The 119797-nt window shown below is 50.8% G+C and overlaps 1 protein-coding gene across 1 annotated transcript; it reads right to left on the bottom strand.

Moving 5' to 3' along the window:
* Window positions 1–17296: 17296 nt before the first annotated feature.
* On the bottom strand, window positions 17297–101331 carry Myh9 (myosin heavy chain 9). Its single transcript, XM_003470459.3, has 41 exons — window positions 101142–101331; window positions 72826–73177; window positions 67595–67751; window positions 55129–55156; window positions 54050–54143; window positions 50109–50201; window positions 49515–49578; window positions 48876–48974; window positions 48394–48537; window positions 47461–47556; window positions 46578–46696; window positions 44903–45055; window positions 43871–44044; window positions 42317–42490; window positions 40248–40362; window positions 37895–38088; window positions 37442–37563; window positions 36679–36748; window positions 35108–35268; window positions 34402–34510; window positions 33189–33320; window positions 32638–32844; window positions 32080–32217; window positions 31672–31795; window positions 29924–30095; window positions 28611–28823; window positions 28140–28284; window positions 26817–27023; window positions 26502–26606; window positions 26086–26238; window positions 25645–25893; window positions 24481–24693; window positions 24155–24367; window positions 23760–23921; window positions 22641–22769; window positions 21663–21751; window positions 21459–21582; window positions 21012–21220; window positions 20354–20462; window positions 20084–20256; window positions 17297–18749 (listed from the first exon to the last, which is right to left on the bottom strand). The coding sequence occupies exons 2-41, from the start codon at window positions 73156–73158 to the stop codon at window positions 18632–18634; spliced, it is 5883 nt and encodes a 1960-aa protein (XP_003470507.1). The 5' UTR covers window positions 73159–73177; window positions 101142–101331; the 3' UTR covers window positions 17297–18631.
* Between the last annotated feature and the right edge of the window lie 18466 nt (window positions 101332–119797).

Raw genomic sequence — 119797 nt, forward strand, 5'->3', positions numbered from 1 at the left:
TAGCTGGTTCTTGAGTTTTGAGTCTGTTGGATGATCTTACCTCTTCACTTTGTTGGAAATGAGAAGCCGTTGCTTGTTTGACCTAGTTCCAGTTTTTTGCACTGTGCCATCATATTTTCTGTAAAATATGATGAAAACCAGGACCAACAGTTGTTTAGAACAATTATGCCAATTTTGCCTATAATAGTACCAACAGCATTAAGCACAGCCTAGAAAACAATAAACTGAGCCAACCCTTAGTTTGCAACATCTAATCACATGAACTACATTTGTGATTATATAACAAAATGTAAAATGAGCCAGATAATTATATGCAATATAGAAGTCAGTAATGGATCAATTTTAAAACTTAAAATGGATTAAGGAGAAAATAAAGAAATGAAAGAAGAGAAAGAGATTAGAAGTAAGGTCAGAGGACAAAGAGGGATTACACTAATTTGGGAAAACTGGTGCAGAAGACTGAAGGAAAAGAGAGATAGGAGACATAAAAGGAAGGACAGAACAGAACCACACCCATGAAGAAGTTAGGAACCACTTTTACACTCATGTAAAAATAATGAAAGAGAAAAAATGAAAAAAAAAAAAAAAACGGTCTTCTTCCAGCATTCTCTCTGGTTTCACTAGCAGACAACCTGTGGAAACAGAGTCCCACATGGCGCCAAACTATTGCAGCAGGCCAGCAGTTACTTTATAGTGGATGTGGGGAATCTCAGCAGGCCTTCCCTGAGATCAGACTCATTGGGCTTGCTGCTGTCCAAGCAATTTCCAAGGCTCTGTGTCCAGCTGTGAGCTGCTAGAGGAAACCAGCACCACTTCCGGGATCTGAGCAAAATGGCTCCTGGCTAACTGCTGTCTCCCAGAGGAGGACTAAGTTCTCTGTACTCAGTGCCAGCCACTGTTTGCCTTCACTGCAGCTCTGGGGTCACCAGCCATCACCGTCACCATGACCTCGCATCCTCAGATTCAAACAGCTCCTCTTGTACAGAGTATGTGGTAATCATGATTCCCCATTATATGGCTTTGAAGCCTTGTAAAGTTTTTACTCATTAATTGGAATGGTTTTATTCTGGGCTATTTGATTTTATTGTCCGTGATGGTATGAACACCTATTTTGAAGAAAACAAGACATCATAATAGCTAGTGCTGATTTAATATCATTTTGTTTTAAGTCCCATCAAACTGTTGTTCTTCTGTCTCCATTGCTTTTATCATATTGTATCTTATTAGATTTTATTATATGTGATAGTATAAACAAAAATTTTTATAGGCAAAGAGATAATATAGAAACCATTGTTCATTTTCTGTTAGCTGGTTCTAAATACCCTGTAATACTTTCATCCTCTTGAATGGTTTCACACTGTTTTGATATGTTTGATGCTATAGTATATGAAGTTATACTCAAATATTTCAAGGAAAGAGACACTATGGTAACTACTATTAAGTCGGGTTGTCTTGTGGTAAAACACTATGTTGCTTAAATTGTTTGTTCTGACCTGTACTGTTATGTTGTCAAGTCCTCTTTTATCTCAGTCTCTCCCTTTTTTAAATTTATTTTTTATTATTATTTTAATTAAGGAAAAAATTTTAAAAATTAACGGGATATATTACAGTAACTTTTTTGATTTCCTATTAACTCAATTTGAAGCCCTGTATTACTCTCACCATCTTGTTTTGACTGATTTTACTCTATTCTGTTCTGTTTGATAGTATCAAGTTTGAGGGTATAGGCAACTACTTTGAAGGCAGTAAGATTCACTATGATGTCCATTCTGGTTTGACTATTATCTTCTTTTGAAGTTCAGAAATGTCTCCAATGTTTAGGTCTTATTGGTTTTGTTCTGTACTGTTTTGTTCAATTTTATTATACCTGATGATATAGGCAATTCTTTTTTTTTTCTTTTTTTTTTTAATTTTTATCGGTACCAGGGATTGAACTCACGACTGCCTGCTTGCAAGGCAGGTGCTTATGTGGCTGAGCTAAATCCCCAGACCCAATTCTTTTTAAGGTAGCAAGAGGCATTATGGTAACCATTATTGATTACCTTGTATTCTGTTTTTACATCATGTACTATGTCCATCCTTTGTTTTGACTGACTGCTTTGTTTTTTCACATTTGGTTTTTATTCTCTTCCAAAAAAAAGTAATAAGAATGATGGGAGTAATAAAACTCAAAATGTGTAAATATTATTGTAAAAAAGAGAGAAAAAAAGTGCTCTAAAGGACACAACTGCAAGTGTGTTTAGGTGTGTAAGATAGATGACTATATTACTGAGTTTTTGTTGGATCACTGAACACAACTGTTTATAGTCTCACTGTTTGAATGTCCACTTTGTATGCTTAATTTTTTAACTTGAATAACTATTTCTAAGATGGCAATATATTAACTAGTGATTTCTCACTGTTTATTTTTTTGAAATTCTGTATTACTTGTAGCCTTTTACTGTTTTGTTTTGTTTTCTTTTCTTTAAGTAAAATTTTTTAAAAAGAATTTTCTCATGCTCTTTATAGTGAAAAGTTGAACAAATTCAGATAGTTGAGATGCACATTCAAGCCACTGGTCAGGTCAAAGAGACAAAAACTCTCTGACTTCAGTTTACATTTCAGCAGGTCAGTGGGGACCCTGGCTAGCATTTTTCAGGTTCTGGAGTATAAGTAAAAGAGGTTCTGTAGGCAGATGCACACTGTCCACAGACCCAGGGACAGGAGTTACATCTTATAGTGAAGTGGGTCAGAGGAAGGCACTGGGCTTATCCAACTCATTGGGCCTGAAATTCTATCTAAATATTTCAATCATAACCAACACCAGAATCAGCCTCTTGGAGGACCTAGACATCATGCCATCATCAAGGCTTGGGGTACAAGAGCAGACAATTGCATCACAGAACAATTTACCTCTCCACTTTGGCCAGGACCCCCTATGATAAGTTAAAAATCAAAAATGGGAGCCTGCAAGCCACTCAAGCTGAACACACTGCTTCCCCTAGAGGGTCTCTGTACTGAAGAGATATTTTATAACTTCTTCCTTCACCAATAGCCTAGTGTTTACCAAATGGGTTCTGTAACTAACTGGATAGGAGAGACATATATTCAATCAGTTCACATGCAGTGCCCCTCAGCAGGACTAAACATTTCTCACCTAATGCACTCACCCGAGGAATGACTGCCTGGGATGTGTCTGATGTTGCCTTCATGGTCTAGTATCAGGTGAGCAGGGAGGAAAATCCTTGAAAGTTAACTGCTGCTTTACAAATCTCCTATGTTTAAATCTATTGCCCACTATTGAGGGAATCATTTCTTATAGCGGTGTTCATGGATCTGCACATTACAAGGGTAAGTTGATTTTTTTATACTAGTGACCTAATCATCATCTGGAAGTCAGTGTTGTCTGTTAGGATTTCACCTTTAACGTTTTTAGTTTCATAGAAGTGGTTCATTTTTGCTATGTTTAGTAAGTTCTCCAATGGCTTTGTATATTGTCTTGATTCTTTCAAAGAACTTGCTCTTTAATTCATTGAGTCTTTGGAATTTTTGTTGCCATTTCATTAGTCTCTGTTCTGATCTTTATGGCTGCATTCCTTGTGCTAGATTTGCTGTTGGACTGTTCTTATTTTTTGAGAATCTCAAGGTGCATGAATATGTTATCTATTTGAGCTCACTCTACTTCTCCAACATGAGCATTCACAGCAGAAACTTCCCTCTTAAGACTTGTTTTCATTGTGTCCTGTGGGTTCCAGTATGTTGTATTGGCATTGTTATTCCATTCAAGGAATCATTTGTTTTCCCGTTAATATTTTTCTCTGATCTAGAGAGTGTTCGTCTGTGTGTTATTTAATGTCCAGGTGTTTGTAAAATTTCCATTCTTTCTTTGTATTTGATTTCTAGGGTCACTGTGCTATGCTCTGATATTATATATGGGTTTGAAGTATGAGCCTCGGGCATGGCAACATAGCTTGGGCTATTGGGTACAACCCAAAACAACTGAAAAGACTTGTTAACCACAGGTACAGTGCAGCAGCTCCTTATCCTGACATGAGATCAAGCCAAACCCTGCACTGATACCAATCTTATGACACAACAAATTATGCACCAAATTCGGCCCTTCATATCAATGTTCTTGCCTGAGATCAAGTGAAAACACCTGGATCAACTAACAGAAAAGTATTAAAAGATGGTAGCAATTGACTTTGTAGACACTGCCTCCTTGTTTCATTAGTGATCTTTTCTGCTTGCAGGCCATATTTTCTCTTTTTCATTCAAAGCACCCTGTTATCCTTGAGCATTTATTTCAGGCATTACTCTTCACTGTTTCTTATTTTTGCCCTATATAGATGACAACCTGATATAGAAGTGGTTCATTTTTTCCATGTTTAATAAGTTATCCAAGGGCTTTGGATATTGTCTTGATTCTTTCAAAAAAAAAACAATCTGCTCTTGAATTCATTGATTCTTTGGTTTTTTGTTACTATTTTATTAATCTCTGCTCCAACCACATTCACCAATTGTTCTATTCATTTCATTAAACAGGACAAAGAGAACCTGGAAAGCATTACTGGTCCCTACTACACCTGACAACATATTGGGCAAAACCTAACAGGAGGGCCAGGTGGTAAGGTCTTTGGGCACAAATATGTCTCTGTCTCTGCCTCTGTCTCTGTGTCTGTCTCTCTGGTCTGTCTCTGTCTTTACCGCTATCTCTGTTTCTCTTTCTCTTCCTCTTTGACCTAACCAACAGACTCAAGTCAAGAAGGACCAATTTAAAGAATAGTTTAATTTTCTTTCTCTGTTTTTTCCTTAAAAAGGCTCCAATCCTGCCTGAAGGTTTTCCTTATCCCTTCTCAACCAAGGTAAGCAAAAAAAAGCAGGTACCTAGAGGATGATAAAAAGAATTTGTAGAGGTTGGGACCCCCTGGTCCTGCCAGCAGACAACAGAGGAGAGCCTACAGAGTGTACAGCAGAAAGCCTGCTCATCTTCAGTATTAGGTTACACAGCTGCCCACTCAACTTCAGTCTCAATACTGCAAGGCTGAGCCATGTAAGGGGTGCTCCCTCAAGTCCTGCCACAGTACACTTGTGGCAGCTAGAGAGACAAGCCAGCATTGAAAAATGCTCACTGAGACCCTGTGAGAAGGTTTACAAGGAAAGGGAATGAAGCAAGTGGCTCACAGGTGAGTCAGTCAGGACACCAAAGGTTCAGTGTGTCACTGTGGAGACCATCTTAACCCAACCACAGGTATCTTGACATGTGAGCAATAGGATCCCTCCTGAGTAGCTCTTACCTCTTTTTCTCCACACTTTTCCAATGTATTGTAGATACACACAACCATTAGCACAGCCTATGGGACTTGACTCTCAGATCGCAGCTATATCAGTACCAGAATGTACCTTCTCTAATCTTTGTTGTGTGGCTGAGTGCAGTCAGCCTTGGATGAAGTTGTGCTGTCCTGACTGCTGTGTGATCACCGCCCCCTGACCCTGGTGGTGGAATGCACTGGGCTTGCTGCTGCCCTTAACCAGGTCTCTACCGTAGGTTCCCAGTAAAGATTAGAATCTTGATCTGACTTTAGTCTTTGGCCTCATAGCAATTTACACCTATGAAAATTGGTTAATTCGCATCCAATTTTCCAAAACAATAAGAAATATTTGTTAAATTAAATCTTCAGAATATAATAGAGGAAGGAGAGGCAGATCTGACATATCTGTTCTCCAGCCTTCCCTTCCCCAAAGGATGAGGAAAGTGAGGTTCCAAGAGATGAGTTCTCTTCAGGCCTTGCTGGCTCTCCTCCACACATCACCATCTTCCATGATGGGTTCCTCAGTTCTGGGGGGTTGGCCAAGTGTGAAGAGCTCTACCAACTCTACTGCCATCAGTCCCCACCACCCACCACCATCACCAGCACCACCAACATCACCACCATCATCACCACCATAATCACCACCATCACCATCACCATAATCACCATCATCATCACCATCAGCATCATCATCACCACATCATCATTGCCATCACCATCATCATCATCAACATGAACTTACTTTCTTAAAGTCATAAGCATTTACTGACATGGAAAGGAGAAACAGGCCACTAAGGGTAGACTGCACTGTTTCTGGGTGTCAGCTTGTCCAAAGGCTGGGTAGCAGAGCCCCATTTATTCTTCCCGTATCCTAAACAGTTCTAACTGTGGCCGCGCCCAATTTCTGCTCTTCTGTTTGCCCAAACTTCCCACTGCTTCTTCCAGCAGCTGCTTCTGTCCAGGTTCCGAGTGAATGATGAGGACAAAAGAAACTCTTTCCTTCTATTTCCCCATGCTTTAGGCCTTCCTATCCCTTGTGTCAGGCCCCAGGTCTCTGTCCTCACTTTAGCCCACTTCATCTGCGTTCACCCCTCCTGGCTGTGCTCAGCCACAGAAATTCAAAATTCCTTAACACTCAGCTGCACCGGCTTCATCTGGCCCTCTTTTCTCCTCTGCAGCACTTCCTGCCTTTGGCCTTTGAAATGCCCTGAGCCCCACACTGCCTGGGGATGGTGTCTTATTCAGGCCCCACTGCAGACTCTCATGGATCTGGGTGAGCTTCTTCAACTTCCCCTCCAGAATCCGCACTTGCTGCCGTAGCTCTGCAGCTGACTCTGTCTGTCTCCCCTGTCGCAAATGCACTGAGTCTTGCAGAAGGTTGCACACATCCATCAGAAGGAAGACACCTGTAATTGCTGTGCCCAAGGTCCTGGTGCCATTGGACACTGCCTGAAACCCACTTCGAAGAGTTCCCTGCACATACCCTTTGGACTGATTTATTCTCACTTCTCACAAGGTGCTTGGCTCTGGTGAGTAATGGAGAGTTGGATGCAAGCAACTAAAAGGCACAGGTGTTCTTCTCGGTGCTTTGGAAGGCTTGCCTACACTTCTTAGCTGCAGAAAGAAATTTGGGCAAGGCCTCATCCACGGCCCTTTGAAACTCCTTTTCTGCATCCATTTTGCTTGACAACACGCACCTGGCTTCATCTTCATCACCTGTTTGTGTAGTTCATGATGCTGAATGAAACAAGTCACAGTAGATGGCGCTCCCAGCCCAAGCTGAGTGGCCAACAGCACCACACTGCCACCTGCTGTCAAAGGTGCCAGAGTGACACCAAAGATGCTCAGGATGCCAGACAGCACCACCAGAGCCAGTCATCAGATTGGTTTTGGTGCAGGCCTTGTGCACCTGGTCAACCCTCGCTGCGATGGTATAGAGCTTGGCTTTCCCGCCTTCAGCTCCTTTTTCACAGCAAGAAATGTGCTCATGAACAACACAAACACCTGAATCTCTTCATCACTGTCTGCTTCAAGCTCAGTCAGAGACACACGCACAGCATCTGCCTTCGCCCTGTAACAGTGAACTTCAAAGGCTTAAAGAAAGACAGTTTTGCTGTTTGGAAAATAGATTTCATAATGTCTGTCCTGCATGCATGACAGAGGTTCATTATAATCTAATGAAAAGAAGCATACAGATGCAGAGAATTTTTCTAACCAATGGGAACATGCCTTGGATATCATTATTCCATAAAGGGTCCTTGGCTGTATATAATTTTCGGGTGCTCTTTAATGGCGAGGTGTCTGATAAAGCATCATCTCATGCATGGTCAGGGCCACAATGAGCGAAGTGTTTGTGGAGCAGGAGCTCTGCAGATGATCACAGAGAAGTGAAACAATGGGGGAAGAGCTTTAGCTCAGAGATCTTTAGTCTTGTGAGGAGTTCTCCTTAAAGGATGTTCATCCTTACAGTGTGATGGATGATGGGGGATTTGGGATGGTTTTTGATTTCCAGAGAAACTGCTGGCTAAAAGCCTTGAGGAGCAGATGAAAACTCCAGGTCAGCCCAGAAATCTGTAGAACAAGGCAAGACCAAAATTTAGTGAGGATCTTCGGAACCTCTTTTCAAGTAGGATTTGACCTTGGATTTCCAGTGCATGCAGTGCTAGCTGGGTCATGCATCAGGGTCATGTTTCTGCTCACAGGGTGAGCCTTGCAGATGGGCACGCCCTTGTGAGCTGTCACACATCACACCTGGCAGCACACTGTGTCCTGCAGAAAATGCAAGCTTCGTGCTTGAAACCTGCCAGTTTCAGCTCTCTCTATCCCTTTCTACGACCAATGTTATCCTGGGTCTGTCCCTGTGATACATGGTAAGTGTGTAATAAACATTTTTAGTGATTGTGCAAGGACCTTTAGTGAATTGTCACACCTGTGTATGGTTTGGGGAAGTTCTCAGATTATTACTTGGTGTTAAAAGTAACGCTGGTCTTGGAGGCTGTGCCTTTGGGCTTTGTGTTTCTGTTAACTCCAAGGAATAAGATATAAAAAGAAAACTCTGAGGCAAAAGAGATCAGAAAACTCAGCTGTCCTCCCATGAATGCTATTCCAGTGCCCTTTGTACTTTGAGCTGGAGACGAAGCATCCAGCTGCCACCAGAACTGACTGGGAAGAAGGAGCCCTGGCTATTGACCCCACTTCATCCTCTCTACCTACCTTACAGGTCAGGTCCACCCCTGACCCTAGACCAAGACCTTCCCATCAGATGTCATGAGTTGAAAGGCCACCTTAGCCAGTGACACTTCTGAGTTTGTGCAAAGGCCATGCACAGAATTGGAAGACACTGAGATCCATCTCTGAATCTAGGGCCTGAGAACCCTGAAACTGCACAGCATAAAAGAAAAAGTCCCCTCTGTTCTGGGGACTCTGTGTCCTCAGACTCTGCTGTCAAACACCCTACCTGAGGAAGCTGTCACTAAGCCACTGCCTTCCTGAGGTCAAGGCTGCTCTAAGTAAAAAGAACAGGATTCCAGTTGATAGTAGAGGACTCCACGGTGACCAACAGGGTGTGAAGGAATCAATCACCCACCAACACAGCTCTGTGAGCTACCTGGGATGGGTGACAAGAAGGACAAGAAATGAGCCCTCACTAACTCTGAGTCCTCTGCTGGGCCCATGACCTCCCCATGCTCTGAGCCTTCAGCACCTGCCTTCTCTCCCTCTGTCCAGCCCTGCACCCCCATCCTTTTCCTTACTGCTCTGTCCCACACCCTGTGTGTCCCACTGGCTCTGCCCCTGTTGCAGGTTCCCGTGGGCCTCTGGGAAAGGCATCTTCCCCCTCTGACTCCCAGCTCACGAGGGTCTAAAAAGATTCAATTTCTTCTCACATTGAACACATAGCTATTTGCATCTCTGAGGCATAAGCCTCAGAGTTTGGAGCTGATGGACAGCCAGGACCCCACCCAGCTCTATCCTACTCCGCTGTGGCCTCTGCATCCTGGCCCAGCATGGTGGTCCACACCAACACTCCCAGCACTCAACAGGCTAAAGCAGGAGGATGGCCAGCTTGATGTCAGCCTGGGCAACATAGGCAATCAAGATCAGCCTGGACTTCATGAAACACAACAAGTGACTTTCTCAAAAATACCACCAAAAAAAGTGTCCTATTGTGTGCGTACAATTTCTCAGATGCAGGCCAGGGATTTAGTTCAGTGGCATAAGCTCTTGCCTGGCAAGCAAGACCATGAGTTCTATCCCCGGTCCAAAACAAAAAAGATGCAAAACTAAACAGCCTGAGCCACAAGCTCCAGAAACACAACTCATGAGGTCTACATTTATAGGACTTTCCTCAGGCAAGTCCTTCTTGGCTCCCATGTGCGAGGTGGACCCTTGGTCCTGCTGCTTCCCTCCTGCCCTTGTCACAGTTTCCTTTGCTTGAGCCCCTGCCGTGTGTCAGACACACGCTAAGCACTTTCACACAGCTTCGTATCTTTCCTACAAGGAAACCCAAAGAATGAAGAAACTAAGGCAGGATGTGGTGAAGAGAGGAGCAGAGACCACACCACTCACGCCGGCAGCAGGGATCCTGCCCACTGTGGGTGCCCGGTCCCTTCACCCTGAGGCCATTCACTGCCAGGAGATGACATGGAGAGCATTTCCCTCCAGGATTCTGGAGAAAGGGCACCTTGGACCACAATCACAGAAACAGCCTGGAGGAGCTGGGTCTGCCCCTGAGAACCCCAGCCCAGTGGAGATCTGGGCAGCATTGCCAGGGCCCCCCTCCCCGTACAGGTGACCTAGTCAGATCAGTCCTCTCCATCAGTATCTCGCAGATGACATCAGTCACCAGTTGCTGCAGATCCTCACTGCTCACTGTGTCCAGGATATGCTCAGTGACACCCTCCACGAAGCTGTGGCTTTCTGGTTGAGGGAAAAGGAACAGGGTCACATGACAGTGCAGTGCAGGGTAAAGGGCTCTGAGTACAGGCAGTTAATGTTGATCCTAGGAGCTGCTGTCACGTGGGACACTTCAGATGGAGAAACCAGTGTCATGGACCAAAATGTGGCCCCAGATTCACATGTTAAACCCCAAACCCAGGGGCCAAATTTGTGGACAGGTCCTTAAAATAAGTCAAATTACAGAGAGAAAATTAGAGGGCCCTGATCTATAAGACTGGTGTCCTCATAACAGCAAATCAAGCTCTTTCCCTCCCACTCTCGCTCTCTGGCTCTTCTTCTTGACCTCTCCCCATGCACAGAGAAAGGCCACGTGCACACACAGTGAGGCAACTCCCTCCCTCTGCAAACAGGAAGAGATCCCTGACTGGAGACCAGCCCTGCTTCCCCTTCATCACAGATTTTGCTTCCTGGACCAGGAGAAAAGAGGCGTCATTTGTTTAGGCTCCCAGCTGTGGAGTCCTGGGATGGTCCCAGGAGGAGACGAACACACCATGAAAGTGCCTCAGCACAGAACTCAGAATGTGCGCCTCGGCCCGGGGAGTGGGAACCTTCCAAACACGGGTTCACCCACCCCTTCCCCTCTGTGTGTCACACGATGTGTCCCCTCATCTTCCTGGTGTGAGTTTTTACCCCTCTGTGGGTTCTGAAATTCAGTGATTGGGTTAAGAGCAGCCCTTTTAAGAGGAAATCAGACTATCAATATTAGAACACAGTGAACATAGTAAGGGTGTGGATTGCTTTTGTGTGTTGTTATTATGAAGTTACATGAACAGCAGTATCTCGGTCCATGAACTTGATTCTTTACATGCTTCTGGTGATAAACTGAGTTGGATGAGAACCAAATCACATTCAGTGATTAGGTTCAATATTGACCTTATAAAGAAATTTGATGGAGTACTCAGGGAATTTGGATTACAACAAAAACTGTGGAGAGAATTCAGCTGGTGAACTGAGGTACCACTGTTTATATTATTTACAAAGCATTTATAGTAAATGTACATATATTTAGAGAGCAGGGGAGAGAGAAGAGCCTCTTAGTCTGTGGGACCTAGATATGTTGAGAAATCCAGAACTTTTAATCTTTTAAAAATAATTTTGCAAATGTTTGTTTTAACGAACACATAACAATTATGTGTATTTATCAAACACAATGTGATAATTCACGGAAATCTCTACTTTATTGCCTCAAACATTTGTCATTTGTTTGAAAGGGAAACATTTAAATTATTTTTATTATGTGTTTTTATATAGACAGTTAAAAATAATTCTCAATTCTTAGAAGAAAACGCCAAGCACATATGTAGTATACTTCTTGCTAATTGTAATACAGGCATTAATGTGTTGTCATGGAAGCAAATCAATGCTCACCTTACAGGAGATAAGCACTGTGAAGTGGTCTCAGGGCAGCAGAGGGCAGTGTTACTACCTGAGTCACCAGAAAGAGCCTGCCTGCAGGACTGGAGGTAATGGAACCACAGGACAGGGACTGGGTACCAGTGCGTATTTCTGTGTGCCACTGTGACACAAGAGAAAATGAGTTTCTCCTGCGTCCTCACAACAGAGACATCATTTTTATTTCATAAAGAAATCGAGACCCAATCAGGAAATATGGTAGCCCAAAGCTACAAAAAAGAAAGCTCATCATTTAAATTCAACTGAAAGTGTTCATTTTATTGTATCATTTAGAAAACTAGTGTTTTAAAATTTGTCCCTAACTTGTGCAGTCTTCTTTAGAATTTGCCAGTGAGATTTGCAAAAATACATAAATGTTTTGCACCACACCCTACTGGGTAAAGCTGTGAGGAGTGTTGCCTTCTGCGGGCTGAGTGGTGAGCAGAGATGTCCTCTGGGCAGAGAGATCCAGGCTCCTGATATGAAAACTGAGACTTAGAATTTCTCAGCAGCTCATGATCCCACATTCTTCCTGCTGGGCGCCATCCTCCTAGCTAAGCCAACGACCTCACAGGCCTGGTGCAGCCCACCTTGGCTGGGGGAAAAAAGACAGGCCACTGATAGAGTGGGGGGCCCTGCAGTCACCATACCCAGCACCCCCAGGGATTGTACCCACTACCTCATCCATCCTCCAGCCACTCCCCGTCCCATTTCAGCCTTGGCAAGGCTCCCACAAGGCCTGCACCCTGTTGCTCATTGGTGGATTCCTGCTGCAGACATTGTGTCCATGGACTGAGGGCAGGGCAGCGCTGGGGATGGAACAAAGGCCTTGCAAACACTGAGCGAGTGCTGTACCCCAGACCCCAGTGGACCCAGACTTTGCCTTAGTGGGGTCTTCCTCCAGAGCAGCGCCTCACCCCTGGACCTGTCATGAGAGCTGCTTCCTCCGAGATCCCTCCAGCATCTCTGTTCAGAGTCTACTGCCCCTGCTCTGCTCTGCCAGTGTTAGACACCAAACCCTGTCCTGTTTTTGCTTTTGTTTCTGCTTTTTGGTACCGGGGATCGAACTCATGACCTTGTGCATGCCAGGCAGGTGCTTGTGCTGCTGAGCTAAATCCCCAGCCCAAACCCTGGGCCTTTCTCATTCTCAGAACCAACACTAAGACCAAGTTGAACAAAGAAAGAAACTTTTTATTCTTGGCCGGCTGACAAGTGTGAGACACACTCAAATACCATCTTCTCAACACGATGGCGGGGGAAACGTCACGAAGTGTAAGGCTTAGAAAATGAGGAAGGGGAAAGGGAGAGAGAAATCATTGACTTCTTTTCTGGGGATGGGTGGAGATTGTCCTGGAACTTGGGTGCCACCTCTTTCTTTTCTTTCAAAGAGAAAAAAAACAGAAAAACCAAGAAGCAAACAAATCAAAACAACAACAATAACTCTATTGGTTTTCAAAACAAGATGATGAGAATTTAACAGTGGTTGTCATATTGCATATTGTCATCTTCAGAATAGTTGTTCAGGTTTTACAGGAATAAAACAAAACAGTAAAATGGAACAAAACACTGGATTTCATAAAGAAGACATGAACGTCTCTCTTTTCAGTGTTAATAAACGCTTATCTCTGTCAGTGGCTATAACGCGTATTGTCATTTTCCAAACAGATGCTCAGACTACCAGCTTCAGGCCGGCAAAGTCAATCAAACAATACAAGCATTAATATTTTTTCATTTCAGTTGTGCTCGCAGGAAGGCATGGTTTGGCTTCTTGACTCTTCCTGTTCCCCATGGCAGCTTGAGAGCCACCTCTTTTAACCTTGTTGTTTGCTCTTTCTAGCCATCACCATGGCCAATGGCAATGGTCATCTCACTGGGAGGGAGGAGCCACTTGGCATGGCAGTGGGATTAGAACAAAGGGAGAGGTTGTCCAGGGGTCACACAGCCACCTCGGGTGCCACCATCTTCAGCTAAGGGAGGACCTCTGGCCCACAGGCATCCTTTCTTCAAAGGTAAGTAAGAATAGGGCTGGGTAGAAAGTCAGCTAGGTCCACAGGCAGCACAGGACTGGGCAGAGGGACACTATTGTACCTTTCACGGAGGGGCCACTACCTATCAAGACTAGTGAGTTGACAGCTGAGGGGAATTTTCTCCTTCACCCCAGGGAGGAGCTCGGAGAGATGGGAGGGGGGCCCACGAGCCTACCTAGGCCTGCGGAAGTGGACAAATATCAATGAGACCGTAGGATCACACTCTCTCCGTGAAGGAAGGGCGGTGAGTGACCACACTATAACACCTGTGTGGCTTTTACTACTCTTTGATTGCAACTGTTACTAGAATTTCTGGAAGGGCTGGATTCTTCCTTTGTTTTTATAAAAGGCACAGTTATCCTGTGGATAATGAGGGGGTCTGGACCTGCAAGGGAGGAAACTGAGGTAAAGAGAAAGGCGGTGGCTTTCATTAGCAAAGTCAGAGCAGGAACTAAAACTCAGTCCGCTGGACCTTTGTACATAGGACATGTGTGGCCATCCTTCTTTGTCTAGGGAGTTTTGCTTTGTTTTGATTTTGGTCACTGCTGTCTGTAACCTCCCAGTTCTCTGTTTCACTAGTGTGTCTTTAGCTTAACAGCCACCCAAAAACACTGTGTTAAAATCCACAGGAGCTCTGGCCCACCCTGCGGATCCCTTACCCAGTGCACACAATGGAGCAGACCATTTCTGACAGGATGAACACCGTGTCGTGGTGGAACATTGAAAATGAAGCTACAGATTCAGCTCAAGAGGGAAACAGGTCTCCTATCTCCTGGGATGTGAGTAGAGACCATTTCACTGCAGAAAGCTACCCAGGAAGTCTGCAGTTCCAGAATTGAGGACCAGGCAAACATCAGTCCACAACCAATTTCCGCCCCCTGGAAAGGAGATCCTATACTCACAAGGAAGCAGCCCGGAAATTGCTCGGGAGACACCTGGCCGAGAGCGCCAGGAAAAGTGGAGGGTGCACAGCCAAGGCCCCAGGGACCAGCTCTCCTCACCCTGCCCCTCCCTGGCCAGCTAGGTTTCACTCAGACAAGCTGCACACTGTTGCGAGACCCAGACAGGGACCCCATCTGTTCCTCCTTCCTCTAGGGACCATGGAAGACATGGGTGAAACATACCTCGCAAAACAGATTGTTAGTAATTTTGTAAGTGTGTAGTTCAGCCATTTTCATGGCACTCACAGTACAGTACCACCATGGCCACCATCCTCCCTAAAACTCTTTTCATCTTGCAAACTGAAGCTCTGCATCCTCTAAATGATAATGTGGCATTTAAAAACTGATCAGTGGCTCCTGTGAAGTTCCCCTCTGTGATTTCCTCATGGATTCAGGAGTCACCATGTGACCAGAGTCCTCTGAAGTCATCGTCACTAACCAACAAATTTCCTAGGACTGCAGGCACGGGCTGGCAGGGGGTGTATTCACTTCACTTTCTTAAATTTGAAAACTACCTGACATGAACAGCTTAAATGGGGAGCAATTGATCTGGTGAGAGTTTAAGAAGTTTCCATCCTAAAAAAATTTTTAAAAAAATTTTTTTTTAATTTTTTTTTAAAAGAGGCTGGGGGAGGACCTGGGGATTTAGCTCAGCAGCATAAGCACCTGCCTTGCAAGCAGGCGGTCGTGAGTTCGATCCCCGGTACTGATAAAAAAAAAAAAAAAAAGAAGTTTCCATCCTTAGTTGGCTCCAAGGCAGGAAGCTCATGGCAGAAGGGGGTAGATGAGAGCTTTTAACCCCTCAGCCAAGAAGCAGAGAGCAAGAACAAACAAGAAGGAGCTGGAAGGAGCATACACCCTTCAAGGGAGCACCCCCAGTGACCACATCCGTCCTAATGGCCATTCCGCTGTGAACTCATCACTGGCATCCATGACCCTGTCAGGCCTCTAGGCTCCACCTCTGAACACCCCGGCCTTAGTGAGGAACTCTTCAGTGCAGGAGTTTCTAGGAGACACTGTGTATTTAAACCGTAACAGGGAGGGAACGCACTCCACGCCGAGAGCCCCTGGGAAGCCCACGTGTAGCGGAAGGGGCCACCACTAGTCTCGGCCATCAATAGCCAGGCCACCAGCCTCACATGCAGGAAAATCCTAGTTGTCTTTCTTAAGATGGGAAAATCAACTTGGGGTACCAAATTATCAGTTTCAGGAAAGTTTACACCTAAGAATACGATGACAAGATCAAACTCCTATGTTTTTGTATTGAGATCAATATAAATGCGTATTTATTTCTTAATTTTTTTTCAAACAGGAATCTGTCACATTGTCCAGGCTGCTGTCCTCCTGCCTTGCCAGTGATCTCTTCCTCTCACATGCACTCCCTACATGCTGCCATCCATCATGTGATGCAGGCACAGGGCCCTCACCAGAGCCTGCACCATGCTCTGTGGACTCTCGGCTTCCAAAACTTCAAGTGAAAAGAACTTCTCACCTGCCTGAAATATTCCACTATTGTAACAGAAAGTGGACTAAAATACGCAGTGAAGGAAAGATGAGCAAGAGTCAGCAGTGAGCTCCTGGGAAGCGGGCAGCACCTACTGGGCTCCACCCAGCACACACTGGAGGATGGAGAGGAAGCAGGGACCCTTCACCTGTGAGGGAGTTTGGGTCAGTAACCCCTGAACCTCCAGCCATGAGCCCCAGCTCCTGCATGATGGCTCTGGCAACCTGGGCCCTGTCTACTCTCTGCTGGTCCAATACATAAGTTCTAGAAAGCAAAAAAAAAAAAAGAAGAAGAAATTCTAGAAAGCAAGGATGAAGCCTCACCAGAGGAGGGGCCCAGATACCAAAGGGCAAGAGAACAGGAAACACAAATGGAGCCCTTTCATTGCAGCTGTGGCTTCAGAACACACATACACACGCACAGTGTGAGTACTTGAGTGTCCACCCTCCTTGCAAAGCTGTTAAGTCAGGTCTGCAGGACAGGGGGATGTGCATTTCCTAGCCTTCTCAGGCGCTGCTGCTGCTGGGCTTGGGGTCTCCACTCTGAGAAGCGCTGGCTACACCACAGCTCTCATCCAAAAGCATCTCCATAGTTAAAAGAACAAACAGCTAAGGATAAGATGAAATTCAAGAAGGGAGTAATGAGTGGCATTACAGGTTTTGGGGGGGTTTTTTGTATCAGGATTTAAATCATGCTTGCCAGGCAGGCGCTGCATCACTGAAAATCCTGGCGCCTATGGATCCTTTTTATCATGTTATTTCTGACTCACTGACCCTCTCTCTTGTCCTACTTGTAAGCACTGGGCTTCACCCACCCCTGGGCTAATGGCTGTGTGCAGGGCCTCCCAGGAGTCCTGCTTCCTGCCTTCCCCTCCTCCTACCTCTGAACAGGCACAGCCTTCCTCACCCTAACCTCCACATCTTGGTCACCCCCTCCTCCTACCAGGGTAGGGAAAGGTGACCCGTGGGAGAGGAGAGACGTGATGCATGCAAATGCACCTCTGAGGCACACTGTACCCAGCCCCTCACCAACACTGAGAGGGGACTGGCGCTGAGGACTTTGCTGAGACTGCTCAAAGCTCTCCCAATTCAAAGCTCTGGGCACACCGGGTCTGAGGTTGTCCTGGACGCAGTGCACAGCCCCCCTTCCGCCACCCTCTTCCCAGACGGACACCGTGGACACAGCTCATAGCACATGGTACTCTTTATTGTGACGCTCAGTGGAAAACATCTGTAAACCAGCTTACTGTAGTGGTGACAGCTGCAACTCATGCTAAGGCACTTTCATTATAGAAAAAGGGATGGGGTGGAGTTCACGCACTCCTTTGTGACAGCAACTGGGACCTGAACTCAGAGCTTGGAATCATATGTAGCTTCACGATTTGTTGAGAGTTTATTTCCTTTAAAAAAAAAAAAATGCCTTCTGGCCAGAGGTGAGTCTAAATACAGCATATACAAAACAGTTAGGAATACAGGTAAGTTCAGCAACCAGTGTAGACCAGTGTAGGACAAGCTACTCTCTTCTAAACATGGTTCCAAGGAAAGGCAGTGATAGACTCAGAACTGCATCATTTGTTACAAGGGGAGAAAAGAACACCTCTGTTTTATTCCTTTCAGAAAAAAACCTGGGCAGGTGGCAGATTTTAAACCGTAACTGAGTCCATGGTGCAGAGAAGCTGCCCTCTGGCCCCAGCCCTGGAGGAGGGGCAGGACTGTGTGGAGGGCTGCCAGCCCTCTCTGATGCTCTGGCTGCCAGATCTGGGACGAGTCCCTTAATCATTAAATATATTTGGTCCCAAACAGTATTAAGAGGAGCCACCGGAAGGTTGCTGGGCTTTCCAGCATGCCTGAGCCCCTATCTGCTCCGCCCAACAGCCTGGTTGTGCAGGGGCAGGCTGCAAAGCAGTGGCATTGCACTTGTGACATCTTGGAATCAGGAGGGGCAGTGACAGAGGGCTGCCCAGAGGGGGTAAGAGTCCTCCCCCCTGCATTCTGTGCCCTGCACAGAGGTGGAGCTGGGCCTGCTCCTTCCAGACCACTCAGGGTCCAGGGGAGTGGGGGCCCACAGGACAGAGGTGTGAGGTCACCATGTGTGATTGCCAACAGCAGACAAGGGAGCAGGAAGAGCTGGTGGCCAGGAGGAGGCTGGAGCTGTGCGGGCTGACAACACTTCTGGGTGTGAGGCTATCAAAACTCTTTTAGTCTGAAGAAAAATAGATTCATAGAAAACCCTGGAGCCCGCCCCAGCAGCCTGCCCTCCTTGCCTCACCACGGTTTCAGACAGCAGAGGGTGCAGGCCTGCTGGTCACACTGTGCAGGCCTGGGCCCAGCCCTGACTCTTTGGTATAGATTCTGGGAGGGGGAAGGGCTGGAGGGCTGCAGCAGAGGAAGCCAATGCCCTCAGCAGGGCAGCAGGACTGGGGTAAGGGTCCGGTCACAGCCGTCCCGAGGCGGGGTGCTGCAGGGGCAGGGAGAGGTGTGCAGTCATCCATCTGTCCTTCCGGAGAACAGGAGAAGCAGCCTATTCAGTAGGCTTGGCCTCGGCCCCATCAGCTTTGCCATCCACCTCCTCATCCGAGCAGTCTCCAGTGCCCTTCCGGGCCATTCGGCGGGGCACAACAAACGGCATGTCCCCGCGCCTGTGGGCAAAGCAGAGGGTCAGCAGAGTCCAGCTGAGGGGCAGCAGCACAGCACAATTACATGTTCTAAGCAGACGTTAGCTAGAAACCCAGCACTGACCACTCCCGTGAGGGAGCAGCATCATGGAGGCTGGGACACATCACGGTGGGTGGGACAGGAGGACACCTGAGGAAGCAGGAAATCGGGCAGCCTGCAAACAAAGGCTGCACTGGACACTCAACACTAGCAGGAACGGGTGAGAACATGGGCAGGCACAGAAGCACAGGAAGCTGACTTCACAACAGGCTGCAGGGCTGCGCTGGGGCGCAGTGGCACAGCAGAGCCCTGGGCTCCATCCCCCTGCTCAAAAGACAGGCAAAATGAGTGGAACCAAGAGGCAGGAAGGACTGTTTACACAGGACAGGCATCTTCTTTAGATCACAGGGTTGCAAAAGTCTGGCCTCTTTGCTCTTTATGCCTTAAAAACCAAAAAAAAAAAAAAAAAAAAAACCGATGGGGGGCCCAGCCATATGTAGTGATGTCACCCTGTAGTCTCAGCTACTCACGAGGCTGAGGCAGGAAGATCATGAGTTTGAGGGCAGCCCGGGCTACATAGCAAGACCTGCTATCCAAAAAAGAGAAAAGAAAAGAAAAATGAAAACAGAAAAGAAAGGAAAAATAAATGGCACGTGTGATCCCAACCACTCAGGAGGTGAAGGGAATCAAGTGTGCAGGCAGCTTGGCAACTGGGCAAGACCCTGTCAAAGGAATGATAAAAAGGCCTGGAGGAGACTGCTCAGCAGCAGAGACCTGCCTAGTGCACACACAGTCCTGGGCTAGTCACCAGGACCACAAGAAAGAAAAGAAAAGAAAAAAGTAATACTAATAATAATAATGGCAGGAGGAGGAGTGCCAACAAGGTCCTTGGAGAAAACGATGTCCCGCCACCAGCAGCCAATCCCTCCTGGATGCCAGCTGTCCCATCCTCAGCGGTGCTCAGCAGTTCCCGAACTTCTCAGGCACCACCGTCAGTCACGCTGGCACCCACCCTGCAGGAGTTTATCTCCTGGGGGCCTGATATGTGCTGGGGATCCGGCTGGGTGGCCTCCAGCAACTTGTAATGCAAAACTCCCAGCCTGGAAATGTCCGTGCCAAGCTTGCAGCTGCAGGATGGCGGACTTTTAAAACTTCTTTGGAACAAATTTCCAGTTTGCTCGAGAGGCCAAGCCGAGGCTGCAGGGGCCAAGAAAACCTGCTAAGGGCGTGCGTGCCTCTGCGCAGGCAGCTTCACTCCGTGCCCTGGAGCGCCAAACTGCCGGCTTCAGCTGAGAACTGGGCTCCCGAGTCTGCTCACCTCAGCTTGTTCTTCAGGGAGCTGACCTCGCGGTTCATGGCATCGGCCGTCTCGGTGGCATCCTCCAGCTCACGCTGCAGCTTCCGGCGTGAGGCGTTGGCCCGCTGTGCCTCTTCCTCGGCCTCCTCTAGCTGCCGCTTGAGCTGCTTCAGGCGCGTGGATGCCTTGTCCGCCTGGGGAGAAGGTGGCGGGGGACCTGGTGAGGGAACCTGGGCCGGGGACCTGGGCCCAAGCCAGAGACGGCCGTCCACACCCGGGCCGCGCACACACCTGGTCCTTGTACTGCTCCGCGTTCCTCCGCTCGTCCTCCACCTGCAGCAACACGTCCTTCAGCCTCTTCTCGGCCCGGCGGACCTGCTTGGAGGCTGCCTGGCGCTCCCTGTGGGGCACAGACACCAGGCTCAGGGGACGCCCTCCTCGGGGGGTGTGGCCAAGGAGACACAAGTTGTTAACCCCACAGGGTGAGCTCGAGGTTGAGGTACTGGCCCGTCCCAGGATACCCGTAGGTGCTCTCTCTCAGGACAGGTGCCATAATTATCCCCATTTTAGACAGGAGGCAACGGGACTGGGGGAGGAGCAAATCTCTCAAGCTCACATAGCAAGGAAACGAGAAACAACAGGTCTGCATCTCAGTGAGATCTCCATTCCCGCCCAGTCTCGCTGAGGCCAAGGGCAGGGCCAGGAGCGCAGGACACTGTACGGCTCTATGCTTCAGCCCTCCAGACCAACCATGGGCTCCTATTCAAACCCCAAAACCACTCCAGCAAGAAGGACAAGAACTGCCCTGCATGGGACGCAGCCTCTGGACTGGGGAGGCTGCGGACAGGACCACAGCAAGGCCCGCGGCTGTTTTGGGGGGCAGGGGAGACACACAGACTGCCACTGTGCGCCTGCCAGCCTGCCAAGGTGGGCACCGTGGGGCACATACTTGGTCTCATTGTCCAGCTGCTCTTCCAGCTGTGCGATCTTGGCCTCGAGGGCAGTGATGGAGGCCTTGTACTTGGACTTCACAGTGCCCTCCATCTCCTGCAGCTTCACTTTGAGCTCCTTGTTCTGCCGCTCCAGCTGCTGCCTGGCGTTCTCGTTCTTCTGCGCGTGGCTGCGCTCCAGGTTCAGGTCGGTGTTGATCTGGTCGATCTACAGAGGGAAAACCGGTGAGCCCGAGGTGGGCTGGGGCCGGAGAAAGGAACTGGAAGACCTACTGGGCCCTGGAGCCCAAAACCTCCGCCTTCCTCGATAGAAAGTGACCTGTGAGTAGGGACCCAAGAAGCAGCGAGTCCTCGGCCTCTGCCAGCTGCTGCCTCCATTCAGGCAAGGAGCTCAGGCCTGGGCGGGAACGCCTGTGTGGAAGGTGGCCCGGCCACCCAGCGCCCACCTGCAGGTTGGCTTTCTTCAGCCGGTCGTTGATCAGCTCCGTGTTGCCCTGCTCCTCCTCCAGCTCCTCCTCCAGCTGGGCAATGCGGGCCTCCAGACGCCGCTTCTCCTCCAGCGCCAGGGCTCTGCAAAGGTCCAGGAAACATGAGGGGCCTGCCGGTGGGGGAGACATCCCAGCCCTGCTTTGGGCCCCTCATCGGCTCACCCTTTGCCGCTGCTGTTGGCAATCTCGTCGGCCAGCTCGTCCCGCTCCTGCTGGGCCTGGCGCTTGGCACGCTCGGCGGCTGCCAGTTCCTGACACAAGGACCCAGAATGTGACCCACTGAGGCTGCTGGGGCCTCCATTCCCAGCACTCCACAGACACCTTGTGCTCCCACCCTCCCCAAGCCCGACCACCCTTCCAGGAAGCCCTCCTTCATGGACCACTGTGCTCACAGCATGAGTCCCCATCTGAGATCACAGCTTCAGTACCACACGCTCAAAAAACCCCTTCACATACAAGGAATCAAGCCAGGTGTCAGGGATATAGGTAAGAAACGTCCTGGCCTAACAGAGGGGTCAGGAAGACAGATCCTTCATGCAAGTCGCTCTGTTCCCAGTGGACCAGGACTCAAGAGACAGGGATGGAAGCCTGTGTGTGAGCTAGGCAGGTCTCTGCTCTGAGCATCTCCCCCAGTCCTTTTTATCTTTCCAGCCTGGGGATGTTGCACACAGGAGCAGGGGACAAGGTCCACTCTGAGGGGGAGGTCACCTCCACAGGGATCACATAGACGGTAGAGGGAAAGATCTCCCGGGGCCCAGGCAGGGGAGCAGAGGAGGATGTGCTGAGCATGGCGGGAGCTACACCATCACACAGCTTTCACTGTGTGGCCGCCATGTGACTCACAAGGCAGCCAAGGGAATGCTCCATCCCCCTTGAGGGCACAGTGCACATCAGGAGGGGTGACTGCCACAAGGCCTCAGTGCACGGCCTGCACTGTCACAATTTCACCTCCACACCCAATGGCCACACCGGGGACCCGGCTATGGAATAGGGCCCCAGAGAGAAAGCCCTTCCATGACACAAGGACCACCCCAGCGACACTGAGCCATCTGGTATTCCTCCAACCCTGGCGCCGCCTAGGGCAGCCTCGTGCAGGCTCTGAGCTGCCCCCTGCTGCTCGTCCCTGTGGGCCCGGCTCACCTCCTGCAGCTGAATCATCTCGGCCTCCATGCTCTTGAGCTTCTTCTCGTTCTCCTTGGCCTGTGCTAGGATTTCCTCCCGGGAAGCGCGCGTGTCCTCCAGCTCACGCATGCAGTCCTTCATCTGGGCCTGGGTGGGGAGGAGAGGTTAGCACTGCCAGCCGCATCCCACCTGGTGCAGGCCTTCCACCCCAGCACCCCACAGAGGGCACCTCGGCAGCAAGGAATAGGTTTTAGCCCTACTTCATCAACTTAACCGCGAAAGGGACAAGGAAAGACTAGCTACAGGCTCTGCGCGCCCTTTTACATCCCTATAATATCAGGGTCTGCCAAGCGTGCTTTCGACAGTGGTCGCCACTGGGCACACATTAGCCCATGCCTCCCCTTCCTTCCCACAACTTCCTGCCCAGTGGGATCTGGAGCTCACCGCGCCACCCAGCGCACACCCACAATTCCAGGTCGCTCCCAGTCAGCCCAGTTATAAGGTAGGAAACACGGTCCCACCAGCCTGGCCTGGCTACAAAGCAGGAACCGTGCCTCCTTCTGTCATTTTCCTGTTGTGGCCCACACTAAGGATCTTTGTCAAGTTACCTTTTCCTTCTGCAGATAAATGTCACGCTGGGACTCCCTGAGCCCAAGGGTCTGACTGCTGTGCACAGCCAGTCTGTGCCGGTTACAAACACTATCAGCCTCACATGCCCATGCCTCGCAACCCACCCATGGCGAATGTTCCGACTTCTTGTTGGTGGCATACTGGGCTATGACACAACACTCACAGCAGTTTCCAATGTGTTCTTTTTTAATTCCTGACATTGAGGTCACTATGCCCAGGTCAGTGCCTGGTTTCTTTTGGACATGTACATTAAGTGCCACCTTCCCTGAGCCTGTTGCATGGCCAGGTTTGCCCTTATTTGTCTGCTCTTTAATATCCTCGGACTCAGTCTAAGTCTGCTGTCAGACCATTCTCTCTGCTCAGCTATGGGCCTGAGTCTCCACCTGCAAGATGAGCTTAGAGGAGCCACAGCCTCACTCACAGAGAGGAAGGAGGCCACCCCTGACCTCCACAGGTTTCCCCGCCTGTGCCCAGAACTGCATACAGACTGCCCCAGCCTGGCCCTACCTGCAGCTTCCGCAGCTGCTTGATGGCCTCCTCCCGGTTCTTGTTGGCCGTGTCAATGTGTGCCTCCAGGTCCTTCAGGTCCATCTCCAGCTTCTTCCGGGCAGCCACTGCCAAAGAGCGCTGCTTCTTCTCATCCTCCAGCTCGGCCTCCATCTCCCGCACCTGGGGAACGCCAACAGCTCAAGAAGCTGGGCCACATCACTCCAGTCCTGAGCCCCAGCAAGCTCAGGACAGTCTCATGGGGTCTATGGACCTAACAGAATGGGTCACCAAGGCCTGGGACTGAGGAGTTGGGACGTGATGCCATGGAAGGAGTGGTCCAGGAGCCCTGCACAGTCAGGTGGGGCAAGGAGAGCAAAGAGGCCTCGGCCTGGGGCGGGGGACACCGCACACACCTGTCTGACCAGCTGCTTCTTCTTCTCCTCACTCTGCTCGTCGCGGCCCTGCAGGTCCCTCTCGAACTGGGCCTTCATGGCCTGCAGGTTCACCTCCAGCCGCAGCTTGGCATCTTCAGTGGCCTGCAGCTCATCCTCCAGCTCCTCAAGCTGAGTCTTCATCTCCTCTACTTGCTGCTCCAGGGCCCGCTTGGACTTCTCCAGCTCGTGGACCTGAGCCCAGGATCCCAAGTCAGGCCAGAGGTGTGGACAGGTGCACACGCCCTGGCCTCGTGTGATGGCCCCTGGCTGCCCTCCCGAAACCTCGCAGCTGGCCCGGCACTCACGCTCTTGCCCACATCATCCTTAGAGCTCATGAGGTCCTCCATCTCTGTGCGGAACTGCTTGTTGAGGCGCTCCAGCTCTGCCTTCTGCTCCATGGCCTCCTCTAGTGCCCGGGCCAGGGACAGCGCCTTGGTCTCCTTCTCACGAGCCTCAGCCTCAGCCCGGTCACGCTCCTCTGCATATTTGGCAGAGATGGTCTTCTCCTCCGCCAGGAGCTGGAGAGAGGCACACACGGTGAGGCCAGGGCAAGGATAAAATGCAGACCAGTGCAGGCTCGGCAGGAGACGAGGGCCTGGAGGCCGGGTCCCAGAGGCACAGGGCTCAGCACGAGCAACGCAAGCCTGCTGCCTAGAACTGGCTGGACTTGAGGATGACAGTCACAGCATAGTGCGCCCCTGTGCCAGGCAGGGGCAGAGAGTCTGCTAAGTCTTAATCTCTATGTCATTTTTATCATCAATCCTGCATGTCACATGCTGCCCCTTCCACTACCAAAGGAATGAATCATTCATTCCCTTCCAGAATCCAGAATAGCCCTGCACAATGGGTCACCTTCTTCTTGAAAAGAATTTGAATCTGAAGCCCGAACTCCATGTGTAGCTTCCTCTAAAAACTCTATCGACCACTCTGCTGTCTGCCTTCCCTCCCCCGGCTCCTCCTGGACTCCGCGGGCTGGTAACTTCCTTCATGCAGGGCTGAGAGCGTTCCCTAGCCTCTGGAGGCCGCCCAGGCTGCAGCAACTTCTCCTCTCTGCCACTGCAGCACTAACAGCCAGAAACAGCATGTAGACAGGCATGGCTGGGACTAATAAAACTTTACAAGACAGTGGCGGGCTGAATTTGGCCCTAGTTTGCTGGCATCCTGATTTACTAATTTTATTATTCTGTTGGGCCCTGGTGTCTACATCTTTGTAAGCTGCCTTGACTCCTGCAATGATGAACAGACATGAACATGTCCATAAAACATCTTAAATAGTAAAACCAGTCTGTTTTTACAATTTTGGAATTAAGACCAAAAAAAAAAACAGAGGAAGTGAACCCATCACATGAACACGCCCTCTGCTGGTGGCTCTCTTCCCAGGCCCCTCCTCCCAGACTGCGCAGATTGAAGTGGCTCTGCCCTTGGGCTGTGGGCTGGAGAGAGAGAGATGCAAGGACCAAACCACACACCTGGTCGAACTTCTTCTGCTTCTTCTCAAGGTTGGAGACGCTCTGCCGCTGGTGGTCCAAGTCCACCAGCAGGTCGTCCAGCTCCTGCTGCAGCCGGGTCTTGGTCTTCTCCAGCTTGTCATAGGCGGCCACCTTCTCCTCGTGCCGCTGGCTCAGGCCCTCCAGGTCCTTCTGGAGCTTCCGCCTAGCTTCCTCGGAGGTCTCCAGGCACCCCACACCATCCTCCATCTTCTTCTTCATGTCCGTCACCTGGACCAGACAGAGAGTAAGCAGACACACAAGATGGCATCAGCTCTAGACGCACCTGTCCTGGGGACACCTGGAAGCTGACTGCTACACAGAGGAGAACCAGCGAGCCATCCCAGGTATGGAACCCCCACCACCACCAGTTCTCTCTCCCACAGGGCAAGAAGAAGAAGTTTTTGCGAAGGGCAGCCACACCTGGGCTTGCAGGGTGGCAATCTGCTTCTCCAGGTTGTGCTTGGCTTCCTCCTCCTCCTCCAGCTGCTCCTTGAAGGAGTTCTTCTCATCTTCCATCTGCTTCAGCTTGGTGCTCAGGCTCAGCTTCTGCCGGTTCTCCTCCTGCAGCAGCTCCTACTCCGTGGGGACAAGGAGTGTGGCGCTTAGGGACACAGGTGTGAGAGCTCTCGGGCTCACACCTGATGAGAGGACCAGTCCCTCGGACTTAGGGGACAGCTACACAAAGACCTGGGGGCAGCAGGGAGGTCCCCGGGTAAGGAGAAGTTGGGAGATGAGACAAGCTCTGACAAAAGCCCAGAGGTCTGGCAGCTAAGGCCACGTGGGCACAGGGTCTTCCTGGGAAGGATCTAACTCCTAGGTCCCGACCCTGTCCTTACCTGAGTGTCCTGCAGCTGGGACTCCAGCGCAGAGAAGTCCTTGGTGAGCTTGCTGGACTTGCTGTCAGACTGGTTGAGCAGACCGGTCACATTGTCCAGCTCAACCTAAGTGGGGAAGAGAAAGGCAAGGATTGTGAGCCTGGCCGTAGCTGCTCTGGAAGAGCCGGACCCAAGCCACAGTTGACCCACAGAGGCCCTGCTGAGGAGCCAGCACAGGCAGAGAGTAGGTGGCGAAGTTTGCTTCCTGGGTCTGGGCCACCGCCCAGCTGGTGCCGAGGGCCCCATGCCCAGGCCAGGGTCCAGCAGAATCCTCACCTGCAACTTGGTGACCTTGTCGGCCAGCTCGGTGCGCACGCGCTCTCCCTCGTTGAACTTAACCTGCAGCTCCTGCAGCTGGGCCTCCACCTTCTTGCGCTTGTGCTCCGAGTCCCCCTTGCCCTGCATCAGGACCTTCACCTCGTTGGCCAGCTCACCGCGCTCGTTCTCCAGGGTCTGCTTCGCCTTCTCGAGGGTGGCTTTCACCTGGAGGGAAGGGCAAGGACATAAATGGGACATCTGGGACCTGGCACATGGCTGTTCTTTCCAACATCACAGGAAGAGCCACCTACTCTAGGATGAGAAATCGCTGCCTCTGCAGCAAAAATAGCAATTATAAGAAAAGCTCTGGTCTGGGAGGGCCTGGGCCTCAGCAGTCCACCTCTCACAGAGGGCAGTGTTCTCATCTCTGAGCACTCGGCTTCCCTGCCCAGTCACTCACCCTGGATAGAGGGAATGTTCGAGAGAAAGGTGTCACAAAAGTTTTGATTTTAGCAGTATTTATACTGCAACAAAGGAAACTATAATTATTCTTAGACTTCCAATAAAGCCTCTCTGAAACCTGATGTTCATAGGAATAATGTAACATTCCTTCAAAAATACCTAAGTGGCGCTACAAGATAAATGCAACCACCCTGTCCTGGACTGCAGCGACTGGATGGGATGCACACAAAGGCTCGCTGGGGGACAGCCCTGCAGGCCCTGCCGCACCCAGTCGGGGGCAGAGCAGTAGGCAGGCAAAGGGACGGGACAGTTCCAAAATTATTTACAGCTTGCCACGAGTGACAGCTGGAGCCATGGGAGGCAGAACCTGTCCCGTCAGGGAGCTGCCCGGCCAGGAGCCCTGCTGCACAGATGTAGCCAGGGCGTTCCCACAAGAGGCCGGTGTACCACTTGCCTGCTGGTTCCAAGAGGACTTCACAGTCAGAAAAGGAACCACTGAGCCCTCTGACCCGCAGGCTTGGGGTCGTGCTGATTCCTTGACATTTTCTGGTCTGGCAGGATGTACACAGAATAATGACAAAAACAACACACTGTACATATCCCTTACTAAGTATTTTATGTGCATTATCAACTCTGAACTTTTGCTGATCATATCTGACAGACCTATCATTATCCGCCTGTCCAGACAGAGAAACTGAGGCACAGGGGTTCTTATGTGCCCAGGTCACTCAGTGACTAAGAGGTGGCACCAGACCTCAGATCACAAGCACTCAGCTCTGCAGGACCGGTTGAGACACTGCAAGCCCTGGAGAGGTGGGGGTCAGAGGAGGCCCCGCCCAGAAGGACCCTCCCTGCCCGAAGGCTGGGTAGGCTGCACACCCGCTTGGTCTGCTCCAGCTGCTCCGCTAGCTCCTCTACAGCCTGGGAGTGCTTCTGCCGCATCTCCTGGATCTGGGCTTCGTGGGTCCTGGCCTCCTCCTCCAGGGTCTTCTTCAGGATGTTCACCTCCTGCTCACGCTTGGACCTGGACACAGAAACACCCTGAGTGGCACAGCACTTGTCTACACTGGCCTTCCTCCTTGGCCTCCCCGCCACAGCCCATGTTCACAGACACACCAGGTAGAACCTTCTGCTCCCTTCCGGCCTCAGGTCCTAAGCCTTGCATCACCCCAAACCCTGACTCACTAGGCCTTCCCCCTTGCAGAGAAGCTGCTGAGGAAACATCCCCACCAAGCCATCCATGCATAAGGCCACCGTGTGTGCCTCCATCCCTGAGGGCCAAGGCCCCCACCCCCACGGTCCTGGCCCCAGCCCCATCCTCAGGCCTTGGCCAGGTGGCCCAAAGCACACCTGAGCTCCTGCTGGGCAGCTGTGGAATCCAAAGTGTCCTCCAACTCTGTCTTCAGCGCCTCCAGCTCTTCCCCAAGATCCCGTTTCTGCTTCTCAGCTTTGTTCCTGGAAGCACGCTCAGATTCCAGGTCTTCCTGGAGTTCCGAAATCTGAGATTCCAGCTCCCGAATCTTCTTTAGGGCCATGTTCTTCTGGGCAGCTTCTTCTTCCACTCTGCCAAAAGGAGCAGTAACATCAGTATAAAGCCATTTTCCCCTTCAAGGAGCAGAGCGTGCAGAAGCAGCCTGGGGAGGCAGCCAAAGCCACATCTGGCAGGCACAGTCGCAGCACTTGGGATCACTCTCTGCAAACCAACACATGAGGCATCTACAAGACTGAAGAGCAGCAGATACTGGGAGAGCTAGGAAACAGCAGAACTATTAGGTCATCTTCCAGGTGAAGATTCACAGCTTTAAATACGGCTTAAAAATCCGAATGTTCAATGGAAACATAAAAGCAAGTAAGATGTTACAGTCCAAGCAACCAAGCCAAAATGTGATCACGCACTGAGCTTTCAATGAGTAAGAAGTGACAATGTTACATTTGCCACCTGTACAAATGGATCCTCTGGGGAGGATGCTGACATAACCAGGAAGGTGATGCACCTGCAGGGCCAGGGTAAGTGTGGGAAAAGCTCTACTCCTGCTAATCTTGCTGTAAATCTAAAGCTAGTCTAAAAAACTGTTAAAAACATGTCCTACAGCCAAAAAATTTAAAAATTTAGCCAGCATACTTTGGCGGGGGGCAGTTGTGGACAACTTTGTGGGTTGCAAACAAAGGACACCCAGACTGTGTGTTATGGTTTGTGTTCCGGTGGCCCCGCCTTCAAGTCTCATGTAATCATGGATGCAGCAGAGTCTAGTATTCGTGACTGGTTTGTTGTCTGGTGCTGGGATTGGTCATGTAAGTGTTTCGCCCAACCAGAGGTGGAGCTGGCATGGGGGGGGGGGCGACAACACCTTCTCTCTTTTGCTAGTTTGCATCTGGCCGTGAATGGTAGCCCACTATACCACCTTGCTGCTTGGAGCCAATGGCGTATGGACTGAAACCTCCAACTTATAAAAAATAAACCCTCCCTTCCCTAACTTTGGGCATCAGGTATTTTGTCTCAGCAGTGAGAGAAAAGTAACTAAGACACCGTGCACGCTCTTAAGGAACAGGATGTGTTTTGCCATGATCTGGCACACTCACAGACCCTGGGCCAACAGCCCAGCAAAAACCAGCTGCAAGTATGGTGCCGGCCCGTTAACCACAGCCGGTGGCCTGGGCCTCACCTGGCCAGTGCGGTCTGCAGCTCTTCCTCCTTCTTGGCCAGCTGCATCTTGAGCTCGGCGATCTGCGCCTGCAGCTCGGCGATCTGGTCGCTGAGGTCTGTGGAGTCGCCCTCCAGCTTGCGGCGGGTCTTCTCCAGCTCCTGCCGCTGCTTCTCCTCCCTGCGGAGGCGCTCTGCCAGGGAGGAAAGGAGTGGACACAAGGCCTCAGTGGCCGCGGGCATTCTGTCTGCTTTTAATTCCCTACAGAAAAACACTAAGCACTTCCTGTAAACGTACATGTTACAGGGAGGTCATACGTGACATCTGTACCCGAGTCCTGGATGAATAAGTAGGACATTGCCACGAAATGCAAAGGCCCCCTCTCTGTAGTGAACCCCCTGCCCTTCCGTGTCAGGGAAGCTACATTTCCTGTACTGCTGGACCACATTCTGCATGAACAGTATGAATTCTGCAGGCTGGAAGAACCGCATCAGGGTTCAGCGTCTGGCTTTACAATTCCCCTTGTGATGTCACTTAGGTCACTCATGAACTGTAAGGGTAGCAGACAGCCTACTTCCCCAACTAAGAGGCTCACATGGGTGAACACCTTCAAGCTCTGAGAACAGCGCTCAGCCTTCCCTTGGCTGCAGTGATTCTCCCTGGACTTTCCTCATCACTCAAGCTCGTGAGTTTGAGACTTTGATGATTATGAGACTAGGTCTCCCAGAACACCCTCAGAGGCCTTTGGCTTAGCAGTCATTTCCATGAATAACACAATCTGGCTACCTTTCTACAACCGACAGGCATTTGGGCTGTGCTGGTCATGTGCTCTGGTGGACAAAGGCACAGAGCACTCTCGCCCATGACTCCCAGCACACACGGCCAAGAGAATGTAAGGGAAATGCTGGTCACAGCACACAAGTGTCATCCTCACCCGGGAATGGCCATGTACCAATTTCTATTCCCAGAGCAGCACGCGCATGTTCACTGGCCTACATTCTTGTTAACACGGATTAGTGTCACACTTCACCCGAGTCTGTTAAACTAGAGGGGCCACCACATATCCCTTGGATAACCTGGTCCTTTGGGCCCCTCCCAGGGCAAGCAGGACATCAATATTAGTTGGGTCTGTGTGAGGACCTCTCGCTCCCCCAAAGCCTGATACACTGCATCCCATACAAATGACAAGGACCACACAGGGCAGACACCAAGCAGGAGGAAATCCTCCCAGCGCTCAGTCCACCACTGGGCAAGGAGTTCCCACAGTGGTCTGTGCTGCCTCCTCCACTGCTGCTACTCTCAAAGGACAAGGACCAGGCCCTGTGCCATAGATTCCAGGGACTGTTACCCTCCCTCAGGTGAAGCAGTGACTTCTGGCAACAGCTGTCCACTGTACAAAACCCTCTCCCACTGTGTCCTCTTTTAAGTAAGAGAAACCACAGCCCAAGGAGACCATGTAGTATGGAGCGAAACAGCTAGCAGGTGATGAGCTGGCCAGGTCTACAGTCAGATGTAGATCCTTTAGCGGGGCTCAAGAGCTGCTGAGATGACAGCCGAGCAATGTCACAGCCTCACCCTGAGCTCTCCTCATGCAGGGGGTCATCCAGTCACCATGACAACAGGACCTGCAGCCCAAATTCCCACGGGGACCCGACTGTTCCCTACAACCTAGTGGGCCTGGGTCTTTGGGTGGCAGCACTGAGGCCCAGGCCCCCTGGCGGACACCCTGCACTCCAGGTGACAGGTGCACTCCTGCCCAGGTGCCTCACCCTCCAGGTCGGTGATCATGGCCTCATGCTTGTTCTTGAGCTTGGCAAGGCTCTTGGACTTCTCTTCCTCTTCCATGAGGTTCGTGGTGAACTCAGCTATTCTGTCCTCCAGCAGCTTCTTCTCCTGCAAGGGATGGTACATCAAGGTCAGCTTAGTGTCGGCTAGGCACACACACTTCGTCTTTCCTAAAATGTGATTTGCCCACAGATCTGGAACTGATTGGCAGGGCCTTAAACACCTGATCAGGTGCATTAGGATCTCCAGAATTGTAGGTCACCAGCCCCCATGAAACAGCTGGGTAAGTTTCCATAGGACATAAAACCGTGGGTGTCCTGCAGATGACAGCTCACCTTGCCAGACCTGGCCTGGTCCTGCCCTGTCTCTCCAGGAACCCCAGGGTGCCTTACCTTGGCCAGTTTGCAGTTCTGGTCCTCCATGATGATCTGGTCCTCCTCTAGCTTCTTCAGCTTGGCCTCAGTGGTCACCTTCTCCAGCTGGAGCTTCTGCCGGGCACTCTCCTCCTCCTCTAGCTGCTCCTCGAGCTCCTGCCAGGGAGATGAGGCTGAGAAGGTGGCACCCCACGAGCCTAGGAGCTGACGTGGGACACGGCCAGGCCTCCCTCTTAGGGCCACAAATATGAAACAAGTGCAGGCCTGACCCACCCGGGTGCCATTGAGAAGGGCATCCACAGCCAGCCCTGTGACAGGCAAAGGATCACACTTAGGGCCACCTGCCCCTTAAGCCAACAAAACAAAGACCAGAGAAAGGAATGCAATGGGCTGTGACGCTCCACAGGACCGCCCTTGTGGAGACCCGAGAGGGGTACACTGTGAATAACCACGGGCGGCCCACGGAGGCAGAGAGAGTGCTATGACAACTTGCTCCCTGCAGTGTCTGGATCTCGCTCAGGAACACGTGGCCCATGTGGTGTCCAGCCCTGACCCCTGCAGTCAGGCAGTCAGTACCTGAATATTCTGCTGCATTTTCTTCTTCTCCGCCTGCAGGTGCTGGCAGCGCTCCTCCTCCTCCTCCACCCTGGCCTCGAGGTCATGGCAGATCTCCTCCAGCTCCTGCTTCTTGGCGGTCAGGCGGGCCCGGAGCTCCTCAGCCTCGGCACACAGCTCCGTTTCTGCCTGCAGCTGCTCCTGCAGCTGCAACTTCTCTGCCATGAGCTGCAAAGAGCGCACAGGGAACACAAGCTCCTTGAGACCTCAGGCAGCTCCAGGCTGGATGCTTTGGAGCTCAGATTTCCAGGCAGAAAGGAACACAGACAAGAGCTGCTTCCAGCTAGGAGCTGCGTAAGCTCCCAGGCAGCCTCCAACAACATATCCTTCATCCTTGGCCACTGTCTCATAGATCACTGGGAAGGGGGATGAAAGGTTACATGGGAGAGCTGAAACCCACTGGCACAAACCTCTCTCCGGCACAAACCCTCAGTGTGGCTGCAGACACTGTGGCCAGTAGGTGGCAGCACTGGGAGCAGGGCACACCCTGGGCAGAACCTGGGGACACCCACCTGTGACTGAAGTGTCTCCATCTCTGTGAGCTTGTTCTCTGCAGCCAGCTGCTTCTCCCGCACCTTCACCAACTCCTCCTCCTTGGCCAACATCTCCTCCTCCTGCCGGCTCACCTGCAGTAGCGGTTTGACCTACGAGAGGAGACAGAAGCAGGGTCAAGCTCAGCAGAAAGATGTCACCCTTCCCTTGCCCTGGAATCAAGTTCCAGGGGTGGGGGCAGCCAGACACACTACAGGGAGGAGGCTCAGGCAGGTATAACCTTCCGGGAAGTCTGGTTGGTCACGCCATGGGCCTTTGACCCGCTAGTCACATTTTGGGAAAATTATCCCTACACATGCATGAAAATGTTCACGACAGCAGTGTAGACAAGAGCAAACTTCAGAAATGACATAAAGCTCCATGGCTGGAGACACAGCCAGATAAATTATGCCATGCCCTCCAGGGAAGAGCATAGGTTCTTCTAAAAAAACTGGTGCTGATAAGGAGTTTTGCATGGCAAGTGCAAACCACAGAAGTGTTTACACAAGTCACAGCCCAGGGCCAGGGATTTAGCTCAGTGGTGTAACGCCTGCCTGGCAAGTGAAACGTCCTGAGTTCAATCCCTGGTACCACCAAAAAAAAAAGTCACAGCCCAGCTGTGTGAGAACACCTTACATGACTGGGGTAAAAGGATTGTGGGTGAACTTTTATTTTCCTCTTGACGCTTTTTGTTAATTTTTACAATTACCTGAAATGATATATCACAAATAAAAGCAGTCTGGATAACTTTTAAAAATGGCTGGTGAGGCTGGGGATTTAGCTCAGTGGCATAAGCGCCTGCCTTGCAAGCAGGCAATTGAGAGTTCGATTCCTGGTACCGATAAAAACGAAAAAGACAAAAAAAAAATAATAATAATAAAAAAGGCTGGCGAGGGCCAGTGCATCTGTGGGCACTGCCTGAGTAGCTGTCCTGCAGATTCTCGAGGGCAGAGGCAACCGTAGTGAGTGGGGCTGCAGCACACGAGGCCTCCGTGCCTGAGGCACTGCTTGCGCTAAGCCAGCCTGACCCAGCTTGCCGCCCACACCAGACACACACCACGTTCACAGCCCCCAGGCCCATGCTGGGCACTACAGGCAGTGAACCCTGTAAGGGGTAACATGAGGCCAGTTTGTCTCACACACTGCACTTGGCCCCTGAGCCGCTGGTGGGGTGGGCAAGGCCCCTGTGCCCACCTTGGTGAAGAGCCGCCACCACTGCCAGTTGCGCAGCTTTAGGTAGGCAGCACAGTTCCTCTGCAGGACCTTCATGGCTGTCAGCTGCTGCTGGCGCTTGGCAAAAGCCCTGTGGGACAAGGAATAAAGTCAGCACCAAGGGGCCACCCAGAGGACTTGGTCACCCACCCTGCAGGACCCCACCTGGCTTCAGCTTGGGGAGAATGTCTGCAGCTAAGGCCTGACAAAGTAGGGTATGAGGCACTGGCTGGAGGCTCTGGATAAAGAGGCTCCATCTGTCCCAGCTCCACAAACCCCACCTCCCAGGGCTCAGGGACCAGAGCGCACCCAGCATGCCTGCTGTCCAGCAGCAGGGTGCCCAACTCCCTTAGGTGCTACTCTGAACTCAAGAGTGGCCCCTGCCTGGGGAGCACAGAGTTCCATGGGACAGGCAGGCTTTGGGTGTCATCCCTGCAGACTGATACAGTGAAGAACACTAAGTGGAAATTTGGGGGTTGCAAATCCAGCCACGCAGTCCCCTTCTTCCCACTGGTGCCTCAAACTTCCTCCTTTGGAGGCATAAGGTCCTTGGAGGAAGCAGAGGGGCAGGCAGGGCCCAGGTCCTTCCCTAGACAGGCCTGCCCTGGACCATGGCTGGCTAAGCACTTCCCTACAGCAGGAAGAGCACAGGGGCCCTGGCAGCTAAAGAGTCATCCCCAGAACTCACTTCCTGGCCAGGTAGCCCCTGCAGCAGGCCTGGAAGCCTATGATGACATCGGTGATCTTCAAGTCCCGCTCCTCCTCCAGGTGGGCCAGCACCCCCGCCCGGAAGAACACCTTGCTCTGGCCGATGCGGTACAGGTTGCTGTCGAGCTCCAAGGCTTTGATCTAGATCAGAAGAAATCAGGTGCTGACTGGGGCCAATGCAGGCGCTCAGGACTCGGCTCAGGTGGCCCCGGGACACTGGGATTAGGGTCAAGCTCGCCAAGTGACTCCAGGATGAGGTTGCAACTTCAGAGAGGTAACTCAGAGGCTTCTCTCCTTCCATCTCCTGCCTGCTTCACAAAACCCCGCATTGGGCTGATCCCGGTGGGATGCAGCTGGGCAATGCTTGTGCTCGGATACAGCACACACCAGACCAAGCCGCAGGGTGAAACCCTGTTTAGAGGACTCTGGGCTGAACCCCAAGACCCAACTGTAGATAACAGTGGCTCCTGTGCAGCAGAATTGTGGGAATTAAACAAGAGAAGGCACAGACGCCCAGCACAGAGCTGAGCATCTCTGAGCACCAAGTGTCAGTTGCCATAATTCAATGGGGCAACTCCAGGGACAGTGACGAGGCTCTGGGACCCCACAGCCTGGGAGGGAAAGGACTTGGCACACACTCCCAACATGCAATGTCATGACCACCCTAAGGGGGACCTAGGGGAACTCCGGTGCCCACAAATGGCTCCAGTAGTCTGGAAAGAAGCCCCCACAGGAAGACAGAGACTAGGGCAGGAGCTGGGGTGGGCCTCTGCCCTTCTGCCGGGCCTGCTCACTGTGTGACAAGCTTGGTCTTCCCTGCAGAAGGGACCATCAGCCCACCTGGGCGGCACCACAGAGAAGAAGACACCACCAGGGACACCGCCCGTGTTCTCCCTCCACTGCCTGACCAGCACTGGGGGCCGGGAGCGTCTCCTTTTCCTCCTCTACCCACCCTCAGTCTCCCTGTCAATGAATACAGGTTTCTGCACATGTCAGCTACTGCATTTCTCTGCTCCCCCGCCCCCAACTCCAATTCTTTAGAAAAAATGGAAAGCAAAATGAGGCAAAAACAAAGGCAGTGACTGCCACCCACGGCCAGGCAGGAGCAGAGGATGCCCAGGAAGCAAGAAAAGGGACCCGAGGTAGGCATGAGCCCGGCCGGGCACTGAGCACTGCCGGGCCATTTCACGTGCACCCAGAACATGGAGTGTGCGCTGCTCATCGTGCAGGGGCTGCAGGGAAAGGCACGATGCAGCCTCCGGCCTGCTGCTCTGGCTGAAGTTACCCTCCTGCTCCACTGGGGGTCATAAGCAACATGAGACAAAAGCAGCAGAACGCTCCCCAGACACAGCGTTTGTCTCACTTAGAGCCCTGTCTGCTGTGGTCTCAGTCGCCCCGACTGTCCAGAGGCTGAGAGGGCTGTCACTCAGGCACCTGGCAGAATCACACCAGAGCAGAGCACAGGCACCGACTCGTGAAAAGCATAGGCTCGTCCGACAGGAGTGGCTGGCAGCCGAAGGCCGACCCTGCAGGGACAGCAGCTGGACTCACCATGAGCACACAGGCCTGCTTTCCATCCATGAAACCCTTAGGAATGGAGTTTGGCGTCAGGATCTCGTATCTGAGGAAGGAAAGAGAAGCGAGTCACCGCACTCCCGCCTCCTCTCCACACGGCCTGAAATCACCCTTACGGAGCGGCACAGGTAGAGCCTTCAAAACGTCCCGTACGGAAAGCACTCGAGCAGCGATCCCCAACCCCGCTCTTTCCTGGCTGAATGAAGGCAGGCTTGGTTCCCAGAAAGTGGAAGCAACCTCGCGCTAAACCACCTCCATCACCTGGCACGGGCTTCAGGTTCGGCTACTCACTCTGCTCACTGCCCAGCCCCCTGCAGGAGCCCCGGGCCAGCCATGCTCACATCTCCCTGGGCCACTGCAGGACACAGCGGCCAGGCACCCAGGACGGTGTCTCCCACAGGCAGCAAGAAGCTGCGGCAGCTCAGCCTCCTGTCTCCATGAACCTCCTCCGCTACACACCTGTCTGGCTGACGCTTTTGACTCTCCTCTCACACCTCTCTCCCTGCCACACACTGCACCAGGCCCTCCCAGTCACCGGCAGTGACAGCCTGCACGGTGGCTTCCCATTCAGGTGGGGGTGGCCCTTCTCACATGAAGGACACAATGGCTTTCCCGTCAGTGACACAGCGGGGACACCTCACATAACAGCAGAACAGGGAAAGGACATGTGTGGAGCCGGCTGCCTGTGGACAGGGCCGTGGCCGTCCACTGAGGGTCCCGGTGGGAGCAGCCCGCTCACCTCTGCCGGAACTCCTGGAAGACCACCCTGTTGGGGAAGCCCTGGCGACAGATGCGGATGCCCTCGAGGACTCCGTTGCAGCGCAGCTGGTCCAGCACAAGGTGGGGGTCCAGCTTGCCGGCCTGAAGAGAAAGCACACACGGGTCCTCATTTCCCTTCCTAGGGCTGACAGGAGAGGCCATGCGCCCTCCTCCCAGCTCCTGCCCCACTCAGCAGACAAAGGCTGAAGGAGGTGCTGCAGCTGACATTGGGGTCCAATGACCCAGGCCAGGGAGGCTACAATGGGATGGCACAAGTAACAGGAAACTCAGGCTACAATGTAGCACCCCCTCAGCCTCGGAGCAGTCCATCAAGGGCACCCTCAAGAACACTACCCCCGCAGCAGGCAGAGCAGCCGCTGTGCTGGGGAAGGCAGACCAGGGGGGCCCAAGGCAACTGCACGAGCGGCCGTACCTTCTTCTCGTGGTTGGGGATGATGCAGCGGACAAAGTTGGGATTGGTGTTCCTCAGCGTGGCCATCAGCTTGGCCAGCTGCTCCTTGTAGAGCTGGCCCACGGTACGGAACATGCCCTTCCGCGTCTTGAAGGCCCCAGGCAACGCCGTCTCAGACATGCCGGCCACTTGGTCCAAGCCAATGATGCGGTCCACTGCAAAGACCACAAAGCACGTGAGCACCAGCAATCCCAGCTTGGGGTGCGAGGAGGGTGAGGGGTGCAGGAGAGAGACGAACAGATGGACAGACAGAAGCCAGGACAGAGACTGAGGGGGGACAGTGTGGCAGTGCAGGGCCCTCGTCCCTGGAGCTAGAGCACTTCGCTAAGTCATGCAGAGCAGGCCTGACCTGGGCAGGCTGCAGATGGGGGAAGGTGAAGTCCCTCGGCTCGTCTCCCTTAGGCAGCTGGGCTCCGTCAGAGCCACCCTCGTGTTCACACGTCCTGTGCTATTCTCAGCCCACCCTGGAAGCGCCCACTCCCAAAGACACACAGTAAGTTGGTAATGAATTCTGGAACAGAGAGACTCCCACAAGGCTGGCTCTGAGGGGGTGTTACAGCCTCGCTTAGAGCACCCTACAGTCCTTGGTCCCAGCTAAAAACAAACCAGTATCTTGAGTCTGTGCTCACCTTTACCTAAGGCTGGGAGCTACCCTGCCACTGTCCACAATGGAAGGGTCTCTGTCCGCAGCTGCCCTGGGCAGAGGTCTTTTAAACCACGGGCCAAGCGCAGTGGTGATATTACAAACAACTCCAAAGAACTACTATTGGCCATAAATATGTTTTTTTCCTCAGTACTAAGGATAGAACCTTCACACTAGACTCTATCTGAGGCCCTTTTTATTTTTTTATTTTGAGACACAGACTCACTAAGTTACCCAGGCTGGGCTTGAACTTGCCATACTTCTGCCTCAGCCTCCCAGAGTACTGGGATTATAGGCAGGCGGCCCCACCCCCAGCTGTCTTACATAAGACGTGTCTCCCGCTCACAGGTCTTCATCATCTAAACCAACCTCCAGAGGAAGGAGCCCGCCTCTGTGTGGCTCAAGCCCAGCAGCAGTGAAAGGAACTGCTTCCTCCGAGGCAAAAAATGCAATAACCCAAAGCCAACTAGCCACTGGAGATCAGTTTTAAGCAAGAGTTAAAACTGAAGGCCTCTACTACTGAAAGTAAAAATTAGAGTTGAGTGGCAAAGCCCACTTTCAGGCCTGTGTGGTCAGATTTCTAGTATTTATGCGAAGACAGGTGAAAGGGCCGCTTAAGACAAAGGCCAGGGTAACACTGGAGCCTACACGCCACCGATCAGACTGCGAGCATCGCTGCCCCTGCATGCCCACCACAGGGCCTATTTTGCAGGCGACCGAGGTGCCATGCAGTGGGTAGCTTATGCAGAAGGTGGATATGGTCCCACAATAACTGGTCCTTTACATGAAGGTGTGCTGAATCCCGGCTGCAGTGGTGCAGTCCTTGCTAAGTGACCACTGGACAAACACACAAATGCATCTCAGCATTCAGGCACAGAGCAGCGTGCACAACACCCGGCCCTCGTGACACCAACGTCTGCAGTAGTGAGTCACCACCTGCAGGGGGAGCTCTACGAAGGACTGGAGGCTTCAGGGTTTCTTACTCCCCATATAAACCACAAACCCCCCAAGAGATTAACACAGTCAGCATTCTGGAGGAGGCACAATGGGGAGCTTGCACAGAAGCCTGGGACAGATCAATGGGACAGGCACAGCCACAGGAAGAGCCAAGGGGAGGAGGACAAGCCTTTCTTGCACAGCTCGGGGCACACCACACACAAGACCCCGTCACTCCGGGCAGCCAGTCACCTGATTCTAGGTGGAGAATGGGAAAGCGGTGATAGAAATAGGCTCTCTGAGTGCTCTGCATCTCTGCAACAGAGAGGTTAAAGCAAGACCCAGGCAAAGGAGAGGAGAAAGGGACAGAAACAAAGAAAAAGAACAGTTTCAAAGCAACCAGCCTACCAAGGAGTAGAAGGCGGAAATGGAAGGAGGTGCGGGGACTGGAGACCTGCACGGCAAGGCGGGGTGCGCCCTGGACTTTGCCTCTGAGGAAAGTGCCCTGGCCATCTGCCGCTGTGAGGCCTAGAGGAGCCTCTGCCCCGAGAGGAAAGGGCTATGGTGCATGCGCGGGGCGGCCTCTCCCTTTTGGCTCAAGGAGACCTTTCTGCAGGAAGCTATGGAGGACAGAAACCACCTGGCGGGTGTCAAGGCCGCAGTCGGTGGCTGGGCCCAATGCAGAGGAAGGGCGTGACCAGCCGCAGGGAGGCAGGGCGGAGGGCAAGGGCGTACCATCCTTCCACAGCTCGGAGACAAACTTGTCGGAGGACTGGTGGAGAAGCGTGGCGATATTGTCGTTCAGGGGGTCCATGTTCTTCATCAGCCACTCATCCGCTTTGTAATCCACCTGGAAGGGTTGGGATCTTGGTTACAGGCTGTTCCAGGCTCCTCAGCCCATACAGCACTCCCAGGGCTGAGCCAACCCTCGTATAGAAAGGTTAGAAAATAAAACACCCTCTGGGCCAGTATTTCCATCCCCAAGAAGGAAGTGGTAAGCGAGAAGGATGACAGCTCTGGACAAGGTGCTCTCTGCAGTACTCCGAGAAAGAACAAAAAATTACAAATATCTGACAACAGGGAACTACTAAGGAAACGATGTTGCAGCGACGTGAAAGAATATTGCCTTTTTCTTTCTTCAGGGTAATACAAACAGAAAGAAGAAACCCTAAAGGAAATATATCGGTGTTAATAACATTTCTTTTCAGTCCTAAGACAAGTAATTTGTGTTTTTTGTTTTTTTAGAATACTCATGATTTCTCTAGGGTAACAGATATTCATACTTTTCTAAAACATGCTCTTAATAACATGAGCAACATAATATTTTCATTGCAAGAGTTCCCAGAGCAATAAAAAGAGCAGCAAGCTTCTTGGCCTTCCTCTTCCTAATGCAAACTCCTGGCTAGGGGCCCACGGGAGTGCGGCTGCGGATCCCACGGCACGGGATATGGTGTCTCTTCTTCCTGCATTTGGCATGTGCATGCTGTGAGGCGACAAAGTTGCGGACCAGGACCAGGGCCCCTTCACAACACTTCAGCGGCCAGCACAGCCAACATCTTTGGGCCAATTCCACCACACAGGCTCTTGATGCCAGGCAGGATGCCCCTGTGTTCCAGCGGCACAGGTAACAGGACGGCAAAGGCTTCCCGTGAGCTGCTGTGTGCTCCACACAGGCCACTTCCCGGAGGTGGTGTTTAAGATTATTAGCTTTTTCATAAGCAGTTTTAAGCAATTTGCTTCAGCATTCTCAGAACCAGTATGCTATCTAAGACAGGCTGGGAAGTGGGGGGCCCTATGCTGGATTGTGGGTAGGGCTTGGGCTCATCACTGACCAGCATAGTCCAGTCCTGTCTAACTGCATGCTCAAGCTATAATTTGTCACTAGGAACTTCGTGCACAGAGTGCAGAACTTGCTGAGGAAAACCTCCTGGAGTCTAAGCACAGCCCTCATGGCTAAGTGGGGTCTCAGCTGCAGGAAGAGGAGGACTGGCAGGATGAGAGCTGAGCGCTGATGGCAGGTCCACCATGGACTGGCCGTGCAGCCTTAGCAATGACAACAGCTACTGTCTACAGTGGTGGCTCTGAAGCAAGGACAGTTCCCTGTTCTCCTGAAGAGGATTGTTTCTCAAGGCCGGGAGCCGCTGGGAGGTATTGACTGACCTCTAGTGGGAAAAGCCAGAAATGCTGTCAAAAGCTGCACCCTGAGCAGGAACAGTGCCCACAGAAACACATGCCTGCCCTGGAGCATGACGCCTTACAGACCCATTTAATAAAAATGATTAATAAGTGGCAAATCTAGGTATGTTACCTACAGGTACAAAACCCCTATGATGAATGTGATCATGTTGTACCAATAAACTTAATTAAATTTTTAAAAACTTAATGTGTTGGGGCTGGGAATTTAGCTCAGCGGCATAAGTGCCTGCCTTGCAAGCACGCAGTCATGAGTCGCTCCATGGTAGGCGTCAGCTCATCTTCCCAATAAGGAAACCAAGCTCAGAGAGACTAAGTCAACCAGCTTAGGAGTGGCAGAGCTCTAACTGCAACTCCAGATACAGCCGAATTTACAGCACACCAGGAAGGTGAGCCTAACAATAATCCCCAACGTGCCGCACGGGGCACCGCAAGCTCTCACGGCTCGGACTGCGCAAGGTGCCCCGTAAGCAGTGTGAATGCTGGCTGGCGTCACCAGGTACATTACTAGGGGACTCAAGGACAAAGACTGAGCTTGGGCCATGCAGCCCCCTCAGGGCTGCCCTGGACAAGCCCCACCGCCCTGCACTGGTCTGACCTGCGGGCCTTACCTTGCCGGCGTAGTGGATGATGCAGAAATCAGCTTTGTCCTTCAGCTGCTTGGGCTTCTGGAACTTGGGGTGGGTGCCCTGCTCCTGCATCACCTTCTCCACGAAGCTCTTGTCAGTGGCTTTGGGGAACCAGCACTCCTCATCCAGCAGGGCCAGGATGCCAGGGGGACCCGCCTGAGGAAGCAGATCCAGGTGCCATGAGCAGCACAGCACGGAGGATCCACCCTGAACCCAGCAGAGCCCAAGCCTGGTATAGGCGTCCCCAGGACCCCATGGAAGGCAGGCATCATTCCCTTCCACAGAGATAGAAACAGCACTGAAAACAGCATTCAGCTTAAAAGCTCTAGTTTACAAAGAAACCTCTGGTGTCTAGGCTGCAGCTGAGACCATAACTCTGTGATTATTCTCAGAGGCTCTGCACTGATGGGGGCTTCACTAGAGAAATCCCCTGGCAGCTGTGGTGAAAAGCAGAGCTTGACAGCCTCCCAGCACAGAGCAGCTGGTCCAGGGGTGCAGGCCTCTGCCCAGGCGCCTGCCACTGAATTGTGGTCTCCTTGCTCCGCACCCTGAGCATGGCTGTGTGAGACAGCAGGCTATCAGGAAGTCCTCCTGGGCAAGAGAGAAGTCCAAACACTCAGAAGCCTTTGGGTACCGAACTTATGAGAAAGCTGACTCGGTTGCTGCAGAGACTATCAGACATGAGAGAAAGCCAGGTGGGCTCTTGGTAATTAACAGATTCAATTAACTAAGAAAAAATTAAAAGGGTCAGGAATATAGCGCAGCGGCACAGTGCCTGCCTGGCAAGCACAAGGTCATGAGTTCAATCCCCAATAACAAAAAAAGAAAAAATTAAAACGCTATGATCATGAAATAGTTCCACACTAGGATTACAAAGACTTTGTCTTGGGCCTTCTGGTTAAACGTTTCTGTGTGACTCAGGTCATGCACAAGCCATGCAGGAGTCCAGGAAAGTCATGAGCTTACCGTGTTCAGTGGACATAACCTACAAATACAACTCAGGCTTCATCACAGGGCACAGCCCCTAAACCCAAGGCACCCGCTAGAACAACACTGAAAATGACCTGCATGGGAAAGGGCAAAGCTTCGGGCCCCAGCCATCCTCAACAACCAGTGATGTGAGTAAAAGCTCCAGGGCCATGTTAGTCCTCATGGGGGAGGCTGAGCTTCACATATGCAGGCAGGAAAAGCATTCAACAAGTGAGCCGGGACCTGCACGGTTCAGAGCTGCAGCAAAAGTGTCTGGAGATGGGACCTTGGTTCACAAAAGCATGGCCACTTAAAACAAAGAGCAGGTGGACTCTGTAGAGCTTGGGGACTGCAGTGTGCTGAGACCCAGGCCCATCCCACCGGCCCCTCCTGGGTGAGGCCAGTCCACAGCCTCTTCTCCAAGGGGGGCTTCTCCTGCTTACACGGCATCAACAAAAAAGCAACCAGACTCTTCCAACCCACACAGCACCGAAGGAAGAGAAGGGGCCACAAAGAAGAGGAGCGAGGAGCCAGGTCTGTGTGCAGTGGAGGCCAGTGGACGCTTACCGGCTTCTCGATGAGGTCGATGCAGGGCTGCAGATCGAGGCCGAAGTCAATGAAGTTCCACTCGATGCCCTCACGCTGGTACTCTTCCTGCTCCAGGATGAACATGGTGTGGTTGAAGAGCTGCTGCAGCTTCTCGTTGGTGTAGTTGATGCACAGCTGCTCAAAGGAATTCAACTGCGAGGGGAAAGTGGAATCAGAGAAACGCCCTTCCACAAAGGGCCGAGTCCCGAGGAAGGAGTCTCAGGAGGGACACAAAGGGCACCTCTCCGGGCTGCCCTGACCACCCCAGAAGCAGGTGGCTTCACCTGCTGGGGCCTGCGGACCTGTGCTACAGCCCTGGAAAGCGCTTTTCTGGATAATGTCTTTAAATGCATAAGGTAGCTTACCAAGGAAAGACAGTAAATATAACTGTCAAAACATTGTGACGTTGAAATACACTGCTCCTTAGGAACAAGAACCAGTCAGGGGTTTAACCTCCAAAACTCTGATGCAGAGATGAGCGTAAGTATTTCTACATATTGGACTGGGCTATGATAAGAAAATACCTGATTTCTACTAGAGACACATTACAAGCACTAACACCGTCCCAGTCGATATATTCTGTTCAATTTACAAATGACAGAAAAGCACACGATTTCAAAGAGAAATAAGATTGTAAGAAATAAATGTATAATATATTACACTGTGGACCCCAGGTTAAGACCCTCATCCACTGTAATTATTACTTTTCCCTGCCAGATGTCAAAGCCTTTTTGGGGAGGGTCAGTGTCTTATGCCAAAGCTCAATAAATGTTGTGAGGGACGAATACAGGAAACGCCCGCCCATAACTCTCAGAATATGATCTGAAAGAAACTGATCATCTGGCTGGCACTGGGCACCTGGGCTCCTGTACAGCTTCAGCTACGTGAGACAGGTGTCTCCAGGCACAGAAGACGGCTGCTCACACAGCGTGGGACCATGGGAAAGAGGATGTGGCCCAAGGAGAAGGCAACTAAGAGAGAAGGAGGCAGGGAAGCAGAGGGGAGGCTCACATCAAAGATCTCAAAGCCGGCAATGTCCAGGATCCCGATGAACGAGGCACCCTGCCTCTTGGTCTTGTCCAGAGCTTTGTTGATACGAAGCACCAGCCAACGGAACATCCGCTCGTAGGTGGCCTTGGCCAAGGCCTCGATGGCAAAGTCAGCCTAGGAACAATACCCAGGAGAACAGAAGGTCACAGACAGAGTTGTAAAACCCTCGATGCCCTGACAATCTCACTTAGGGAAGGAGGTCTTCACCCAGAGAAATAGCACTAAAAATAGAAGAGTTCAAAAAGTTTCATGCATGTTTGCTGCAGTGTTTATTTATTTATTTGGGGGAGGTACTAGGTATCAAACTCAAGGACCTCGTGCTTGCCAGACAGGTGCTGTGCCACTGAGCTCTATCCCTAGCCCGAATGCAGTGTTTATAATGATGAACAAACTACAAGTCCAATAATCAAAGCACAGTGAACTCAAATATTTGCAAAGAACATTTTAAATAAAATGGATACATACAAAATTATTTATGGAATCAACAAGATGACTGAGATTTGCTTCAAACTGGCGCAGTTGCGGAGGTGGGGTAGGTAGGATTAATGGTATAGACTGTCCGAGAGTTGGTGACTGAGGAGGTGGCCCTGTGGTGGGCACCTCGGGCTCTTCCCATTATGCCCTATCTGCTTTTGCATGTGTTGGAAAAACTCCATAATAAAAAGATAAAGTGACAACTACAACGGTCTCTCATTTCACAAGCTTTCGATTCTTTCCACAATTCTGGTCACAAACCGAGTTGGGCCAGATCCGAATCAAACTCAGTGTGGACCTGATGGAGAAACTGGATTCAGTTCCCATCCAGTTTAGTTTGCAACCACAACTGTAGAGAGGACTGAGTTCAGGAACAAAGGTATCACTACAAACTAAAAAAACCAAACCAACGACAACAAAACAACTTTGCTGTCCAGTAATAATTACAACTGGGTAAGGCTATGATATTTTTCCTTTCCTGACCTCTTTTGTATTTTCTTATTTGTGTAGCACTTTCATAATTTAAAAAAAGAAAGTTTGCAGAAATTATTGGGAAATGCACGCAGCTAGCAGTAATGCTGCACACTGCCAAAGAACCACAGGCTATGCGCACCCAGCACAGCACCCTCGAGAAAAAGGACTAAGCGGGTGACCTTGACCCTGGTACAAAAATCCGCAGGACCAGCACCGTGACTAAAATGAGAAACCCCACCAGAGGGAAGAGCAGTGTTGAACTGGGAGGCCCCTAGCTCCAGGGGCAGCAGGCACCCTGGGAGACTCCTGCTCCTGTCCCCACACGTGCAGCCAGGCAGCAGGCGGTGGAGACAGAGCAGCTGGGCCTGCGCTCCGAGGATGAGGCTGCCACTCTGGCACCGGAAGCGGTGCCACAGAAACACCGAGTCCTCGGTTTATACAAAGACAGGCTGTGCCCACATCCTAGCCGCCAAGCAGCCGAAATGTCAACCCAGTTGTAGAGGCACAGTGGGACCTTACTGAAGGCAGCCCTCTAGAGTGCACAGAGTGGACACGCTACTTCTCTGGGCCAGCCTGCTCGTGATCTATATGGGGTGATGCCACCTTGCTCTCTGAGGTTGAGGACTGAATGAAGGAACCGCATGCACCAGCCTCACCCAGCACTGCGCCCCGGCCACGGAGCACATACCTGTTCTTTGGTCTGCGCCTTCTGCACGTAATCCCGTCCCACCTTGATGCGCGGGGTGAGGATGCCTCTGGTGAAATCAGTCACGTTGATCCCCAGGAGGTGGGAGACCTTCTGGGCAGCTGACATTTTCAGTGAGTAAAGAGGAAAAGGGTAAGAGGCTTAATCAGACCCAAGAGAACAGGTCCCTCTGCTCCATCTCCAGGCACCGAAGAAAGCAGCAGAGGTAACCGAGCGATCATTACCAGGACGACTGAATCCAGGCTCTCTTTAGCAGCGCCACGGTGCAGGCCAGCAGGCCTGGCAGCCCGTACCTCCAGAGAGCCCCAAGAACAAGGGTTCTAAGTGGAGGGCCCATATCAGTATTAAGGTGGGTCCCCACCAAGAGGCAGGCCCAGCCCAGTGCCAGAAGCTTGGTACCACGTGGCCCTACAGACACAGCTAGCGTAAGCCACTCATCCTTGCCTTCATGTTTTCTTAGACTCTAAGAAGAGCATGGTGAGGCTGAGTAACAAACGGGGTCACTTGCATCAACCTAAGGAAACCACAGCTGACAGGACGTGATGCCACATCCCGGCGTGTCTCGGGCAAGGCTCCCGCACTTCGGCACCACAGCAGAAATCACTGTTTTAGCATCCAAGATAAACGCTTTGGCCTCAGAAACTAATGAGAAAAGCACTGAGCCACACAATCCATTTTTCTAGCTCTTTTTTGACATGTACACTAAAAGCAGGGTGACGCACATGCGACCGTTACATCTATACAGTGTATTCAGGGGGATACCAGCCCATGAACACATTCAAAATTAAGACGTTGGGAGACTCCCAGGCAAATCCACACCCAGGCACCCGCCCTCACTGTTCAGGCGAGAGGCCACAGGAGTTACCTGTGTTGTCAGGCATGGATGCCTGGTCGGTATTCCTCTCCTTCTTGAAGACGATGTTGCCAAGCTGAAGAACCCCTGAGATGACCCGCAGCAAGCCTGGGGAGGCATCAGAGGCAGGTCAGAAGCAGACAGGGTTAAAGGAAGCCCACACGGGGGAGCCACTCCCCTGAGGATTTTTAAGCTGCAAGCCAAGAAGGAGCACCACACTCCCTGGGGTCTCAGGGATGCAGGTCCCCGCAAATGGCATGAAGTAGCCCAGTTGACTTGTGATGGGGGTGCAACACCTCCCTTCTGGTCAGCGTAGGCAGCTCTACGCCCAGACAGGAGTCCTGCTAACACTCTGAACTTCTAAATCTGGACCAAGGACCCAGGGCCCAGTGCCTGCTTTTACAAATAAAGTTTCACTGCAACACAGCCATGCCAGGTCATTTACATCCAGCCTAGGACCGCGCAAAGATGGCTCTGCCTCCAACACTTACTGCACTCTCCCATGACGTGCATTATGCCCCGAAGCGGACACAGCTGGAAAAGGAGTGCTCCCCAACCCCCACCATTCTACAAACTCAGCCTCAAACAGGCTGAGGACTCGAGGTCTTCTTCACCCTCCCTCTAGGGAACCACAGTCAGAGACCCACTGCTCATTGTGGGTTTCACCAGCACAGAGATGCTCCCAGCCCCTTCTATACTACGCTGAGACAGAGCAGGGCTAGACAGCACCAGCACGGCAAGGGCTAGTGGGCCAGGCCCGTGCAAATGCCTGCAGTGCAATCCACACCTCAAGCTCCAACTGCTCAGGCTCTTCCTCTACCTCCACAGGAAGTCTGTGCAGCAGGACCAAGAAGAGGCCCTCCCTAAACCAGCAGCTGCCCCAAGCCCCACATGGAGCGATGGTCAGTCTCCCTGCCTCCCTCGCCCGCAGGAGGCCAGCCCTACCCATTTGCTCCTCTTCCGGGATGCCCATAATCCTCATGGCCTCCATGGTCTCCTGGAACATGTCTTTGTCCTGCTGCCCAGGGATGGTAACATGCCCATTGGACAGGAAGCGGTATTTGTTGTATGGCTCTAACAGGAGGTCGGCTGTGAGGGGTAGACGTGAAAGCAAGTCAGATGCTTTGGTAGATGCTGTGACCACAGAAGCTTGGGGACAGGGGACAGACCCTGGACCTCGGATGCTTTGGAAGCTGGAGAGTCACATCCTACTGACTCCTCAGCACGATGATGACCCACACACAGCACAGAAGAGAAGCAGGGCCTGTGATGAGCACAGAGCCCGGCTTTCCGCTGACATGCTCAGAATCGGAAGACCCATCCTCAGCACAGCCCAAGGAGGACACTGGCTTGTTTCTCCTCCCAGAAGCAAGGCAACATTTTCACGTCTCCAGTGAAGTGAGGCAGCCCAGCGGGCCACAGCTTACTCTTTAGGTGCTCGCCAGCTCCAGACAGCAGGTAGTAGAAGATGTGGAAGGTCCTCTCCTCCTTGGCTTGGCGAATGGCCCTAGACTTTTCCAGAAGATCTTTGCAGACGTTAAGGAGCAATACACGCTGGAGGGGAGGCAAGCACTCTCCTCTCCTCCCCATCAAAAGGAACAAACATCACCCGAAGAAACATGTGGCACAAAATGGCCCAGCACAGTAAAAGCAAACTGCCTTGGTTCCATCCTTTAGGAGGGGTAGCTTGTCCAAAAGCACAGCTCACTCCTCGTGAGCCTTGTCTGTGACAACTAGAATATGCCACAGGTGGAGGCTGTAATATGGGTACAGGAGATGCACAGTAGCATCCACTCCAATGCCAATGTCAGCCCTCTGGGAGCACTGGAGGACTTCTCAATAGTTCCCTCCTATTCCCACAGAGCCCTATGCTTCGAGAAAAAAACCTCTAAACACTACGTTGGGTTTTCAACAAGCTTATCCTAGTCTCTCTCCAACTCTGCAGAGGTGCATCACAATGGGCCGCTGGGGGGCCACATGCTGGAATAAGGGAGCAGCTTCTCCTGTATGGAGAACACGTGCTCCTCCCAGACCCCACCTCTTATTCCAGAGGACCACAAGGATACAAGTCTCAATGTTGGCACCCACAATGTAGCCATTGACGTCAAAGTTGATGCGAATGAATTTGCCCTAAGGGAACACAAATCAACAGATCAGACACCCCTGCCTTGGAGAACCTGGGAGCAAGGAAGAGGCGGGGAGAGCCCAACCCTGGACAGGCTGGAGGGAGAGAACCAAGAGGCAGCCTACATCCACATGCCCTGTCGATGCAGCATGCAGGGCTCAGACGCCACACTGCCCTGTCTGTACCCAAGGCCCTCCCCAGGAGGTAGGTACAGTGGCCCGTTATCAGCAGTCTCTGCTGCATGATCTGACCCTGGGCACTAACCATCAGCAGCTACGGCAGGTGACTCGGGGTACCACTTGCAGTCTTTTCACCCACAAGCTTTTCCCAGGTAGAAGAAACTACTTATGGCCATCTTAGCTGAGAGGGCAGACAGACTCGGGCTGCCAGAAGCCCGTGCAGCCTGCTGGGCCCGGAAGCACCAAGTCTGAGCCTTCCTGTTTGGAGAGGAGAGGCCTCAGGCAGAAGGCCAGGGTGCCGAGCTCTGCAAGGGTCCTGTCCTGTCCCAGCTGTAGCACGGCCATCCACTACTCACAAAGCGCGAGGAGTTGTCGTTCTTCACAGTCTTGGCATTCCCAAAGGCCTCCAGGATGGGGTTGGCTTGTAGCAGCTGGCGCTCCAGTTCCCCCTGCAAAGGAACCCAGAGCCTCAGTCAAGGCCAGCCAGCAGGGCAGGCAGCCGAGCCTGTCCTGCCCGTGAAAGGGACGGCAGCAGAGCCACGGCTGCACAATCAAAGTGCCAGGACCAGAGCTTCTTGTGGCTGTGGTGGCTGCTGTGCCAACGCCTGCATCCCTGAAGTGTGGCCCTGCTACATCCTGGCAGCTTCTATCCATGGACTGACGGAGCAGCAGCCCTGGAGGGGAGGCAGGAAGCTCTCTTGACTCGGGAACCTGGCCCTGGAGCAGCACCGAGGACAGCAGCACAGGGAGTAGGAAGGGAAACTGTGGCTCAACCCCTCTCCGGAACGTCTCCATCCCATATGGTCACCTGCCTCTCTCCCTTCTTGTTCTAATCCCCACACTCTTCTCCTTGCCATAAGACAGGAGAGGTGGGAATGAGATCCACGAAAGACACGAGCTCATCTCCTCTACATTCTGCTCAGCACTTCACACCCTGCCAGCCCTGCCCTGCCATCCCCGGGACCCGCAGGGCCTGCCTCAGGGTCTGAGCCATTTAGAAACACTGCCAATGCATCCTGCTTGCAGACTTCCAGTAAACTGGGGCCGACACAAGGCACCCTCGTGCCCTGTCATCCCTTGACCCTCCTAACACTCGGGGAAGGTAGGATGCGGCAGCCCCAGGTCACAGAAACGAAAATGGGGTAGAAGGAGGAATGTCTGCCCCAGGCCACCCAGCGACCAACCAGCAAAGCAGGTGCCAAACTCAGTCTTCCACCTCACCTGTTAGCCACTGACCCAGCCCCACACAGGGGCTCCACCCAGCCCAGTCAGGTCGGCTTTGGAAGCAGCTATCAAAGCAGCTATGGCCCTGCCCAGCAGGCCACACAATAACCAAAACTGGCTGAGAAAAAACAGGACCTCACTCCCCAGGAGCCAGGCCCTTGCAGGGAAAAAGCCTCGCACAGGACTAGCAGGCTCTGCACTATTAGCAAGTCTGGAGCAAGCCAGGCCTTTAACGGAACTCTAGCTGCCTGAGAGTCAAGAAAGGAATGCTCGTGGCAGCAAGAGGCCCAGGAGGCCAGAGGCGCCACCTGTCTAGGGATGCTCTGGGATCAGCTGAGCCCGGCTGCAGGCCACCAGAAGCCAGAAAGGTCTAGGCAAGGCCTCCTCCTTGACAACCATCCTCAGCCAGGGCTTCTCCCGGGCTGGGCAAGCCTTCATTTGTAGACCACATGAACAGGTTGGGAAGTCCCTCTGGAGCCTTGCTCCTGGGGGAGGAAGGGCCAGGCCAAAGAGCAGGGGTCAAACCCAAGATCAAGTTCCACATGTGCACTTGGCACTGGCAGTCACTGACCCCAAGCTCCCACCCATGGGCCTCGGGCGGGCCTCAGGCCGGCCTCGGGAGTCGGCTGAGGCAACCCACAGAGCCAGCTCTGGACGGGAGCTGCTCCCACCACTGCAGTGTCCTTGTCAAAGCACATGCCAGGCTGCCAGGCTGCCAGGCTGGCCGGGCCACTCCCATCCCTGCAGACAGGCGTAGTATGGCTCTGCCAGAGCCTGTGCTGCCCAGAGTGGGGGCAGAGCTGAGGCCTTCATTTGGAAGCGGGCTGCTGCCATGGAGAGTAGGAGGGCTGGGCCAGGCGTGGGTGGCCACTGTGATGCATGGTGAGTTGCCTGCTGGCGGTGTCCACTACTACAGAAGGGTTTGCTTCATGGGCATCCAGCTGGGCACACAAGAAACTGCCACTTTTCAAAGAAATTTGCACCCCATTAAATGGTGAGGTGACATATGCTCATCAATTTGAAATCATCTATCTGGTTTCTAAAAGGCTTCCACTAGGTCATGTTTCAGACGGTGGGCTCCAGCTACAGCATAGAAAACAAAGCAGGCGGGTATCACAGGCCTGACTCGGACCACAGAAATCCTCCGAGTGTCACCCACGCTCAGCTCTGCCAACCTTCGAGCACTCTGTCAGGTGGCCTTGGAATAGTCGCCTCAGGCACTGCAAATAAGGGTGCCCTCTCCCAGAGATGCCAGACATGCCTCCAACGACAAGAACAGCCAGCCATGTTCAAGAGCGCCTCGTCCTCCACTGCATGTGGAAAATCACAGCACAGCTTCAGGCGTAGAAAGTGACCCAACCAGTCAATGGCCTTTCACACTGAGGGCCAGAGCAGTGACTACACGCTAGAGGCAACCCAGCCTCTCTAGCTGGACAAAGAGCCAGGAATAACACAGCGCATACCACATCCTGGTAGTCCTCGGCCCCGTCATCCCCCAGCCCCACAACATGCCGCCTTCACTGAGTGCTCGGGACCCGGCTTCTCCCCTACAGCTGGGCTCCCAGACACAGGCACATGGGTCCATTTTAGTGCTCTCTAACTGTGGTTCTGTCTCCAGGGTAGGGACTCCAGTGTCACCTCCTGAGAATCAGTCACATACCAGGCATTCAATAAATAGTTGGGAAATGGATTTTACTGCAAATTCGGAGACAGAAAACCACAGCTAGAGCACTCCTAATCTCACAGCTCTGTTTTTATAACAGGCCTAAAAAGAATGGAAAATGGGGGGCGGGGTGGAGAGGGGAAAAATAACTTTATTAGTTTCTAAATATAACTCCTGACGCCCCATGGAAAAAGCTTCAGAAGGTCTTGAGAAGCTTGGCGCATGAGAAGTTGCTTCTGGTCTGGTTCCAGAGCACTGTATGCACAGGACATTCTGCAGGACGCATGCAGAGACCCCTAACTTACTCATCGAAGCTGCCGCACACAGCACCAATGAGGTGGAGCCACCGTGCAGCACAGCGCTCCCGGTGGCCTCAGGGGTCACCACTGGCACCATTAAGTATACTTGAGGGAGACAGAGCATCATGCTTAAGAGTGACCGCCCCACCCCTGGGGAGCCCCAGTGTGGGCTTCCCAACAACGCCTCCAGCCAGTAGAGTGGTAGCAGGTAAGGAGCTGGTCACCTGCACTGGTGAGGACCACTGAGCACGGAGCGCTCCCAGAAACCAAGCGCCCACAGGGCAGGACTGCTGTCCTGTGCAGTGCGGAATCTGAGCAGCGCCAGAGTTCTGAGGACAGCTAGGTGGTGAGGCTGCTCCCATTCTGCAGGAGCTGCCGCTTCAGGGTGCACGAGAGGCCACTGTGTGTCACACCTTGCCCCTCCTCCCAAGACAGTCAGTGTGCTGAGCTTACAGGAAGAGTTCTAGCTGCAGAAAGTGACGATGGTGTGGAGTGAAAAGCTGCTTAGGAAAAAATATAGTATTCAAGGACACACGATGGCAGAACACACATTCCCAGTGCATAACGTGCAGCAAACGTGCGGCTCACCTAGCCAGGACACTGCTGGGTCCCACTAAAATCCATCAGGGGAGAGGGAAAAAAACGGAAGTGAGAAGACTTTCCAAATAGCTTTTCTTCCTCTGCTGGGCGCTGCTCACACAGAGGCGTTTCAACAGCAGGGAAAAGACACAGGGATTCAGGGGGTCTGCCCAGGACCCTCCAAGCCTCAGTCGACTTGAGGACCACGTCAGGAGCTGTCTCGTCTCTTCCAGACTCGGAGGTGGAGGATAACTGGCTGGCAAGGCCAAGAGTGCTGCTAAGCAAACCCTGGGATGGCTCCAGTTTCCATAGGAACTCGGAGAGTTGGGAAACCAAAGGCGGAACGAGCTTGGTACCACCCAGCCACTCCCAAGACCGCTAGGCCGCTGCCCTACAAAAAGTAGGGTGGGCCTCCGCTTCGCTCCCCAAACCGCTGTCACTTAAAACTGAGGCCACAACCATAAAGTCCTCCTCCTCCATCACCCCACGGAGGGACCCACAAGCAATGGCAGGGAGGGGGCCTGGCACTCACCTGGTCCTTCTTGCTCTTGTGTGAAGAGGCCACGTGAGCCAGGTACTGGATGACTTTCTTGGTGTTCTCTGTCTTGCCCGCTCCAGACTCGCCCCTGCCAAGAGAGACAAGGAAGACCTGGGCTGAGACGTGGCCACACCCCTGGCCTATCCTGCCCCCACTCGTGCTGGCTGCCTGCCCTTCTGCTCCTCTCTCTGTTGAGTGCCCATGAGGGACCCAGTGCCTGCTGGTGAAAAAGGAACAGCTCACTAAGTGCTAAGTTCTGGAATCTTCTCTTAGTTCAATTTCCCATGGTCCTCCAGGGGCCGGACAAAAGTCAACTCCTATCTTCTGCCTGCCCTGGTCACTTGGCAGCCTTTGCGGCCAAATGTTTTAGGAATCAGCAGGAGGCAGCTGTGGACTTGGGGTCAAAGACACTTAAACATGTCCCTTTGAAACTTCACTTGAAGGGATGTTCTGTACCACCAATTCTGTCTCAGTGTTAAGTTCAGAGGGTAGCCAGCATCGACCTAAATCTATGTAAAGAAACACACTATGTGGAGCAAGGAAGAATGAGCTCTGCGTGGGAGTTCCACAGAGGCCAGTCAATTCCCAGCCTGGCTCAGCTGGGAAGACTCGGTGGTGGAGCCTCCTCTACTTTAAATCCGCCCACTGATATGGGCGGCCTCCTCTGAGGAAGCCAGTGAATATCCTGGCTGTGGCACCACACTATGCATGCTATGGATGGGACCCCTGAGCGGCACACATACAACCCTCAGTCCTGTCCCCAGGAGAGGTGGGGGTTGGGGGTGGAACTCCTTGACTGGGTCTTAGCAGAGTATTTAGAATAGAAGGGCTGGCTGGGTTCTATCCCCAGCACTGCAAAAATGGTTCAGAGTAAAAACAAGGCTCCCTGAGCCGGGCGTGGTGGCTCATGCCTGTAATCCCAGCACTTGGGAGGCTGAGGCAGGAGTATCGTTGTGAGTTCAAGACCAGCCTGGGCTAGAAAGTGAGCTCAAGGCCAGCCTGAACTGCATAGCGAGACCTTGTCTCAAAAAGACAAAAAAAAAAAAGAGGCTCCCCAGCACCCAGACACTTACGTGCACAAAATGGACTGATCTTCTCGGTCTGAAACAAAGGAAGCAACAAGTTACTTTCAGCCAGACTCAGAAACCTCCCAGCGCCGACCCCACAAAGCTCCTGCTCCCCAGACAAGAAGCACAAAGCCTGAAAGGCCCGTTCTGTGGGAGGCCCCACAACCACCCACACGGGCTGACTGTGGTCTTGCTCAGGGCAGAACCTTCTCCAAGGGCACTGCCCTAGCACCCACACCATGCTGCCTGCCCCAGGACACCCAAGCAGCCCTGTCTTTCCTGCAGTGCAGGAGGTAAACTCTGGAAAGCTTTCCCAAGGCGACTTCACAGAGCGCTAAGGTGGAGTCTGCCCTCACAGGTCTGCAGCTGGAACTAAGGCCACAAAAGCAAGGCCCTGGGCAGGTGTCTAAACACTGACGCCATCCAAGTAAGGAACCCTGAGTAAGGGATCAGGGAACAGGGGTGGGGCAGGGCCTGTGAGACCCGAGACAGTATAAAGCCTTCTCTGAGCCCCAGCCCCCTCCTCTGTGGTGTGGGACAAGACACAGGTGTCAATGCCACATGAGAACACACAGCCTGGTGTCCCCCAGGTGCATGGCGCCCCACGATGACTTTAGAGGGAACACGGAACGGATACCAGCTTCTGACATGTGTCGATGGCAGCTGGATCTCTGGGTCCAGAGTCAGCTCAGCAAGGAGAAACAAAACACAGGTCCCTAGGCATGGAAAGGATGGCGGTACCCCACACTTTGAGCGCTAAGCCTGACGGATACACTTTAAGACAACCTGGCTGACCCAGGTCAGTACTATTGGTCAATGTTAAGCCGCAGCTGAAAATGCAAACTCATTCTTTTCCTTCTTACCCTGCTTTGTGGAACACGCCCATCCCCACAAGCCACAGCAGCCTGCAGCTGGCATCAGGCTACTTCCCCACTGCTCAGCTGCAGCGAAGTAATTAATCTCTGCCTCAGTTTCCATAACTCAGAGTAGACTTGCTACTGACTGCTGTGCAGGGTTATTTTGAGAAATAGAATCACCTGAAGCAGACCTGCTGTGGCACGCCATGGACAGTGAGCTTCCCAAATGGTCACTGTCTGTTTACTGCCCCAGGACAAAGCATTGCAGTGGGCACACTGGCATGGGCTGGACAGCAGGAGGACCAACTGGGGAGCACAGTGCAAGCAGCGGGGGAGGATCAGCACTGGACAGACGCACAGGTGCTCGCTCCAGAAGGACACATCCCTGGCCTGCATGACTCGGCACTGGCAGGATGACTCATGGCTTTCTCTGTGCATGGCCTCAGGAAATGGATTCAGCTGCTCTATGCCACCAGACAGTGACCGCCCGGGTCACCTGCCTCCTGCCCTAGGTGAGCTTTCCAGCGTGGCTGATCTCAGAAGCACACAGGGCCAGTCACAGACCACCCTCCGGTCATTCAGATGGGCAGAGGGTGCCCAAAAGGAAAAGAAAAAACAAGCCCAGCACAGCACACAAGCAGCAGCTGCCCCTCAGCTGTGGCCCTGCTCCCCACCCTGAGAAGCGCTCACAGGGTATAACTGGGGAGTTTATCACTCACTGCTCACAGACGCACCCCACCCCTGCTCTCCTGTGGGAACCACTCGGGGGCAAGGTGCGGGAGGGGGCTTCTTCCCCCTCACCTTGTTCCCAAAACCAGAGTCCTTCAAGGCTGCAGACAAGGACAGACCAAGGACAGAGCCTGGATGATAAGAGAGGGAGGCAGGGGACAGGCTGGGAAGTCAGAAGTTTTCATCCCTCGCTCCCCAACTCAGCTCAGCCACAGATAAGGGCTGAAGCAGACGTCTGTCCCCCCCCACCCGGGCCCTGCCCTCCCCCGCTGCAGCTCCCCGAGGTCTGCCCTGCTGTGGGCATGTTTAGTCACCACTTCACAAGCAGGCAAGAATGTACCTGCGCGCTGGCAAGTCGTGAGCCACAACGGCCGCACTACCATAAAAGGAAACATTCTCCATCCCTTCCAGAAGGAACCGTTTTCCCAGGGCCTCCAAGCCCAGTCCCTGGGATGGCTGGAATTCCTCTATGTGAGGAGTCAAAGGCTTCTTTACTAAACAGGAAGCAGAGCCCCCAACGCACACTGAGGGTGGCACGCGTCGGTGCGTGCACATAGAGGGACAAAGGCTCATCTGCCCACTGACAAACAGCCACAGCAACAGTCCCATGTGGACACAGGTACCAAGGCACCCAGGCACAGTAACACACAGCATATACGGACATGTGTGCACAGGCATGCATAACCAGCGCACACCTCCCAGCATGGTGGCGCACACCTTTAATCCCAGCCCTTGGCAGGCTGAGGCAGTAGGATCACTGCAAGTTCAAGGTCAGCCTGGACTACATAGTGAGTTCAAGGCAGCCAGACCACACAGAGAGAAAAGCCGTCTCAAAAAAAAAAAAAAAAGGAAAAACCAATACCAGGCACAGATACTCAGGTGCACATTACAAGCACTCAAGGCACACAGCTGCAGCACACGCATACATGGCACACATACACAGACATACGGGTATGCAGAAACATAACAGCACACGCACGCACATACACAGGGTCAGGCGCACACAAATGCTTACATACTGAATTCCAAAACTCCAGAGCCGGGCTCCCCATCAAGGGCCCGTCCAGCCTGCCATGCCCAGCTCCACCCTCTGCCTTTTCAACTGCACTTCCTGAGGCCGGGTTACCACTGTCCATACTGCCTAAATGCGCTTTAAAGCCATCTTGACGTGCTTTGTCAAAAACCTCACTTGGACAAATACTTTTGGAAACAAAACCAATGGGAGGCTGTTCTCATTTTTTTCACCTCTGTCCCCACTGCTTAGCACAGCAAACCTACCTGCCTGGGACCCACGTGTAGCCCTGTACATCCTGAAGGTTCTCACAGTGCTTGGGCAGAGCTCAGCTGTTACCTTGTGGCCTCAGGAACCTCAGGAGGCAGAGAAGGCCAGAATGACCACTCACTGTGTTCTACACAAGTGTCTGCTCACAGAAGCTCAGGATCTGATCCCAAGCTCAAGAGGTTTCCCGCCTGGACAGTAGGATGACTGAATTCTGCTCTGACCTGATTCATCCCGTGCTTTCTGGGTAGGGACTGCACCACCACCAGACAACCTAATGCTGGTGCACAGGCTCCCTGTGGGAATGACACCTACGTCTTCTTGTCCCATCTCAAGGGGCGTGGGGCAGAACAAGACTGAGTCTTCTGGCATGCTTTTCAGACTGAAAAGTAGCAGCAATCAATCTTTCCCTAAAAAATCTTCCCAAACATCTGAGCAGTGGGCGGTGGGCAACAGAGGGTGCCTCCGAGCAGAAGGTGACAACCACCAGGCCGCAGACACCCAGGCCACCTGAGAGAAGGAAGCTCTGGCGCTTCCAGTCCCGCCCTCTGCTCTGTGCCTCACCACAGTGCCTGTGCCCTCACCTCCGGAAAGCAGAACAAGCAGCTCGGAGCACTGGTGGAATGGCAGGCTGGGGCCTCTAGGTAGGCAGACACCTTAAACACTGTCCTTAACCACTCCACTCTCTGCACCTCTGAGCTCCCCACTGAGCACTTCTGGACATAGGAAAGGCTTTCATGAGTTGCATTCTCCACAGTGACCAGTCATCCCTGCCCTGATTTTATTTCCAGTCTAAAAAGGTCTCCAAGGCTGGGCCTATGTGATGACAGAGGCCACCAGTGTGGACAAGGTGCTTGCAACAACCATGCAGAGGGCCAGCTGAGGTGGGAGGAAGTGAACCTGACTACAGGCATTCTGACCCAGGTACCAGGATCTGGGGACCGCGTACTCACTTCCTCCGAGAGAAGAGCTGATTCTTACCCATAAAAGGTCACAAAGCTCACACAGCGGTGACATCAGCCCGACAGGAAGTATAGGAGGAAGGCAATGGGGCCTGGTTCGCCAGCGGTTGCTGCCAGGGATTGACTCACAGCCAGACACACAAGATAGAACCCCACAGGTGTTCCAGCCAGGAGCTCCCATAGAGCTACTCGGGGCACTGCCCACAGGACCCATCTCCAGGGCCGCTGGCTCCCTGGGCCTGAGAAGTGGCTATGAGCAAGACAGCACTACAAGGGAGGGTAGTTTCAGAGTTGACAATGTGCCTGAGTGAGGTGGGACCCATGGGATGATCTGTGACACACAGGCTCCAAACTTCCCGCCTCAGAAGGGTCTTGTGCTTTCATGCAAATTCCAGAGCGGAGCCTGGGATGGCTCACTGTGAAGGCTGCATGCACCTGGTGATCCTTCCCTGTATCATCAGAGATGGGGAGCCCTGAGCAGCCCTCTGCAGACTCTAAGGCTCCAGAGTCACTTCTCCATGGACAGCAGCATCTGGGTCTCAAGCCAACGTGCAAAGCGCTTCACGAAGTATATAACCTTGGGCTTCGGGGAATGGAATGTGTAAGACACTTCAGTTGTCTCAATCTAGAGATCAGGTCACAGGACCCCAGGAAACAATGATTTGATCAAAGTCACAGAGATGGGCTGAGAACTCAGGCCTCAGATTCCTAGTTCTCCTCCAAGTTCCTCCCCACCTATAGAGTAGGTAATAATGCCAGTAGGGTCTCACCTCAGTGCTGCAAAGGGCCACCAACATTCTGCTATGGGACACGGATGGCCTTTCAGGCCACCCACTTCCTTCTCCACAATCCCCAGTTTAGGTGGCAAGAAGACAGAAGGGAGAGAGAATGCATGCAGAATACTGCTTCCTATTCGCTGAGGCCTTAATTCTCGGAGCCACCAAGGAGCCTCCTTGCCCAGCAGTCAGCCAGCAAAGACGACATCCCAGCTGGGTACCCCTGAACTCCTGTGGTCACCAGGACACAGGGGTAGGCCCAGACCAGGGAAGACACTCACTCAGCAGCGCGCCAAGCTAGAGACACTTGGACTTCACCCAGTGCCTCTTCCCACCGGCCCGCTGCTCCTCAGGAAGGAGCTTGGCTTGAACTTGCCCAAGAGGCCCAGGTCTCCAGATGCAGAAGGCAGAGGCCAGACAGCCATCCCCACCAGGCTGGATGATTAACACACAGCTCCAGAGATGGCTCCTGACTTCCGTTATGTCAGAAGATAAGCAAGGCCCCAACAAGCATTTCTCTGGGCAAAATGCACCAGCAGAACACAAGTAAGTTCCTTGCACACTAGCAAACTCACCAGTAAGGCCAGAACTGCCGGCGTCCAGCTTTCCCTCAGCAGGGTAGGGAGGAGAGGTTCTCCACAAGCTGCTGCACAGCCAGTCAGAGCAGCTCTGGCAGGCAGGAGGGAAACTCAAAGCTACAGGGGAGTGCTCACACCCCATGGCAAATATCCTCAGGGCTGCAGAGTTCGGCTCTACCTATCCTTCCCTGAGATTCTCCTTGGGGAAAAACAGAGACAGGCCAGGAGGGGCCCTGCTGAACCCTGGAAAGCGATCGTGCCATAGTCCAGGGTTCTGCATACAGCTGGGCTCCCAAGGAGGGAGCAAGGATGAAGAGGGCAACAGAACGAGGGGATATACGGGGAGAGAGACCACGCCTCCAGGAAACACAACAACCGTCGTCGCCCACAAACAGCCCGCAAAGGGATCGACTCGACATCCCTGGGATGAACTGAGTCACACTTGCTCGAGGAACATCCACACTAAGAGAGGGACAGTAACAGTGCAGGAAGGCACTTCCTGAAGAAGCCAGAGGCCCACTGCCCAGGAGAAGGGGCTGAACAGACACAATCTGCAACCCAACACATTCTGCTTCCTTTCCCGCCAGCTTCCACCAGGGCCGGGTTGGGCAGAGGAGGCCATGTGAAGAGTCACCCAGCCAGGGGATGACACCCCAAACCCAAGCAGCTCTGTCTGCCCCAAAAGCACGGTACTCAAGGGTTTGTAAGTCACATGCGCTGACAGCCCGGGTCAAGACTAGAGAACGTTTATACGTGTGGGTTTTCAATAGACTTCCGTCTTTAGCTTTATTTTTGTTCTTAACTGAGCTTCATTCCAGAACCCTGACAGGTGAAGGAAAACAGCGATTTTCCTAGACTGTGTCCCTGTCCAGTGCTGGCACACTGAGCCACAGCCCCACTGCAGCCTCAGAGCCAGACCAGAGGTGTCAGGAAGGAAGGCTGGTGACCAGCAGCAGCAGCAGCAGCAGCAGCAGGAGCGAGCGGGGCTCACTGCAGGCTGAAAGCAGAGAAGAGTTCTGTGTTAGGGACCTCACGTGTAAATTCTTATTTGTTACTGGGGAGGGTGGATGGCTAGCGGATCAAGTCTTCAATGACCCCCGATGCGCTAGCTTCTAAGGACCATCTCCTTCTCACCTCCCATTCAGCCAGCCTGGAGCAAAACACAGTGCACCAGGTGGGTTTTACTAGAAACAAAACACAAGGCGCTTAAAGCTGAATCCTTGCAAAGGACCGATTAGTCCTGGGTTCTTCTCCTAGAAAGATCGTCCAGAAATGAGACTGATGGGCACAACTTAGGCTAATCCAGTAGTTATGACACAGAGCTCTCCTTGGGAAGTCCGTGAGAAGGAGCTGGTTCCACAAGGCAGAGAGATGTGGAGAGGGGAAAGGAGGCCTCTCCCCTCCTGCCTCTCCAAACTCCACCTAACCACTGAAGTGGGAATTCCTCCAGGAACTCACAGGAGAGGGTGAGAGGCAACAGCACCCCAGGAGGCCCTGGTTCTCCAGGTTCTGAGGCTGACTCCACAGGCCTTGGGGAAAGACAGTGAACATCAGTCTGCCCCTGTGCCTACCAAATGGACCACACGTGGATGAGAAGGCAGCATGAGGACCCTATCTTTCCTTGTTTACCCAGGGAAGTTTGTCAATACTCAAGAGGAATGCGGTCCCTCACTGGGCATGCATAATAGCTGTTCGGTGACCACCCATTTCTGGTGCAGCTGCCACTGAGAGGCAGCCGTGCGATGGTAGGTAAGGGGGAACCCAGATCGAAGGGTTAAATGGTTCTCAGAGTGCCTCTGGCCTGGAGCGGAAGCAGACCCTACTGCTGTCTCCCCCAGAAATGCCGGGAACTCATTAAAATACTGCACTCACTGAAAGTGAACCAAACCTGGCATTGCAACTAATTAACACGGAAGAGGCCCATGCTACTCTCCACCCGTGCTGGGAGGAGAGTGGGCTCAAGACACATTCCTCTACCCGTCAACTAAGCACACTAGCTTTCCCCAGTGGGGAGACCACAGAGCCCCCAGACCCTGCCAGGTTTTTACAGATCACAGGCTGCTGCCGACTGAACCCCTCAGGCAGCCCCTGGGCCGCCCTTGGACGTCCCCCACCCCTAGCAAGCTGCAGGAGCACCAAGTTTATGCTCTCACCCTCATAGTCTGGGGCAGTTCAGAGCCTTCGGGGCCACCACAGAGGCCAGGGGAATGGCCCCATCCAAAGGCTGGAGGACCTGTTGGCAGCCAGAGAAGTGAAAGAACCAGACAGGAGAGCAGGCCAGGGAGGAGCGGCCGATCCCACCACCACAGCTTTAATTAAACCTAAGGTTGGGGAGGAGGACAACAAACAAACCGTGTGGCATTTCTGGGCTGCACGGTAACCGCCATTCACACACCTGCAGGCTTTCGGCGGGATGGACCTCCACGGTGCCTCCCCGACCCCCGCAGCCCCGAGCAGCCACACTCTCCTGACCACCAGACACCTGACACCTGTTACCGTCGTCGTAACAGATCTCTGTCTACAGACACATCCTGTCTTTCCACCTGGGCTGCCAGGGCCTCCGGTGACTGGTAATACGCTGCATCTCTCAGCAGCCTGGCGTGCTAACCATCCATCTCCACAGCCTGGTCCGGGGCACCATGGCTGCTGTGCCCCACCCCACGCCCATGCAGACAGCAGTGATCCAGTCCAGCATTCCTTGGCATAGAGTCTCAAGGCCTTGCCAGCACCAGGGTCCAGGCAGCTGCTACTGATGCATCCGAACTGACACTCAAGAATAAAACTAATCTGCAGAGCTTAGTGGGTGGCTCTCAACGAGGGGCCACTGTGCCACCCTCCCTTCCCTGGAGGATATGAGGTGGCCATGTTGGGGGAAAGTTTTAGTTATCACAACTGGAGGAAGAGGGTGTTAGCTGGTTTCTAGTGATTGGAAGCCAGGACACTTCTAAACATCCCACAGCTTTCAAGATGACACTACTACCTCCCCAAGAGATTAATCCAGTCTCAACTGTCAGTAATGCCAGAACCGGGAACCCCAGCTCTACCTGATGAATAGAGTGACATATAATTTATCATTCAAAGTAGGATGTTTCAGCTGGGCATAATGGCTCACACCTGTAATCCCAGCACTTGGGGAGGCTGAGGTGGGAAGATCCTTGCAAGTTTGAGACCAGCCTGGGCTACAAAGTGAGCTCGAGGCCAGCCTGAACTGCATAGCGAGACCGCGTCTCAAAAAAGACAAAAAAAAAAAAAAAAAGTAGGATGTTTCTGAAAGTGAAAAGGAGGCCTATTAATAATTGCTGTGAGATATTTGTGCACTCATGTTTTTAGCAGCACAATTTGTGACAGCCAGATCTTGTAAACAACCTAAATGCCCATCAACTGAAGAATGGATAAAAAAAGATGTATTTTTATACAAGGGAGTACTACTCAGCAATAATGAAGGATAGATAAGCTGGAGACTTTTCATATTTTTTTTTTTTTGTCTTTTTCGTTTTTTTATTGGTACCAGGGATCGAACTCACGACTGCCTGCTTACAAGGCAGGCACTTATGCCGCTGAGCTAAATCCCCAGCCCCAAGCTGGAGACTTTTATAGGTAAATGGATGCAACTTGAGAACATACCAGTGAAATAAGACACACATATAAACATCGTATTGTCTCACTGGTATGAGAAGCTGAAAGAAAGAACTTATGTACACGTACATAAAAAAGTAGTTAAGGTAGTTATACTACTGATTTCTCTGAGTTTGCTGAAGAGAAAGGTTTGTCCTGGTATTGTTCAGGCAATTGAAGGCAGATGTCTTATGCTCCAGGTGAATGATTTGGGGATGATAATGTACAATGTATGTACCATTGTTGCCACCTGATTGATGTGTCTTGAAATTTTGGGGTTTTTTTCTTCTTTTTCACTTTGAAATAAAATGGATTTGAAAAAATAATAATAATAACAATTGCTTGGGGCTGGGGATTTAGCTCAGCGGCATAAGCGCCTGCCTTGCAAGCACATGGTAGTGAGTTCGATCCCCGGAACAGATAAAAAAAAAAAAGAAATTGCTATAGGCTAATAACTAGACAAACCAGAGAATTTAAGAGTTGAAAGACGGAGGAAGTTCCCTGGGAAGGGTCAAAGAGCTTGTCTCATACAAGTCCCCTGACTAGGTCACCAACTACCTTATTTGGTAGAATCACTGAGGAATGTTCTAAGCCACAGCCAGCTCAGGAAGGAAATCTCTGTCTAGTTCTTGTTTTAAGGAAAAGCAGAAAAGGAACCATTTGGTCGTGACTTTTAAGAAGTGAGCAGCAGAACAAACCTGTTTACTCCGAAAGCCAGGTGGGCAGCACACATTAGGACTGCACCCTGAAACAGGGAGTGGCAGCTTCCACACCCCACCTGCAATCCAAGGCTCCACTCACTGGCCTTGATTTCAGGGCAGGAGTCGAAAGCTCCTTTTGGAAACCTACAAACTGACTTGTAATGTGGGTAACTTCTGTTACTGGCTTCCCCCTGCCTTAAGAACCAGAAACCTGTTGCGTGCTAACAGCTTTCCAGGTCCACTGGAGGAACTTTCCCACAACTTAGAAATGACCTCAAGTGGTCAACATGGGAGCTAAAAAGCTACTGAAAGCCCAATGCTAAGCAGAAGGCAAGATGGGACCCTCCCAGACTGAGGACAGAAAATGCAAGGACCCAACATCTGCACAGACCATTAAAAAGTAAACGCCAAGACTTCAGATTCCCACACTGGCAACTCCATCCCCTACCCCTGGTCTGCAGAAAAACAGAACTGCCTATCCACTTGTCCTTGTAACTGGAGACAGCCCCTCACTCCTCCCAAGGTCATTTTGGTATGGACAAGAAAAAGAAATGCTCCAGATCTCTGCATATTCCTCCCCATAATCTAGAAACTATTCCCAAGTGTTGAAGGTCTTGGCCCTTCCCCAATTTCTTTAAATGAACACACAAAAACTGACCAATCTCTTGGGGACAGAACCCCCCAGGTTATCTGAAGGACATCTGGTGGCCCAGTCCCATGTCTCTGGATCACTGCAATGTCCTATCAGAATGGCCCGCAGGAAAGCAAGCCGCGGGCTGGGGAGTCACTTGAATCCGGGATCTGAGTGTGGGAACGTGCCCTCACTCAGCAGTTCAGACAGCTGAAGATCCCAGAGTGCACTTCCTGCACGAGGCCAGTGAAGACAGCCAGGAGAAAACTGACTCATAACCTCTAGAGACAGAGACTCAGACTCTTTGGGAATCTCACAGAATGTTCTCCCACCAGACTGTGCTCATTAGCACTTTGAAACTGACATCCTACAGTAAAACTAAAGGGCTGGCTGGCTTCTGCAAGGAATTTTGATAGACCTGAACATAAGCTAACGGCTACACCGAACTTGTACATGCTGCATAAATCATGAGCTTGATGATGAATGGCAGAAGACACATGTTGCTGCTTTAAATCACCCATCCAGGACAAAGCTGAAATACACCAAGGTTCATCACTGCCACTGCCTGATGGGCTGCACTGCTTAAACAGAAAACAAAGCAATAACCACTATCGATACAAGACAGGAGAACACAGCCCTGCCCCAAGTCAGATTTGAGTTAGGATTACATATGCCAGGTTCCTAGCTAAGCTATAGAAATAGAAAGGAAACACGAGCCCTGTCCAAATCATGGATAAAAAATAAAAATGTAAACACTACCAGGCTCTGATGCAAAACTAGCCCAGATCTTTTCCCTGGTGGGCATAAAGCAGCAGTCATGTTTTTGTAAGAGGAGAGAGTTGCCAGGGACCACAGACAGATGGAGCAGGTACAGTGCTCTGAGGCAGGAAAACCTGCTCAAGAAATTCAAGGAGCTGGGGATACACAGCTCAGTGGCCTAGTGCCTCTCTAGCAAGCCGAGGTCATGAGTTCAATCCTAGGTACCAAAAAAAGGAAGAAATGAAATTCAAGGAGCTTCCTACAGTGCAAACCTGGAGAGGTGAGCAGGGGCCCATTATAAAGAACAACACTTGCCTTGAGCAAGTCTGAGTGTCATCTCTGGGGCAGCATTTCACAATTTATCAGCGTGTGCATTCTAGAAAGATGACTGGCTGGTGGCAGCAGAGAGGACCCCGTGAGAATGAAGGATAGCAGACCACAGCTGTAACTAAGGATCACGGGGCTAGGGGCGGGGGTCAGAAATGTTGAGAGAAAACCTACTGTTAAACACTCGAAAGAGAAGAGAGGAAACTGTTATAAAGCCAGGTTCTAGGCCACTGGGAGGAAGCAGCTGGAGGTGACAGTGACAATCTCCAGCCAGGGAGTGACAGAAACAGTTACCCCAGTGAGCGAAGCCATTATCCAGAAGGACACTCAAAAGTGAGAGGAGCAGAGCCGGCGTGGTGGCTCACACTGTAATCCCAGCACTCGGGAGGCTGAGGTGGGAGGATCCTTGCGAGTTCGAGACCAGCCTGGGCTACAAAGTGAGCTCAAGGCCAGCCTGAACTGCATAGAATGACCCTGTCTCAAAAAGACAAAAAAAAGTGAGGAGCAGAGGCTGAGGACAAGTCCTGGAAAGGCACCACACGAGAGGGTAAAGTGCCATGAGAGGGGGACGGCAGACCGGGAGGCAGAAGCCGGGTGCGCCCTGACAGGGCTGTGGGAAGGGCAAGACCATCCGGCCCCAGGGAGCAGAGAAGGAAGAGAGGAGCTCAGGAGCACAGTGGGGCTGGCAACACGCGGGAAGGGTGACAGTCTGGCCAAGCAGGGTGAGTGGTGTGACCAAGTGGAGGCAGAATGCAAGTGGGGAGCAGACACTCCCTCCAAAATGCTTCACCAGGATGAGACAAAGGGCACAGGACCAGCCAGAGGGATGCAGGGGCCAGAAGAGACTTTGTGATGCTTTCTAAGGACAGAAAAATACTCAAGCATTTTCTTGCCATGAAGGCACAAAAAAGAATAAAGAGAACTTACAGAGAGAAAAAGGAGTAATTGATGGAAGGGCTTGGAAGAGATGACTAGTATAAACATGCCTGAAAACAGTAAGAAACTGGAAAAATAATTAGGAAACGTATTTTTTTAAAGCTTCCAGAACATTCCAGCAACACACAAACATGTCCTTTAGCCAATGGCCTTGGCTCTGATACAACAGCTCACAGAGCTCCATGACCCACTGCCCATCGCCAGCCACGGGATCAGGACACCAACTGTGAACTGGCACCTGCAGAGGCGTCAGTGAGACTACAGATGAAGACGGAGCCCCGAGACGGGCAGCGCTGGCCTCCCTGTGCACGGTGGCACTCACCTTGCATCATACTGCGGTAGGCAGTGTCTGTGATGGCGTAGATGTGGGGCGGCATCTCGTGCCTCTTCTTGCCCTTGTACATTTCCACGATCTCTTCAGAGTAGATGGGCAAGTTCTTGTAAGGATTGATGACCACACAGAACAGGCCTGAATAGGTCTAAGAAAAGAGGGGCAAAGAGGAGTGCATTAGGAAGTGCACGGCGTGCGGTGTGCGGCAAAGAACCTGCCATTTCAAAGCCCACCTTGTCGGCCTGACACGAGCGCCCTCCCTGGTGTTCTGCTCCCACAGGGCTGGTGCAGGTGGAGACGCACCCAGGTCTTCTCTCCGCACCTTCTAACCTACACAATGGCTGTCAGCTTTGTATGTCTCGGTTTTGTTTTTGCAGTGCTGGGGACTGAACCCAAGCTCTTCACACTGAGCAGAATCGCCAGCCTGTTTATTGCGTTTCACATTGAGACAGGGTCTTGCTAAATTGCTCAATTTCTCAGGCTAGCCTCAAACTTGTAGTCCGCCTGCCTCGGCCTTCCAAGTGCTGGGAATATAGGCGTGCACCATCACGCCCAGTGGCCAGTATGCAATCAGGCAAGATCAGTGGCAAGGCAGACAGAAGTCCAGTTATAAAACTCAGATCCCAGGACAATAGGAGTTGTGTCTGTCATTGTGAGAGATGCACAGAGAAAACATTCAGCTGCAGCCCAGAAAACTGTGCAGAAACATGAATTATTCTTCGCTGAAGAACTTTCAGAGATAGCCAAGCTTAAGCCTCCCCAGCTTAAGCCTCCCTAGCCTGCCCCTGAACCAACCGGTTTTCTGTGGGCTAATGGATCACTGACACTTCTCTCCCCCAGGAATCTTCTAGAGATGTTCATGTGTAAATTCCTTGAAAACATAAAGACCACTTTCCTATCCAGTGGCTTCTCCATGATTCAGGTTGTCTCTTGAGGAGACAATAACTTTAACATGAGATGTGTAAAATGTACCCAATATTTCAACTCTGACTTGGCTTGGTTAAAATCAGACACCTAGAGTCAGATATTCTGAGTTCAAATACCAGCAAGTGCAAGTCTGTTCACCTCTCTCCCTACATTTCTGTAAAATGGGCACAGATGGTTCACTACTCACTGGATTCCAGAGTAGCTGGCAGCAAAGGGCTGCACAGTGTTGTCAACCAGCTCCTTCCCCGTGCCTTTATCTGTTCCCCCAAAACAGAAGCCAATCTCCTGGCTGAACCCAAAGACAGGATTCTCACAGGCACTAGGTATGAAGACAAAGGCTCTTCCCAAACTCCCAAACTCTTCCCAAATGTGCATCCTTGGAGTTTTCAAGCAGAAGCCAGATGAAGGCAGAACCCAAAGGAGCCCATCAAGTACACACCATCTGCATACTGAAGGACAACCAAGTCAGACCTGAACAGGAATATGCAGCTGCCTCTTTTCTTTGTGGAGGGGGTGCAGGGCCCTCAATTTCCTTTATCCCTGGGATAATGGCCATTTGTTCTCCCTCTAACTACCTTCTTCACAAGGAACCAGTTAAGCTCTAACATAAAGAAGTCCACAAAAAGAAGCAGCAGCAGCAGTAGCAGGCGGGCATGGTGGTACACTCCTGTAATCCCAGTGCTCAGAAGCCTGAGACAGGAGGATTGTTGCAAGTTCAAGACCAACCTGCGCTACTGCATAGGGAGACCTCTCTCAAAAAGACCAAAAAAAAAAAGCAAAAGAAGTCCGAACAAGCTATTTGCAGCCTGTGGTTTGGGTTCTGCAGGAGAGGAATGAAGCAGGCACCTCTGGTGTCACCTTAGGCAAATGCTGGGTAGAGATAAGATAGGAGGCTGGGCAGCAAAATCATCCCAGGGGCTCAACACAATCAGAGTTTATTCCTGGGGCTGGAGAAAACCCACACTTGAGTACATCCTGCCCCATGAAAGCCAAGGACACATGGTCACACGTGCAGGGACTGCCATGGAGGCAGATGTCTGCAAACAGCTGGCCAGGGCAGCAGAAGTGGACAGATGGGCATTAGGACAAGTCTTCCGGAAGCGGGCTGGGCGATAGTCCTAGGGAGGGGTCGACGGAGGTTCTGAGTTCCCTGGCTAATCCACGCCATCAAACTGGCCAGCCCTGCAGAACAAGCATGTAGCTCAGGTGGAAGGGGTCACACTGAACGCTCACAGAGGCATGGACACTTGTGAGTGGCTTTGCTCCGACACGGCCACGGCAGGGAGCTGCTCCATTCACAGGCCACAGAGGCTCTTTGTGCCCAGCTGCCCCCTGTCCCAGGGCCTCACAACCCCCCCACACAAAGAAAAAGAGCAGCTGTGGTGCAGAATTAGCCATGCCGCCCACAATGCCAGGCAAACATGTGGCATAAAGGCTCCCAAGGTCACCACTCAGAACCTTGAGTGCAGTGATACAGACTGTGAAAGTGGCAGCAGCCCCTGCCCACGCAGGACCAGTGGCCCTGATCGCCCCAAGCTTGACATCTGCCGGGGTCTCACGAGGACAAAGGCAGGACAATCAGCTGCCCCCAACCCAACGATGCCGTCAGATGGAAGGTGGTCTGAGGAAGAGGAACCGCACCTGGGAAGCAACAGCACAAAGCAAAACAGCTCCGGAGAAAACGCTTCGCTGCCATCACCCCACCCACGGCCAGTGAAGCATGCATGCTGCCTGCAGAGCAAAGGCAGAGCAGCTAACACGGAAGGCATTTCAGCTCCAGCTGTGTGTGGCTTCATCTCCCCAGTCCTGGGGATGGAACCCAGGGCCTTGAGCACGGTGAGCAGGGGATCACCAAGCCACACCCCAGCTGAATGCACTTTAATAGCCACTATTCTCCTCTATGGGAGGGAAAGACCACCTGCAGCCAACTGAGACAGGCAGCAGACTCCTTTTCCACCCAATGAATCGCTAAAGGGACCCAAGGTAAACAGAAGCCAGCAGGTGGGGGTGGCACACACCTGCAAGCCCAGACACATGGGAGGCTGAGGCAGAAGGATCAGAAGTTCAAGATGAGCCTGGCCAACTTGGCAAGACTGCTTCAACATAAAAAAGTAAGAAAGGCAAGGAATGCAGCTCAGTGCACAGTGTTTGCCTAGCATTGAGGTTGGACCCCACCCCCACCCAGTGCCATACCAAAAAAAAGACACCAGTAAGAGGCCAAGCAAAGGAAGGGAAATTACTTCACTAGAACAAATACCAGCAACCACAGAGCACAAGCCCTGCTCTGAGCAACATGCTGCGAGACCTTCAAGTTCTCACGGAATCCTCATGGATGAGGAAGTGAGGCTCCACACAGCCATGTCTTGTGGTCAGTCAGCTAGGGCCAGGGCCAGCTTTAAACCAGATCCTGGAGGCTCCAACTCCCACGTGCTGCTGCACTGAGACCATCTCAGCTTCGTGGCACAGCAAAAGGGTGTAACGTGAGCTAGGAGGCCTGTCAGGAGCTTGTCCCACTCCCAGACAACAGTTCAGTGGCTCCCGTGGCATCCCTCCAGACAGGTGACGCCTCTACCCTTTTCTGCAGGTCACTAATTTTGAGTTTCGGTAGTTGACACTCCCGAGGGAGAAAGATTTTTAATTTGGACAACACATACTATCATCAAGAAATAATGGGAGGTAACTAGGCAGAGAGGCAAGAAACTATGAGTTCCAGTCTCATCCCCGCCAGCTTTTACTGTGGGACCCCACGTGAGTGCCCTAGTATCTCTGGGCCTCAACCTCCCCACCTGCTACAGGAGAAGCTGGACTAAGCAGAGGCCCACAGAGGAAGACTTTTCCAACCAGACATCCACTTACATGCTTGCTGACAAATCCCGACTAATCAGGCCCATCACCAAAGGGTGGCTGCCGGCGGCAGGAAATGAGGACCTCCCTATTCAAGACCGACTGAGCCATCAGCAGGGTAATGCAGGCCTTGCACACGTCTGGCCCGTTAGGACCTCTGGGCCACCCAAAATGGCCTGGGGCTCAACTGAGGACTTCAGCACACGGCAAGGCACTCAGCAGTCCCAGTCCAATATGGGGGCAGCAGTGTGGAAACGTGTACTGAAGCTGCCCCAAAATCATACAGAGAATGCACGGCCCTGTGGGAGGCCCTTACCACCTCTGCAGCAGGAAGAGCCCACTGTCTCCCCTTCCATCACACTTGTGATCACTAGCAAAGCCCCGGATCTGAGACTTGGTCTTCCCGTCTGCAAAATGAGAGGGCCATAAAGCCTCTGGAGAGTCTACATTCCCGCCCATTTAAAAACACTGGGAAATGTTCTTTAGCCCTGTGACATGAAGACCAAGGTGTCTACAGAAGCATGTTTAAGTGAAGAGCTATCTTAGGAAGAATAAGAACCAGATATTCCTTCCCTATTGGGATCAAAAGCCCGAAGGAAATAACTTGAATTGAACAAAACCTGAGGATTCTTCTAGAAAGATCCTCGTGACTCCAGGGCATAAGAAGCCAGAGCTGGGGCTGGGGATTTAGCTCAGCAGCATAAGCGCCTGCCTTGCAAGTGCACGGTCGTGAGTTCAATCCCCAGTACCAACAACAACAACAACAACAAAAAAAAAGGATAAAAAAAGAAGCCGGAGCTATTGCCAAGGGGCTGGGAAAAGGCTCATCCCGACATGGTGATGAGCTTGTCTTCTGCAAACACGGTACCACTAGAAAGACTTTCCTGGCCTTTTGCATGTTCTGGGCCTTTGCACTTGCCGTCTCTGGCCTCGTCACATTTCCCCTGTGACATGCCGAGCCTGGAATCAATGCTAACACACTCCTGATCCCAGGCTCCGTCTTGGTGGTTTGCCTCAGCTCTACACACAGTCCTTCTGAAGGAAGCACACCACACGCCTCTGTTGGGAACAGACAGCAAAGATATTAAAAATGAGCCTGGGCTAAATAGGAACGGGGAAGAGCCCAAGTGACATAGGAGGAACATGGGGAAAGCCAGAGGAGGGGATCTCCTACATTAGAGGGAATTCATGACATTGGCCTGAACCTGCATAGCTCCCCCAAGATGAGAGGTTCAAGGCCAGCAGATGGGCACCCCTGAGACACAGCATGTTCTTTCTTCCTGTACTGACCTAAAACAGGTTTTCTGTTGCATTTCTGACTGTACAGGAAAGAGAAAAACTTTAATGCCATGCCAACATCCCAGCAGGACACTGAAACGCCAGCCTCAGCCTTCCCTAGAGCCCCTGACTGCCTGGGGAGCCCAGGCATCCCGCCTTCCGGAGCCACTTACATAGATGAGCCCTGAGTAGTAGCGCTCCTTGAGGTTGTGCAGCACCGAGGCTTCGTTGAGGCACGTGAGCTCGGCCATGTCCTCCACCTTGGAGAACTTGGGCGGGTTCATCTTCTGGATGTCATCCTTGTTCACCTTTACTTTCTTCCCATTCTCCACCAGCTCCACGATGGCCTCCTCGCCCACCTCCTCCTTGAGGCTGGCCGGCTCGAAGCCGCTCTTGTCGGAAGGCACCCAGACCAACTTCTTGGCGGCCCAGTCGGCCTGGGCCAGCGGGTTATTGATGAAGTTTTTGTCCACATAAAGATACTTGTCAGCAGCTTGCTGCGCCATGGTCACTCACAGCCAGGACCTATGGGAGAGAGGAGGCAAAATTTAGAGACCTCTACACCCACCACACCAAGACTGCTTACCTTTTCTCTGTGCAAATCTAATACGATAAAATTCTCTGAGAACAGACTATACAATTTGCCAGGATTTTCCTGTTCCACATTTTTGGGGAAAAGATGTGTGTTATGGTCAAAAGCTGACAGCAGAGAGTCTTAGAAACTGTGTTAGACGCCTCATTCTACGATCTATGCACAAAACTATGCCACATGATGACCGCAAGGGTCTCAAAGACAGATACAGCTGTAGTCACTGTGCCACACGCCTGCTAAGGTAGCAAAGCAACCCAGAATTTCAGAGGACTTCCAATAAAAACAGGTTTCTACAGAGCCAAAAAAAGACAACTCTCACTACAACTGCACAATGGGAAGTTTCCAATTTAAAATTTTTTTTAAAAATTTTTTTAAAGCTTTCTTATTTTGCAGTTAACTAATGACCAATATGTACTGTTAGCAGGTTTTTGCACCATCTTGATTATTCAACCCAAAGAAATAAGATCAGGGGGGGAAAAAGTCAGGTACAGGAAGGCCCAGGACACATTACAGCAAACAGTAAGAAAAGTGCCTCCCTCTGGGGGCACTCAGGCGACAGTGTCATTCCCAATTTATGGGGCAACGAAACCCAAAGCACATGTGTGGTTTGCTTTTCTCAAAACTCGTTTGAAAATAAAAATGAGAAAATAATAATCTCTTGCATCTGTGTGGTTTCCCAGTTTGTGAAACACATTCACACACTGTCTCCAAAGATCTTCACCGTAGTTACAGTTCGTGTTATGACCCCCACTTTATACATGGACAAGAGAACCTCCTTGGGGTGAAGGGGCTCCCCCAATGATGACTTCAACTTCTAGGCTGTGGCCTTCCCACAACAGTCTTTCCAGTTCAAAGGAACAAGCTGGGATTCAGAAGGGACTGCTTTGAGTAAACTGAAACAAAACTTGAAGCTCTGGACACTCCGCCCACAGGCACCAGAGGAAGCAACTCCAAGCCCAGAACTCAGGTTGTTTTCTTCTGAGCTCAACCCTACTCCCTGCTCCCCAGGCTCGGAAATTCAGGAAGGACCCAGTTGCAAAGCCAGAGTCAGTGGGGCTTTCAAGTTTCCAGATTCCACAGGGACTTGATCGCCAAGGAGGCCAGGGGCTTGGGAGGCAAAGAACAAGAGTGGCCACCTGGGCCTTCTTATCTAGCTTCTTAAATGGCTTCCAGATCAAGGCTGGGGGCTCACCTGGACTCACTCCAGGAGAAGCCATTTTCCAGGAAATTTGGGGCTCACTTGTTTGACATGAGGGAGACAGGTTCAAGGAAGCCTGCTCACCCTCACTAGCTTTCTCAGCTAGTGGTTTTGTTAACTCTGCTGCACAAGCCAACCCTGCAGCCCCCTGCAGGGGACCAGATGGCATCATCCCCCTGCAAGGACCACTCCGGAGAAAGGAGGGCCCAGAGTTTGCCGGCAGCAAGCAAAGCCAGGCAAGGCAGCGGCTGGGGCGCACCTGGCCGTCCCCGCCTTCCCTGCAGGGCCGGGGTCCAGGGCGCACAGAGCAGCCGCGCTCGGAACACTGGCAGCTTAGGTTCAGCTGTCAACACGTCCACCCTGGCCAGTCCACCAGACAGATCGCGGCCTCTCTCTGCCAGGGTAAATCCCGGCGCTCTCTGCCTCCCTGCATGCATCTGACCCCTGGCTAGCAGCCTCCCCATTCAGTCCCCGTCCTGCCCACAAATTTGCAATGAGTACAGAGCACTGGCTATCACCAGACGCTGCTTCACAACAGCTTCCGCAATGACCTCGAACCCGTAAAGGATAAGACAAGTCCCCATCGTGGCACAGAGAGAACTGCTTCAACTCCACCCTCTCCTCACAAAGATCCAAGGTCTGCCGCCCGCCAAGAGTTTCATCACCTCAGCCAGTGAGAATCACTGTCCTTCATGGGACCCCTACCAGGAGAAGGAAAAAAAAAGAAACTGTTTTTAAATATTTGCTGCTCAGTATCAAGCTCAGTGTAGTCACTATCTGCCTTAAACATCAATCACCCTGCAAAAGAGCTTTTAACGTCTCAGTTTGTAAATGAGGAAGCAGACACAGAGTGGGCAAGCCTTTTGTTCACAGATGCCCAGCTCAGTCATGGAATGAGACTGTAACCCAGATCTACCTGGCCCCTCTGTCTGTGTCCGCCATGCTGGAGTTGGGCCATAACCATTGGTGAGTTGGGTGTGATATGGGAAGCCAAGAGGATCATATTCCACAACATTCGACAAGCATTTACTGGAAATTGGAGGCTAAGAACCACATGCCCTTTCACAAGGGAGAGTTGGTTACAATTCAACAAGCCCCCTCTCTCCAGCAGCTACTACGAAGGTGATAGCTCCCATCAAAGTCTATTCACCCCAGCAGGCAAGCCCTGGTGACTCAGCAAAGAACCCAATTAAAAGCATGGCTCTGAAAGACTCTGGGCTCTCCAGCCTATAGGCCCCGGCCCAGCCTTGGCCCACACTGAAAATCTGGGTAGGCCTTTAACCAGCCCTGGCATGGGTGGGTCAGGAACACGACAGCAGTTGCCAAAAGCCCAGCCTAGCAGCTGCCCCAGGATTCTCACACCACCCCCATTCACGGCCTTGGTGGTGAGACCATCATGGACCAATGCTGCTCACACCTGAGGACCACAGAGCTCTGGAGACACAGCCACACTGCCAGATGGACACAAAGCTTGTCCCCAAGGCTGCACTAACGGAAGGGCTGCCTCTCTCCCTGAAGAACCCACTTGTTCTCAGCAACCCCTCTCCGCAGAGTGTCCCTTTCAGCGAGGGTGAGGACTGAGAGCCCAGTCAAGGACACAGCTTATTTGGTTTCACAGCTCTGCTGCAATGACGTGGGTCAGCAGCAGTGCCAAGATCAATATGAAGTTGGGTAGGGCGGGCTGCAAGGTCATGCTGGACAGTGGCGTTCCTGAGAGGCTGCCTCGCCAGCCGGCCCAGGAGCATGCACCTCAGCCTCTGTTCCCACCAGTGGCAGGTACGAGCTCCCGGGCCCAAGCAGCTACTGACAGGTGTGTGCGCGGACTGGCTAATGCTTGCTTCTCCACGACGCAGGTGGGTGGAGCGACCCCAGTGATAATCTCTGTATCTCATTTATAACACCAGGGATGCGAAAGAGCTGCTCAGAACTAAACAAGGGCACAACAGAAAGCAGGCTTGGGAGGATTCTATGAAATGTAGCAGGCAGCTCATGGCCACTTCTGCCCACTCTGCCTGGGACCTTGCAGTAAAGACTTCTTTGAAGTTAAAGTGCACATAATGTAAAAGTTTTCAAAAAAATGTAAGTAAAATATTCCCCCTAAATTCCTGCAAAACTCCCACAAAAGGTCCATTTCTCTCCTTTTTTTTGGGGGGGGGGGGGGGGGCTTGTAGTCCTGGCTGATGGAAACACCTGGTATTTAACTGTCCTAGACAGAAGAAAATTCACATTTTGCATTTCATCTGGCTTTCATCTCTTCCCTCTGGGGCTAGGTTTGTTGATCCTTCTTATTCTAAGGCTTCATACACAGGGGAGGAAGGGGTGGAGGGTGTGGCTCAGGGCGCAGTCCTGTAACTGTAACTTCACCCAGTCACATAAGCTGGGGAAGACTTGAACCCAGAACACATGACTTCTAGGCCTCTTTGTTGAACAAGTCTACTGTGTAATATTCCACAGGAATCATCTTAAACTCTGGCACTTTTTTGGAGAGGAGGCCGTTATTCAGTTCAGAGCAACCCACTCACATATGCAGCCCAGGCAGGGCTTGAACTTCCAGTGATCCTCCGGCTTCGGCCTCCCAAGTGCTGGGATTACAGCAATGCACCACATGTCTGGTTCCTAACCAACCACTTTAAAGAGTATCCTCCTGTTACCTGGTGCACCTCTTGGCAATGAACCCCCAGAAGGGCAGTTCTTGGCATGGAGGGCGCTGGGAACACTTGCATGGCCCTGAGCTGTGCCGTCTAACCATTCTCTGAGAGGGCTGATCCCAGGCGTGCTCCCTTGGGCAGGGTACGGATGTGACGGCAAGCAGACCTGCACTGTCTGCCACTGAATGGCCTCTTGGAAGTCTGCTTAAACCACACATAAGTTAAAGGGTTTCAAAAACAAAGGCAAAATATACCCATCAATTCCTCAATCTCCCACCAAAATAAAACTTGCTCTTTTTTAATCTGACCCCAGTGTTGTTTGTTTTAAGCCATCAGAGAGGAAAGAGCTTCACAAGAGTTAAGGGAAGCGGCGGTTCTGGACCCTGAAGCCCAGGCCTGCCTGAGCCAACCCGTCCACGCCCTCCACGGTGGCTTCCTGTGGGTGCCTGTCCAACTCCAGAAACCCAAGCAGTTGCCTTTTTAGGCCAGAATCGAGCAGGACACAACCAGAGGCTAAATTAGGTCTCAGGAAATGATGAAACTGAAAGTAAATAGGTTGACCAAAAACCTCTTTTTTAACCCAAAATGTAATTCCTGTATTAGTTGCTTTCTCTGCCTCCCTCCTAACATCCATTTGGACCTTCTATTTCTTAGACATCCCGAAGAACCCTCTCTCTCCTTCTGGTTCTCTTTTTACTAATTTGCGTGTTTATTTGGAAAACAAACCACTGGCACCTTAAAGACAGGATTTATCCTGCTGAGCCAAGCCGCTGGGAGAAGCACTGTGAGCTTTTCCATTCCTAGACAACCAGCACGGAGCTAAAGACTTCCAGGGGCCAAGTATGAGGTCGGGAGCTTTCAAGTCCTCAGGCTCCCCATAAACTGACCACCTGTGGAGAGCCTGTAATGAGCACTCTGCTCACTCTGCCCCGCAATAACTTCCCAAGGTCTCTATAGCATCATATTCATTTTACAGGTGAGAGGGACGAAGCTCAGACAGGCCACAAAACCCAGGTTTAAACACAGACTCGCAAGCTTCAATGCCATTTGGTTTCCACTTGAACCCTCCCCCTTACCATTGAGGTAGCCAGGGCTGTGGCAAGGAAACCAAGGACTTCCTGGTTAAACAGACCCAAGGATGTGTCCTCAAAGCTGTCACCCATCTCCTCGGACGGCCTTGCACAGGGACTCGACATCTGCTACTCAAATTGCTGGCTGAAAGTAAGCAGGTGGTGGCTGTGACCTCCAACAAGCCTGCCCCACTGGGGGCTGGACGATCCAGTCAGCAGCAGCCTGGGCACACACACCACGGTGTCTGCAGAGACCCCGGCAGCTCTGCTCCGGTGCTGGAAAGTCTAGGGCAGAACTTTGCTGCAGAGGCACACCAGCACTCCCCACCCAGGTGAGCATGCCCCCCCACACCTTTTTCCTAACAGCCGCAGGTTCTGAGATGAATGAAATTATCAAAGGCCTGAACTTCACAACTAAGAAAGGTTCTATGGAAACAGCTGCTGCAATACAAAAAAAAAAAAAATCCCGAAACCCATTCAATTCACTTAATCAACTGAAAGATAATGAGGATCAACATGCAAAAAAACATAGCAAAGACACAAAGGCCTCAGGGGGCTTATAATATAGGATGCAGGGCTAGGGATATAGCTCAGCGGCACAGCGCCAGCCAGGCACATGCAAAGTTGTGAGTTCAATCCCTGGTACCAAAAGAAAAGTATATAATATAGTATGCAACAGGAAAGCTGCATACACAACTGGTGGAAGGGCCAATTTGAGCACTGAGGTACTGCATAGACAGACAGCGTGGGCTACTTTGGTCCTGGCCATTGTGTACCCAACCCTAAAAAGCAGTCATCCATCAGGAAGATCTGTCCTATGAAAAGGAACTGCTTGCAGCATGACTTGGGCCTATGCCACCTCTCTAGGTTCACCTGTAAATGCAAGTAATACGCCACACTTCTTTCCCTGTTTCATTCCACGTACTTTTTAAAAATTCAATATATATCCTTTAAACACACCTAACAACGAGGCGGGGCACCTGTCACCGTGGAACACCCTGGCTGCAGAGGGGAAGAGTCAACAACAGCTCTGACCTAAGACCCAATGAAGGGAGGGAGCAGAGCTTACAACCTGCCATGGAGCAGGGAACAGGGCCTCAAGTGAAAACGTGCGTGCCTGGGGCAAGTGTCAAGAAGGCTGTGGCATTTATTGAAAGTCCCTGGAGCCGGGTAGCATACTGATGGAGAGGGGACAAGATGTAGGAAAGTACTCCAGGACCAACATATAGAAAGAGTGTAGCAGTTCATAAATTATACATCAAATGGTGAACAGTTATGGCAGTGATTTTCAATCTCAGCACTGTGAACCTCTGGGATGCATAATGCACCGCTGTGAGAGACCGCCCTGTTCATCTTAAGCTACTTAGCAGCATCCCTGACCTCCACCAGCTAGCGGCCAGCAGCATCCTGTCCCCAGTGTGACAGCCAAGAATGTCTGCAGACATTACCAAGGGATCAGCGGAGGCAAAGCTGCCCCCCTCCCCAAGACCCCTGGTTTAAGAGCTTAGAGTAAGCAAATATACTGCAAAGCAGACCTCTGCTAAGTAAAGCCTCTCCCAGCTTCGGAGTACCCAGGCCAACTCTTCCAAATAAAACCGATTCCAGGACCCAAACACGACCAGTATGGATGACACATCAAGGATGTCAAGGAAAGATTGTCCCTCGTAGGAGACGGTACTTTAAGGGATCTGACCAACATTTACCTACTGGACTATTCTTTAAAGATCCTAGGGGCTGGGAGATCTTAGCTCAGTAGTACACCACTTGCATGAGAACTTAAATTTGATCGCCAGTCCAGCAAATAAATAAATATCCTAACTATCCCAATTTAAACCACTCTGTGACTCCCCAGATGGGCCATGATGGTTGGAAGTTCACAGCCTCCGACACAGCAGCCTAAAGTGCCCAGAATCTAATGGTCCAGGTGAGGAATGGAAGACAGGTGGCAGCCATGTATAGGGACAGGAGGCAAGGGGTGAGGGTCAGTGATTTCACCCAGGTTACACTAAGTGCACCTCATCCTGGGTTTGCGTCAAATGTCACTTAGAAAATATTTCTGACCAATCAGGAGTAGTCCCAGGGGTTCATGGCTGCACCACTGGGACACCAAGATAAATAATTCCCACCTAGCCATCTAAGCCATGCTCCTGTGGATCGGCAAGCCTCCAGCAGTCCCTGCCCAGCGTCTGGCAGGGCTGTAGGACTCCTGGCTGCCACCTTGCCTTCTCCCCGGCCTCTGCTACAGAACGCCTTCAGCTCAATCCTCACTGCCCTCAGGAAGGCTGGCTGCCTCACACTGCGGTCTGTATTGTGGACTTCAGTTGGCCAGCTCACGTGGTTCAGCAGTTCCACAGCTTCTCCCAATTCTCCCTGCTGGGGGAGCAAGCCTTCTGTGACCCTGACCGGCTCTTCCTTCCCACCGTGTTCCCCAGCCCCTCACATCAATGCCTGCTCTCATCCCCGCTCTGCTCAGGAAGCTCAGGGCTTCCAAGAAGCTCTCTTAGCTCTCAGCTCCAACACCACCTCCTCTGTAAGGCTCTTCCTCAGCACAGCAAAAGAACTTCCCACCCGCCCTTCTCCTCCTCTCTACCACAGCCACTAAACGGCGGAACTGTAATTCCTTACAGTTTGATTTCAGAACAGGCATCAGTCTCAATCATCTGAATGCCAAGTGTCACCTGGCCCAGGAAAGCCCCCTGTGAGTTCCCAGGAGTAAATCCTCAGAAATAGGGGATCACCATGTACTTCACTGTTCACCTTCATGAGCATGATTCAGATTTCATAAACATCTGCTTGTATTAGATCCTCCCCTCAGCCTCACCTGGTGTGACAAGAGCACCCTGGTACACAGGGACATCAGTGACAGTGCCTTAACTGCTGTCATTCTGAAATATCTGCACCTGTAAGCTTCAGCACCATTTTCCTGAATGAATGAACGCATAAGCAAGAAAACAAGGCAAAGATGAGGAAGGAGGGAATGGAGAAGGAAGGTTTCCAAGGGGCTGGGAAGTGCCTGAGCTATGCAGAAAGGCAGAGAAGGGCGGAAGGAAGCAGAGACTGAAACCACAGCGGGGGGCAGTCACCTCATCTGTATATTCTCAAAACAAACGGAATAGAGAAAGAACAAAGATAATTACTAGCCTCCACTAAGCCCTCAGTAAAGTTGAACCACCTCAGTTTTCACACCCTGACATCCTGAATTACCAAGGTGGAAGGACCTGCCACCTACCGCCAAACCAACATACCAGAAAGGCCATAAAACAGGCCGGGAGGGCCTCTGCTCCCACAGGGAGGCCATGAGAAGGCCATGGCCTGCCCAGGGTGACAGTCTGCACCTGCCAAGCAAGTGGCCCAGCCTTCGCTATCAATTCAGAACCAAAAAAACATCAGTTTTGAAATCCCAAGGTAAATGCCTGTAATGCACCATGATGGGATGGAGCAGGCATGGCTCTGGGGCCAGGAAGAGCTGAGTCTGAGTTCCATGCCTGGGCTCCCAAGTCCTGAGATCTTGAGGCTATTAGCACCTCACATTCCTAGCTTTAGAATGAGGAAAAAGCACCTCTCTTCAGAAGAGCTGTGCGTCAAATTCCCAGTGCAGAACCTGACCCTTCACTGCTCCACCCGGACCGCCTGACTCACTGACTCCTCCTCCCTCCTAGGAATCACAGCTGGGGCCTGTGAAGTTCCCCACAGCTTAGGACTCTCCAGGCTCCTCCCACGCATCCCAAGAAGACAGCAACGTGCTATGCCTGGACCCCTTTCACAACCGCAGTGCTCGCAGAGGTTCTGAGAGCCTCCATCACCCAGGTTGCCCAACTCCTGCAAGAAAGAGTTCTCAAACCTGGTCCCACAGGTCTGAGACCCCTGCTAGAAGAGCTGGGTTGAGTCTGGCATGACCAGCTCTCCCCTGACCTCCCAGGCCTCAGTTTTCTCACCTGCAAGATGTCCCACCTACAGGCAGGGGCTGTTGTGCCGCTCAGACAATATATTAGAGTTCAGGGCTCTGAGACTGCGAACACCAGAACCAGCAAAGTGGCCACTCTGCTCTAAGGGCCAACCCCACAGCACCCTAGGGAACGGCTGTGGATAGGTGGGAGGCTCCTCCTGGCTCCCTGAAGCCCAGAAGGTAGAAGCCGCTGAGGAATGGGAGGACTGCAGATGGGCCCCTTCCCTCCCTCCTCAGGAATGTTGTTTGCTTACAGAAGAAGCTGGGACTTGTTTCCATTAGCAGTCTTCCAATCCAAGCCCCAGCTGATGCTGAGCAGATAAGGAAACCAGACTAGAGAAAGGCTGGAGAAGAATTCAGCACCAGGGCCCCAGGTCCATCCCTTCTGCCCTTCCCTCCTCAAAGGCTGCACAGAGGCCCTCGGCAGGCCCAGGGAACACTGGGACATGCTGGCATTGGCCTGCCTGAGCAAGGCAGGCGCTGCAGCTGTTCCCACTTTGCCTTGCACCCAAGCAAAGCCCAGCCACCAAAAAGGACCACAGTGCAGATCTCAAAACACCATGTTACACATGATAAGCACATGCAATTTTCATCTATCAATTTAAAAATAAATGCTCGTTCTTTTTTTTAAAAAGACACCAGAATTTCATGTTTAGATTCCCTCTGCCCATGTTAAAGGGATGTAGGGGCCGTTCACCCAGGATCTTATCAGCCATTTAGGAATGTGCACTTTAGGGGCAATGGAGCAGAGGCCAGGGTGACATCACCAGATCTGTATTTTAAAGAGTTCACCCTCCTGACCTCCACTGCAGGGGCCAGTAAGAACTCAGCAGTTGGAAAGTCCCAGGGACTAGGGAAGAGGGCTCTTCCCACCTAGGAGGGGAAAGGTAGTTCCCTGTTTCAGCCATGTAGAAAGGGTTTCAGTGTACAAAAGAAAAGGCAAAGGCACCCAGATTTACCCTCTGGCTCCTAAGTGCGTGGCTCGGGGGGTGTCAGCAGAGTCCAGTCCTACCGTGGTCCAGAAGTAGCTGCACCCCAGAAGCTCTCAGGCCAGTGTCTGCAGAGCTTCCTGGGCACAGACCTCACGTGTTATGCGTGTCATACTAGGGCAGGAAATCATCCAGCTGTTCCCCTCCACTAACATACCAGTCTCAAGGACTCTGCTACATGGCTTTGGGACCTCGTCATACAAACTACATGAGTCAGGGCAGAAAACAATGAGGGCCTGCAGACATCCTGCCGCTTGCACCAGCCCTGCGGTTCACCTGGCCTGCAGAAGCTACCCTCATGGCCATGCAGCATGTCGAGCTCCTTGCTCGAGACTTCTGCCAGCTCCCACACTCAGCCCCCGATCCTTTATCCACCAGAGCTGACTCTGCACAGTGCGGCTGTTGCTCATGCCGTCTCCTGGACATAAGCTGCATGGCCCTTCTCCATGATTCTCCACTGACTGAGACCCTCCAAAGCCAGAGGGGTCTGCCCCTCCCCAGGAGCCTTCCAACACCCTTCCTCCACACCCTCAGGTCAAGCAAGCAGTGTGCTCCAGCCCAGAACCTCTGCCTCTCTGTCCCGTCCCCTAGAACTCCTTGAAGTCCAGGACACTGAATATGGAAGACCTCCAATCGAATCAATGCTGCTAAAAGGACCTGAACTGTTCAAACTGTAGAGAATGACCATCCACAAGGAGTCTAAGGTCTCTGGGAAGAGGAAAAACGCAGCAGGAGAGGGAGGAGGGCACCAGCAAGCAGCAGCTCAGGCAGCTTCTGACAAAGTGAGTGAGTGAAGAGGCCAGGCAGGCAGGCCTAGGGTTGGATCTACAGATGAGGCATCTACACTGGACCCTGGCTTTGCTTTTCATTGGTTTAATGTCTGCACAATGAGATCACACGTGTGCCTGCCTCCCCTGCTGGGTAGTGAGCTTGCACTCTGCCACCCAGGCGAACTACAAAAAGCAGCAAATTGTTTCAGGTAGGGGTGGCACCCCTTCCGAGCAGTGAAAGGCGGACATCTCTCCCCTCACCTCCTGTCAGTTTGAAAAGGCTGACAGGAGAACCGTGGCTGGTTCCGCATGCACAGTCGTTCCCAGTGCACGCCAGCCGTGCTCTCCTGCAAACAGCCTCTCCTGAGCTTGCTCGGGCTGCCCACACATGCACGGGGGCAACTTGAGCCCTCTGGATCCCTACAGTGAAGCTGTTTCTTCCCTTCGGTTCTGCTGATAGAATGGCTTTTCTTTCCTCAAGCACATGAGCAAAACTGAAACCCAATGCAGCAAAATTACCATACTCAAAAGATTTAATTATATGGCCGCTGTCTCAATGGGAAAGTACAGAATGCCGGGTTTGAGAGTCCACATCGAGACTGCTGAGAAGTGCAACGCAAGATCAGAAATGAGACAATTTGTGAAGCTCACTGGAGCCCAGAGCCCCCACACCTGCTGCGGCTTTCACCTGGGGCCTTGCATGTGCTAGGCAAGTGTTCTAGCATCAAGCTAGGTCCCCAAACCCTCAATAATAATGTCTTTAAAAAAAAAAAAAAAAAAAAAAAAAAAAAAAAAAAAACTTCAGGAACTACTTCCAAGGCTCTAATTTTCCCAAAGGCTCACACTCCAATGGTGGAGCCAACAAAATCTCCACTGCCCATTCTTAAATAACTTATGTTAAGCCAAATAAGGGCACACCTGGTTGTCCAAACATCAGTGAGACCAGCGTGTAGCTGGCAGGTTAAACAGCCAAGGCCAGAACGGACCGAGGCTCCTCCGCAGCTGTCCAGGACCATAACCACTGCCGCCCCCACCTGCACCTCCCACTAGCTATACAGATGTGCACTGTTTCCTTTCTGAGACAGAACTGGCCGGGCATTAGAAACAATCTTTCTGAGTTGATCAGTGTTTAAGTGGATTCTGATAAGTTGTATCCCAGAAAAGGAGAGAGACACTCCAAATGGTTATTTATTCAGGACTGTCACAGAAGATACTGTATCGTAAAAGAAGTGGATTAGGTGGCTGGCCAGCTGGACATGGAAGGCCAGGCCTCCACTTAACAGAACATATGCAGCCAGGCTGACCTGGCCACTGGCCTTGGATTCTGGGGAAATGGAAACCATCCAGCTACCCCTAGAAGACCCGGTATGCAGGTAAGGAGTAGCTCTTGTGTCCCCTCCCTTGTAAACTCGAGGGATTGTGCTCACAGAACCACGGTGAGGACTCGATGTGCGACTGGATCAGTGCTTGGTGGCACCCCGGGCGGCCAAGCCCTCCCCCAACCTTGGCCCCTTCTCTCAAGACGCCTGTGTCTCGGCTGAGCTCACAATGACTCAGTCACAGACACTGCCCTCACAGCCTACTTCAGGGGCTTGAAGTCACATCCTGCCTAACCCAACTCAACATGATTTATTCCACCCCAGGAATGCAGCTCGTTTCCCAGAATTTTGTCCAGAACTTTAGTCAAAGGGTTTGTTCTACTGCCCTGGCAGCCGAGGGGAGCCTCAGCTCAGCTCAGACCTGGAGGAAAGAATCCCAATAGAGTCTGTGACAAGCACCCAGAGCATCTCAGCCTGGTGGCTACCATTTTTTTTTTAATCTTACCCAGGAAAAAATATGCGTACTGCACACATATACACATGTATTAAATTTTAAAACTTTTTATCACAAATACAGGCAAACGTTGAACAAAAGCTTCACAAAACGATATATACATGCCATGAGTTCTGATATTTTCTATTTGAGTCTATTTTATTTCATTTCTAAAAATACTGGTTGCCACCCACAAAAGTAATTTCACAACCCACCATGAGGCTCAGCTGACAGTGTGAAAAACACCCACTTGACTCAAACTTCACTGGGCAGAAGATACTTGAACTAGTCCATCCACCGGCCCAAGGTCACTCCATGAGTTAGGCCAAGCAGAACTCAAGTCCAGAGGCAAAGAAGAGTCTCCATAGGGATCCAGCCTCAGGCAGGCAACCCACAACTTGATGCCATTAGATGGATTCATCCCAGTGTGGACAGGACACCACTGGATCTTGCCAAGCTGGACAAAGCTCAGGCAGCTGCTATGCCGCCACCTCTCCCCTTAACGAGATTCAGAAGCTGAAGGAGGCAGAGTGACTTCCCTAGACAAGGAGGTTTGTGGAACATCCTAGGAAGCAGGAAACAGTCTAGAGGGAATATCACAAGGATAGAAGGAAGAGTCCAGAATGAGAAATCAAATCTGCTACACTGAGAGCATCTCAACCCTTATCCCTAACCCAGTGGTGAGAGTCCACGTGGCATAGGTAGGGAGTTCAATTCCCCTGGCTGCTGTGCAGCCCCTCAGCACCCTGGACGCCAGGAGGAAGAAAGCAAAGCAGAGTTCACCCTCTGCTCCCTGCATTTCCATCCCCTGGCTCCGTTCTCCACTGAACCAGTGCGGTGCCAGCCTGGGCATAGGAAGGCAGACAGCAGCACCACAGAAGCTGAGTGGGCAAGCTACAGCCCAGAGCCTCCAGCCTCCCTGAGGAGCATGGACCAAGGAGTGAAGACAGCCATTTCATGCTACCAAAAAAATTAACTTAAAGTTCCTAGAGTGGGTTGCACTGCACCCTGGTCTAAAACCTGGCCAACCCCAGCTGTCCTTGAGCAGGGGATGACCTCACTGTGTCCGTCACCAGCAACCTGGCTGCTGCTTATTTTACCACCCGCTAGGAACCGCTCCTGGGTCCAAGTCACAGTCTGGTTCCAGTGTGGCATGGACCGTACACAGTAAGGAAGAAGCAGTAACCCTTACCCTCAGAAGACACAAATTCGGCCACACCATCCAGCCCTGGGCCAATTCCTACACCCACTCACTCCCCAATATATGCAGACCTGTGCACCCAAAGAGCTATCTGCATACAGAATACGGAGATCTACGCACACACAGACCTGTGCACACACATGTGTACACACATGGATGTGTGTACGCACACACCCTAGGGATGCTGGGATCAGGACACAAGCACGGAATACTCCTGGGTCAAGCCAATCTGAATATAAACACTGCATTCCCTATTTGGCAGGAATCTGGGTGTTATTTAATCATTTCTTCATCACTAAAATAGGATTTAGAAAGGCCTCCCCAAAGGACCACAGAATTGTGTACACACACAAAAAAAAAAAAGAATTGTGTACTCAGCCACAGCACTTTGTTCAGATCGTTGCTGATGTAATAACCTATTGTGGCCCTGTGAGGTATGTTATCCTAGTATCCTATTTTGTGGTGGGGTACCTGAAGCCCAGAATGTGCATGTGACTACTGTTGGTGTCTCCACCACTTGGGGCTTCCAGGGTCTCTCTGCCTCGGAGGATGCAACGGGGCAGCAAGTGGGCAGGACACACCCAGCAAGCCTCCCCTAGCAGGTCAGCAGTTGTAGTATGCTAAAGAAAAGAAAGAGCAGACATGGCCCAAAGCAACCTGAAGTGTTGGTCCTCCTGGCTGACACCAAACCCCTCCTCCAGGGCAGACTTCCTTTTCCAACCCCTCTGAACCTATTTCTCTAAAATAAGGGGTCCGTAAAGGAAATTATCTCCCCACCACTACCCCTCCCAGCTATCTCAGATCACACAGAACAGCCAGGAATTTGAAAGCCTGGAGTTGTCCATGACTCCCAACCAACCACAACCAATCCGGAATGTCCCAGGTCCCGGCACAACAAAGCTGCCTAGTAAAGCACGGAAGGGCCTTTGAGTTCTGCCCCAACCCCAGATCTCAGCTCAGGTCCGCAATACAGGATCACATTCTTCACATTCTTGTCTGAAAGCCTGAAGCAAAGAAAGGGGTGGGCGTTACTGGAGGGTGGGGGAAAGGATCCACTATTTCAACCTGCAGATAATTAAAGCCTGGGACTTGTTTTAAAGGGTTAGTTTAGAGACCACCCCTGCAGCCTTTCTTCTCAAGGTATAAAGACACTGTGGCTTCCTCAGAAACAGGGCCTTGCTACCTGGAAGCACCTCAGCCTGAGGTCCCCAGTGTCCCTGATCTGAGGATGCCACAGCTGCTACACAGCAGGAGGGACCCTCGTCAGATAACTGCATCATACCAAGGCCAGTTTTTTCCTCTAGGAAGTCCTAGGCAGAGAAGCGGCAGCAGCCCAGGGAACTAGGTGTAGATGGAGCTAGGGGAGGAGTGGAGAAAGTCACAGGGAGCGGTGAGGGCTGATGGGGGACTATGAATTCCACAGACCTCAGCAGCAAGTAATTAATTGTATAACGAGGCATTTTTCCTGAGCGCTTGGCAGTACACATCCACCTCCTCTTCCTCCTCCTCACCCTGGCAGAGACAGGAAACGGTCGAGGGCGGCAAACCGGCTGTGGGCAGAAGGCAGGCTGAGAACAGCGCGGTGGTGGAAGGGGAAGAGGCAGCCAGGGAAGGCTGGGGGGGGGGGCAAAAGCCAGCTAATCCGGCTGCCTGCTGCCTGCCACCCGCACCTGCTGGCCACCTGGTGGGGCAAGGTTTGACTGGGAGGACAGGACTGGACTGGAGCTCAACACCTATGACTGCACAGTTATAAGTAACTGTATGAAAGTCTACCAAAGCCCAGGGTCACAAACACACCTTGTACACTGTCTAACTCACGTGAGAGGGTTGGAGCCCAGAGGGAACCGGATACAGAAAATGACTGGCCTGATAGTGGCCGCTGGGAGAGGATCTTAGACCTGTTGGTTGTTCCCTGGGGTGCTTGTCACTGAAGTTATTGGGACTCTTTAACATTCCCTGCTGTAAAATGGGAACACCAGTGTGGCTGCCCTCGCAAGATTTTAAGATTTTAATTGCAGGGGCTGGGGATTTAGCTCAGCAGCATAAGCACCTGCCTTGCAAGCAGGCAGTCGTGAGTTCCGATCCCTGGTACCGATAAAAAGGAAAAAGACAAAAAAAAAAAAAAAAAAAAAAGATTTTAATTGCAATAACCTGGGTATATCGCCTCTCTGCTTTTAGGCCAAGATCAAGTGCAATAACCTGGATGTGACTTCAAGCATTACAGAATGATAGGAAAAAAACGGATTAAAGTAGAGTTTTTTTCATACATAAAAAATGGGAACCTGTCCCTGTATTGGACAAACTGTATATAAATAACATGTACAATAAAGAATAAAACTAAACTTCACTGAGGAAAAAAACCTCTCAGGGGCATTTCTTCTTTTCCTCAGTCCACAGATAAGGAAAACAAACACAGAACTTGTCAGAGGTGGCCAAGATCTGATGAGCAGGAAAGGTGACCTGGGTCAGCCAAGCTAGGCTGCAGCCCCCGCCTACTTACACAAGCAGCAGTGTACCCTTCAAGGTCCCTGCACCTCTGAAGCCAAGGAAATGAGGCAGCTTTACCCAAGAGCCCCTGGACAGCCAAGTGATGGAGCTGAAGGTTGAATCAAGGTCTACTGCTCAGAGCATCTTCTCTTAGATCGCAAGCATAGGGGAAGGGGCTGCACCAGGCGAGCACAGTGCCCAAGTCCAGGTGGCAGCTCTCTAAAAGGGGACCAGGGCCAGCCTGTGAGCCAGCACAGAGCCCAGAGTCCCGCTGGGAGGCTGCCAGGGCAGTGGGCATGGCGGGAGCAACACTCAGCAGAATGAGCTTGACTGCAGCCATGCAACCCTGGCCAGCCATCGGCCTCTAAGCGTATAGCCCTGCATCGCTTTCAGTGTAAAGTGTCTGGAAGGTCACCTGGCTCAGAGGTTCAGGGGAAAAAGGCTGAATCTGGGGGCTGAGAACATCATGCTCGCTAAACAGGCCTGAGAGCGGAAGGGGAATCCGGGAATCTGCCTCTGTCTCACTCACACACACCCTCCTCCCCACTGTCCCCTGGCTTGTGCTCCCACCAATTCATGCTGAAGCCTTAACCCCAGTATCTCAGCATGTCACACTGGAAATGGGGCCCCAAAGAGGAACTAAATTAAAGTGAGGTCCTTGGGGTGGGTACAACCTACTCCAACAGGCCTAGCAACCTTGGAGGAGGAGATCAGGACACAGGCACGCACAGAGGGAGACCATGTGAGGATGCAGAGAGGGCAGCCACAGAGGAAAGCGGGCTGCCACACCTTGATCTTGGGCTTTCAGCACCCAGCGCCATGGAAATGAACAGCAGGGCTTTGCTACAGCAGCTCCAGCAAACTCACCCCCTGCCCTCACCTGACTTCCGCTCTCCTCGGCCTGTACTTTATCTCCTCGGTGCACAGCCAGCTGGGTCTGATCACTATCTGGTCCCCCACTAGCCTGCAAACTGCAGGGTCTGCAGCGATAGAACCCCAGAACTTCGAAATCTCTTAGCATGTAGCCAGCACTCGATGGAGTGGGCTGGTCGGTTTTTGCAGTACTACGGATCAAACCTAGGGACTTGGTGCTTTGTGCTCATGACAGGAGGCTGAGGTAAGAGGGTCACTAGTTCCAGTGGCTGGGCAACTCCCAAACATGCTAAGCAAGTGCTCTACCACTAAACTACATGCCCAAGCTTGTGTTTTGTTTGTTTTTTAATTTTGAGACGGGGCCTCAAGCTAGTGTTAAACTTGTGGTCCTCCTGCCTCAGCCTCCCACATTGCTGGAGTTACAGGCACATGCCACCATACCTAGCTTGATGCATATTTAATGAAACAACAAATGATGAAAATGATACTTACATTCATCCATTGCTTCTAAAATCACCTACACCCTACTTCCTCCTCTGCTTTCTCCCTGTTCCTTGTATCCACCTCTCCCTCCTCTGGTATCACAGCTAGTAAATAATTACAAAATAGCATAAATTCAAATCAAAAATAACCTTTAGCCTATAGTCACTACACAGGAGCATAAACAAAGTGAACCCAGGGCCTCGTGCAAGCTAAACAAGCGCTCCATCACTGGGCTGTATCTCCAGCCTATCAAATTCTAAATCAGTACGTAAAGAGTAAATCTAAGGTTAATGTTTAGATCTGGTTGTTGTTTTAATGTGCAGAGCAGGGGAGGGGAGAGAGCAGGGGCTGGGGACCATGACAAACTCAAACCCAAGAGACCCGCAGTGATGTAAATCCTAACTGCAGGCAGGAGAGGGGCACAAAGAAGTTGCAAAGCCTAAAACACGTCAGGCATGTGACGGTGTCCCTGTCAGCGTGTGAGACCTGCTCCCACCTCCTCCTTCCCGGGGAGGAGCAGGCAGCAACAGGCTTTTGGCTCCTTTCCAGGCAGCCAACAGCTCCTGCCCTGCTCTCTGGAGGCAGCAGATTTCAGGTCAGGCCAACCTGAGTCTGGGCTGAGGATGGAGGAACAGAGGTCAATGGAGGCTAGAAAGAGGAAACTACGGCGCTGGCGAGGACACCACTTCTCTCAAGTGAAAGAAAAGAGACGAAGCAAAGACTCAGTCTTCCTCCCCTTACACCCAGTTCACCTCACCCCACCAAATAGTCCCTCATTGCAAACATCTGCCAAAAAAAAACACCTATCTGCCCAAAAGCAGCCACTAGGATTCTGAAACTTCCTCTTTACAATGAAACTAAACTGTTGCAACTTATTGCTACAACTCTTGCCCATGGTTGGGGGGGTGGGGGAAAGAGACAGGGCTTGCAGAGCCACAGACAGCCCAAGAGGCCTGGCCACGCATGTGGGCCTTTCAGAGACCACTCTGCCCTCCTCCTCCTCCTCCACCTCCTCCTCCTCCTCCTCCTCCTCCTAGGTGCTGCAGGAGGCCAGGGACTCCCTCCTGATCCTCTCCATGGGTTTTCAGGCTTAGATCTGGAAACCGAAGCACAGGGAGTAGGTGAGAGGCAACAGGGTGAAGATCTTCCTCCTAAGAGCCTAGAAGGTCTCCCAGCTCCAAGTTCCTGAGCTTCCTCACCGCTAATGACAAAGTGGTTTTACCTGTTTTCCCTCAACCGCAGCTGGGCACCCAGCTTACCACCAGCCCCCGTGTCATAGGCACAATGCCAGAGGAAAGTGACTGTGTTCCTGGTTCCAAACATAAGGCTCTGGGGTGCAGGGCTGGGATATCTCAGCCATATGCATCGTGGCCACTGGCTGTCCCTGATCAAGACAACTACAATAGGTGCTTGGGAAACATCTGCTGGATGAATTTCAAGAAGCCAATAAAACCCATGGAACTTTCTGGAAATATAAACTGTGGTTCTTCCTGAGTGGACCATAACATGGTCATTACAGTATTCACAGTGCTGCACAGGGTGGCACGTCTGCCCAACTCCAGCTACGAAGAGGCTGAGGCTAGAGGACCACCAACTAGTTCAACTGGCTGGGCAACTGCCTCAAAAAAAAAAAAAAAAAAAAAAAAAAAACGAGCTGTCTCAAAAATAAAAAAAATAAAATTAAAATATAAATAGCTAAGGATGTAGTACACTAGTTCAATCCCCAGAACTGCCAAAAAACATGTTTTTTCTCATGTCGGAGACTGCTTCAACACAGGAAACTTTATTATCATACTATTAGGCAGACAAGTCAGAACACACACAGTATTCGTCCTGCTTAGAATTTTGTAAGATTCGTGTGTGCGTGGACAGGAAATCCAGAAAAATGCAAACAGTGGGTGGGTGAGGGGCAGCTGGGCTTCCTGTCAGCCTTGTAGTGGTGATGCTTGACTCTAAACAACGCGCCCCTATTTCACCAAAAGGGAACTGATCCCACTACTTCATGAAAAAAAAAAATGTCATCCCAAGTCCTCTGATTGGGAATAAAGTGAGGAGAACACTGGAGGGCAGGAGCAGAATTCTACAGAATTCCCAGCATCCAGCCCAAGGTTTACAACCTGGGAATGGAATCCTGTACACCCACATTTCCAGGAAATGGCACAAGTCAGCAGGCTTAATGGGCTGTGAAGGGGCTGGGGCTGGGAGCCCCTCTAGGAGAGGAGGTCTTCCTCTCACCAGCCCTGTGATTCAGGGGCACTGGCCGACCTGAATCACCTCTGAACAAAGCACTGCCAGAGTCTGGGTGATGGATCCAGGTCCCGGCCAGGCTCCTAGACACTTTGTGGCCAGTTGGTGCCTTGTGACAGGGCAGAACCTGCCCACCCCTCTGTGCCTGTTCCCCTGGCTCCCAACATCTGTATCTCCTGCAGACTGTCAGCTCCTGTTTCCCTCAGCTCAGCATCCTGACCCAGCGGCCTCCTTGCAGAAAGAGAAAGTTGTAAGGAGTGGTTACTGGATGACAGAGCGACCTGCACCCTGGCTCAACAGGTGGACAGATGAAGGAAGGAGGGAAGGAAGGAATGAGAGTTTACATTGGTGCTGGTGTCACGAAGAGCTCACCAGTCAGGAAGGCAGCAGGCCCCCAGCGGGCACGATGCACCACCCTGCCCACGGCAGGCAGGCACAGCAGGTAAGTCATCCTGAGCCTGGATTCACACGTACAGTCTTCTCACCTGCTTTCCCCCAGGATCCACCATGCTTACTTGAAAAGCAGCCATCTGGGGTTAAAGGTGAGCTTGGCAGCCCAGACAACACTATGGCCCTGGCACCCCATCGAGTGGCAGCTGCAGCCCAAACCTCAGCTCCTTTGACAAAGCCACTGGAGAGGGAGGAGGCCTCAGGGATCAGCGGCCCTGCACTGCAAGTGAGGAAATGCAGGCCCACAAGTGAAAGTCATTCATCTGTAAGTGCTGGGGAAGGACTATATGAAATAACCCATTTTTTTTTTAAGCATTAGCATGGAAACTTGTGCACGCAGGTACTCAATTAAATTTAAATATTATTGTCACCAGCAGATCTAGGATTGAACCCAGACATCCTGGTTCTCAGGCCACTATGCAGGCTCACCTCCCTCCCTTCTCTTCTTGTCCATTCCTGCATCCTTCCTCCTCCTCCTCCTCCCAGATCATTCCAGCCTCCAGAACCTGGCTCTGGATGCTAGAAAATCCCCCAACTACTCAGACAGCTTGAGCCTGCCTTGAAGATTAAGATTCCTTGGTGACAGACAGGGGCTCTCAGCCCCCATCTCCAATGAAGCCACATAAGGCCCAGCACAGTGCAGAACACACAGCAGGAGCCACAGGGTCTCTCCATATTGACTTGGCCAAAAAATGTGGGGGCGATTCCCTTACACCCAATACCTGGCTCTTAATGCTAAATGCAGAGCAGAGGATGTAGTTCAGCAGTACTTAGAGCATGCACTTGGCGTGCACAAGCCTGTGGGTTCAACCTCCACTGAGGAAAAAAGGAAGTGAAATAATATTTTTAAATGAAATAAACACTTTGAAATGCCTCCTGCAACCACCTTTCTCATCCTAGATTCCCAGACAACTACACAATGTCAGTCTTACAAAACAGCATCCAAACCTTATGTCTGTTCCAGGCCACTGGTTTAGAAGCAAAGACGCCAGGGAGCCTTGATGCCCAATCACACAGCAGGGCCTTGGGGCCGGCACTGTGCCAGGTGCTGGGCGGGAAGGGGGAGTCTCGACGGGGACCCCCACCTCTGACCTGCAGGTCCTCAGAGTCCAGTGAACTCTAGCATCTGCCCCATTACCGGGAAGTTGGACTGAGTCACCCGAACTGTTCCAAATGCCTGCTCTTTATGTTTATCAGACAGGAAGTCGCCTTCTCCAGCCTAGTGACTTCACGTAAAACACAGGAAACACAGCAGCTTTGGAACACAGACTGCCCTCAAGGAAAGTGTGTCCACTTTTGTTTAATGTTTAACTAGCTTAGTTCCATGAAACAAGTGAACTTGTACTATATGCTGGGGAGGGTACACAAGCTGATGGCCTCTGATGTCCAGGCCAGGTCCCTTGGTCACTTTGGCCGCCACACCTTATTTATCAAAGGTCAAGTCAGGCGTGGTGGCACACACCTGTAATCCCAGCACTCGGGAGGTTGAAGCCGGAGGATTGTTGTGAGTTCCAGGCCAGCCTGGGCTACAGGATGAGCTCAAGGCCAGTCTGAAATGCATAGAGATTGTCTCAAAAAGACAATGAATAAATAAATAATTTTTTTAATTTTCAAAGGTCAGCTTTACTTGACAGATTTTAAAATGTTTCAAACTTGAATATCTATCTCCACCACCTGAGAAACATCACAGGGACGATCATATGAAGGAGGGGAGAAGGCAAGAACTGGACCACAGCACATGCATTCACAGGCCTCAGGCACCCATGTCTGATAAACGACGTCTGAGGCACTGGGACGGTCCCAGTGACTTGGTCTCACTGCACTGGAATGGGCCAGGTGGGGAGACTGAGGCTAACAGCACAGGGTAGGGCTCCAGCCTCAGATAGACCCGATCCCAAAGCGCTCATCTCCTTTACATGTTTTATATGGAAAACACAATGAACTCGTGACCTGAGAGCTAAATGACTTGAAGCTACCAGAAATCCCAACAGACTAAATGACCGCATGGAGGCCAGTGTGGCTTTCTGAACGCCCTACCCTGCTGCCTGGCACTACCCCATGTGAAATATTGACTTTCTGAGCTGCGGGAACATCCAGCCAAGGGCCCTGCCCAACAGGAAGAAGTTCACCTCCCGCTTTCAACCTCGTGCCCTCCCAAAGGTCAAGATCAGGGGAGCGGAAGGAGATTCCCAAGGGAAGATGGAGTGCCTGCTGCATGGCTAACTCATGCATGAAGACCAAGAAGGGGATGGTAACGGTTTAAAAAACACGAGGTCTCCTGGTTTGGCAAGAAAGGCTGAGTGAAACCAGGAGCCAACGTTCTGTACCAACTCACAGAATAAGCTTTGGCAAATCACTCCTCCTCTAAGGGGGGGAGAATTTTTTTTAATGTTTCAAAATGATACCCAAGATCTCCCAGCTCAGACATCCTACAATTTTAAGTAAATTCGCAAGGAGTTTTATTATTATTGCAGATAATTTTTCTTTTAAGCAGAGCATCCTTTCGAATTAGGGTTAAGAAGAAAGAAAGAAAGAAAGAAAGAAAGAAAGAAAGAAAGAAAGAAAGAAAGAAAGAAAAACACACATAAGGCTTCAGTCTCCAAAATGTTAACAACCTGTTGTGGGTGACAGCCTTCTACAAGAAAGAAATCAACCTGCACCTCTTTCAACACATCAAACTGTACACAGAGAGTTGTCATGTTGGCTCGAGGGGCGGGAGGACCCCTTTCTCCTCTGCATGGCATATAAGGTCCTCAAGGACCTCGGAGGCCACAAGGAAGTGACTGGAGGGGGGGGGGGCAGCCACCTTCAGTCTCTCTCAAGTCCTCCACCCAACCTGCACCACAGGAAGCCACACCCTTTGGTGGGGACTTGCTGCAGCCTGGGCCTCCAGGCCGGAGGTAAAGACAACTGATGCAGGTACTCCCAGCGGGCCTCCACCTCGGCCAAAGTCAAGGAGCCTTCTCTGGCACCACCTGCCCAGGCACTGAATCACCTTGGCCCGAGAACTCAGTTGTCAGAACGGGCCTGACCGACTGCAGCAGAAGCCTGCCTCAGTTCCTTTTTAAAGAGATTCGCATCAGAACCATAAAGGGCAAGTGGGGAGCAGACACTTGTCACCTGCCTGTGTGGTAGCAGGCCCATTTTAGAGCCGGGCTCACTGGGTATGCCCTCCTGTGACTCATGCCATTCCTCAGGCTGCCGTCTTGCAGGGGACACAACTTGCTGGGGATCCTGCCATGTCCCTTCTGCAGGCTTCACTAAGGAAGCTGAGCAGTGGTCAGACAGGCAGCTTCTCCAGTAGCTGCACCACCCAAGGCTAAAGATGACCTTCCTTGAGAACACCATCAGGATCCTCTAATTCCCCACTGTTGTTAATAGGTAAAACCACAGGCCAGATGTCTGAAAGATAAATGGGCTTGGAGCCGGAAAGGGCTACAAGGACCTCAAATTAAACAAGAGGACCTGAGTGTGGGTCTAGTTTAGCCTCCTGGTCCAGGTGGGTTCCGCTGGATGGAAAAGCACATGATTTAGAGCCAGGCGAATGTGGGAACGCTGGCCAAAGGCTGCACATGCAGGCTCCCCCTTCTCATACAGAGCAGAAAATCCACCGTTTCTCGGAACATGAGAGTGGGCATCAGAGTAGACATAATGCTCACTTCCACCCCTCCAGAGGAACACCTTCAGCTGCAGTCTCTATCAGAGATTACCACTATCAGCAGGGTCTCAGTATCCTCCCAGATCCATCCACGAAGGCAGAGAGGACATGTACTCGCTTTTATACAAAAGAAAGCACCAGACAACATTATATTGCATCTGATATTTCTGACTTACAACCTACCTTGGAGAGTAGGTATTATCAGTACATACAGATCAGCCTTTTTTCTTTTTTTTTTTTTTTTGAGGGCTGCAAGGATTTCCACTGCACCACTGTACCATGATTAATTTGACCCTTCTGATAGACAGCTAGCTTGTTTCCTGTGTTTTTCTCTGAGGATGCTGCAATAAATATTGTCAGACATTTCCTTTTGCACTCAAGTTTATCTGGGGGGTAAATTCCTAGAATGCAATTAGGACTAAGTTTTGATAGCTATTGCCAAGATATCTTCTCAAAGAGCTGTGTGACATCAACTCCCATCAATAAGGTATAAGATGCCTATGAAACAACAGCATTTTTGCAGAAATTTTAATTACGCAATTTTTCAATTTTCCAGGCAGTCTCATGTAATGTGGTACAATGACTTTATAAAGGGTGTGACATTTTCTAACAAAATCAAACATGCCCTTGACCAGAGCCAGGTCTCAAAGATGCCCATGTTCCAGCTATATCATCTTGGCTATCACTCAGGCCATGCGAAACCATGTTTGAGAACTAAAACCACCGTCAGTCTGCAGATCTTCCGGCCAGGTCAGGGCCCTGAAACACTTATTCAGCACAAGCCTCACCCAAAAGCCTCAGCAGAGAAGCTTCATGACCCACAAGCCCAGCACATGCACACCTTTTTGGAAATAGAAAACACACTCAGCTACCCTAAAAGCAACTGAAAAGAGTCCACTCTGCTCTCACCTCTTGACAACCCAGTTTGTCAAGACCAGGGAGTTAAGTCTATTTGATACTCTTTTAACCTTACATAGAGCCTCGATTTATCAGACCCTTTACACTTAATTCCCTTTAGTTCTCACAGCTAACCCTGCACAGTAGGTATCACAATTCCCATATTATAGATGCGGAAACTGAGATTATGTGACTCACCTAAAGTCATAAAGCTAACAGACTCGTTCAGGTTTTGAACTCTGCCTATCTCTAAAACTCACTTTTCCCGGGACCCTACACTTCCCAGTTCTAAGAATTGAATTCTGTAAGCCGCAGGAGCACCACTACCCAGAGGGGAAGCCAGGACTCCATTCTGTTGTCACCAAAGGACTGGAGCCCAGGGCTCAGCACACCAAGGGTTAAAGCAGAGAGGCAGTGACTCTCTGGGGCTGCACAAAGGGAAAAAGCACTTCCTGCCCCCGAGGGCAGAGATGCTGTTTTATGCTCAGTAAATTAGGACGTTTGTTTAATTAAGAGGACACACAGATTTTGTTATTCTAAATATTTTTGGAACATGATGCTTGGGAGGAAGCTGTCAAGGCATGGAATTTTTTTTTTCCCCCTTTACTTTGGGTTTTTCTTTCTCCCCCTCCAAGAGAAGGGTAGGGATAGGCTCGGAAGAAAACAACAGCCAACCCCTCCTCTCCTTTTGAAATAAAGATGTCAAGCTGGTAGGGGCTGTCTTAAGTACTTTATTGAAGGATTAGCTGGAAGAGGAAGTGAAGACAGCTCTGGCAGCCTGGCTTCTAGCAATACCCTAACCAGGCTACACAATGCTTCAGTTCTGAGTGAGCTTTTCTTCCTTTAAAGAGCTAACTGATCCCTTGTTTTGTTTTTTCTGGACCAAGAGCAGGCCAAAGGCAGGCTGTAATTAACATGCATCCTTCATCCTATAAGAGAAGTTCTCCATCTCCAACCCCTTAGGTTAAAAAGTTCAAAAATAAAACTAAAAATCCAGAGCCCCAGTGCTTCCTATCCTTGATCCTCCTATGCTCTCCAGACCAACACCCCCACAGAATACATCTGTCAGGCAGGTAGCCTGGGGCTTGGATAACTGTCCAGACCTGGACGCTGCCAATGCTGGCTCGCAGGGCACCTGGCTCTCTCTGGATTTGCCCACCTGCACTGCCAGAACTTGCTGAGTGTGAAGAGCCAAGCTCTTTGGTGCCACCCCACTGCCATATGGGGGCACAATGGCTCTCAAATTACAGTGAGCAATCTCTCAACATTTTTAATTACCCTCCAATTATGCATAAGTGACTCTCCACTCTCAACACCATGTGCTGGCCTCAGTTTGCAGAACCTGCACTGTGCTCCTTCCTTTCTCCTGGCAGCTTCCCTCCCGGGCACGACAGCCAGGGAATTTCTACAGCCTTGAAATTCCAGTCCTTTGTGACATGCTTGAGACACATATCACAGGATGCCTTTGTATTGAAGTCATTCTGTCACTATTTCTCCTTGAAGATGGCAACTTCCTGAGGACAGCGGCCTCTTCCATGAGGCCTCCAGGATAGCACCCAGCAAGTTGGCTCCTTTCATCCAGCCCTATGATTCATAGTACCTTTCTGAGGTCCCTATCGTCTCCACCTCACACTGGAGTCATCTATAGAGCTGTCTCAGCTCTCTCCTAAATGCCCAAGGCAGGGGCCAGGTCTTATTCAACTTGGTGCCCACCCCCCACATACACACCACCTGGTGAAGCCCCTGGCACAGAGAAGCTAGTAAAATATTTGCTCAATTACACATCTGTTACCCTCCCCCCACCCACAGTATATAAAATGACAAATATCACATGATTGCCCAAGCAGGCCTTCCAGGAGCCGCTCTCCACCAAAATGAGGGTAACCCATCAGGTGAGGTTATCAGGTTCACACCAGGAGAGTGAAGTGAGAAATTGTCACTGTGTTGCAACGCAGGAGAAAGAGCTAAGACTCTCTTCCCCTTCAACAGTTACTCAATAGTTACTTTGAAACCTTATTAAACCCACAACAGGGCGCAGCGAACCGAGAAGCGGCCGCGGGCCTCTCCATTGCCCAGAGGAGGGAGCTGCCTGTCTCCAAAACCTGGGACTTCCCAGGAACCTTCTCCCTGCACCGCGGGGTGGGGCTGCAGGCACTCACACCGTCCCATCTTCAGGACAGCCCCAAGCTTGTCCTGCGGGGGACACACTCCGCTTCCCCCTTCCAGGAATAGGGACGAGGGGCCACAGCCCTGCCCTGGGCGTGGTTCAGGACGCGCTACGGCAAGGATTCCTGCACAGGGACCGCGGAAAGGGTTTGGGGGGCGAATTTAGAAAACCCCACACCTGGCCCAAACGGGAAAGGCAGAAGCTCAGATCCGGTCCTGGAGGCAGGGTCACCTCTCAGCCTCCTGGTCCCTCGCCGGAGAGAGGCGGGGTGGCGGTGGAATCAGGTGCACGCCGGGGTGGCCCACTGCAGCCGGCGAGTCGTGCCCTACCTCCCATGAGCAACAGAACTCAAAGGCCGAGGAGCTGCGGGCGGAGTGGTCTTTCCCGCCGGGTCGGGCTCCCCGCGCACCCTGCGCACCTCTCCCCGCCCCCTCCTGGCCCGAGCGAGGGCAGCGGGTGAACGAGGAAGTCGGCAGCGGAGGGCGGAAACCAAGCGGGGCGCAGTGTCTGCGGCGGGATGGTCCGGGTCTGACTCAGGAGGACGCCCTGACAGCTACCCAGCGGTCCCCGCCCGCCCGTTACCTCCGTCCCCACGCGCGGGCTGACTTCCGAAGGGGCCGGTGCCCCGGGACCCCCGCGGCATCCTCGCCGGCTGGGGCCGGCGGGCAGCAGCTCCCGGAAGGGTTAAAAAGTTTGCCCAACTCGGCCCTCGGACGGCGAAGGCGGGCACGGGCCCCGGCGGCGGCGGGGGTGGGGAGGCCCGCGTGCCCGGGCCCGGAATGCGCCCGGGGAGGGACGGAGCCCGGCGTCCGGCAGCCTCGGCCTCGCCCCCGCCGCGCGCCGGTCCCGAGCCTGCAGGGAGGATGCGGTGCCCGGGCCGCGGCCCCCACGGCCCCACGCCGGCCGCCAGCCCCACACGCCGCGCGTCTCCGAGCCGCCCCCGCCCGGCTGCCCGGCTGCCCGGCTGTCCCGGGCGGCACCGGCCGGCAGGGCTCGCTCACCTGAACCTGGGCTGCCCCGGGGAACAGGCGCTGCTTCTCCACAGAGGGCTTTCTCGAGCGCTCGGGCGGCGGCGGGGTGGGGCGAGCACGCGAGGCGGGAGTTGGAGCAGGTCAGCCTCGCTCAGCCTTCCGTGCCCGGCCCAGGAACCGCGGTGATCTGCGCGCCTCACCGCACCCAGCTCGGCAGCTCGCCGCCTTCTCGTCCCGCCCCTTAGGGGAGGGCCTATTTCTAGACACGCCCGGCAACGGGGCGGGGTCTAGAGACTGTCCCACCCACTTCCCTGCCTCACCCATTCCCGCGCGCCTCTAGCCTTGATGGACAGATAACTTGACCTGTGGAAAATGGTGGGCGTGGCCTCTGTGGCCAGAAGCACTCGATTCACCCAGTACCCCCGTTCTACCTTCCCCCGCGCTTCCTAGGCGGGAGCCCCGCCTCCTAGGACGGGTTCAATGGACTAAACAAGGATTGACACACAACGAATCCAATCAGGAGCAAGCAGCTCTAAGAGCAAAGGGCTGGGTCGGACGGGGTTGCTTTGCTGGTACTGAGCTAGGCTAGGCGAGACTAGACTGGGAAGGTCCAGGGCTCTGACACTCCGCCCCGCGAGCTGTGTTTTCCCTAAATCCTGTCCTACCAGAAGAACAGATATTAAGTACCATATATGGAAAAACTGGTATTTTACATAATTATGAGGGCTGTAAGGGCGGGCATGGCCTCAGCCCTGAATTCCTCGTGGGCGTCCTGAGTTCGATCCCGGACCTTGTCTTTGCAGAGTCCGGACGCAATCTTCTTCCAGCCTGCGGACCTTTGCCCCCGCGGTTCCCTTACCTGGAACGCTTCCCTAGGCTCTCTGCTCCGCGTGGTTAACCCGTACATCCTTTCAGATGCTTATTATAAAATGCAGCTTGGTTTTTGTTTTGGGTTTTTTTTTATGTATTAATTTATTTTGGCTACTGTTCACTACTTGATAATTTTTATTTCAATATTTTTAAATTTTTAATCCTTCTAAAATTACTTTCTGTTTTGGAGCGAGCCAAAAATCTAACAACTGTTGTAAGAGTTTTCCAAACGCTAATTTTCTCCACTAATTTAAAGTATTACCTTCATCACGCTATTGAACCCATATAATTTAATCTGTTTCTGAATTGTATCTATTGATGTATCTGTGCGTTTCTATGCCGGGTCCACAATAATAGCTCAATGGTGGTAGCTTTATGATACATTTTATATTATGAGGACAAATTCCTTGGCATTATTCTTTCCTATTGGAATGCTCCCCTAACCCCAGCACCCACCCCTACTATTCTGGGAATTGGACCTAGGAAGCTCCAAATTACATCCCAGTATTTTTTCTATTTTTTTTTTAACAGCCCAGTGTTTGGAGTTTGTTGGTTTGTTTTATATCCTAGTATTTTTGCGACAAGGTTTCGCTAGATTGCTCTTACTGGCCTCAACGAGTGATCCTCCTGCCTCAGTTTCTTGAGTAGCTGTGATTACCAACGTGAAACACCTCCAGGCTGTCTGGAATGTTCTTGCTAAACTATCTTTTCAACCTCAGAGAAAATTTACATTCTAAAAGTAAAAAAAAATTGGAGAAAAAATTTTGAAACTCAGTGACAAATACATCATCAGTCAATAACATGCTGTATAAAGATCTCTTCCCGGTTGATAAGAAAGCCTCAAATTCTCTAAAATAAAACAAATAGGAACTGGCCATTTTGAAAGATAAAATATATGCAATTAATTATGTAAATATAGTCATCATAAATTCACACAAAGCTATGGGATGCCATTTTCACCTATCAAGTTCAATAATGGCATAATAATAATGCTCAATCTTGGCCGGGTTTAGAGAGACACAGGTGAAAAGTAAATTAATTCTTTTATCAGTACCGAGGATCTGAACTCACAACCTCCAGCTTACATGGTAGGTGCTTATGCCACTGAGCTAAATCCCCAGCTGAAAAGTAAATTTAATTCTAAGAATTTATCATAAAAATAGAAATTTTAAAAAGTACCTGTACGAAGGTTAAAAAGTTTTCTTTGTAAAACTGTTTATAGTCACTAAAATTTAGGAATAACTTAAAGACTGATTGAATAAATGTTGATACATTCATATGTTGAGAAATAACCCTCATTAAATTTGTATATAAGTTCATACCTACTGGTTTAAACACAGTAAGTGAGCTGGGCATGCTGACACAACCCTGTAATTCCCGCAATTCAAAGGCTGAGGCAGGAGGATCACCAAGAGTTGAAGGCCTGGGGTGTACTTCAGTGATGGAATGCAAACTTAACATGGGCAAGGCCGTGGTTTCCATCCCCGGCAATGAAAAGAAAAAAGAAAAAAAGAGAGAAAGAAGCAATCTAAGTGAGGAAAAGCAAATTATAAAATCCTATTACAGTATGCCAGATTTTCAATTCTGTGCTGGATATGTATTTCATAGAGAATGAAGTTTAAAAGGCACTCCTATCAGAAGGATGGGACTGATTTTTTTTTTCTCTTGCTGACCTGTACTTCTAACACATGTATCACTTGCATATTATTTTTCAAAACAGGAAAAAAGGAAAAAAGACTTTCCATGTCACCCCTTGGGAACCAGCTTCCCTAACCCCCTCAGAGGATTAACCGCACCTCCTTTGTACTCCTGGACCTCTTGCTTTATTTCTCCGGTCCTGCTCACACCCTGGACTTTTTTTTGAGGGGAGGGGGATTGAGGTAGAGTCTTACTATGTAGCCCAGGCTGACCTCCTTGAACTCACAGCAATCCTCCTGCCTCAGCCTCCCAGATGCTGGGGTTACAGACATGTGCCATCATGCCCGGCTTCACACTGAAATTTAACCGCCCATTTGTTTTCTACTTCCCTTCCCCGGGCTGCAAGCCACCTGAGGACAGGCAGAGGGCCAGGCCATATTTGTATCTCTGACTCCAGGAGGAACACAGGCCTAGAGTGCAGTGGTTATTAGTGATTGTCTGAGCAGGACCCAGAGAGCAGGTTTCCGTATCTGTAACACTGGCATGGTCACAGTCTCGCCCAGCCCAGAGAACCATGGGCAGCAGCTCTGGATGCCAGGGACCAGAAGGTGTTTTATAAACTGCTAAGCGGTGTGTGCTTGCAGCAGAGCATCAGGGACAGAGACCAGTTCCACTGTTAGCACGGTGGGTCAGCCTTCCCAGGGAGCTAGGCCTTTGCCCTGCCCGCCAGGACCTGAATTTTCCACTCCCACCCATTAGCTTCGATTTACTCTTTAACTCTGGAACTCTTAGCTTGTGAAGAGCCTACTGCCCCCATCATCCAAGCACTGCACCCATAACAGTTTCTACTCCTCTCATATTTTAGAAAGAAAATTTCATCTATTTTGCCTGAGTACTAAAGTAATATATTTAACATAGGGAACACTAAAAAGAAAATTTTAAAAAAATTAAAATTAAAATCTACTCCAACAAAACAACTATTAACAAATCAGTTTATTTCCTTCAAACTTTTACACACACACACACACACACACACACACACACACACTTAAAATATATGGTAATATCTTCTCAGGTGCAGTGGCACATGTCTATAATCCCAGAATTTAGGAGGCTGAAGACAGGAGGATCACCATGAAGTTCAAGGGTAGTTTGGACTACATACCAATACCTGGTCTCAAAAATAAATAAGATCATCTGGCCTACTACAAGTGTGACTGCAAAGAAGTGAGGAAAAGATGATCTTTTTAGTTAAAGATGTTAGGTCAGCTGCTTATCCCATAGGGAAACCTGAGCTTCGCTTTTTCTTTCAAACCTTTCATGAAAATAGTTTAGGATAAATCAGAGCCCCAAATTTGAAAACATCTAGAAGAATATCTTTGTAACCTTGAACTTGGCAAACATTTCTTGAACAAGACACAAAAAGTAAGACTCGTGATATAGCTCAATGACAGCACAAAGTCTTGAGTTCGATTCATATATATATATATATATATATATATATATATATATAGTATATCCCCTGAACAATTATTAAATCAAACTTCACTAAGATTAAGAATGCCTGTCCACTGTAATCTCAGCACGCAGGAGGCTAAGGCAGGATGATTGCCATGAGTTGAGGGCAGCCTGGGCTACAAAGTATGCTCAAGACCAGCCTGAACTGCATAGTAAAACCCTGTCTCAAAAAGAGAAAAAAAAGCTCAGCCCATTCACCAAAACATACATTTAAGAGAATGAACAGTCAAACCACAAAGTGGGAGAAAATATTTGTAGTAGATTTGTCTAAAAAGGATGCATACCCACAATTTATGGAGAATATCTACACTAAGAAAAGACTAGCCTTGCGTGGTGGCACACACCTGTAATCCCAATACTCAGGAGGCTGAGGCAAAAGGATCACCATCAGTTCAAGGCCAGCTGGGGCTACCTAGGGAGTTCAAAGACAATCTGAACTGCATAGTGAGATCCTGTCTCCAGAAAGAAAGAAAGAAAGTAAGCTGGGGATTTAGCTCAGTGGCATAAGCGCCTGCCTAGCAAGCGCAAGGTCATGAGTTCAATCGCCTGTACCAAAAAAAAAAAAAAAAAAAAAAAAAGAAAGAAAGAGGAAATGAAAGAAAAAAACTTATACATGATGGTAGCTCAGTGGTAGAATACTTGCCTAGTATGTGAAATGACTTTGATTAGATCCCTTGTTCCACAAACATATATATATTTATATATATTTACATTGTGGGCAGCAGTACTGAGGACCGAACCCCTTTGGAAGCAGAGTCTTAGTTGTTAAATTTCCCAGGCTGGACTGAAACTTTCAATCCTACTGCTTTAGCCTCCCAAGAGCGTTGGGAGTCCAGATGAACATAAATTCTTTAATAGGCAAAATATTTGAATGAGCACTACATAAAAGAAGAAAGCAATTAGCGTGTAGCATAAGAAAACATGCTCAGCACTCATATCACAGGATGCAAATGAAAACTAGTGAGATAGCAGTATCCCTCATGGGTAGCTAAAATTAAAATGCCACATGTTGGCATGGATAAGGAGTAACTTGAGGCCTCGGGTAAAGTGCTTGCGGAAGTAGTGCTACTCTCTATGGCCACTTTGGGAGTCTTTGTATCTACTACAGTTTGATACACGTGTATCAACCAAGAACTAGCAATTCTTTTTTTTTTTTTTTTTTTTTTTTTTTGAGCAGGGTCTCGCTATGCAGTTCAGGCTGGCCTTGAGCTCACTTTGTAGCCCAGGCTGGTCTCGAACTTGCATCCTCCTGCCCCAGCCTCCCAACTGCGGGAACACCACGCCTGCATGCAACACCACGGCTGGCTGAAATTCTACTATTAAGTAAGTCATTCAGCAGAAATGAATACTTAGAGCCCCCAAAGGCTGTATAAACTTTCAGAGCTGCTGGCAAGGTGGCTATTCCTGTAATTTCAACTGTTCAGGGGGCTGAGATAGGAGGGTGGAGTGTTTGAGGCCAGCCTGGGCAATTTAGGAGACTCGGTCTCAAAATGAAATTTATTTTCCTTTTTTTTTTTTTTTTTCTTTTTATCGGTACCAGGGATCGAACTCGGGACTGCCTGCTTGCAAAGCAGGTGCTTATGCCCCTGAGCTAAATCCCCAGCCCCTCAAAAATGAAATTTTTAAAAGGGCTGAGGATGTAGCTCAGTGGTAGAATATCCCAGGTTCAGTCCTTAGTACCACCAAATATGAAATGAAACAAACTGTTCATAGCATCTTAAAATAACTAAAAACCAGGGCTGGGGATTTAGCTCAGCAGCATAAGCACCTGCCTTGCAAGCAGGCAGTAGAGAGTTCGATCCCCGGTACCGATAAAAAAGAAAAAGAAAAAGAAAAAAAAATAACTAAAAACTAGGAGAAAAGTCTTATCAACAGGAAAAAAAGATAATGGAGTATGTTCACACAATGGACTACTATTACACAGACATAAGAAGAAACTGCCTGGGCCAGGTGTGGTAGCTCACACCTGTAATTCCAGAACTTGGGAGCCTGAGGAAAGACACAATATTGGCACAAGTTCAAGGCCAGCCTGGGCCACAAAGTAAATTCAAGCCCAATCTGAACTACATAGTGAAACCCTGTCTCAAAAAGACAAAAAGAGGAAGAAGAAGGAGAAAGAGGAAGAGGAAGATGAAGAGGAGGAGGAGGAGGAGAAGCATGATATGTTTTTAAAAACCAAACAAGGCCCACATGTCCACAAACTGATGGGTGAAAAAGTGTGGCATAGGCATGAACAGAATATTATTGGGCAATGAAAAAGAACAAAGTTCTTATATTTGCTACAAGACAGATGATTGTTAGAAACATTATAACAGGGGCTGGGGATTTAGCTCAGCAGCATAAGCGCCTGCCTTGCAAGCAGGCAGTCGTGAGTTCGATCCCCGGTACCGATAAAAACGAAAAAGACAAAAAAAAAAAAAAAAAAGAAACATTATAGCAAAGGAAAGGAGCTGGTCACAAATGACCACATAGTAGTTTATGGTTCTACATATCTGAAATGTCCAAAACAGGCAAATCCAGAAAGACAGAAAGTGGGTTAGTGATTGCCAGGGACTGGGGAGAGGAAAAGTAGGCAGCATCTGGTAATGAGTGTGGGGTTTCTCTTCCAGACTATGGCAGTGTTCCAGAAGCAGGCAGTGGGCATAGTTGCATGAGTCTGTGATCATGTTTTAAAAAATAAAATATCAAACTGACACTTTAAAAGAGTGAACCTTACGGAATGTGAGGCATCTCAATAGAGCTTTTATTTTAATGGACAGATTTCATGGACATACTTTTTCTATTTCATGAAAAAAAACCCAAAACTTCATCACAAAATAATAGGAGAGTAACAATAGTTAATGTAAGTATCATTATCTCCAAAGTAGTTACTCAGAGACCAAAAAAACGATTATTTCTTACACAAAAGACACAAAGAGAATGAGCTAAGTGAAACTAGCAGTATAAATGAAACAAATTAGCATATATACTAAATTATTTTTGAAACAGCAGAATAGGTAATTTAGGAAGTCATTTGAACGTCTTCCTACTTCCTATTCATCTATCATCTATCATGCTCTTTATTTGCATACATTGAGTGAGTTTCTTATATAAGAGCAGCATGCAATACTTAAGCTTGTGTGTCTTATTTCACATTATTGATAGGTTTTTCCTGGGCGCGTAGAAAAAGAGCAAAGAAAGGAAAAAAGACACAGGTCTTTACTGCGGGCACAGGAGGGCTGCAGTACAGCGCAGAGAAGCCGAGCTTTTATACAGTTTGACAGGGGGTGGGGTTTGGAGGGGCGGGCCGAATGACGTAGTGACAGCTGATTGGGGGAGTGTTGGCGCCCGTGTGAAAAGCAGGGAGTTTGATTTTGGGCTTGGAGGAAGAACGGAGGAGTCAGCATTGAGAAGGGAGGTGCTGTTCAGCGCTTCACAGGGGCGGAACCCATCAATCATGTTCTGAAGTTGCATCCATTTACCCATGAATATCCCAAGTTTATCCTTCTTTATAGCACAGTAGTACTTCACTGTGTGTAAGCGCTACGTTTTACTGACCCATTCATCTGTTGGTAGACATATGTGCTGTTTCTGAGATCTAGCAATTATGAACTGAGCCACATAAACATGGTTACGTGTGTATCCCTGGAATGTGATGACTTTAAGAAGTCATCACAAGAAGATACCCAGAAAGAGAAGAGCTGGGTCAAATGGAATTTCTAGTTTTAGGCTTTTGAGGACTCCCCACACTGACTTCTTTAGTGAGTGTCCCCACCTACAATGTAGAGCAGGTCCTTTTCCCCCTCATTCCAATAGCCTTTCTTTTGGGAGTAAGACGGTATCTCGATGTGGTTTTAATTTGTATTTCTTAGCCAGCGAGTTTGGAGGTTTGTCATGCATGTAGAGGCCATTTGTACTTCTGAAGAAGTGTCAGTTCATTTTGGTTACCAATTTTTGATTGGGCCTTTCAATCTGTGGGTTCTATTTGTTTGTTTTTCTTTATATATTCTAGATTCTAGTCCTCCGATGGAATATTGTTAGTGAAAGCATTTAAATACAAGAAATTAGATGCTGTATGATTCCACTAATGTGAAGTTCTAGAATAGGCAAAATCAAGCTCTAGGGACAGAATTCAGAATGCAGGTCCCCTCTGAAGGGAGGGATTCCAGGGAGGCTTCTGGGGTGCTTGGGTGTTCCTGATCTCAGTCTGATTACATGTATAAAATTTATTGATACCAGGCATGACAGCACATGACTGTAATCCCTGCGCTTGGGAGGCTGAGGCAGGAGGATCATTATGAGTTCAAGGCAGGCTGGGCCACATACTGAACGCAAGGGAGGCCTGAACTACATAGCAAGATCTTGTCTAAAAAAAAAAAAAAAAAAAAACCAGAAAGAAGAAAGAGGAGGAAAAATGTCTTACACTAGTATGGTTTTAGTTCTCTGTCTCTTGGATATCTTGGTTTCTCATCTGTCAGCAAACATACTTTGAATTTCCCAGTTTTAAAAACAGACCAGGTGGAGTGGCGCATGCCTGACATCCCAGCTAGCTGGCAGGCTCAGGCAGGACAATTACAAGTTCAATCTCAGCCCAGGCAACTTAGCGAGATCCCATCTCAAAATAAAAAATACCAAGGGCTGGGAGATAGAGCTCAGCGGCAGAGCACTGGCCCGGTTTAATCACCAGCACTGCAATGAGTAAATAAAATAAAATGGAAATGAATAAAATAAAATATTTTTTTTTGCTGCCACTGCCCCATTCTCAGCTCTACTCTCTCCCCTTCTCCCCTCCTATTTCTCAGAGATGGCCTTACCCAGGCCACTGGTATCTCACAGGTCCCCCAGCCCTGCCTCCCCTGATGCGGCCCCTCAGAGGGCAGCAAGCCATGCCTGGCCTTCTTGGAGGGCACTGAAACTTCCCATCCCTACTGACTCCCCGGAACCCCCAGAGAACCCATCTCCTTCCCGACCCCTGCCTTGAACCTGGCATGGCGGGGCATGCCAGCTGCAATGCCCGGATTCCCCTGGGTTACACCTGTGATTAAATATCTTTGCCCTGTCCTTCTCCCAACCCTCTGAGAGCAGAGGATGGAGCCCACGGCTCAGTGCATGCTGGGTAAATGTCCTACCACCGAGCTACACTGGCAGTCTTTGTTGTTAAATATTTTAAGTAGTCCAGATGTGGTGGTGCACACCTGTAATCCCAGCAGCGGAGGCTGAGGCAGGAGGATTGCTGTGAGTTTGGGGCCAGTCTGGGAGTTCAATTCCAGCCTGAACTGCACAGTGAAACCCTGTCCCAAAAAAAGACTAAATAAATAAATATTTTAAATATACCTCTAGCAGAGGCTCACAGTTAGTAGTGTTTTGCGGTAGGAAGTGCTTCAAGTATCAGCTCGTTCAGCCCTCACAATGACACACTGCAAGTGCAAAACAATAATACAGCGGAGGAAATGAGGGCTCCGAGAAGCTAAGTCACTCGCCGAGTTCACTCACCTACGTAGCATGGGAGCTGGGGCTCAGGCCACCTCTGTGGGACTCTCGGCCCTTGGCTGGCCGCCTCCCTGCCCAGGATGCTCCCCGCTCTCCTCTGCCCCTTCAAAGCCTGCACCCTTCTTCCTGCACTTCTAATCTGCTCCCCAGCTTCAACGATCCTGTCCATGGCAGCTTCCAAGTCTGTATGTCCAACGCCAGCCCCTCCTGTCCTCCAGTATTCTTTGATAAGTTTTAAATTTGGGAGCCGGGCGTGGTGCCCCATGCTGTAATCCCAGCACCCGGGATTGCAGCAGGATTGCTGTTGGTTTGAGGTCAGCCTGGGGGACAGGGCAAGACCCTGCCTCAAAACAAAACAAAGCAAAAGCAAAAACAAAAATAAACATAAAAAACTGGGCTAAAATATACAAAATGCGAATGATCCTTTTAACCTTTCCTTTCCTCCCCTCCTTTCTCCTTTTCCTGCCTTTTTACCCAGGCTGGGGTTTAAATCTAGGGCCTGGCACAGCCTGGGCAAATGCTCTTACCAGTACGCAGGTCAGTGCACGGAGCACAGCCACACTGCACGATGCCACCGCCGTCCACACCCACCTGCCACACAATTCCTCCCACCAAACAGCCTTCAGCACCCACCAAGCAATCCCTCGGTGTCTCCTTCTTCCAGATCCTGGCAATCAGCATTCCACTTTCTGTCTGTCTTACATTGTGACTATCTAATTACTGCAAATGTGTGGAACCGCACAGTATCTGTCTTCTTTGTGAGCAGCTTAGTACAGGTGGCATAATATCCTTGAGGTTATCTGTATTGCAGGGTAGCTTTTTATTTTTGCTTTATACATTTTTCTTTTTGTTTCTGGTTTGTGTTTGAGATTTACTGTGTAGTACAGGCTGCCTTTGAACTCACTGCATGGCCCAGGCTGGCCTCAAATTTACAGTGATCCTCCTGCCTCTGCCTCCTGAGTGCTGGGATTACAGGCATGAGCCACCGTGCCTTGCTCAAAATTACCTTTTAAAGGCTGAATACTATCCCGTTGTGTGGGAATTCTACATTTTGCTCATCCATTTATCTGTCAGTGGACACTTGAGTTGTTGGGTTTTAGTTGTGGTAAATAGAGCTGCTATGAACAAATATACACACATCCCTCCAAAACCCCACTTTAAATTCTTGTGGGTATACGTCTGGAAATAAAATTGCTGTATCTTATGGTAATTATATATCTTTTTTTTTTTTTTTTTTTTTTTTGTCTTTTTGACACAGGGCCTGTCTATGCAGTTCAGGCTGGCCTTGAACTCACTCTGTAGCCCAGGCTGGTCTCAAACTCATAATGATCCTCTGCCTAGGCCTCCTGAGTGCTAGAATTACAGGCGTGAGCCACCACACCTGGCTAGTAATTATACTTTTAATTTTTTGAGGTATGGCTGTTTTCCCTAATGGCTGTACCAGTTTACATTCCCACCAACTGTGCAAAAGTATTCCTGTGTTTTGTATGTCTTTGTCAACACTTTGTTATTTTCTGGGTTTTGAAGTTTTTTTGTGAAGTTTTTGTTTTTGGGGGGGTTTTTTTTGGGTTTTTTGTTTTTTGTTTTTTGGTTTTTTTTGGTTTTTTGCTTTTGTTGTAACCATTCTAGATGAGATGTTAGCTAATGGTTTTGTTTTGCAATTCTCTAATGAGCCATGAGAGTAAGTATGTTTTTACTAAGTGTTACTGACCATGGGTATGTCTCCTTTGGAGCAATATCTAGTTCCTTTGCCCATTTTTGAATCAGGTTGCTTGGGGTGGTTGTTGTTGTCATCATTATCTGAGACAGGGTTTTGCTTTACAGTTCATCCTGGCCTTAAACTCAGTATGTAATCCAGACTGGCCTTGAGCTCACAGCGATCCTCCTGCCTCAGCTTTGCAAGTGTTGGAATGACAGGCATGTGGCACCGCATCCAGTAGCTGTTGTTGAATTGCAGGAATTCTCTGTGCATTCTGGAAATTTATCCCTTATCTAATATATGACTCGCAAATACTTTCTCCATTCTGTGGGTTGCATTTTTATTCTGCCTGTGACAGATTTTACTGCTGAGATTTTATATCAATTTTTGTAGCGCTAGGGATTGAACCCAGGGACTTATCCATACTAGACAAGCACTCTTCCACTGAGATACACCCACAGCCCTTTTATTTTATTTTGAGACAAGGTCTCACTAACTTTTCCCAACTAGCTTTGAGCATGCAGTCCTCCTGAACCTGGGGCCTTTGCACTGAACTATATCCCCAGCTCTTTTTATGTGTTATTTTGTTATGGGTTCTCTCTAAACTGCTAGCCAGGTTCCAATTTGGAATCCTCTTGTCTCAGCCTTCCAAAATGCTGAGATTACAGGAGTGTGTCACTATAATTAGCCTACATGATTTTCATACCCAAATAGTACCTAGACCAAACACAGAGTATATTTAAGAGAGAAATAAAAAGTGAGTAAAGGGCAGACTAAGGTGGCACATGCCTATAACCCAGTACTCTGGGAGGCTGAGACAGGAGAATCACTAGTTTGAGCCCAGCCTGAGCAACTTAGCAATTTAGTGAGACCTTGTCACAAAATAAAAAAGTGCTGGGCTTACACCTCTGTTGAAGACCCTGGTTCAAACTTCCATAAACAACAACAACAAAAATATTGTTCTTAGAACTGGGTAGCTAGGAAATAAGACAGAAGGGAAAGTTTTGGCTGAAAAACCTTTTATATCTCTTAAATGAAACTAGCGTAAATACATTATATATTTAAATAAAGCTAGCCAGGCGTGGTGGGGCACACCTGTAGTCCCAGCACTCTCAAGGTTGATGCAGAAGGAGAGTTCAAGGCCAGCCTGGGATACATAGCAAGACTCTGCCTCAAAAAAATAAAAATAAATCAATCAAATGGAAATACGATAACGTGCTACAAATTAAAATATAGCTCTCTATAACAATACACAGTCTTTTCACTGTTAGGCACTGGCCCAGGAGCCCAGGACCTTGCAGGAGGAGACAAGCGCGCCCCACTGAGCTACACAAAGCGCTCACTTTTGCTTGTGTTGCTCTCATTAGAAAGTACAAAGGAAAGCATGTGAATTCCCCACAGCGCTGTACCCAGGCCCCAGATTGCTAAGGAGTCTCCAGTCGCTCTGTCACTTCTAGAATCCAGCACAGGAGAAGGGGAGGGAGCCAGCCAGCACAGCCCCCACCTCGCGGTTCCCCCAAACCTGTCCGCACACCTCAGTTTGGGCTGGGCTGGCATTTTTCCCCCTGGCCTCTCATGTCTGCCAGACTTCAATCCTGAGTTTCCCTCTGCTCCCTCCCCTGACTCCGTGGAGCCCTTGCTTAATCCTGCATCTTCTGACCCAGCCCAGCCTGACCCCCCTTCCCCTCCATGTCTGAGATCCCTACACACGGTTCCAGCCTCGCCTGTGGGTTCAGCACCCCTGCAAGCCCCGCTGTAGCACCAGCCCTGCAGACACACTGAGCTCTGATGCACCCCGCTTGGTACTAGCATTTGTACCTATTACACGGAGCAGGAAACTGAGCTCAGAGGAGTGTAGTTATGGGCCCCAAACTACTCCAGATCTTTCTGTGTCTCCTAAAAACAATACTATGATTATTATCGGTTCCTTCCTCTCCATAGCTCAATGGCCAGCTTAATGTCCTCATTTTACAGAGAAGACCAAGGTCTACACTGTCCAGCAACTTGGTCAGAGTTATTCAGCTGATGGCTGCTGAGCCTGGGATTTGAACCCAGAACTCTGGCTCCACTCAACTGTAAAGCCTCTCAGTTTGCTGCAGCGTCTCAGTAGATGGAACTCTGACACCCAAAGAGCCTCTTTCCCACCCAGAATCATTTCTGGCCCCCTCAGTGTTAAAAGCTTAAACTCCAAACTGCTGTCCCTGCCCTGGGCAATTCTCTGTGGCCTTCAGTAAGCCCTGTAAGCCCCGCTGCTCCCTAATCCTCTTCAGGGACTTCTGCCCCTTACAGTGGTTGCTTCCTGGGCTCTGAACCCATCTACTCAACAAGCCGGCCACTGTCACACCTCTGCTTTCACACCCTCTCTGATGTTTCTGCCCATGAGACTCCTATCCATTCCACAAAACCCCAGTCCTCCATAGAATAACCTCTCTCTGCTTGACCTATGGTCCACTTGCATCTCTCTAGATGGTCTTCTTTGACGTCATGTGTCTGCCTTGTGTCGCCAGAGTCAGAAAGCAGGCCTGCCCCCCACCAAGCCTTTCCATGCCTTGGTTCTCTGTTTGTAAAATGGGGTGATAGCAGTTTCTGCAAGGCTGGGGTGTTCTGAGGATCAAGGAGCACAGAAGAACCTAACAGTGTCTGCCAGACCGACGATGAAGAGGACCATGACAATGGGGATAGCAATGCACGCTCTCCTCTAGGTCCTTCAGCAGGGTTGTTATCCATTCCACAAGTATTGCCCAAGAGCTCGTGCCGGGGAGGGGCTGGGAGTCCACGTGTGTGTGTGTGTGTGTGTGTGTGTGTGTGTGTGTGATTGAACCTGGGCCTCACACATCCTCTATCACTGAGCTTCCTCCTGTGCACTTTGTATCATATTGAAGTGTGCACACCTGTAATCCCAGCACTCAGGAAACTGAGGCAGGAGGATTGCCATGAATTTGAGGCCGACTTGGTCTCCATAGTGAGTTTAAGGCCAGCGTGGGCCTCATAGCAAGATCCTGTCCCACACAAAGAGCAGTCAGCCAGGCATGGTGGTGCAAGCCTGTAATTCCAGTGCTCAGGGGGCTGAGGCAGCAGGACTGCCGTAAGTTCAAGGCCAGCCTGTATTACAGCGTGAAACCCTGTCTCAAAATAATGTCCCTCCCCTAAAAAAGAGATGATCAAAGTGTGAGAAGCACTTTGGGCTCCAGCAGAAGCTGTCCTGTGGCCTTGCTGAAGTGTTTCCACTCTGTGTGACATTAGAATCCTGGGGGAGCTGGAGTTTAGCTCAGTGGTAGAGCATTTGCCTTGTGTGTGCAAGGCCCTGGGTTCAGTTCTCAGTGCGGGAAATAAAAAATCTGTAAAAGCCCTAGGATCCCTGGAGAAAGTGTCACTGAAGCAACATCTTGGGCTGGGAGTCCTGAGGCTTCTACTTCATACCATTTGTAACTCATTCAGCAAACACCTCCCAGCACCACATCCTGGAGGTTCCCAGCAGAGCGCCCAGCCTTTCCTTCTCTCTAGCAAGCGCTGCACACCTAACTGTCCGAGCTGGCCGTCTAGGGCTTGCATTGGACTCAGTGCCCTCCACGCTCCTTCCCTGGCTCTCAAGGCTTCCGGAGGCCTCTGGGCCCTCCCCGCTGGCACGATGCCCCCCTCTGCACTCCCACAGCACCCCGGCTCCCTTCTGTCAGGGCACATCATGCCACCACCCGCCGCCTCCAGGTGAGCAGCGCAGGCTTCCCTCATGGCTTTGCGCTTGGGTCTCTGCAGCAGCCACGGGGCCCCTGTAAGTGACGAGTAACACAGTCGTTCATGTGTGTTCGCCCTGCGAGTTCCCCGACGGAGAGCTGCTGGAGGACAAAGTAATGAACACACTTGTTTTCTTAACAGCTTTATTGGGATACAGTCCGCATACCAAGCATTTCACCTATTAAAGTGTACAATTCAGTCCTTCCTGGTACACTCAGGATTGGGCAATCACTACCACGAAGCAAGTCCAGAAGATTTTCGTCATTTCCAAAGAAACCCTGCATGCATTAGCAGTCTCCCAGCTCCCCACCACCACCAGCTGCAGACAACCATTAAGCTTCTTTCTCTATAGATTTGCCCATTCTGGACATTCCACATGAGTGGGATCATTCTCTGTGAGGTCTTTGTGTCTGGCCTCCCTCCTCAGCCTCTTGCAATCCTGATCGGTATCTCATTTGTTTCCATCGCTGACTGATACTTCCTTGTATGGCTGTGCCAGGTCGACTGGATCCATTCCTCAGACCTTGAATTGAGCAGGAATTGAGCAGTCATCCAGAAGGGGTGCAGCACTTTGCAGCAGTGTTTCTGTGCCACCTCATTCAACTCAATGCTTACTGTCCTAGGAGGGTTGTGTTTATCCCCATTTTGCAGATACATAAACTGAGGCCAGAGTGAGCAGTCAAGACTTGCCTGAGATCACAGGATATTAAACAGCAGCATCAGAACTCCTTTTCTCTGCAACCCTTCTGCTCCTTCCATATTCTAATCTCTGCTTCCTGTCTCTTTTTTCTTCCTAAACCCACTGTTTGAGGTATTCACATGCCCCATGCTCACCTGGCTCTGGAGACACAGAGGTCTGAGTGTCTACCAGGTAGTGAGGGGGTCAAGCCTTTTTCTGATCTGATTTATAAGCCAAAGGTCCGGCCTACACATTGGAGCTGAGAGGGGCCCACACTCCAGGAGTCCCTGGCCCTGCCACCCAGCTGCCCAGCCCTTCCCACCGCCATTTCCTTCTGCTTGACCTGTCTTGCCACACGCTTCCTCTTCAACCACAGCGAACCTCAAACATCACTTTCATAGCATTTGTCACCCACGTCCACGCCCACAACCCCCTGGGCTGCAGGTGCAAGGGTCCTAATCACTGGTGGCCCTAGCAACTTATACTACCCAGGAGCAGCTGGGATGGTGGACCGCCCTGTGTAGGTGTAATACTGCCCACTAACCAGCCCCATGGTATCCTAGCAAGGGCCCTGTGATATGTGTTCAGTCTCCTTCGCAGGAGAATTGCAGACTCAGAAAGACAAAATTTTCCAGGCATGGCGGCACACACCTGTAACCCCAGCACTCGAGAGGCTGAGGCAGGAGGATTGCTGTGAATTCAAGGCCAGGCTACACTACAAAGCAAAATCCTGTCTCAAACAAAAAAGAAAGAAGAAAGAAAGAAAGAAAGAAAGAAAGAAAGAAAGAAAGAAAGAAAGAAAGAAAAAAGTTTACAGGCCCCAGAGTCTCATGGACAATGTAACACTGAAATTCCCAGCCACATCTATTTGCCTCGAAATAAACCACTTTTCCCTTTGAAGGGCAGGGAGTATCCTCTCTAAGTGACCTGTCCAGTTTAGAACTAGCTCTTTGAGAATTGGTGATGTAAAAAACATTTTTAAATGACAGCCAGGCCTGTAATCCCAGTTCTTGGGAGGCTGAGGCAGGAGGGTTGCCGTGAGTTTGAGACCAGGCCCATTGCTTCCAAGGCAGGCCTGCGTCAGCATCCGCAATTCAGCACGCACTGCTGAAGCTGTAAAGGGAACCAAATATGAACAGAAACAAAAAGCCAAAAGCAACAGGACTGGATCAGAAATGGTGGCACTGTTGGAAACGTCACTGTCACCAGCAGGACTGTCACACAATGGGGCCACTTGGGAAACAGCTCGATGTCTCCTGCATGACATAGGTTGAGTGTCTCCTCCATGTGCGTGTTAAAATTTAGTTGCTGTAGGATGTAATTGTTATGTACCGCAAATGTGTGTTAATAAAAAATACAAATTTCAAAATATTCTGCCACAGGCAGCACGGAGAGATGGATTTTTAAAAGGGGATTAAAGGGTCCCCAGGGTTCCACCCTCATGATGGCTTAGGGACATTTTCTGGGGAGGAAGGAGCTCCGTTGGCTCAAGAGTGGGTTGTTCTAGGGGCTGGGGATTTAGCTCAGTGGCATAAGCACCTGCCTGGCAAGTGTGAGGTCACGAGTTCCATCCCCGGTACCAAAAAAAAAGAGTGGGTTTTTCTAAACCAGATGTGGTAGGAGACTCCTGTAATCTCAGCACTCAGGAGGCTGAGGCAGGAGAATTGCCTTGAGTTCCAGGCCAGTCTGGGCTACACAGAGAGACCCTGACTCAAAAAACCAAAGAGCAGTTTTTTCTGAAAGGGAATTTAGCTTCCTTAGCTCTCTCCTGCCCGACTCCCTCACCCCGTCCCCTGCGACATCTCTGCTGTGAGACCCAGAAAGATGAACCTCAGGGGCTGCCAGCACCTGATTCCACTCTTCCCAGCTTCCACACTCTGAGGAAGAAATTCATTGTTTTAATAAATTACCTGATTTATTATATTTTGTTACTGTAGCAGCAAATGGACTGAAACAAATTGGAAGCATCTGTCCCCAACAACTTGCCCGCAGCATGAATGTTTATGGCAGCATTATTTTTAACAGCCTAAAGACAAAACAACTCAAACAACCATGAACTGACACACAGGTAAACAAAATGTGGCAGACCCACGCAACAGGTACCATTTGACAATAACAAGGTCATGATAGATGCGTCAGTATGGATGACCTTGAAAATATCATCCAAAGTAAAAGAAGTCAGCCAGCCCAGTATGGTCAGGCATACCGGTACTCTCAGCATTTGGGAGGCTGAGGCAGGAGGATCGCTACAAGTTTGAGGCCATCCTGGGTTATATAGTAAGTTCAAGGCCTGCTCAGTCTACATAGGAGAATTCTGGGGTGGGAGGTAGAAAAGAAAAGAAACAGAAGAGAGAGATCAACCACAAAAACCATACATTGGTATGAAATGGCTAAAAGAATTTAATCTACAGAGATAGAAAGTAGATTACTGATTGCTGGGCAGGGTCTCACTATGCAGTTCAGGCTGGGCTTGAACTCACTATGTAGCCCAGGCTGCTCCCAGAGATCCTCCTGCCTCAGCCTCCCGGTGCTGGGATTATATACCTATGCTACCCAGCCAAAGTTTCTTTTCTGAGTGGTGAAAATGTTTTGGAATTAGATAGTAGTAATGGTTGCAAAACTCTCTTAATCTACCAAAAACCACTGAATCGGAGACCTTTAAAGAGTGGATTTTACAACACGTGAATTATATCTCAATAAAGCTACTGTAAAAAGAAAAAAAAAAACTAATAAAAATGGAGTGAACTTTGCCCTGCCCAGCTCCATGGAAACAGGTCTTTGAAGGTATAAACCAGCAGCCTGTGGGCTCCTCCCACCTACAAGCTGGGACAGCAACCTCTTTCCAGTGTGACCGGCTAGGCTCTGTGCAGTAGGGCCACAGAGGGTTGTTTGCCTTGGTGTGGGAGCGATTCTCCATTCTCTTCTTTTCAGATCAGTTTCAACATTTGGCCTCATATTGCTTCTGTGTGGCAGGGGACAGCACGGTCCTGTGTCTCCTTGCTGTGTAGACAGGCCAGGTCGGGGAGATGGACCCCAAAGCCTCCTTAGCCACCCAACCCAGCTGCATAGGGAAGGAGTCAG

The sequence above is a fragment of the Cavia porcellus genome, unplaced genomic scaffold, assembly GCF_034190915.1.
Source record: "Cavia porcellus strain 051 isolate PalLab524CR breed Dunkin Hartley unplaced genomic scaffold, mCavPor4.1 scaffold_27, whole genome shotgun sequence".
Taxonomy (NCBI): domain Eukaryota; kingdom Metazoa; phylum Chordata; class Mammalia; order Rodentia; family Caviidae; genus Cavia; species Cavia porcellus.

Excerpts from the sequence above, each read along its gene's own strand:
- Myh9 (XM_003470459.3), bottom strand. The coding sequence starts at position 73,158 with ATGGCGCAGCAAGCTGCTGACAAGTATCTTTATGTGGACAAAAACTTC. Across the intron at positions 36,749-37,441 it reads TTCCAGGAGTTCCGGCAGAG|ATACGAGATCCTGACGCCAA; the intron begins GTGAGCGGGCTG and ends TTCCTTCCTCAG. Across the intron at positions 34,511-35,107 it reads AGGGGCTACCTGGCCAGGAA|GGCTTTTGCCAAGCGCCAGC; the intron begins GTGAGTTCTGGG and ends CTTGTCCCACAG.